This window comes from Panulirus ornatus, chromosome 66 (assembly GCF_036320965.1).
Source record: "Panulirus ornatus isolate Po-2019 chromosome 66, ASM3632096v1, whole genome shotgun sequence".
In the NCBI taxonomy this organism is placed as follows: domain Eukaryota; kingdom Metazoa; phylum Arthropoda; class Malacostraca; order Decapoda; family Palinuridae; genus Panulirus; species Panulirus ornatus.
Genome location: NC_092289.1, coordinates 9,171,838 through 9,316,016, shown reverse-complemented (window position 1 = coordinate 9,316,016; position 144,179 = coordinate 9,171,838). Strand labels below are relative to the sequence as shown.

Here is a 144,179-nt window from a genome sequence, read left to right as displayed (position 1 = left end):
GAGGTGCATCTGGAGGGATGTCTGGTCATTATCTTGTGGAGGCGGTGAAGATTTGTAGAGGTTTTCAGAAAAGAAGAGAGAATGTTGGGGTGAAGAGAGTGGTGGAAGTAAGTGAGCTTGGGAAGGAGACTTGTGTGAGGAAGTACCAGGAGAGACTGAGTACAGAGTGAAAAAAGGTGAGAACAAAGGACGTAAGGGGAGTGGGGGAGGAATGGGATGTATTTAGGGAAGCAGTGATGGCTGGCGCAAAAGATGCTTGTAGCATGAGAAGCGTGGGAGGTGGGCAGATTAGAAAGGGTAGTGAGTGGTGGGATGAAGAAGCAAGATTATTAGTGAAAGAGAAGAGAGAGGCATTTGGACGATTTTTGCAGGGAAAAAATGCAAATGAGTGGGAGATGTGTAAAAGAAAGAGGCAGGAGGTCAAGAGAAAGGTGCAAGAGGTGAAAAAGAGGGCAAATGAGAGTTGGGCTGAGAGAGTATCAGTAAATTTTAGGGAGAATAAAAAGATATTTTGGAAGGAGGTAAATAAAGTGCGTAAGACAAGGGAGCAAATGGGAACTTCAGTGAAGGGGGCTAATGGGGAGGTGATAACAAGTAGTGGTGATGTGAGAAGGAGATGGAGTATTTTGAAGGTTTGTTGAATGAGTTTGATTATAGAGTGGCAGATATATGGTGTTTTGGTCGAGGTGGTGTGCAAAGTGATAGGGTTAGGGAAAATGATCTATTAAACAGAGAAGACGTAGTAAAAGCTTTGCGGAACATGAAAGCCGGCAAGTCAGCAGGTTTGGATGGTATTGCAGTGGAATGCATTTAAAAAGGGGGTGACTGTATTGTTGACTGGTTGGTAAGGTTATTTAATGTATGTATGATTCATGGTGAGGTGCCTGAGGATTGGCGGAATGCTTGCATAGTGCAATTGTACAACGGCAAAGGGGATAAGAGTGAGTGCTCAAATTACAGAGGTATAAATTTGTTGAGTATTCCTGGTAAATTATATGGGAGGGTATTTATTGAGAGGGTGAAGGCATGTACAGAGCATCAGATTGGGGAAGAGCAATGTGGTTTCAGAAGTGGTAGAGGATGTGTGGATCAGGTGTTTGCTTTGAAGAATGTATGTGAGAAATACTTAGAAAAGCAAATGGATTTGTATGTAGCATTTATGGATCTGGAGAAGGCATATGATAGAGTTGACAGAGATGCTCTGTGGAAGGTATTAAGAATATATGGTGTGGGAGGCAAGTTGTTAGAAGCAGTGAAAAATGTTTATCGAGGATGTAAGGCATGTGTACGTGTAGGAAGAGAGGAAAGTGATTGGTTTTCAGTGAATGTAGGTATGCGGCAGGGGTGTGTGATGTCTCCCAGGTTGTTTAATTTGTTTATGGATGGGGTTGTTAGAGAGGTGAATGCAAGAGTTTTGGAAAGAGGGGCAAGTATGCAGTCTGTTGTGGATGAGAGAGCTTGGGAAGTGAGTCAGTTGTTGTTCGCCGATGATACAGCGCTGGCGATTGATTCAGGTGAGAAACTTCAGAAGCTTTTGGCATAGTTTGGTAAAGTGTGTGAAAGAAGAAAGCTGAGTTTAAATGTGAATAGGAGTAAGGTTATTAGGTACAGTAGGGTCGAGGGACAAGTCAATTGGGAGGTGAGTTTGAATGGAGGAAAACTGTGGGAAGTGAAGTGTTTTAGATATCTGGGAGTGGATTTGGCAGTAGATGGAACCATGAAAGCGGAAGTAAATCATAGGGTGGGGGAGGGGGCGAAAGTTTTGGGCAAGATGAAAGATATGTGGAAATCGAGAACGTTATCTTGGAAAGCAAAAATGGGTATGTCTGAAGGGATAGTGGTTCCAGCAATGATACATAGTTCCGATGCGTGGGCTATAGATGGAGTTGTGCGGAGGAGGGTGGATGTGCTGGAAATGGTATGTTTGAGGACAATATGTGGTGTGAGGTGGTTTGATCGAGTAAGTAATGAAAGGGTAAAATAGATGTTTGATAATAAAAAGAGTATGGTTGAGGAAGCAGAAGAGGGTGTTTTGAAATGGTTTGATCACATAGTGAGAATGAGTAAGGAAAGATTGACCAAGAGGATTATATGTGTCAGAGGTGGAGGGAACGAAAAGATGTGGGAGACCAAATTGGAGGTGGAAAGATTGACTGAAAAAGATTTTGAATGATCGGGGCCTGAACATGCAGGAGGGTGAAAGGTGTGCAAGGAATAGAGTAACACTCTTTTTATTACCACACATCTCTCTTACCCTAATATTACTTAATCGATGAAACCACCTCACACCACATATTGACCTGAAACATCTCATTTCCAGCATAGGGGAGAAAGAATACTTCTCACGTATTCCCTGCGTGTCGTAGAAGGCGACTAAAAGGGAAGGGAGCGGGGGGCTGGAAATCCTCCCCTCTCGTTTTTAATTTTTCAAAAGAAGGAACAGAGAAGGGGGCCAAGTGAGGATATTCCCTCAAAGGCTCAGTCCTCTGTTCTTTACGCTACCTCGCTAACGCGGGAAATGGTGAATAGTATGAAAAAAAAAAAAAAAAAAATATATAAAGGGGAAGAGTGGTTTGGAAATGTCTGGGGAGTGAAGTCAGGGGTTAGTGAGAGGACAAGAGCAAGGGAAGGAGTAGCAATACTCCTGAAACAGGAGTTGTGGGAGTATGTGATAGAATGTAAGAAAGTAAATTCTCGATTAATATGGGTAAAATTGAAAGTTGATGGAGAGAGGTGGGTGATTATTGGTGCATATGCACCTGGGCATGAGAAGAAAGATCATGAGAGGCAAGTGTTTTGGGAGCAGCTAAATGAGTGTGTTAGCGGTTTTGATGCACGAGACCGGGTTATAGTGATGGGTGATTTGAATGCAAAGGTGAGTAATGTGGCAGTTGAGGGAATAATTGGTATGCATGGGGTGTTCAGTGTTGTAAATGGAAATGGTGAAGAGCTTGTAGATTTATGTGCTGAAAAAGGACTGATGATTGGGAATACCTGGTTTAAAAAGCGAGATATACATAAGTATACTTATGTAAGTAGGAGAGATGGCCAGAGAGCGTTATTGGATTACGTGTTAATTGACAGGCGTGCGAAAGAGAGACTTTTGGATGTAATGTGCTGAGAGGTGCAACTGGAGGGATGTCTGATCATTATCTTGTGGAGGCTAAGGTGAAGATTAGTATGGGTTTTCAGAAAAGAAGAGTGAATGTTGGGGTGAAGAAGGTGGTGAGAGTAAGTGAGCTTGGGAAGGAGACCTGTGTGAGAAGTATCAGGAGAGACTGTGTACAGAATGGAAAAAGGTGAGAACAATGGAAGTAAGGGGAGTGGGGGAGGAATGGGATGTATTTAGGGAATCAGTGATGGATTGCGCAAAAGATGCTTGTGGCATGAGAAGAGTGGGAGGTGGGCTGTTTAGAAAGGGTAGTGAGTGGTGGGATGAAGAAGTAAGAGTATTAGTGAAAGAGAAGAGAGAGGCATTTGGACGATTTTTGCAGGGAAAAAATGCAATTGAGTGGGAGAAGTATAAAAGAAAGAGACAGGAGGTCAAGAGAAAGGTGCAAGAGGTGAAAAAAAGGGCAAATGAGAGTTGGGGTGAGAGACTATCAGTAAATTTTAGGGAGAATAAAAAGATGTTCTGGAAGGAGGTAAATAGGGTGCGTAAGACAAGGGAGCAAATGGGAACTTCAGTGAAGGGCGTAAATGGGGAGGTGATAACAAGTAGTGGTGATGTGAGAAGGAGATGGAATGAGTATTTTGAAGGTTTGTTGAATGTGTCTGATGACAGAGTGGCAGATATAGGGTGTTTGGGTCGAGGTGGTGTGCAAAGTGAGAGGGTTAGGGAAAATGATTTGGTAAACAGAGAAGAGGTAGTAAAAGCTTTGCGGAAGATGAAAGCCGGCAAGGCAGCAGGTTTGGATGGTATTGCAGTGGAATTTATTAAAAAAGGGGGTGACTGTATGGTTGACTGGTTGGTAAGGTTATTTAATGTATGTATGACTCATGGTGAGGTGCCTGAGGATTGGCGGAATGCGTGCATAGTGCCATTGTACAAAGGCAAAGGGGATAAGAGTGAGTGCTCAAATTACAGAGGTATAAGTTTGTTGAGTATTCCTGGTAAATTATATGGGAGGGTATTGATTGAGAGGGTGAAGGCATGTACAGAGCATCAGATTGGGGAAGAGCAGTGTGGTTTCAGAAGTGGTAGAGGATGTGTGGATCAGGTGTTTGCTTTGAAGAATGTATGTGAGAAACACTTAGAAAAGCAAATGGATTTGTATGTAGCATTTATGGATCTGGAGAAGGCATATGATAGAGTTGATAGAGATGCTCTGTGGAAGGTATTAAGAATATATGGTGTGGGAGGCAAGTTGTTAGAAGCAGTGAAAAGTTTTTATCGAGGATGTAAGGCATGTGTACGTGTAGGAAGAGAGGAAAGTGATTGGTTCTCAGTGAATGTAGGTTTGCGGCAGGGGTGTGTGATGTCTCCATGGTTGTTTAATTTGTTTATGGATGGGGTTGTTAGGGAGGTAAATGCAAGAGTCTTGGAAAGAGGGGCAAGTATGAAGTCTGTTGGGGATGAGAGAGCTTGGGAAGTGAGTCAGTTGTTGTTCGCTGATGATACAGCGCTGGTGGCGGATTCATGTGAGAAACTGCAGAAGCTGGTGACGGAGTTTGGTAAAGTGTGTGGAAGAAGAAAGTTAAGAGTAAATGTGAATAAGAGCAAGGTTATTAGGTACAGTAGGGTTGAGGGTCAAGTCAATTGGGAGGTGAGTTTGAATGGTGAAAAACTGGAGGAAGTGAAGTGTTTTAGATATCTGGGAGTGGATCTGTCAGCGGATGGAACCATGGAAGCGGAAGTGGATCATAGGGTGGGGGAGGGGGCGAAAATTTTGGGAGCCTTGAAAAATGTGTGGAAGTCGAGAACATTATCCCGGAAAGCAAAAATGGGTATGTTTGAGGGAATAGTGGTTCCAACAATGTTGTATGGTTGCGAGGCGTGGGCTATGGATAGAGTTGTGCGCAGGAGGATGGATGTGCTGGAAATGAGATGTTTGAGGACAATGTGTGGTGTGAGGTGGTTTGATCGAGTAAGTAACGTAAGGGTGAGAGAGATGTGTGGAAATAAAAAGAGCGTGGTTGAGAGAGCAGAAGAGGGTGTTTTGAAATGGTTTGGGCACATGGAGAGAATGAGTGATGAAAGATTGACCAAGAGGATATATGTGTCGGAGGTGGAGGGAACGAGGAGAAGAGGGAGACCAAATTGGAGGTGGAAAGATGGAGTGAAAAAGATTTTGTGTGATCGGGGCCTGAACATGCAGGAGGGTGAAAGGAGGGCAAGGAATAGAGTGAATTGGAGCGATGTGGTATACAGGGGTTGACGTGCTGTCAGTGGATTGAATCAAGGCATGTGAAGCGTCCGGGGTAAACCATGGAAAGCTGTGTAGGTATGTATATTTGTGTGTGTGGACGTGTGTATGTACATGTGTATGGGGGGGGTTGGGCCATTTCTTTCGTCTGTTTCCTTGCGCTACCTCGCAAACGCGGGAGACAGCGACAAAGTATAAAAAAAAAAAAAAAAAAAAAATATATATATATATATATATATATATATATATATATATATATATATATATATATATATATATATATATATTTTATCCCTGGAGATAGGGGATTAAGAATACTTCCCACGTATTCCCTGCGTGTCGTAGAAGGCGACTAAAAGGGGAGGGAGCGGGGGGCTGGAAATCCTCCCCTCTCTTTTTTTTTTTTTTTTTTTTTTCAAAAGAAGGAACAGAGGGAGCCAGGTGAGGATATTCCAAAAAAGGCCCAGTCCTCTGTTCTTAACGCTACCTCGCTAACGCGGGAAATGGCAAATACTTTAAAAGAAAAAGAAGATATATATATATATATATATATCTCGAAATTAAATGACAGAGGCAGTACGACACCGTAGGGTCTAAATCGCGCACTTCACTCGGGTTTCGGGCTTTAGGACAGAGGGAAGCCACTTACCTCGCTGGGATAGAGAGGGAAAAAATCGAGGCTCAGCGTGTGTCAGGGGTATTTACTGTAAAAAGAACGAGCGTCCACCCTGGTACTACAATGCTACACTTAATTGGCTATAAGCCTAAGATCCAGTTGTGATTGGAGGAGGGTGGTACTTGTGAACTGCTAGTTGGTTTGGAGGATCCTAAGTCCGTCCCACATCTTACCTAAAACTCAGCCTCCTCTTGTTATCTTGTTGACGACGGCGGCGATGATGTACGGGATGACATACCCCGTACGCTGACTGACAACTTAATCTCACGCCTCTGATAAGGGTCCGGGTGCTGATGGACTGGTCGCCATCTGGCTTCAAAACCGGATTATTAAGCCTAATGCTCGGTGGGAGGTGAGATCCGAGCCAGTCTCAGAGGAAGACCTTGATCTTCGTCCTGATAAGAAATTACAAAAACACCATACACAAAGACACACACACGTTATATACACGAACATGTGGGCACACGCACACACATGTTCGTAACACCCTTCCCCCCTCCTTAAAGGAGAAAATGCCTGGAAGAGGAATTTTCTTATCTTAAGAGCGGGATAAACAATCGGCTAACACCTTATGTTCGCCAGCAATGTGGTGAATATCTAAATTATACTCTTGAAGGAACAAGGCCCACCTAGTTGACCTTTGATTCTTATCTCGGAACTTGTTAACATATTTTAGTGGGTGGTGGTCAGTATACACCCTGATAACATGGACTGAAGGGCACAAATATACATGAAAGTGCTGCAGTGCAAGTATTAAAGACAAAAGTTCCTTCTCAATTGTGGAATAATTCCTTTGGGCTGTATTGAATTTCTTGCTAAAATAGCTTACAGGATGATCAATATTGTTTTCGTCGTCTTGCAAGAGGACAGCACCGGCTTCCACATCACTTGCATCTACTGCTAACTTGAATGGTTGGTCAAAATCAGGAGCCTGCAAGATAGGACTATTACAAAGTATGGATTTTAATTGATGAAAGGCTATCTCACACTGCTTATTCCAAACATATCTAACATCTTTCTTCAATAAATCTGTCAGAGGGGTTGCGAGTGTTGCAAAATTTACATTGAACATCCGACAGTACCCAACCACACCCACAAATCGTCTCAGTTCTCTTCGAGATCAGGGGGGCACTCATCTGGGACAAAGACTGGACCTTTGCAGTCGGTGGGGCTAGCTCACCTTGACCGATCACATAACCCAAATATTGCACCTTGGCCCCCACAAACTGGCACTTGTCCCAATTGAGAACAAGGTAAGCCTCATTCAAGGCCGTCAGAACGTTGTCAAGTCTCTGTAGATGTTCGTCCCAACTCCGACTGTGTATCACAATATCATCCAGGTAGACGACACAACCAGGGCAGGTCTCTGATAAGGATGTCCATAAGTCGTTGAAATGTGGCAGGAGCGTTCTTCATGCCAAAAGGCATCACTTTACACTCATAAGTCCGTCCTAGCACTACAAAGGTGCTGATACCTTGTGCTCTCTCCGTCAATCTAATCTGCCAGTACCCTTTTCTGAGATCTAATTTTGACAGGAAGCGAGCATTGCCGACGCGATCTATACAATCTTCCACTCACGTCAAGGGGTAACTCAGTTCTTGTCACCTCATTAACCCGGCGGTAGTCAATACAGAACCGATAGGTCCCATCAGGCCATCTCGTCATCCGTTCCAGAGTCTCTCTTGAATGGGCACGAGACAAATCATAAGCCTCACCCACTGATTCTTGTACGAACTCGAAACCAGCACAGGAGGTATCACACAGCTTCTCCTCGCTAATTTCATCCTCGGAAGGCGTCCTCAGTTCCTTCGGCTCCACGGAGTCTACACAAGGGGAGAGGGTATCGCAGAGCTTCCTCTCGCTGGTCTCACTCGGGAGGAGAGTCTTCACTTCCTGCGTTTCAACGGCTATGTCCTCAGGCACACGGCCTGCCGTGCCAGCTGTCATGGACCTGGCATCATCGTACTTGGGGACTGTCTCTGGTACCTCTTCCTCAAGCCGCGCTGCCTTCGTGGACTCCACCGGTCCCGTAGGCACTGGGTTCATCTTCCCACCCGCTAGGTCATTGCCTAATACAAAGTCCACGCCTGAGACAGGCAACTTATCTACAATCCCCACAAGAGCATGGCCCGTGAAGAGATCTGTTTCTACCCTCACATCGACTAGTGAAACTCTCTTGGGAAACGACAGCCCATCTAGCAAGACTCAGTCTCCAGACTCTCCTCGCGGCACCAAGCCATCCAACATCAGGGACTGCAGCGCACCAGACTCCCGTAATACGGTCACTTTTCGTCCTTACACCACATCTACTAACATAGCCCTCAGACAGGAACGCATTGTAGTTCCCACGGAACGGATCCTTAACTACAGATTGATCAACACTCTCGCAACCCCTCGCTTTCCTAAGAGCAGGGATAGCCTCACCTACTTTACTAAATGGCCCTAAAGTTGAGAAGAGACTCACCGGCCAACGCTTGGTAGAGTCTCTGGATTCCTTCGCCCAAGCCCAGCAATCCTTCACCTGGTGCCCAGCCTTGCCACAGTGAAAGCAAACCTTAACTCTCTTGGAGTATTTCCCCTGACTTTTATGAGTTACCGGCAAGGTAGCAGATTCAGGTGGGATTACATGACCTTTGGACCTCCCTCTGCCGTCAAAGCCCTTTGAACGTCTCTCCGCGTCAAGTTTGAGATTTAGCACGTACTCATCTGCTAGTTTCCCAGCCTCCTCAAAATTCTCAGCTGTTTTAGTTATTATGTACTGCAGTACATCACGGGGTAGACCATCCTTACATTCCTCGAGTACAAATAGTTTTAGGATCGACTCAGCATCGTAAGCTCTTTCGGAGCGTACCCACTGCACGCATAACTTGTACTTTTCACGAAAGTGGCCTAGGTAGGTTTGATCAGGACGCTTATTTTTAGCTCGAAATTCGAGTCGGTGTGCTTCCGGACTCAAATGATAAGAATTCAGCACTGCATGTGTCACGACCTCATAATCATTACACTGGTCACCGGTCAACGTGGTGTATGCGGACTCAGCCTTACCAACAAGGAGGGGACGTATTACAGTCGTCCAAGCCGACTTCGGCCAAGAGCAGTCATGGGCAGTCTGTTCAAACTTAAGGAAAAAGGTAGCCACGTCATCTTCACAGAACTTTGGTACGAGATGTAAGTTACCCAACTGAGACACTGGTCCTGATGGTGAAGCGCTCTGTCGTAATTTTTCACGTGCGAAAGCGAACCTAGCTTGTTCAGTCTGCTCCTTCTGTACCTGCACTTGTGCTTGTGCATTGATCTTAGCTATTTCTACTTGGATTCGCCAGTATTCGGGATCAACATTAAAATCATTGGGTATATGGGGAGGGATCGAGGCTTCGGCCGACGTCAATGATGGGGCGGTATCGTCGACACTAATTTCAACATCAGGCGCGGCATCTAAGATCTGCTCACTAACAAAATGATTTATTACTAAAGCCATAATTCACTTCCAACCTATCTGCAACAAGCCTCAACTCATACTTTGTTAAAGATTTAGTGTCCTTGGGAGAGGGCTTAGATCGACAGAACTGGTCAACGTCAGTGTCGCTGGTCAACGGCATGATTTACGAATCAAGGAAAGAGATTCCGTTAAAGCAAGAAATATCCTGGCAAGGTCGCCAATTTATTTATTACGAACTCTATACTTATTCTAGCAAGGTCGCCAAGTTATATATATATATATATATGTTACAAATACTACACTGATCCTTGTCTTTACAAGGACGTTAGATTAGTTATGTTGCTCAACACAGGATACCACTACTTTAAAGTCATGGGATTAAATCAAACACCAGCATTAAAACTACTTATTACGAAAGAACTGAAGTGTAAAAAATAAACACATGAAACAGACACAAATCATTTACGTTAACACTGAACATGAGTTTAACATTCCAGGTAAGATTTCAAACCAGATCTCTTTCCTTTATGACAATTTATCTTCAATAACATGATTCAAGATACACTTATTGTTAGACTCTTCTATGACAAGTTGCAATAGTCTATGACACTCGAAATTAAACGACAGAGGCAGTACGAGACCGTAGGTTCTATATCGCGCACTTCACTCGGGTTTCGGGCTTTTGGACAGAGGGAAACCACTTACCTCGCAGGGATAGAGAGGGAAAAAATCGAGACTCAGCGGGTATCAGGGGTATTTACTACAAAAAGAAAGAGCGTCCGTCCTGGTACTACAATGTTACACTTAATTGGCTATAAGCCTAAGATCCAGTTGTGATTGGAGGAGGGTGGTACTTGTGAACTGCTAATTGGTTTGGAGGATCCTAAGTCCGTCCCACATCTTGCCTAAAACTCAGCCTTCTCTTGTAATCTTGTTGACGACAGCGGCGATGATGTACGGAATGACGTACCCCGTACGCTGACTGAAAACTTAATCTTACGCCTCTGACAAGGGCCCGGGTGCTGAAGGACTGGTCGCCATCTGGCTTCAAAACCGGATTATTAAGCCTAATGCTCGGTGGGAGGTGAGATCCGAGCCAGTTTCAGAGGAAGACCTTAATACTCGTCCTGATGAGAAATTACAGCAACACCATACACAAGGACACACACGTTATATACACGAACATGTGGGCACACGCACACACATGTTCGTAACAATATACAAACGCGGGAGACAGCGACAAAGTATAATAATATAATAAAAAAAAAAAAAGATATATATATATATATATATATATATATATATATATATATATATATATATATATATATATATATATATATATTTTTTTTTTTTTTTTTGCCGCTGTCTCCCGCGTTTGCGAGGTAGCGCAAGGAAACAGACGAAAGAAATGGCCCAACCCACCCCCATACACATGTATATACATACGTCCACACACGCAAATACACATACCTACACAGCTTTCCATGGTTTACCCCAGACGCTTCACATGCCTTGATTCAATCCACTGACAGCGCGTCAACCCCGGTATACCACATCGCTCCAATTCACTCTATTCGTTGCCCTCCTTTCACCCTCCTGCATGTTCAGGCCCCGATCACTCAAAATCTTTTTCACTCCATCTTTCCACCTCCAATTTGGTCTCCCTCTTCTCCTCGTTCCCTCCACCTCCGACTCATATATTCTCTTGGTCAATCTTTCCTCACTCATTCTCTCCATGTGCCCGAACCATTTCAAAACACCCTCTTCTGCTCTCTCAACCACGCTCTTTTTATTTCCACACATCTCTCTTACCCTTACGTTACTTACTCGATCAAACCACCTCACACCACACATTGTCCTCAAACATCTCATTTCCAGCACATCTATCCTCCTGCGCACAACTCTATCCATAGCCCACGCCTCGCAACCATACAACATTGTTGGAACCACTATTCCTTCAAACATACCCATTTTTGCTTTCCGAGATAATGTTCTAGACTTCCACACATTCTTCAAGGTTCCCAGAATTTTCGCCCCCTCCCCCACCCTATGATCCACTTCCGCTTCCATGGTTCCATCCGCTGCCAGATCCACTCCCAGATATCTAAAACACTTCACTTCCTCCAGTTTTTCTCCATTCAAACTCACCTCATTGACTTGACCTCACCTACTGTACCTAATAACCTTGCTCTTATTCACATTTACTCTTAACTTTCTTCTTCCACACACTTTACCAAACTCAGTCACCAGCTTCTGCAGTTTCTCACATGAATCAGCCACCAGCGCTGTATCATCAGCGAACAACAACTGACTCACTTCCCAAGCTCTCTCATCCCCAACAGACTTCATACTTGCCCCTCTTTCCAAAACTCTTGCATTCACCTCCCTAACAACCCCATCCATAAACAAATTAAACAACCATGGAGACATCACACACCCCTGCCGCAAAGCTACATTCACTGAGAACCAATCACTTTCCTCTCTTCCTACGCGTAAACATGCCTTACATCCTCGATAAAAACTTTTCACTGCTTCTAACAACTTGCCTCCCACACCATATATTCTTAATACCTTCCACAGAGCATCTCTATCAACTCCATCGTATGCCTTTTCCAGATCCATAAATGCTACATACAAATCCATTTGCTTTTCTAAGTATTTCTCACATACATTCTTCAAAGCAAACACCTGATCCACACATCCTCTACCACTTCTGAAACCACACTGCTCTTCCCTAATCTGATGCTCTGTACATGCCTTCACCCTCTCAATCAATACCCTCCCATATAATTTACCAGGAATACTCAACAAACTTATACCTCTGTAATTTGAGCACTCACTCTTATCCCCTTTGCCTTTGTACAATGGCACTATGTATATATATATATATATATATATATATATATATATATATATATATATATATATATGGAGTGGGGGAGGAATGGGATGTATTTAGGGAATCAGTGATGGATTGCGCAAAAGATGCTTGTGGCATGAGAAGAGTGGGAGGTGGGTTGATTAGAAAGGGTAGTGAGTGGTGGGATGAAGAAGTAAGAGTATTAGTGAAAGAGAAGAGAGAGGCATTTGGACGATTTTTGCAGGGAAAAAATGCAGTTGAGTGGGAGACGTATAAAAGAAAGAGACAGGAGGTCAAGAGAAAGGTGCAAGAGGTGAAAAAAAGGGCAAATGAGAGTTGGGGTGAGAGAGTATCATTAAGTTTTAGGGAGAATAAAAAGATGTTCTGGAAGGAGGTAAATAAAGTGCGTAAGACAAGGGAGCAAATGGGAACTTCAGTGAAGGGCGCAAATGGGGAGGTGATAACAAGTAGTGGTGATGTGAGAAGGAGATGGAGTGAGTATTTTGAAGGTTTGTTGAATGTGTTTGATGATAGAGTGGCAGATATAAGGTGTGTTGGTCGAGGTGGTGTGCAAAGTGAGAGGGTTAGGGAAAATGATTTGGTAAACAGAGAAGAGGTAGTAAAAGCTTTGCGGAAGATGAAAGCCGGCAAGGCAGCAGGTTTGGATGGTATTGCAGTGGAATTTATTAAAAAAGGGGGTGACTGTATTGTTGACTGGTTGGTAAGGTTATTTAATGTATGTATGACTCACGGTATGTATGACTCACTCACGTATTCCTCGCGTGTCGTAGAAAGCGACTAGAGGGGACGGGAGCGGGGGGCCGGAAATCCTCCCCTCCTTGTATTAACTTTCTAAAATGGGAAACAGAAGAAGGAGTCACGCGGGGAGTGATCATCCTCCTCGAAGGCTCAGAGCAGAGTGGGGTGCCTAAATGTGTGTGGATGTAACCAAGATGTGAAAAAAGGAGAGATAGGTAGTATGTTTGAGGAAAGGAGCCTGGATGTTTTGGCTCTGAGTGAAACGAAGCTCAAGGGTAAAGGGGAAGAGTGGTTTGGAAATGTCTGGGGAGTGAAGTCAGGGGTTAGTGAGAGGACAAGAGCAAGGGAAGGAGTAGCAATACTCCTGAAACAGGAGTTGTGGGAGTATGTGATAGAATGTAAGAAAGTAAATTCTCGATTAATATGGGTAAAATTGAAAGTTGATGGAGAGAGGTGGGTGATTATTGGTGCATATGCACCTGGGCATGAGAAGAAAGATCATGAGAGGCAAGTGTTTTGGGAGCAGCTGAATGAGTGTGTTAGCGGTTTTGATGCACGAGACCGGGTTATAGTGATGGGTGATTTGAATGCAAAGGTGAGTAATGTGGCAGTTGAGGGAATAATTGGTATGCATGGGGTGTTCAGTGTTGTAAATGGAAATGGTGAAGAGCTTGTAGATTTATGTGCTGAAAAAGGACTGATGATTGGGAATACCTGGTTTAGAAAGCGAGATATACATAAGTATACTTATGTAAGTAGGAGAGATGGCCAGAGAGCGTTATTGGATTACGTGTTAATTGACAGGCGTGCGAAAGAGAGACTTTTGGATGTTAATGTGCTGAGAGGTGCAACTGGAGGGATGTCTGATCATTATCTTGTGGAGGCTAAGGTGAAGATTAGTATGGGTTTTCAGAAAAGAGGAGTGAATGTTGGGGTGAAGAAGGTGGTGAGAGTAAGTGAGCTTGGGAAGGAGACCTGTGTGGGGAAGTACCAGGAGAGACTGTGTACAGAATGGAAAAAGGTGAGAACAATGGAAGTAAGGGGAGTGGGGGAGGAATGGGATGTATTTAGGGAATCAGTGATGGATTGCGCAAAAGATGCTTGTGGCATGATAAGAGTGGGAGGTGGGCTGTTTAGAAAGGGTAGTGAGTGGTGGGATGAAGAAGTAAGAGTATTAGTGAAAGAGAAGAGAGAGGCATTTGGACGATTTTTGCAGGGAAAAAATACAATTGAGTGGGAGAAGTATAAAAGAAAGAGACAGGAGGTCAAGAGAAAGGTGCAAGAGGTGAAAAAAAGGGCAAATGAGAGTTGGGGTGAGAGACTATCAGTAAATTTTAGGGAGAATAAAAAGATGTTCTGGAAGGAGGTAAATAGGGTGCGTAAGACAAGGGAGCAAATGGGAACTTCAGTGAAGGGCGTAAATGGGGAGGTGATAACAAGTAGCGGTGATGTGAGAAGGAGATGGAATGAGTATTTTGAAGGTTTGTTGAATGTGTCTGATGACAGAGTGGCAGATATAGGGTGTTTTGGTCGAGGTGGTGTGCAAAGTGAGAGGGTTAGGGAAAATGATTTGGTAAACAGAGAAGAGGTAGTAAAAGCTTTGCGGAAGATGAAAGCCGGCAAGGCAGCAGGTTTGGATGGTATTGCAGTGGAATTTATTAAAAAAGGGGGTGACTGTATTGTTGACTGGTTGGTAAGGTTATTTAATGTATGTATGACTCATGGTGAGGTGCCTGAGGATTGGCGGAATGCGTGCATAGTGCCATTGTACAAAGGCAAAGGGGATAAGAGTGAGTGCTCAAATTACAGAGGTATAAGTTTGTTGAGTATTCCTGGTAAATTATATGGGAGGGTATTGATTGAGAGGGTGAAGGCATGTACAGAGCATCAGATTGGGGAAGAGCAGTGCGGTTTCAGAAGTGGTAGAGGATGTGTGGATCAGGTGTTTGCTTTGAAGAATGTATGTGAGAAATACTTAGAAAAGCAAATGGATTTGTATGTAGCATTTATGGATCTGGAGAAGGCATATGATAGAGTTGATAGAGATGCTCTGTGGAAGGTATTAAGAATATATGGTGTGGGAGGCAAGTTGTTAGAAGCAGTGAAAAGTTTTTATCGAGGATGTAAGGCATGTGTACGTGTAGGAAGAGAGGAAAGTGATTGGTTCTCAGTGAATGTAGGTTTGCGGCAGGGGTGTGTGATGTCTCCATGGTTGTTTAATTTGTTTATGGATGGGGTTGTTAGGGAGGTAAATGCAAGAGTCCTGGAAAGAGGGGCAAGTATGAAGTCTGTTAGGGATGAGAGAGCTTGGGAAGTGAGTCAGTTGTTGTTCGCTGATGATACAGCGCTGGTGGCTGATTCATGTGAGAAACTGCAGAAGCTGGTGACTGAGTTTGGTAAAGTGTGTGGAAGAAGAAAGTTAAGAGTAAATGTGAATAAGAGCAAGGTTATTAGGTACAGTAGGGGTGAGGGTCAAGTCAATTGGGATGTGAGTTTGAATGGAGAAAAACTGGAGGAAGTGAAGTGTTTTAGATATCTGGGAGTGGATCTGTCAGCGGATGGAACCATGGAAGCGGAAGTGGATCATAGGGTGGGGGAGGGGGCGAAAATTTTGGGAGCCTTGAAAAATGTGTGGAAGTCGAGAACATTATCTCGGAAAGCAAAAATGGGTATGTTTGAAGGAATAGTGGTTCCAGCAATGTTGTATGGTTGCGAGGCGTGGGCTATGGATAGAGATGTGCGCAGGAGGATGGATGTGCTGGAAATGAGATGTTTGAGGAAAATGTGTGGTGTGAGGTGGTTTGATCGAGTAAGTAACGTAAGGGTAAGAGAGATGTGTGGAAATAAAAAGAGCGTGGTTGAGAGAGCAGAAGAGGGTGTTTTGAAATGGTTTGGGCACATGGAGAGAATGAGTGAGGAAAGATTGACCAAGAGGATATATGTGTCGGAGGTGGAGGGAACGAGGAGAAGAGGGAGACCAAATTGGAGGTGGAAAGATGGAGTGAAAAAGATTTTGTGTGATCGGGGCCTGAACATGCAGGAAGGTGAAAGGAGGGCAAGGAATAGAGTGAATTGGAGCGATGTGGTATACAGGGGTTGACGTGCTGTCAGTGGATTGAATCAAGGCATGTGAAGCGTCTGGGGTAAACCATGGAAAGCTGTGTAGGTATGTATATTTGCGTGTGTGGACGTGTGTATGTACATGTGTATGGGGGGGGGGCCATTTCTTTCGTCTGTTTCCTTGCGCTACCTCGCAAACGCGGGAGACAGCGACAAAGTATAAAAAAAAAAAAAAAAAAAAAAAAATGACTCACGGTGAGGTGCCTGAGGATTGGCGGAATGCGTGCATAGTGCCATTGTACAAAGGCAAAGGGGATAAGAGTGAGTGCTCAAATTACAGAGGTATAAGTTTGTTGAGTATTCCTGGTAAATTATATGGGAGGGTATTGATTGAGAGGGTGAAGGCATGTACAGAGCATCAGATTGGGGAAGAGCAGTGTGGTTTCAGAAGTGGTAGAGGATGTGTGGATCAGGTGTTTGCTTTGAAGAATGTATGTGAGAAATACTTAGAAAAGCAAATGGATTTGTAGGTAGCTTTTATGGATCTGGAGAAGGCATATGATAGAGTTGATAGAGATGCTCTGTGGAAGGTATTAAGAATATATGGTGTGGGAGGCAAGTTGTTAGAAGCAGTGAAAAGTTTTTATCGAGGATGTAAGGCATGTGTACGTGTAGGAAGAGAGGAAAGTGATTGGTTCTCAGTGAATGTAGGTTTGCGGCAGGGGTGTGTGATGTCTCCATGGTTGTTTAATTTGTTTATGGACGGGGTTGTTAGGGAGGTGAATGCAAGAGTTTTGGAAAGAGGGGCAAGTATGAAGTCTGTTGGGGATGAGAGAGCTTGGGAAGTGAGTCAGCTGTTGTTCGCTGATGATACAGCGCTGGTGGCTGATTCATGTGAGAAACTGCAGAAGCTGGTGACTAAGTTTGGTAAAGTGTGTGATAGAAGAAAGTTAAGAGTAAATGTGAATAAGAGCAAGGTTATTAGGTACAGTAGGGTTGAGGGTCAAGTCAATTGGGAGGTGAGTTTGAATGGAGAAAAACTGGAGGAAGTGAAGTGTTTTAGATATCTGGGAGTGGATCTGACAGCGGATGGAACCATGGAAGCGGAAGTGGATCATAGGGTGGGGGAGGGGGCGAAAATTCTGGGAGCCTTGAAGAATGTGTGGAAGTCGAGAACATTATCTCGGAAAGCAAAAATGGGTATGTTTGAAGGAATAGTGTTTCCAACAATGTTGTATGGTTGCGAGGCGTGGGCTATGGATAGAGTTGTGCGCAGGAGGATTGATGTGCTGGAAATGAGATGTTTGAGGACAATGTGTGCTGTGAGGTGGTTTGATCGAGTAAGAAACGTAAGGGTAAGAGAGATGTGTGGAAATAAAAAGAGCGTGGTTGAGAGAGCAGAAGAGGGTGTTTTGAAGTGGTTTGGGCACATGGAGAGAATGAGTGAGGAAAGATTGACCAAGAGGATATATGTGTCGGAGGTGGAGGGAACGAGGAGAAGAGGGAGACCAAATTGGAGGTGGAAAGATGGAGTGAAAAAGATTTTGTGTGATCGGGGCCTGAACATGCAGGAGGGTGAAAGGAGGGCAAGGAATAGAGTGAATTGGAGCGATGTGGTATACCGGGGTTGACGTGCTGGCAGTGGATTGAATCGGGGCATGTGAAGCGTCTGGGGTAAACCATGGAAAGCTGTGTAGGTATGTATATTTGCGTGTGTGGACGTATGTATATACATGTGTATGGGGGTGGGTTGGGCCTTTTCCTTCGTCTGTTTCCTTGCGCTACCTCGCAAACGCGGGAGACAGCGACAAAGCAAAAAAAAAAAAAAAAAAATATATATATATATATATATATATATATATATATATATATATATATATATATATATATATATATATATATATATATATATATATATATATATATATACATATACATAATTCATACTGTCTGCCCTTTATGCATTCCCGTCGCCATCCCGCCACATATGAAAAGACAACCTCCCCAACGACCGTATGTACGCGAGGCAGCGCTAGGAAAAGACAACAAAGGTCACATTCTTTCACACTCAGTCTCTAGCTGTCATGTATAATGCACCGAAACCACAGCTCTCTTTCCATACCCAAGCCCCACAAAACTTTCCATGGATTACCCCAGACGCTTCACATGCCCTGCTTCAAACCATTGATAGCACGTCGACCCCGGTATACCACATCGTTCCAATTCACTCTATTCCTTGCACGCCTTCCACCCTCCTGCATGTTCAGGCCCCGATCACTCAAAATCTTCTTCACTCCATCTTTCCACCTCCAATTTGGTGTCCCACTTCTCCTCGTTCCCTCCACCTCTGACACATATATCCTCTTGGACAAACATTCCTTACTCATTCTCTCCATGTGACCAAAACATTTCAAAACATCCTCTTCTGCTCTCTCAACCACGCTCTTTTTATTACCACACATCTCTCTTACCCTTTCATTACTTACTCGATCAACCACCTCACACCACATATTGTCCTCAAACATCTCATTTCCAGCACATCCCACCTCCTTCGCACGACCTTATCTATAGCCCACGCCTCGCAACCATATAACATTGTTGGAACTACTATTCCTATAAACATACCCATTTTAGCTTTCGGAGATAATGTTCTCGCCTTCCACACATTTTACAACACTCCCAAAACTTTCGTCCCCTCTCCCTCCCTGTGAGTCAACTCCACTTCCATGGTTCCATCCGCTGCCAAATCCACTCCCATATATCTAAAACACTTCACTTCCTCCAGGTTTTCTCCATTCAAATTTTCCCTTCAGTTGACTTGTTCCTCAAACCTACTGTACCTAATAACCTTACTCTTATTCATATTCACTCTCAGCTTTCCTCTTTCACACACTTTACCAAACTCAGTCACCAGCTTCTGCAGTTTCTGACCCGAATCAGCCACCAGCGCTGTATCATCAGCGAACAACAGCTGACTCACTTCCCAAGCTCTCTCATCCACAACAGACTGCATACTTGCCCCTCTTTCCAAAACTCTTGCATTCACCTCCCTAACAACCCCATCCATAGACAAATTAAACAACCATGGAGACATCACACACACACACACACACACACACATATATATATATATATATATATATATATATATATATATATATATATATATATATATATATATATATATATATATATATATATATATATATATATATTATCCCTGGGGATAGGGGAGAAAGAATACTTCCCACGTATTCCCTGCGTGTCGTAGAAGGCGACTAAAAGGGGAGGGAGCGGGTGGCTGGAAATCCTCCCCTCTCGTTTTTTTTTTTTTAATTTTCCAAAAGAAGGAACAGAGAAGGGGGCCAGGTGAGGATATTCCCTCTAAGGCCCAGTCCTCTGTTCTTAACGCCACCTCGCTATCGTGGGAAATAGCGAATAGTATAAAAAAAAAAAAAATATATATATATATATATATATATATATATATATATATATATATATATATATATATATATATATATATATATATATATATATATATATATATATTGTTACGAACTCAGTACTTATTATCGCAAGGTCGCCAGTAACATATGTATGTTACAAATACTCTACTGGTCCTCGTCTTTGCAAGGACGGTAGATTTGTAATATAGCACAACTCAGGATAACGCTATCTTAACGTTATAGGATTAAAACAAACACCAAGGTTAGAATTACTTATAATGAAAAGAATTCAAATGTACAAGGTGAACACATAAATCAGGCACGAATCATTTACGTTAACACTGAACATGAGTTTAACATTGAACACAGGTTAACATTCCAGATAAGATTTCAAACCAGGAGATCTCTTTCCGTTGACACTTTGCTCGATAGCATTACATCTAGTTAGATTCTGACGTGACACAGTAAACATACACAGTAAACATCATTGTTATACTTAGTTAAGCTTGACTTGACACAGTAACATATCATTACACTTAGTTAAGCTTGGCGTGACACAGTAAACATCTTACAACCTAGGTAAACTTAACGGGACACAGTAACATCTTACAACCTAGGGCAGCGGTGGCTACGGGGTTCGAGACAGGGAAAGCCTACATTACCTTGTTGGGCTCTAGACTGGTGAAGGAATCAAGGTCTCAGACGATCGTCTGAGCTTTTATCTGAATGACCAGCAAGGCAGGAACAGCTGGCCACGCCTCGACCCGCCACCTAGTTCTACTATAGGTCACAATGACACAATTGCCCTTGATAGGTCAAGAGACTGGTTGTCACGCCCTCTTCTCGACGTGATTGGCTGAAGGAGGCCTAGGGTCCGGCCTACATATGTGGCGTGCATCCAAACTCCTCTGTTCCTTTGTCCACGCCGGCAGCGAGCGCACGTGACGACATACCGTAGCAGTTCCCATGGTTGGACCTGACGCCGTTGACCTGACGCCGTCGACCTGACGTTTGGGTGCTAGATGGACTGGTCAAGGTCTGGGTCAAAACATAATTACTAAGGCAATTAACACGGTCAGGGAAGTGAGATCCGAGCCGATAGCAACCACCTTCTACACCAAGGAACGCCATACACAGAGATGCACCAAGACACATATACGAACATGTGGACACACACACACGCGTGTTCGTAACACCCCCCTCCTTAAAGGAGAAAATTCCTAGAAGAGGAATTTTCTAACGTTAAGAGCGGGATAAACAATCAGCTAACATTATGTGCGCCAGCAATATGGTGAACGTCTAAACTGTACTCTTGAAAGAAACAAGACCCACCAGATTAATTTTTGACTCCGATCCCGTAACTTAACATTTTGAAAGGAGTTGGTAGTCAGTACACTCTAAACTGATTGCCTGGAGGACACAACGATATAAAGTGTTATAACACAAATAACAGACAAAGGTTCCTTCTCCATGGCGGGGCTATCTGTTTGGGCTCAACCTTCTCTCTGTCCTCATGCATGAGGACCTCACCAGCGTCAGCATCGCTGGCATTCACAGCTAATCTGGTTGGAGCCTGCAAAATATAACAGTTAAAAAAGTAGGGTTCCTAACTGATGAGAGAGATTGTCTCACACTGCTCATTCCAAACATCAATAACTCTGTCAGAGGGGATTGCGAGTGTTGCAGAATTTACAATGGCATCCTACAGTACTCAACCATGTCCAAGTAACACTTCAGTTCTCTCACGCCTCCGCCCGGGTCCCAGGTCTCCGAGGCACTCGCAGCTACGTCGTCGACTTCGTCACACACGGCTACCGCTGGACGTAAGATGATGCAGACTGGCACCGTCGGTTCCAAGGGGGGGGGGGGGGGGGGGGAGGATCACGACTGAAATATGGCTTAGGCATGTTGACGTGGTATAATCTCCGACCTCTGCGCCTATCGGGGGTAGAGACAAGGTAATTTGAGTCTCCTACACTCCAGATAATGGTGTAGGGACCCTGAAAACGGACAACCAAGGGTTGACCTGGCTGCGGTAGTAGAAGTAACACCTCGTCGCCCGCCTCAAACCTTCTCAAACGAGATCGTTTGTCAGGCCATATTGTCCTCCGTTCCTGAGACTCTCCTGAATGGGACGGAGACAAATTCTCAGTCTCACCCACCGATTCTTGTACGGACTCAGAACCAGCACAGGAGGTATCACACATCTTCTCCTCACTCATTTCATCCTCAGGGAGAATCTTCTCTCTTCAATAGGAGCGAGACAAATCCTCAGTCTCGCCCACTGAATCTCGTCTGGTCCCACTGTGGGAAGCCCACACCATCCCAGTGTTTGGGGTTGACCACTAGGAGGTCTGGGCCCAATGGGGGAAACCCCTCACCATCCCCACCCATCCCACCCCACCCCAGTGTTTTGGTGTTGACCACTAGGAGGTCTGGTCCTAATGTGGCAAGACCACACAACCCAGTGTCTGGGTATTGGTGACTAGTAGTTCTGATCCCAATGAGGGATGTCCACGCCAACCCCCTCCAGTATCTGGGTGTTGACCACTAGGAGGTCTGGTCACAGTGTAAGAAGCCCACACCATCTCCCCATATCTCTTGGCGTTCACCACTAGGAGGTCTGGTGCTACTGTGGGAAGCTCACACAACCCAGTATCTGGGTATTGACTCTTAGTAGGTCTGGTCCCACTGTGAGAAGCCCACACCATCCCCCTCAGTGCCTGGGTATTGACCACTAGGAGTTCTGGTCCCACTGTGAGAAGCCCACTCAAGCCACCCCAGTTTCTGAGTGTTGACCATCAGGAGGTCTGGTCCCACTGTGGGAAGCCAACACCATCCCAAGGTCTGGGTGTTGACCATTAAGAGGTATGGCTCCGATACTACATCATACTCTTCACAATATCCTTATCTTCACTATATGTAATGTTACCAGGCACCGACACTACACAATAATCTTCACAATATCCTTATCTTCACTACATACAGTGTTATCAAGCACCGATACTACACCATAATGTTCACAATATCCTTATCTTCACTACATATAGTGTTATCGAGCACCGACACTACACCATAATGTTCACAATATCCTTATCTTCACTACATATAATGTTACCGGGCTCCGACACTGCACCATAATGTTCACAATATCCTTATCTTCACTACATATAATGTTACCGGGCTCCGACACTGCACCATAATCCTCACAATATCCTTATCTTCACTACATATAATGTTACCAGGCACCGATATTAGCCATATATTAGCCATATATCACATGAGTATTCAAAACATATGTTAACAGCTGTGCAGGCCTTACAGTTTGATGTGGAAGGTATAAAAATGAACAAATTTCTTCACTGGAACTAAATGATTCTCTGTAATAACTTCTATATAATGTTACCGGGCTCCGACACTACACAATAATCACAATATCCTTATCTTCACTACCTATAGTGTTACCGGGCACCGACACTACACAATAATCACAATATCCTTATCTTCACTACATATAATGTTACCGGGCTCCGACACTGCACCATAATCCACACAATATCCTTATCTTCACTACATATAGTGTTACCGGGCACCGACACTACACAATAATCACAATATCCTTATCTTCACTCCATATAATGTTACCGGGCTCCGACACTGCACCATAATCATCACAATATCCTTATCTTCACTCCATATAATGTTACCGGGCTCCGACACTACCATAATGTTCACAATATCCTTATCTTCACTCCATATAATGTTACCGGGCTCCGACACCACCATAATGTTCACAATATCCTTATCTTCACTCCATATAATGTTACCGGGCTCCGACACCACCATAATCCACACAATATCCTTATCTTCACTACATATAGTGTCACCGGGCACCGACACTACACAATAATCACAATATCCTTATCTTCACTCCATATAATGTTACCGGGCTCCGACACCACCATAATCCACACAATATCCTTATCTTCACTACATATAGTGTCACCGGGCACCGACACTACACAATAATCACAATATCCTTATCTTCACTCCATATAATGTTACTGGGCTCCTACACTACCATAATGTTCACAATATCCTTATCTTCACTACATATAATGTTACCGGGCTCCGACACTGCACCATAATCATCACAATATCCTTATCTTCACTCCATATAATGTTACCGGGCTCCGACACCACCATAATGTTCACAATATCCTTATCTTCACTACGTATGATGTAACTATATTACTCTGAAGGTGCCTATATTTCTCTCTTCTGGGATATAAGGTGAGGTCAGGCCGTGATGGGCAGGTGGAGCTCACTCTTTGATAAGAATTTCAAGATGACACACGGACCAGTCTGCAGCTCTCCCATGGGAGTTCAGCCATTCTACTTCAAAACTCCCAGGTTTCCAGACACTCGATGGTCCTTCCCCACACTGATGTCATACCGTACTACTCCTGTACCACCCTTGGGCGACTATTTCTTCGACAACCTCTTCAATCATACCAACAAACGGTGTGCAGTGGTTGATATCAACTTCAAGGAAGACGCCACTTCATCAAACACACACGAGATGCGCTGCACTGAGGCTGCCATATATGACCTCAGGAAGGGCTGTGTCATCGAGGGACCCTCAGAGTTCACCGACCTCAACGAGTTCCTGAGGACGGTGAGCCAGTACGACGTTCTTTTCTTCAAGGGCGGCTACGTTGAGGTCGCATTTGCCACAGTGTTCCAATGCGGCGCAGAGTTAGTCAACCTTGAAGATTTAGGCTGCCCACAGTATGACGCACTCGTGTACAACCCAGATTTTCTGCAAGAGGTGGACCTCAATCCCGAAGATGTTGTCTGCATAAAGCACACTGGCCGCCCAAACCACTGTGCTCTGGCTGAAGTGGTTGTATTTGGCAAGTGGCTTCATCTTCCCTCCATAGAGAAAGAACGGCTTCAACTTTATCGTTCTTATTTATTCTATAACCAGACTGAGGTCCGAGAGGTTTCCTTTTTCCCATTGAAAAAATATTGAAAACCAAGAAGAAAAAAAAGTTTATTTCTCCCTTGGATCCTGCCCATCTGTCCTCATCATCCCAAGAAAAAGGAAGTAATGCTGGTGACCCCAGCAACCCCCCCGACGCTTGGTTACCTTTACGTGGTGGGGGGGATTTGGTGGACTGTGCACTGTAGACATGTTTGTCTCCATTGTGCAGTCCATCAACGAAAAACCAAGCATTTTTTTTTTAGATATAGATGACAGTTTCTCACTCACTCAGAGTTATACTGTGATATATTCATATTTGTTTATTTTGCTTTGTCGCTGTCTCCCGCGTTTGCGAGGTAGCGCAAGGAAACAGACGAAGGAAATGGCCCAACCCACCCTCATACACATGTATAACATACACGTCCACACACGCAAATATACATACCTATACATCTCAATGTACACATATATATACACACACAGACATATACATACACGTCCACACACGCAAATATACATACTTATACATCTCAATGTACACATATATACACACACAGGGACATAAACATATATACACATGCACATAATTCATATTTTCTGCCTTTATTTATTCCCATCGCCACCTCGCCACACATGGAATAACATCTCCCTCCCCCCCTCATGTGTGCGAGGTAGCGCTAGGAAAAGACAACAAAGGCCCCATTCGTTCACACTCAGTCTCTAGCTGTCATGTAACAATGCACCGAAACCACAGCTCCCTTTCCACAGCCAGACCCCACAGAACTTTCCATGGTTTACCCCAGACGCTTCACATGCCCTGATTCAATCCATTGACAGCACGTCGACCCCGGTATACCACATCCAATTCACTCTATTCCTTGCACACCTTTCACCCTCCTGCATGTTCAGGCCCCGATCACTCAAAATCTTTTTCACTCCATCTTTCCACCTCCAATTTGGTCTCCCACTTCTCCTCGTTCCCTCCACCTCCGACACAAATATCCTCTTGGTCAATCTTTCCTCACTCATTCTCTCCATGTGACCAAACCATTTCAAAACACCCTCTTCTGCTCTCTCAACCACGCTCTTTTTATTTCCACACATATCTCTTACCCTTACATTACTTACTCGATCAAACCACCTCACACCACATATTGTCCTCAAACATCTCATTTCCAGCACATCCACCCTCCTGCGCACAACTCTATCCATAGCCCACGCCTCGCAACCATACATCATTGTTGGAACCACTATTCCTTCAAACATACCCATTTTTGCTTTCCGAGATAATGTTCTCGACTTCTACACATTCTTCAAGGCTCCCAGGATTTTCGCACCCTCCCCCACCCTATGATTCACTTCCGCTTCCATGGTTCCATCCGCTGCCAGATCCACTCCCAGATATCTAAAACACTTTACTTCCTCCAGTTTTTCTCCATTAAACTTACCTCCCAATTGACTTGACCCTCAACCCTACTGTACCTAATAACCTTGCTCTTATTCACATTTACTCTTAACTTTCTTCTTATACGCACTTTACCAAACTCAGTCACAAGCTTCTGCAGTTTCTCACATGAATCAGCCTCCAGCGCTGTATCATCAGCGAACAACAACTGACTCACTTCCCAAGCTCTCTCATCCACAACAGACTGCATACTTGCCTCTCTTTCCAAAACTCTTGCATTCACCTCCCTAACAACCCCATCCATAAACAAATTAAACAACCATGGAGACATCACACACCCCTGCCGCAAACCTACATTCACTGAGAGCCAATCACTTTCCTCTCTTCCTACACGTACACATGCCTTACATCCTTATAAAAACTTTTCACTGCTTCTAACAACTTGCCTCCCACACCATATATTCTTAGTACCTTTCACAGAGCATCTCTATCAACTCTGTCATATGCCTTCTCCAGATCCATAAATGCTACATACAAATCCATTTGCTTTTCTAAGTATTTCTCACATACATTCTTCAAAGCAAACACCTGATCCACACATCCTCTACCACTTCTGAAACCACACTGCTCTTCCCCAGTCTGTTGCTCTGTACATGCCTTCACCCTCTCAATCAATACCCTCCCATCTAATTTACCAGGAATACTCAACAAACTTATACCTCTGTAATTTTATACTGTGATATAGAACAATAATAAAGACGGAGACCAAACCAAAGAGTACGGTTGCCAAGCCAAACACCTACGTACATAACGAAGTTAAATTTCTCCCAATACAATTCCACCTCGGTATGTGGGATAATCAATTATGTTGCAACACAAGACCGAAACTTCCCATCCAAACTACTACAAAATTAACCATGAAGTCTGGAGAAATACAGTTGAAAAACTCATGTAGTTATCTTTCATTAGTATAGAATTATATGTAAGTCTGGAGCAAGGTAATGAAAAGTCAAGCAATCATAATTATAGCATCGCTGATATACAAAACACCTGCTGTAAGGCTACATATTTGCTGAAATAAAATTCAACAAGGAAATTTAATGCGTAAATATGTTGACAACAAAACAAACTCTGATATGACAAGAAGCTTCAAAATATAACATTGATCACAAAAAGATGAGCTTTGAATAAAACCATCACTATTCATCAACTTACCTATATATATAAATATGCCGTCTCCAATAGTTTATTGATGAATGATATAGTCTTATGTTAGCAGTTAGCTAGGCAAATGGTATTCTTAGCAGCACACATTACTGTATGTACCAATGACTAGAATAACACAAATACTTGGCCAAATATACGTATTATGACCATGATATCCACCGTCACAAACTAAGTTCATGCAAGAAAGCATTCCTTAAAACATACCTATTTTTGCTTTCCGAGATAATGTTCTCGCCTTCCACACATTCTTCAACTCTTCCAGAACCCTCGCCCCCTCCCCCACCCTGTGACTCACTTCCGCTTCCATGGTTCCATCCGCAGCCAGATTATTTCTTAGCTCGACATGACAGAGTTGAATTATTATCATTCCAGTCAATGTTCCTTCGGGCATTGGATATATGCAGTCCGTAATTTATTGATGATGTGTTTAAGAAAATATATTCTATTGGATCCAATTTAAAGCATCCTAGATCTTTCATTGATAAATCCCTCAAGTTTGCAAGGAAATCATTTTATAGAGAGAAACCAAACATCCCCTTGATACCAAGAATCTTTTAGGTCTCCCTTTTAGCGATAATTTTGCATTACTTCCCAGGTTGCTTAAATCCTTTAATGTAAATGTAACAATAACAATAAATGTAGCAATAACAATACTATAAAGAATATCTTAATCAAAAACACACCAGAAAATTCTTCGGGATGTGTTTTGTACAAATTGTAATATGTTTAATGATGGGCAGGCTGGTATAGGATGTTTATGTTAGACATAAGCAACATAAATATAGTATCAGAACAGGACAAGAATCAAATGCTTTGTTTAATCATGTTAAAAATGATTACCAATGCATTGGGTGGAGTAATGCCAATTAATCATTAACTGTAACTCCTTTACTACTACAAATATCTCTGAATCTTCTATTACTAAAAACGCAAAGAAGTGTAAGATACCGGTGAAGGTGGACGTCAGCGATCAGGCACATCAAGGAAACTTTCCTGAAAGATGAAATGTCAGGAGTTACGTAGGGAACTTTCCATAAACGGAGGAGTCGCTCTTAGGGCGACTTTAGTCTGGTAGGCCATATGATCAGACTTCGGGAACTGGAGAGATTACATGCATCGTTACATACATAATTTCATAAATGTAACTTTTTATCAGCATTATTTGCTGTGCCGTTCAAAGCTGTCTGTGTAATTTATCTATTTAGAAAATGCAAGTGTTTTCTTGTCTCTGCCATTGAGAAGGGGGATTTTTTTAGGGTGGGCTGAAAGCTGACGACTCTTCAGCAACAGCTTATCTAATTGCCAAAAGTATATTAACAATAACATCTTTAAATGCCTTATGTATGGTGAACAGAATTTGACATGCTTGATTTTAAGGCAGTTTACCTACAGATAAGCTTGCTTCTCTGAGCGTTGTAGCCTAATATTGTGTGGCTCTCCGACACGAAGAGGTATCTAAAAACACGATAGATTTGACACCTTCCTAAGACTTTCATTTACTTAGGGTTGGTAACAACACCAGCAGGCTGTCAGTGCCGAAAACTTTATAATCACCAAATTTTGCATCAAGGAGAGAGTATTTTTGCAGCTGTCCTCATGTTTACTTTTTTTTTTTTCCTTTCCATTCACAAGTAAAGATTTTGCAAGACTCGATTTACTCACTCTTTAACTAGGCCTATACAAATGTAGATTAGCATGCTTACTCCCCTTTTGTCTCGCTACTCTGGCATTTTTCAAGTAGCGATACTTTAGATACAGCCTTGTTATGCTGTGCTGAATTACTCACAGGCAATTCTAATACAACTCTCCTGAATATGTAATTTCTTCTGCTATACATCTTTACTGACGAGATTATTCCTTCTACTATACATCTTTACTGAAGAGATAATTTCTTTTGCTATACATCTTTACTGACGAGATAATTTCTTCTACTATACGTCTTTACTAACGAGATCATTCCTTCTGCTATACATCTTTACTAACGAGATAATTTCTTTTGCTGTATACCTTTCCTGACGAGATAATTCCTTCTGCTATACATCTTTATTGACGAGATAATTCCTTCTGCTATATATTTTTACTGACGAGATAATTCCTTCTGCTCTAATCTTTACTGACGAGATAATTCCTTCTGCTATGCATCTTTACTGACGAGATAATTCCTTCTGCTATACATCTTTACTGACGAGATAATTCCTTTTGCTATGTTGACAAGACACTTCTTTCTTCTATAATAATCTATTTACACACCTTTATGGGTTGTAAATGATGCTCTTTTGTTTGCTTTAGGCAGATGGGCACGGCCACCTAGGTATTTATGGTCACGGTGAAGAAACGTCAGAGAAATTATCCGTGATCCCATCATTTTATTTTATAAGTCCAGTTTGTGTTGCCGTGTGCCCCAGTCTAGGTTGCTTCTTGAACAGTTTAGTTCCCTCGTAAGTAAATTATTCCCATTTTTTGGTTGCTTTATCCCAGTTTCGTCCTGAAAACAATGACAACTTGAGAGTAACCTTGTGCGTCGTCTGCACTCCTGGCACATCAGTGGTTTCGTGACTTTCAAGAACTTTTTCAGGTGAGATGAAAGAATATTTGTAATATATTTCTATCTTACTTGGTGAAAGACTACCGTATTACAGTTTTATTAAAAGGGCAATAAGCTGACTTTTATCCCGAACTAATTAGTTGTGAATATATATATATATATATATATATATATATATATATATATATATATATATATATATATATATATATATATATATAGTTTTTCGTGTATATTTTTCATGATTGGTTATGTGCTTGACATTGTAGAAATTCACGAAATGGTTAAAGTAAGCAGTAAGGAAATTCTCGTTTGTGTGAGGAAAGTTTTAAGGCACCATTTATATTGATGGGATTTCATGCTGAAATTTCACATAAATGTTCCAAATACTGTACCTTAACATGAATTGGGAAGGACACATAGAAGAAAGGAGTAGAGGAGTTTAATAGATTTTGTGGTAGTGAATGTCAAAATGTACCCAAAAATGGATATAAGTGAAAATTGCATGGTATTTGTTTTATAAGAACATAATATTTAAGTGGGTAAGGGTGAAAGACGAAATAGAAAATTTTGGAATAAATATATGGGAAGAGAAATCAAGATTGATGAAGAATCAGAGAATTTACTGAGAGGCTTGCAAAGAAAAGCAAGGAAAATCAAATATGATATTTTATAAGGTATTGTAAGAAAACGAGGAAGGATATATTTATACATAAGCTGAATATTTTAATTGACGACAGAAAAGTTGGGATGGTGCAAAGAAACAAGAATAGTATCAAGAAAAACAATTAAGCTAATAGGAGTCTGTTCAAAAGCATACAATCTCACATAGCTTGTGAAAGTCTTTGCTTCATTTCTGCAGATAAAACCAAGGTCTTCAGTAAAGGAACTGGTAACCGCAGGGGCAAACCATCTAAGTTGACTATTGGGGGAAACCCGAGTGACTATTTCTCTTTAAATGTTAAATATTTTGGTGTCTCAGTCCCATGTGCTGCAGTTAATGTGCATAAACTTAATCGAGAATGCACAGACACAGAGCCTTAAGAATCATATTTCGTTGTCAGAAGTCCACCAAAGTACTCAACATGCAGAAAGAACTTGGTATTCCTAGCACTGGAGACTGAATACTTGAAATCAGTCTTATGTTAGGACTGAAACTTCTGCACGGTGATCCAGATAGTGTTGTCTCTGAAGAATTGTTAAGCCATATATGCCATGGCACAAGTTAATCTAAATGGATCCAAATAACAGCCAACCACATGACAGTGTTTGGAGTACATAATTTGCATAATATAGAAAGCAGCAGCATTTCCTTCCTTCCTGGCAGACAACTCCCTTTGTTGTTACTACACCTGCTTTTCTGCCAAAGAATCTAAATGCTAATACTTTTCATCTTCAACACTTAGCCAAAATCAGTGGTTGTGAACATACATAGAAACTCCAGACTGAAAATAACATAGCCAAGTGTATCTATACTGATGGTTCTCGCAATTCTACCACTGTAAGGGGAGGCAGTGCAACCATTGTGATCCAGACCAGTGGTATTAGATGAGAAAAAATGTTAAAGTAAACAATTGGGCATATGCTCTACAAACTGAATTGTCTGCCATATTTATTGCTCTTGAGCAGGTAGAAATCACTGCCACAGTTTAATTATCTATCTCTTGATAGATAATTGCTCTTAACACCCTGAGGTCAGAATGTAACATACTGGTCTCTGAAGTGAGACAAATGTTCAGACATTATTGCTCAAAGGATTCATATCAAATTGTTATGGATTCCTTCTCGTATAGGCCTCTGTGAGCATGACAAAGCTGACGCTTTAGCCAAACTTGCATTTTGTAAAGGTGATGTTGAAAACAATATTGGGTTATCATTTAGAAGCCTCAGAACTTTAATAAGAAAGGAACTAACAGAACTCTGTGAAGCACGAAGACAAGTTCAGATAAGCACAAGTAGAAACATTTTCCATTACAATGAAATGTGTAAAGTAAATCCTACTGAATCTAATAAACTTGCTTCTATTCACATTTACTCTCAAATTTCTCCTTTCACACACTTTTTGAAACTCAGTCACCAACTTCTGCAGTTTCTTGGATCAACCACTAGAGCTGTATCATTGGCAAATAACAACTGACTCACTTCCCAGGCCTTCTCACCCCGAACAGGCTGCATACTTGCCCCTCTCTCCAAATCTCATGCATTTACTTCCCTTACCACCCCAACAATGTTATATGGTTGCAAAGCATGGGCTATAGATAGGGGTTGTACGGAGGATTGTGGATGTATTGAAAATGAAATGTTCGAGAACATGTGTGAAGTGGTTTGATCAAGTAAGCAATGAAAGGGTAAGAGAGATGTGTGGAAATAAAAAGGGTATGGTTGAGTGAGCAGAAGAGGATATTTTGAAATGGTTTGGACTTATGGAGACAATGAGTGAGGAAAGATTGAAAAAGAGTATGCATGTGTCAGAGGTGGAGGGAACAAAGAGAAGCAGGAGACCAAATTGGAGGTGGAAAGATTGAGTGAAAAAGATTTTGAGTGACCGGGGCCTGAACTTGCAGGAGAGTGAAAGGTGTGCAAGGAATAAAGTGAACTGGAACGATGTGGTATACCGGGGTCGATGTGCTGTCAGTGGATTGAACTAGGGCATGTGAAGTGTCTGGGGTAAACCATTGAAAGTTCTGTGGGGACTGGATGTGGAAAGGAAGTTGTGGTTTCGGTGCATTATTACATGACCCACCAATACCCAAGCAGGTAGTACTGGTAATATACCTCTCTGGTCAGTGGCTGTCTACCAACTACAACCAACTTAATTTTTTTGGTTAAGAGACTCAATGACTCTTCTCTTCAATACTGCTCTCTCCTTTATCTCTTCTTCCATATTACCAAACTTTTCTAAGATAGCTCCCAGAAAATTAAATTCTGCCACCTCTTCCAGCCTTTCTCCACCCATGCCTATGATACAGTTTAATACGTTTTCTGTCACTGTGCAGGGCTTTGCAAAATTCATACTTTCACTCTATTTCCTTTCAAACACCATTACTTTACTTTTTCTTGCATTTACCTTTAACATATACTTACTCATCATATAACACATTTATAAACTTCTGCAAATCCTCTTTACTATCAGTAAACATCACAGTATCATTTGCAAACAGGCTTGTCACTAGCCACCATACTTTAGCACCACAGTCCATCCTTAAACCCCTTTTCCCTTAGTTTTGCTTCCATCACACTTATCACTCCATCCATATTTAAGTTAAAAGCCACATTAACATCACACAGCCCCACTTCACATCCAAATGTACAGTATATGAAACTTTTCACTCATTTCTCCATCCACTCTTCCTTATGCTTTTGCTACTCTTTGGAAGGCTTTCACCTCATCCAGCAGATGCCTTATACCCCTCATATCCTTAAAACGTCCCATAAAGCAGTCCTCTTGATTTTGTCATATGCTTTCTTCAAACCTGTCATTCTCATTGCAGAAATCTGGTCCACATACCCCCTATCTTTCCCCCTTGCTCTTGCTGTTCACTCTGTCAGTCAACACAGTGGCGCACACTTTTCTGAGTACACGTAACAGACTTGTTCCCTTATTACTGATACATACAGCCTTGGCACCTTTTCCTTGGGATAAGTGAGTAATGATAGCATTCACCCAATCCTCTGGCACAACTTTCTGCTTCCATGCTAAATTATTTGTTATATGCATCCTCTGTATCACACTTTCTTCTCCATACTTATCATTTCAGATTTGATTCCATCCACTCTATGTGCCTTTCTTACCTTCTCTCATTATCACGTTTTTACCTCCCAATTTGCTTTAGGCCCTTGTACTTGTATCCTTTATATTCCATCCTCCATACCCATCCATGGAACAGTTGCTGCCTCACCATCACACACATTTCTCATTTCTTCAAAATTCTCTGTTCATTTTCCTTTCATTTCCTTCTTTTGATTCCACCTTTGCACTTTCTTATGCCTTGCATTAACATTTCCACTCTTACATCCACCTTTTTTCCTCTTCCCCCTCTTTCTGATACAATTTCGTATTTTCCTTAAACTTTTCTCTCAACTTTCGTCCAAAATCTTCACTGAGTCTTTCTTTGATTTTTCCTAACAGCCTCTTAACATTCCAATAATGCATCTTATATTCTTCCCTCTCTTTACTTACACATTCCCTCCTCCTTTGTTAAACTTCCAGTGGTACATTCCTTTTGAGCAGTCTACCATATGCTTTTTTCTCTTCCACAGCATTTCTGATCTCATTTATTCACCATGCACTTTCTCTTTTATTCATTTATCTCTCAACTTTGTAACTACTAATTCTACAACCTTTAAGTTTTTCAACATTTTAAACTCCTCATTCACAGATGACTGCATCTCTACATTTAATGCACTTTCATCTAAACTTTGTCACCCTTCTTTTATGTTTCTCTTTGCATTCTTTCTGATTCGTCTTCTCCTTTGTCAACACTTTTACCTCTCCTTTCTTTGCTTCTCCATACCTCCACTTCTTAATCTTTACCTTCATAAGAACTGCAAAATGATCAGAAGCTCCAAAGAATCAGTCCTCTTATAGCTCTACATTCAGCACAACCTTTCTCACACTTCTGTCTACTCCGCAATCAGTCAAACCCTTGTTTCATTCTCTTCCTTCATTTCTCCTTCATGGATATCTCTGAATCATCTTTTGTTGTGTTAAAGTGTTTGCAAGGAATAAATCCCTCTCAGCACAGGCTATCCACAATATAGCTTCCTTTCTCATTTACTCTAGGCTATCCACATTTATCAGCTGTCTCACAAATTTCGTCACATCCCCCTTCACATTCATAGCGCCCATTACATCCATCTTCCTCTCCTTGTGAAACCCATTTATACAGTCATTCATATTATTCCAGAAATAATTCATTTCAACCTTACCTCACACAGTCTTCATATTCACAGGTGCATTTATACATGCTCATGCATACTTCAATGTTCCAGTCTTTCCTTTCACCCATGCTATTCTTGATCCTTTCCTTCCGTGCACTGTAACACCTTACCATACTCTCTCAGATAGCACAATTGCCTAGCCTTCTTTTCCTCTTCCTTGTTAATTTTCATTCATTTCCATCCATACTGCTCCTCCTCCCATGCTCTCCCACAGCGTGCATATGTCATTTCCATTTTCTCGCCTTACACCCTGCCCAATGATATTGGGTTTACCCAGTCCAGCAGACACATCCAAATTATATCTTTTAAAATCCTCTGCAGGCTTCTGCCTTTTACTCTAACCTGTAATCCCATTAATATTGAGAGCCATCACCCTTAGTCACTCACCTCTTTACTCCTGGCATAAACAGTGAATTCCATTGTAGCTTCTTAGCCTTTATGCCTCACTCTTAACAGGCCATTGGTAGAGGGCAACTTAGTATAGTGTTTCAAGATGCAAATATATACTGAAGATAAAAAGTATCTTTCCCTCAGAGGCCCAGTCCTCTGTTCTTAACGCTACCTTGCTAATGCGGGAAATGGCGAATGGTTTGAAAGAAAGAAAAAGTATCATCATTTCTAAGCAACTGTAATTTTAAAGCACTAACTAAAATGGTAATGAATTGTCATATACAGTAGAACAGAGTATACAAGAACAAATTACCTGTATATAGATCAGTCTAATTACTTGTAATTCTAGTTATCAAGTATTTGTGATTAAACTTTTCTAACTTAGCTATGATTGTTAAGCTTATTCCATGAAACATGGTACCATAATTAGTAATACAGCTTAAAGGAATGAGTATAGTAAACATGTCAGTTTACATATGTGAAAATGAATATTTGGGCACCATAACATCAGAGACACACGTTTTATGTACACAAAGCAGCTGATATTGTCCTCAGTTACACTGCTATGAAAGTGAAAAGTTCAGCATGATATACAGTTTTCATAAAAACTTTTTTATGGTCACCATAATGTCTTAGAACATTTTCATTGTGTGTGGAAGCATTCAATATTACTTGGAAGTATGTGTTGCCTGGAAATCGATCAGTCATAGTATTGATCATGAAGAACAGCTAGAAAATATTGGGCTTATGAGAGCATCTGAAGAGTTAAGATATTTAGGAATGATGGTTAAGAGGGAGAGAAATTACTTTATAAGATGGAGAGAAATTGTAATGGCAAAGATGGTAGACCTAACTAATTTTGTCGTAGCCCAAAATTGTAACATAATTTTTATTAGAAAATGTATGTGGAGAGCATATCATTACCAACAGTACTCAGTGAACCACTTTTATTAAACCTAACAAAAACAGATGTAATTAAGGTCCAAAGGATAGAAGGATCCTCAGAACTTCAAAACATGCACAAGAGGCAACACCAGGAGGTGAAAATGTAGCCAAAAATATAATGGCAAGAATTGCAAGAAAAATTTTCTCTATTTCAAAAGGAGAAATGACTGTGATGAAGAGAATTACAAGAAATGAAGATAATGTGAAATAGATGGATGGATACAATTTCAGTCTACATGAAACAGACTGTGATAGTTTGGAAAGTTTAGAAATACCAAAGGAAGAAGGAAAAAGAAAAGATGGGACTGAAGGAAATAGAAGACAGGTCTTTCAGTACCAAGAACATAGAAGAATGAAATTGGAGGTTGTAGGCTGTTGACAACAGCTACCCAGGGTGGTTCTGCCATCCTGACTGAGAAGCATTAAAGTGATGTCCAGCACCATCTTACTCTCTCCTTGTCAGGATTGTTGGTCTTACTTCCTGTCTCACCAATACGGGATCACTGGGCTAATCCCTCCATCTCCGCGCAAGCATCATACACCTACTCGAACCTTGCGTAGTATTATTACTTTTTTCACATGAGTACTCTCCACTCACATTTTTAAATAACATCATAATTGAGTCCATCAAGTATATGGCCCCTAGTCCCAGGCATCATGGGTTGGTAAAAGTCTCTGGGTTTCTGCCTGACTACTGCCAATGAGAGGTAGGGCTCTGATAATAGTAGTCCCGGCCCGTCCCACAGCCTATCCCTCTCTGTTAGACCTTTCTTTTTTTCTATGCACTACATCAGCATTCGTGGTCTCGAGTAACCTCTCTTAAGTTAAACACCATCTATTTAGTGCCTCTCCTAATATCTGACTTCTCTCTGAGACACTTTTGTCAAATGATGTTCTCACTTGTCCCATTTTCATATCTAACTATAATCTCCACTCATGATTTCAGTTCAATGGTGGTGTTTGTGCCTATTCCAACATCTACGCACCTGTAGCATGCCTCAAGGACCTTGAGTTCCCAGACTTTGATGTTATGTAGCTCAAGGTCGTTTTCCAGCTTCCACAATTTTTTCTGTTTAGCCTTTTGCTTTCCTAGTTCTACAAATTTTGTATCTTTCTTCAACTTTCTAAACTCCTACCTTTAGACTGTGACATCCTCTCACCGACAAGCCAAGATCCTCTACCTCAGGGACTTCAACGTTCACTGTAGGGGAATGAAGCCTTCATGTTCTCCATTCTCAGTGAGTTAAAGCAATTCATTTCCCACCCACCTATATTTCTGAACTCTGACTTTTCTCCTAATATTCTGGGTTTGTTTTTCATCATCCTGCTATAAGTATACAATCTCGTCCATAATTTGTTCATTTGAACACACTCTCATAAATGTTTCTATTCTAGTGACACCTCCTCTAGCAGCCCCTTCAAAGTGTAAATACTGGCAACTCAACAAAGCTGGCTGGAGTAACTTGTGTAACTTCTTTTCTGACTTTCCTTGGTTAAGTTACTGTCTCTTTTGTGGTGATGTTTCTGTCTCTGTCAGATGCATAGCAGTGGTTATTCTTGTGGGAATGGAGGCATTTATCCCCTCTTCCTCCTAGACAATGACTTCATCCAATCCATGGCTCATGTTCTGAGGCCATTCAGGCAAGGGGTCAGGCATATCAGGCTTAGAAATCTCTCCTTCCTCTATAGCTCCCATTTAGCCTTTATCGCTGCCTGTAATCACTGCATGCCCATCATTGGTGAGGCAAAGCATTCATTTATTCAAAGGAAGTGCGATAATCTCTCCTTGACATCCGTTGATGGGTCTTTCTGGTCATTCTGCATCTGTAACAACTTCTCAGTCCTGGCGGTACTATTGCTGTCTCTCCCGTAGATAAAGCAATTCTTTTTGGTTCCTTTTTCTCCTCTAACTCCACCATGGATGACTCTAACATTCCTTCTTCCCCTTATGCTTGTCTTACTAATCTGGTGCCCCTCCATGTAATCTCTTTTTGGACTGTCCGAAAAGTGCTTCTTTCTCTGGACACAAGCAAGGCTTGTGGTCCTGATAGCATCCATCCCTGTGTACTGAAAGAGTGTGCCTCTGAAATTGCACCTGTGCTTACTCATCTGTTTTGTTTCTGTTTAAAAACCAAAACTCTCTTTCTCCTTGGGAGCATGCATTGATGCATCCCATCCCTAAGAGAGGTGATTGTTCTGACCCCTATAACTATCGTCCTATTTCTTTGACAGCTGCCATTTACAAAGTCCTTGAATCTCTCCTTGACTCCCATATCCTTAAATGCCTTGAGAATCAGTCCTCTCTCTGATCATCAGTATGGCTATTGTAACTTGAGATCCACTGGTGATATTCTTTCCTGTCTTATTTATGTTGGGTCATCTTCCCAGAAAGATTTTGGGGAGTCAGGTACAGTTGCCCTTGATATATCCAAAGCTTTTGACAGGGTAAGGCATTGGGTCTCATCTCAAAGCTCCTCTCTTCTGGCTTCACTCCCTCACTTTGCTCCTTCATATCAAGCTTCCCCTGTGGCTGATCTGTCTCTGTGGTTGTTGATGGATTAGCCTTCCCCTTTTCTCCATCATCAGTGGTGTCCCTCAAGGTCCTGTCCTGTCCCCTACACTTTTTTTCCTTGTTTCAATAATTTCCTCTCCTTCTCAAATAATCCAGTGCATTCATATGCTGACTACTCAACTTCGCCTTCATCCACATCCATCAATTCTGCTCCCTCTTCTCTCTGTCGATGTGCATCTCATCTTGACACAGCTTCCTCAGTAAACTCAGACTTGGACTGAATATCTCTGTGGTGTAGGCAAAATCTTGTTAAGTTTAATGCTCCAAGACTCTGTTTCTACCCATTTTTCTGTTAGAAATTCCTCATAACTCCCGTCTCTGCTTTGACAGTTCTGTAATTCCACCTCTTGATTCAGTGAACTTGCTTAGTATTTCTGTAACATTCACCCTTTCTTGGAAACCCCACATTACAGGAATAGCTAAGTCTGCCTCTAAGAAACTGGATGTCCTGTTTAGATGTAGAAACTTCATATCTTCTGAACAGTTGCCCCATTTATACAAAGGATTGATTCGTTCTTGTCTGGAGTACTTCTTACATCTGGGGTGTTTCTAGCTCTACATCCTTACTTGAGAATTGAGCCGAAAGCAGTCTGACTTGTATACTGTCCCAGGCTAACTTCCGAACTTGACCACCTTGCCCTCCACCACAGTACTGGTTCACTTTCCCTCTTCTATAGGTATTTTCTCTTGATAGCTGGCTGCTTGTGTGCCTACACCTCTGGCTAGATCGTGCAGTACCTGGAAAGCTGCTGCTTTACATGATTACTGTGTGGCAATTGGGAACTCACAGTAGGCTGTTTTGGCAACTGCTTTTTTCCCTACACTTCGAAGCTTTGGTACTCTATACCTTCTTATGTCTTTTTCAATAACTGTGACCAGGCACATTTTAAAAGGCATGTTTTTCACTTCCTCAAAATTTGTAAATACTTTCCCAAGTATTTTCGTTTTTAGTTTCATAACTCTCATTTCGATTAAGGCCCCACCTTGGTGTGGATGTTTATCTGTGACTGGAGTCTTGAACATGAAAAAGTAATATATATTACAGTAGACCATCATCTTTGGCTTTTTATGTGTACAGAATAAACACTAAATGATGAAAGCATATGCAAGGAAGATACCACTTGCAATGAAGGTGGAGCTGAATGGGAAGATCTAGAACATGATGCTCAGTATGCGAAGGTAAGGGAGGAACAGAATGTAAGTTCTGACAACCTTGCATAGAAGACAAAAGTAGTTCTTAGGGTGGATGCTGTTTACAGAAGAGTTGTTATGTAAAATTTGAAAGAGAGGATCTAGTAAGAGCAAATGAAATTTGGTAACTTCTGAGATTGACACTGACTCTAAATGCAGACGAAAACAGACTGAGGCTGAATAATGCAAACAAAAGGGAAGCACCTTGAAAAAGGCTAAACCTCATGATGAGTAACTGAACTGGTCTAAGAAGATGACACTGGTAGAAGATACACATGTATTTGTAAAACATCAGACCTTATGTATCTGGTAGCTTTTAATTTGCTTGCATTCACATTGAATGAACCCTTTGCTTTGATTTAACTCTGTATAATTCTTATATAAAGAAAAGGGTGGATTCATTTGAAACCTCAAGAAATATAACTCTTTTAATATTTTTTTTTTTTTTTTTTTAATTTTCCAAAAGGAGGGACAGAGAAGAAGGCCTGGTGAGGATATTCCCTCAAAGATCCAGTCCTCTGTTCTTAACGCAACCTTGCTAATGCGGGAGATGGCGAATAGTATGAAAGAAAAAAGAAAATAGTGAAGAGTAGCAGTTTATGATTATGTGATATTTCAGCTTCAAAGTTACATTGCTTGGCACAGGTAATCACCTTTTGCTAATTTGGGGTTACTCAGAGAGCAATACAGAGTTATTAATGGAGCTAAAAATCTGATGGTAAAAGTTTGGTTTTACTCTGCATTGTTATTAGCTTTGGGTAATAAGTGATTTGTTCCTCAAAGCTAGCATTTTGTCTAGACAATGCAATAATTAGCTGAACATGATTTGAAGCTCTATATTTTATTGAATAATATTGGATGAGGCAGCAAACAGTGGGGTTATGTATATCAGGGAAAGTGCCTCTGAAAAATCAAGAGAATCTATGAACACCTTCCCTAAACACACCCATAAGCCAAAATTTGTAGTGAAAATACACTGATTAGAATTATTCTGATGGGGATCATGTGGCCACATGGTCTGTCGTACATTTTTAATGGTTTGGCAGCACATACATAATGCTGAATTATTGGGGTTACTGGTATATTTAGTATACAGACTACTAAGGAGGTTTTTAAGAGTATGATAAATATAGATTACTAAGGAGGTTTTTATTGGTTCTGTTGATATTCTTTCTCTGTCCTAGTTACTTTTACAATATCATACATTTATTACATAACCCTCTCAATTCACCTTACTATTGTAGTGTGTCCAAAAAGTAATGAAATACTGTTGCATAAACAAATTACAGGTACTCTGCTAGAAATTTTATCAGACTCCACTGTCATTAAAGCAGTCGTACTTAGTATACTTTTACTGGTAAAATTCATTTAGCAAAGTACCATTGTTAGCTTTGGATATTGAGAGATTATGTTTTGTAATGATAGTGAAGTATTTTGATAACAGAAGAAATGAGGCAGAATGTGTTTTGTAGCATTTATATTTTATGTTGTGGAAGGTGATAGTAGTAAACATTGTCTGGGGGATGATTAATAAAAGTAGGCAAAGCACTTCCAAAAAATCAACAAAACATATGAAAACATTACCTAATCTTCCCTACCAACTGAAATTTATCTAAATTCACAATTCACTTCTTGAAATACACCAGACACACTTATGATTACCATACTGCCCTCAAATGTAAACAGATGACAGACTTTGGTGGCTAATACTGCCACTGCCCTGTCATTCCATGTAATTTTTAGGAGCAGGCCACACTAATGATGGTATATTTCTGCAATAGATTGAGCTGATTTTTCAATAAGTGTTTCACTTGTAGTTGTTTATCGGTTTATCTATGCATTGAAATTATCTTTGAATAATGTTATATTGTTTTGCAGTTGTAGAATAGAGTCCAAAGAATAAAAGTTGATAGTGGTTAGGATTTTGATGGTTACAGTTAATATGGGGTTAATTAGTATAAACAGGTGTTATTGGACTCATCTTGCTTGAGGGTACACTATGAGTGAAGAGTCACCTTTGTCAAGGCTGTAGCATTAGGAGTATAGTCTCATCTAAAAACTTCTCACTCCAAAGGATTCTACATTTCCCTGCTTGTGATAGTAGTGCAGTCTTGGGCTGCAGGAATCATTTGAAAGGTCCTGGATAACACCAGAACTCTTTCATAGAAAGTCCTTGGGTAGTTATGAATAAATAAAAAAGAAATTAGTATAAACATACCTAAGGAGAGGTGATTGTGAATGATCAACAGAACATGTGAAATCTTTTACCTAACTTTCTTAGAAACCAAAATTTATCTTGACTTTTCAATATTCTAAAGGTAGCAAGTGATTGTGCCAACACCCCACCTCCCCATGAAAAGTCATTCTGTGTAGTCTTCAGCAGCAGATCACGTTAATGTTGACATATATTTATATTTCAAATCTTGGCTACTATGGGAGTATGGTGTGCTTTTTATATGCTGTGTTGATTTTTCTTGAGTGCTTAACATACTTTTTCATTTCTCCAGTTATGCTCTAATTCACATCGTGCAACTCTTATGATGTGCTCTAAAAACTGAGCTAACAATGCCAAACAAAAGCACTCATTTTTCAAAGTTTATTTTAATATGGAGTTAAACTGTTAATTTATTGTTCCACTTTCAGTACTTTTATGTAAAACCACATGTTCCCAGATGTTAATTACCCACATCACTTACCTTATATGATACCATAGAATAAAATATAAAACTCCAAATCATGCTCTTCTACTCATGTTTCTCATCACTGTTGCCATACATGATATAGAATAAAACATAAAGCTCCAAATCTTGCCCTGTCACTCATGACTCTCTTCACTGTTGCCATATATAATATCAGAATAAGATATAAAGCTATAAATTGAGCTTTTCCACCCTGATTCTATTCTTGAAACATTTCTCATGCATAAAATAAAATCACCCATGTCCAAAAGTATCATGGCAGTGACCGTTATACGCAATTAGGCTGTAACCAGCTAGAATGATTGTAACCATGGCATACTTGCACTCATTATTTGGATATTCATGAAGGGGAATGACAGCATGATCTTTTATTATACCTGAGGATCAGACTGGAAACCTCTGTCTGGATAAAGAAATGCAGTACACTGTTGGCACTAACATTAATCATAAACTGGAGAGAGACCTGACACTAAGAGTTTAGACATGTTGATCCAATCAATAATTATCTTTGTTCCTGTTTACATTGAGAAGCACCAGTTGCATGCAGCTTTTCACTGCAACACATCTTCATGTTATATCTAATGAGAAAGCGTGGGCTTCCACTGAATTATGAATATTGCACTGAAATTTTTATTCAGTACAATAAGTTGATTTTGTACCACTGTTATATATAATGGTGGTATGCTGTATACAGTCTGAAATACCTCAGGCAGTTAAGTGCAGGTGTGCTGTATGTGGCCCCCGGTATACGACATTGTTCCAGTTCACTCTATTCCTAGCATGCCTTCCACCCTCCTGTATGTTCAGTCCCCGATTGCTCAAAATCTTTTTCACTCCATCCCTCCACCTCCAAATTGATCTCCTGCTTCTCCTTCTTCCCTCCACCTCTGACACATATATCCTCTTTGTTAATCTTTTCTCACTCATTCTCTCCATGTGTCCAAATCATTTCAACACACCCTCTTCTGCTGTCTCAACCACACTCTTTTTATTACCACACCTCTCTCTTACCCTTTCATTACTTACTCGATCAAACCACCTCACACCACATATTGTCCTTAAATATTTCATTTCCAACACATCCACCCTCCTCTGCAGAATTCTATCTATAGCCCATGCCTATCAACCATATAACATTGTTGGAACCACTATTCCTTCAAACTGTTCTTGCTTTCTACACATTGTTCAACGCTCTCGGAACCTTCGTCCCCTCCCCCACCCTGTGACTCACTTCTGTTTCCGTGGTTCCATCTGCTGCTGAGTCCACTCCCAGATATCTAAAACACTTCACTTCCTTCAATTTTTCTCCATTTAAACTTACCTCCCAATTAACTTGTCCCTCAACCCTACCGAACCTAATAACCTTGCTCTTATTCACATTTACTCTCAGCTTTCTTCTTTGACATACTTTAGTAAACTTAGTCACCAACTTCTTTAGTTTCTCACCCAAATCGGCCACCAGCGCTTTATCATCAGTGAACAACAACTGTCTCACTTTCCAGTCCCTCTCATCCACAAAAGACTGCATACTTGCCCCTCTCTCCAAAATTCTTGTGTTCACCTCCCTAACCACCCCATCCATAAACGGATTAAACAACCATGGCAACATCATGCACCCCTGCCGCAAACTGACATTTACTGAGAACCAATAATTTTCCTTGCTTCTTACTCGTATACATGCCTTACATCCTCGGTAAAAGCTTTTCATTGCTTCTAGCAACTTGCCTCCCTCACCATATATTCTTAAAACCTTCCACAAAGCATCTCTATCAACCCTCTCATATGCCTTCTCCAGATCCATAAATGCTACTTACAGATCCATCTGTTTTCTAAGTATTTCTCACATACATACTTCAAAGCAACACCTGATCCACACACCCTCTACCACTTCTGAAATCACACTGCTCTTCCCCAATCTGATGCTCTGCACATGCTTTTACCCTCTCAGTCAATACCCTACCATATGATTTCCCAGGAATACTCAACAAACTTATACCTCTGTAATTTAAGCACTCACCCTTATCCCCTTTGCCTTTGTACAGTGGCACTATGCATTCATTCTACCTACATTGAATATCCTTACCAACCAATCCACAATACAGTCACCCGCTTTTTGTTTAAATTCCACTGCAGTACCATCCAAACCCACCACCTTGTCGGCTTTCAACTTCCGAAAAGCTTTCACCACCACCTCTCTGTTCACCATATGTGATAACTGTTTATATTTGAGAAGAGCTTGTGAAAAGTCAAAACTGTATTTGCCAGAGGGCAAATGAGAGTTGGTGTGAGCAAATATCTGTAAACTATAGGGGTGATAAAAGGATATTTTGAACGAGGTAAATAATGTATGAAATATAAGAAAACAAATGGGAACATAGGTGAAAAGGACGAAAGGGGGAGTGATATTAGGTTGTGATTGAGTGAGTATGTTGAAGGATTATTAAATGTGCTTGATGACAGATTGGTGGATGTATGGGGTTTTCGTCTGGGTGGTATGTGATGTGAGAGAGTCATGGAAATTGGTTTGGTGAAAGCCTTGCATAAGATGAAATACAGCAAGGCAACAGGAGTGGATGGTATTGCTGTTGAATTATTAAGAAAGGGTTTTACTGTGTTGTTGATTGGTTGGTAAGGATGTTCATTGTATATATGGATCATGGTGATGTGCCTGAGGATTGGCAGAAAGCATGTATAGTGCCACTGTATATGGCAAGGGGGTCAAAGGTAAGTGTTGAAACTATAGAGTTGTAAGTGTGTTGAGTATTCCTGGTAAGATGTATGGGAGGGTATTGATTGAGAGGATGAAAGCATGTACAGAGCATCAGATCAAGGAGGAGCAGAGTGGTCTCAGAAGTGGTAAAGGATGTGGGGATCATGTGTTTGCTGTAAAGAATGTATGGGCGAAATATATAAAAAAACATATGGTTTTGTTTTTGGCATTTTTAGATCTGGAGAAGGCATATGAAAGCAAATAGTTCCAAGGGAAAGTTGGTCTGTGGCAGGGGTGTCTCATGTAAACATGGTTGTTTAATTTGTTTATGGATGGGATGGTTGGAGAGGGGTGCAAGTATGCAGCCTATGGGTGATAAAAGAGCTTGGGAAGTAAGTCAATTGTTGTTTGCTGATGATACAGCACTGATGGCAGATTTGAGTGAGAAACTGCAGAAGTTGGTGAGTGAGTTCAGTAGAGAGTGGTAAAGGAGAAATTTGGGAGTTAATGTGAATAAAAGCAGGGTTACTTGTTAGGTTCAACAGGGTTAAGGGGCAAGTTAGTTGGGATATGTTTAATTGGAGAAAAATAGGAGGAAGTGGAATGTTTTATATATCTGGGAGTGGACATGGCAGCAAATGGAACCATGGAAGTGAGTCATAGTGTTGGGAGGAGGCAAGGTTCTGGGAGCACTGAAGAATGTGTGGAAAGAGAGAATGTTATGTGGGATGTCAAAATATAAGTATGTTTGAAGGCATGATAGTTCCAATAACACTATATGGATGCAAGGCATAGGCTTGTGCAGAGGAGGGTGAATGTGTTAGAAATGAAATGTTTGAGGACAATAGATGGTGTGAGATGGTAATTAAGAAATGAAAGGGTATGAGAGATTTGTGGTAACAACAAGAGTGTTGTTGAGAGAGTAGAAGAGGGTGTGCTGAAATGGTTTAGACATGTGGAGAGAATAAGTGAGGAAAGGTTGACAACAAGGATATGTGTCAGAAGTGAAGGTAACAAGGAGAACGGGGAGACTAAACTGGAGATAGAAGGATGGAATGAAAAAGATTTTGAGCGATTGGGTCCTGAACATGGAGGATGAAACCCTTGAATGGAATAAAGTGAATTGGAATGATATGGTATACTGGGGTCGATGTGCTGTCAATGGACTGAACCAGGGCATGTGAAACATCTTGGGTAAACTATGGAAAGGTCTATGGGGCAGGATGTGTATGGGGAGCTGTGGTTTTGCTGCAGTAAACATGACAGCTAGATAGTAGATGTGAGCAAATGTAGTCTTTCTTCATCTTTTCCTGTTGTTGTTTAGGTAACATGGGGAACAGCAGTCAAGTATGAAAGAAAAGAGTTTTCATACTTTATGTCTGATTGCCACCACGCATCAGCGAGGTATATGCTCGCCATTTCCAGTGTGAACGAGGTAGTGTCAAGAAGAGATGACAGAGCCTTAGAGGGAAATATCCCCAGTTGGCTACTTGCTCTGTTCCTTCTTTTGTAAAGTTATACAGGAAGGGACAGTTTCCAGTCACCCACTTCCACTTCTCTTAGTCACCTTCTGGAACATGCATGGAATACGTGAGCAGTATTCTTTCTCCCCCATCCCCTTTCTTCCCTATATGCAGTGTATAAGATAACCTGGAGTAGGGCATCTTAACAGCATGTTCTGTCTCAGCTACCATAGAAGTAAACAAGAAAGAGCAAACCATTCCCATTTTGCTACCCTAGTGTGAATTTTGTTTTCACTGAAAATCTTACCATTCCATTGGATGTTCTTAAAGATTTCTCAGTTCATGAACTGGTGGCACTAAATTGCAGATATGTCTCAACTTTGGTAGTAGTTCCATGTTTATGCAAACAAACGCTATTATGCACAAATGATTGGTAAGATTAACGCTTCAATTAATTTGTTTCTTCATTTTCTCTTATCCTTATATTTCACAGAAGAGAGCCGTGATTGAGACACATTTTTCTTTGCCATGTTGATCATCATAAAAAAATAGGGTCGTGTTAGCCCATTGACGGCAGCTGCCGTTGATGTTTAGTGGACCCTCAGTGCAGCAATTTTCAGTAGGATTAGTTGTATTTTTCATATATGTTTTATCTTATTATTTGAAATTTTTTTCTGGAAAATTTGATATGCAGGTTCAGCATCCCTAATCCAAAAATCCGAAATGGTCCAGAATCTGAAAGTTTTTGAGTGGCTACATGACATTACAGGTGAAAAATTCCACACCTGACCTCACTTGCCCATGCTGGGCTCAGACGCTCTGTTGGCACCAGTTTGTTACAAACCATAGTCACTGCCAGGCTTCTGTGCATTACTCACTGTGTGTTTTTGCTTGTTTGCTGCTTTGAAGTACAAAGATATTGTTGAAAATGTCAAAAAGGCCTGCAGATACCCCTATGGGTAGCAGTGATAAGAAAATGGGGAAACATTTATATTTATCTGTTGAACAGAAAGTCAAGCTGTAGGAAAAACTGGACAGAGGTGTAAGTGTGAAATGTCTTACAAAAGATTATGGTGTTGGAATGACCACCATCTATGTATTTATTATTTTACACATGGTTGGCTGAGGTTGTGACACCTTAGGTTTCTTATGGTTCATTGTTACACAAACCTTGTTTCATGTGCAAAATTATTGAAGATATTTTTATAAATTACCTTCATCCTATGTGTATAAGGTGTATATGAAACATAATGGATTTTGTGTTTAGAGTTGAGTCCCATCCCCAAGACATCTATATGCAAGTATTCTAAATTCTGAGAAATTCAAAATCCGAAACACCTGGTCCCAGGCATTTCGAATGAGGGATACTCAACTTGTATTTACAGTAAACCCTTGATTTAACTGACTTATAGGGGGATGGGGTTCCGTTAATGCCTAAAGTCTGTTGAATTGAATGTAACCTGTGGGCCTTTTTTTGATACAATATGCAGTATACAGTAATGCAATATACAGTTCACATGCTTTCTTTTACTTCCTCTATCACATGATACCATTTTGGATTGTAAGGATTGCAAAATTATTTGATAAAGTCACAGTTCTCTGTATACAACTTGACCGCATGATAGCTTGAGGCAGACTGAGACCAAAGCAAATTGAGTATACCTTATGCTCCCAAAAACAAGTGTGATATGGAATGAGCATGATACAGCGTTTGAGATATGTGAATTTTTTTTAGTTTGATTATTATTAATTAATGTGTTATTGTTTGCATGCTCTGTTAAACCTGAAATCCATTATATCGGGTTTGCTAAATTGAGGGTTTTGTATATATATATATATTATTTGTTATACTTAATCGTTTCCCGCATCAGCGAGGTAGTGCCAGGAAACAGACGAACAAAGACCCATCCACTCATATACACACATAAATACAAACACGACCATACATACATATATTATTTATCTAATATTTTTTTTTGCTTCGTCGCTGTCTCCCGCATTAGCGAGATAGCACAAGGAGACAGACGAAAGAATGGCCCAACCCACCCACATACACATGCATATACATACACGTCCACACCCACAAATATACATACCTGTACATCTCAAATGTACACATATATATACACACACAAACATATACATATATACACATGTGCATAATTCATACTGTCTGCCTTTATTTATTCCCATCGCCACCTCGCCCCACATGGAATAACAACCCCCTTCCCCCTCGTGTGCGAGGTAGCACTAGGAAAAGACAACAAAGGCCACATTCGTTCACACTCAGTCTCTAGCTGTCATGTAATAATACACTGAAGCCACAGCTCCCTTTCCACATCCAGGCCCCACAAAACTTTCCAGACGCTTCACATACCCTGGTCCAATCCATTGACAGCACGTCAACCCCGGTATACCGGGGTTGACGTGCTGTCGTTCCAATTCACTCTATTCCTTGCACGCCTTTCACCCTCCTGCATGTTCAGGCCCCGATCACTCAAAATCTTTTTCACTCCATCTTTCCACCTCCAATTTGGTCTCCCACTTCACCTCGTTTCCTCCACCACTGACACATATATCCTCTTGGTCAATCTTTCCTGACTCATTCTCTCCATGTAACCAAACCATTTCAAAACACCCTCTTCTGCTCTCTCAACCACACTCTTTTTATTACCACACATCTCTCTTACCCTATTATTACTTACTCAATCAAACCACCTCACACCACATATTGTCCTCAAACATCTCATTTCCAGCACATCCACCCTTCTGCACACAACTCTATCCATAGCCCACACCTCACAACCATATAACATTGTTGGAACCACTATTCCTTCAGACATACCCATTTTTGCTTTCCGAGATATTGTTCTCGACTTCCACACATTCTTCAAGGCTCCCAGAATTTTCGACCCCTCCCCCACCCTATGATTTACTTCCGCTTCCATGGTTCCCTCCGCTGCCAAATCCACTCCCAGATATCTAAAACACTTTACTTCCTTCAGTTTTCCCCATTCAAACTTACCTCCCAATTGACTTGACCCTCAACCCTACTGTACCTAATAACCTTGCTCTTATTCACATTTACTCTCAACTTTCTTTTTTCACACACTTTACCAAGCTCAGTCACCAGCTTCTGCAGTTTCTCACATGAATCAGCCACCAGCGCTGTATCATCAGCGAACAACAACTGACTCACCTCCCAAGCTCTCTCATCCACAACAGACTGCATACTTGCCCCTCTTTCCAAAACTCTTGCATTCACCTCCCTAACAACCCCATCCATAAACAAATTAAACAACTATGGAGACATCATACACCCCTGCCGCAAACCTACATTCACTGAGAACCAATCACTTTCCTCTCTTCCTACACGTACACATGCCTTACATCCTCGATAAAAACTTTTCACTGCTTCTGACAACTTGCCTCCCACACCGTATATTCTTAATACCTTCCACAGAGCATCTCTGTCAACTCCATCGTATGCCTTTTCCAGATCCATAAATGCTACATACAAATCCATTTGCTTTTCTAAGTATTTCCCACATACATTCTTCAAAGCAAACACTTGATCCATACATCCTCTACCACTTCTGAAACCACACTGCTCTTCCCCAGTGTGATGATCTGTACATGCCTTCACCCTCTCAATCAATACACTCCCATATAATTTCCCAGGAATACTCAACAAACTTATACCTCTGTAATTTGAGCACTCACTCTTATCCCCTTTGCCTTTGTGCAATGGCAGTATGCAAGCATTCCACCAATCCTCAGGCACCTCACCATGAATCATACATACATTGAATAACCTTACCAACCAGTCAACAATACAGTCTCCCCCTTTTTTAATAAATTCCACTGCAGTACCATCCAAACCTACTGCCTTGCCGGCTTTCATCTTCCGCAAAGTTTTTACTACCTCTTCTCTGTTTACCAAATCATTTTCCCTAACCGTCTCACTTTGCACACCACCTCAACCAAAACACCCCATATCTGCCACTCTATCATCAAACACATTCAACAAACCTTCAAAATACTCACTCCATCTCCTTTTCACATCACCACTACTTGCTATCACCTCCCCATTAGCCCCCTTCACTGAAGTTCCCATTTGTTCCCTTGTCTTACACACTTTATTGACCTCTTTCCAAAACATCTTTTTATTCTCCCTAAAATTTAATGATACTCTCTCACCCCAACTCTCATTTGCCCTGTTTTTCACCTCTTGCACCTTTCTCTTGACCTCCTGCCTCTTTCTTTTATACATCTCCTACTCATTTGCATTATTTCCCTACAAAAATCGTCCAAATGCCTCTCTCTTCTCTTTCACTAATAATCTTACTTCTTCATCCCACCACTCACAACCCTTTCTAATCTGTCCACCTCCCACGCTTCTTATGCCACAAGCATGTTTTGCGCAAGCCATCACTGCTTCCCTAAATACATCATGTTCCTCCCCCACTCCCCTTACCTCCTATGTTCTCACCTTTTTCCTTTTTTACTCAGTCTCTCCTGGTACTTCCTCACACAAGTCTCCTTCCCAAGCTCACTTACTCACACCACCCTCTTCACCCCAACATTCTCTCTTCTTTTCTGAAAACCTCTACAAATCTTCACCTTCGCCTCCACAAGATAATGATCAGACATCTCTCCAGTTGCACCTCTCAGCACATTAACATCCAAAAGTCTCTCTTTCGCGTGTTATCAAGTGACACGTAATCCAATAACACTCTCTGGCCATCTCTCCTACTTACATACGTATAATTATGTATATCATTTTTTAAACTAGGTATTTCCAATCACCAGTCCTTTTTCAGCACATAAATCTACAAGCTCTTCACCATTTTCATTTACAACACTGAACACCCCATGTATACCAATTATTCCCTCAACTGCCACATTACTCACCTTTGCATTCAAATCACCCATCACTATAACCCGCTCTCGTGCATCAAAACTACTAACACACTCATTCAGCTGCTCCCTAAACACTTGCCTCTCATGATTTTTCGTCTCATGCCCAGGTGCATATGCACCAATAATCACCCATCTCTCTCCATCAGCTTTCAGTTTTACCCATATTAATCTAGAGTTTACTTTCTTACACTTTATCACATACTCTCACCACTCCTGTTTCAGAAGTATTGCTACTCCTTCCCTTGCTCTTGTCCTCTCACTAACTCCTGACTTTACTCGCAAGACATTCCCAAACCACTCTTCCCCTTTACCCTTGAGCTTCGTTTCACTCAGAGCCAAAACATCCAGGTTCCTTTCCTCAAACATACTACCTATCTCTCCTTTTTTCTCATCTTGGTTACATCCACACACATTTAGACACCCCAATCTGAGCCTTCGAGGAGGATGAGCACTCCCGCGTAGCTCCTTCTTCTGTTTCCTTTTTTAGAAAGTCAAAATACAATAGTGTGTGAAAGAAGAAAGTTAAAAGTAAATGTGAATAAGAGCAAGGTTATTAGGTACGGTAGGGTTGAGGGTCAAGTCAATTGGGAGGTAAGTTTGAATGGAGAAAAACTGGAGGAAGTAAAGTGTTTTAGATATCTGGGAGTGGATCTGGCAGCGGATGGAACCATGGAAGCGGAAGTGAATCATAGCGTGGGAGAGGGGGCGAAAATCCTGGGAGCCTTGAAGAATGTGTGGAAGTCGAGAACATTATCTCCGAAAGCAAAAATGGGTATGTTTGAAGGAATAGTGGTTCCAACAATGTTGTATGGTTACGAGGTGTGGGCTATGGATAGAGTTGTGCGGAGGAGGGTGGATGTGCTGGAAATGAGATGTTTGAGGACAATATGTGGTGTGAGGTGGTTTGATCGAGTAAGTAATGTAAGGATAAGAGAGATGTGTGGAAATAAAAAGAGCGTGGTTGAGAGAGCAGAAGAGGGTGTTTTGAAATGGTTTGGGCACATACGAGGTAGTGCAAGGAAACAGATGAAAGAAATGGCCCAACCCACCCCCATACACATGTATTTACTTACATGTCCACACATGCAAATATGCATACCCATATATCTCAATGTCCACATATATATACACACACAGACACATACATATATACACATGCACACAATTCACACTGTCTGCCTTTATTCATTCCCATCGCCACCTCGCCACACACGGAATAACTTCCCCCTCGTGTGCGAGGTAGCGCTAGAAAAAGACAACAAAGGCCCCATTCGTTCACACTCAGTCTCTAGCTGTCATGCAATAATGCCCAAAACCACAGCTCCCTTTCCATATCCAGGCCCCACAGAACTTTCCATGGTTTACCCCAGACACTTCACATGCCCTGATTCAATCCATTGACAGCACGTCGACCCCGGTATACCACATCGATCCAATTCACTCTATTCCTTGCCCGCCTTTTACCCTCCTGCATGTATATTTTTTTTTTTTAATTTTCCAAAAGAAGGAACAGAGAAGGGGGCCAGGTGAGGATATTCCCTCAGAGGCCCAGTCCTCTGTTCTGAACGCTACTTTGCTAATGTGGGAAATGGCGAATAGTTTGAAAGAAAGAAACTTGGGAAGTGAGTCAGTTGTTGTTCGCTGATGATACAGCGCTGGTGGCTGATTCATGTGAGAAACTGCAGAAGCTGGTGACTGAGTTTGGTAAAGTGTGTGAAAGAAGAAAGTTAAGAGTAAATGTGAATAAGAGCAAGGTTATTAGGTACAGTAGGGTTGAGGGTCAAGTCAGTTGGGAGGTAAGTTTGAATGGAGCAAAACTGGAGGAAGTAAAGTGTTTTAGATATCTGGGAGTGGATCTGGCAGCAGATGGAACCATGGTTGCGAGGCGTGGGCTATGGATAGAGTTGTGCGCAGGAGGATGGATGTGCTGGAAATGAGATGTTTGAGGACAATGTGTGGTGTGAGGTGGTTTGATCGAGTGAGTAACGTAAGGGTAAGAGAGATGTGTGGAAATAAAAAGAGCGTGGTTGAGAGAGCAGAAGAGGGTGTTTTGAAATGGTTTGGGCACATGGAGAGAATGAGTAAGGAAAGATTGACCAAGAGGATATATGTGTCGGAGGTGGAGGGAACGAGGAGAAGTGGGAGACCAAATTGGAGGTGGAAAGATGGAGTGAAAAAGATTTTGTGTGATCGGGGCCTGAACATGCAGGAGGGTGAAAGGAGGGCAAGGAATAGAGTGAATTGGAGCGATGTGGTATACCGGGGTTGACGTGCTGTCAGTGGATTGAATCATGGCATGTGAAGCGTCTGGGGTAAACCATGGAAAGCTGTGTAGGTATGTATAGTTGCGTGTGTGGATGTATGTATATACATGTGTATGGGGGTGGGTTGGGCCATTTCTTTCGTCTGTTTCCTTGCGCTACCTCGCAAACGCGGGAGACAGCGAAAAAAAAAAAATATATATATATATATATATATATATATATATATATATATATATATATATATATATATATATATATATATATTCCAAAAGAAGGAACAGAGAAGAGGGCCAGGTGAGGATATTCCCTCAAAGGCCCAGTCTTCTGTTCTTAACGCTACCTCGCTATTGCGGGAAATGGCGAATAGTATGAAAAAAAAATATATATATATATATATATATATATATATATATATATATATATATATATATATATATATATATATATATATATATATGTATATATATATGTATATATATATCCCTGGGGATAGGGGATTAAGAATACTTCCCACGTATTCCCTGCGTGTCGTAGAAGGCGACTAAAAGGGGAGGGAGCGGGGGGCTGGAAATCCTCCCCTCTCATTTTTTTTTTGATTTTCCAAAAGAAGGAACAGAGAGGGCCAGGTGAGGATATTCCAAAAAAGGCCCAGTCCTCTGTTCCTAACGCTACCTCGCTAACGCGGGAAATGGTGAATAGTTTAAAAGAAAAAAAAATATATATATATATTTTTTTTTTTTTTTTTTGCTTTGTCGCTGTCTCCTGCATTTGCGAGGTAGCTCAAGGAAACAGACGAAAGAAATGGCCCAACCCACCCCCATACACATGCCTTGATTCAATCCACTGACAGCACGTCAACCCCAGTATACCACATCGCTCCAATTCACTCTATTCTTTGCCCTCCTTTCACCCTCCTGCATGTTCAGGCCCCGATCACACAAAATCTTTTTCACTCCATCTTTCCACCTCCAATTTGGTCTCCCTCTTCTCCTCGTTCCCTCCACCTCCGACACATATATCCTCTTGGTCAATCTTTCCTCACTCATTCTCTCCATGTGACCAAACCATTTCAAAACACCCTCTTCTGCTCTCTCAACCACGCTCTTTTTATTTCCACACATCTCTCTTACCCTTACGTTACTTACTCGATCAAACCACCTCACACCACACATTGTCCTCAAACATCTCATTTCCAGCACATCCATCCTCCTGCGCACAACTCTATCCATAGTCCACGCCTCGCAACCATACAACATTGTTGGAACCACTATTCCTTCAAACATACCCATTTTTGCTTTCCGAGATAATGTTCTCGACTTCCACACATTCTTCAAGGCTCCCAGAATTTTCGCCCCCTCCCCCACCCTATGATCCACTTCCGCTTCCATGGTTCCATCCGCTGCCAGATCCACTCCCAGATATCTAAAACACTTCACTTCCTCCAGTTTTTCTCCAATCAAACTCACCTCCCAATTGACTTGACCCTCAACCCTACTGTACCTAATTACCTTGCTCTTATTCACATTTACTCTTAACTTACTTCTTTCACACACTTTACCAAACTCAGTCACCAGCTTCTGCAGTTTCTCACATGAATCAGCCACCAGCGCTGTATCATCAGCGAACAACAACTGACTCACTTCCCAATCTCTCTCATCCCCAACAGACTTCATACTTGCCCCTCTTTCCAAAACTCTTGCATTCACCTCCCTAACAACCCCATCCATAAACAAATTAAACAACCATGGAGACATCACACACCCCTGCCGCAAACCTACATTCACTGAGAACCAATCACTTTCCTCTCTTCCTACACGTACACATGCCTTACATCCTCGATAAAAACTTTTCACTGCTTCTAACAACTTGCCTCCCACACCATATATTCTTAATACCTTCCACAGAGCATCTCTATCAGCTCTATCATATGCCTTCTCTAGATCCATAAATGCTACATACAAATCCATTTGCTTTTCTAAGTATTTCTCACATACATTCTTCAAAGCAAACACCTGATCCACACATCCTCTACCAGTTCTGAAACCACACTGCTCTTCCCCAATCTGATGCTCTGTACATGCCTTCACCCTCTCAATCAATACTCTCCCATATAATTTGCCAGGAATACTCAACAAACTTATACCTCTGTAATTTGAGCACTCACTCTTATCCCCTTTGCCTTTGTACAATGGCACTATGCACGCATTCCGCCAATCCTCAGGCACCTCACCATGAGTCATACATACATTAAATAACCTTACCAGCCAGTCAACAATACAGTCACCCCCTTTTTTTTAATAAATTCCACTGCAATACCATCCAAACCTGCTGCCTTGCCGGCTTTCATCTTCCGCAAAGCTTTTACTACCTCTTCTCTGTTTACCAAATCATTTTCCCTAACCCTCGCACTTTGCACACCACCTCGACCATATATATATATATATATATATATATATATATATATATATATGTATATATTATTTTTAGTAATTTTTTATACTTAACCGGTTTCCCGTGTCAGCGAGGTAGCGCAAGGACACAGACAAAGAATGGCCCAACCACTCATATATACATACATTCCCATACACTCACATATTCATACATATACATATCAACATATACATGCATATACATACACAGACACATATATGCACATGTATATATTCATACTTGCTCCCTTCATCCATTCATGTTGGTACCATGCCACTCAGGAATTAGACCTGCTTCCCCCCTTATAGCATGGTAGTGCCAGGAAAAGACAGAAAAAAGCCACATTCTCTCACACTAAACCTCTAGCTGTCATGTGTAATGCACTGAAACCACCACTCCCTTTCCACATCCAAGCCCCACAGACCTTACCATGGTTTACCTCAGATGCTTCACATGCCCTGGTTCAGTCCATTGACAGCACGTCGACCTAGGTATACCACATTGTTCCATTTCATTCTATTCTTTGCACGCCTTTGATCCTCCTCTATGTTCAGGCCCCGATTGCTTAAAATCTTTTTCACTCCATCCTTCTACCTCCAGCTTGGTCTCCTGCTTCTCCTTCTTCCCTCCACCTCTGACACCTTGTTCAGGCCCTGATCGCTCAAAATTTTTTTCAGTCCATCCTTCTACCTCCAATTTGCCTCCTGCTTCTCCTTCTTCCCTCCACCACTGACACATATATCCTCTTTGTCAATCTTTCCACACTCATTCCCTGCATGTCTCCAAACCATTTCAATACACCCTCTTCTGCTTTCTCGGCCACACTCTTTTTATTACCATACATCTCTCTTACCCTTTCATTATTTACTTGATCAAACCACCTCACACCACATATTGTCCTCAGACATTTCCAACACATCCACCCTCCTCTAAACAACCCTTTTTATAGCCCCATGCCTCGCAACCATATAAGATTGTTGGAACCACTATTCCTTCAAATGTACCCATTTTTGCTCTCCACACATTCTTCAACGCTCCCAGAACCTTCGCCCCCTCCCCTACCCTGTGACTCACTTCCGCTTTCATGGTTCCCTCCACTGCTTAGTCCACTTCCAGATATCTAAAACACTTCACTTCCTCCAGTTTTTCTCCATTCAAATATACCTCCCAATTAATTTGTCTCTCAACCCTACTGAACCTAATAACCTTGCTCTTATTCACATTTACTCTCAACTTTCTCCTTTCACTCACTTTACCAAACTCAGTCGCCAACTTCTGCAGTTTCTCACCCGAATCAGCCACCAGTGCTGTATCAAAAGCGAACAACAACTGACTCACTTACTAAGTCCTCTCATCCACAACAGACTGCATACTTGCCCCTCTCCAAAACTCTTGCCTTCACCTCTTTAACCACCCCATCCATAAGCAAATTAAACAATCATGGAGACATCACACACCCCTGCTGCAAACTGACATTCATTGGGAACCAATGACTTTTCTCTTCCTTACTCATACACATGATAAGAGAGATGAAAGCAAAACTAGGTAAAAGGAATGCAGAGATTGAGTGTGGTGGTGAGATATTGTGACCAGTGGCAAGCTTGTTTGTGGATAATACTGTCTGTTAGTGGAGGAATTTGAAGGTAAATGCAAGTAATTGTAAATTAATGGTGCTTGGAAGGAAACAAGAGTGAAAGTATAGATTTTGGAAAATCACATAGAGTGAAAGAAGAAAGTGTACTAAATTGTGCTGTGGATATTGGGGGGAAAAGATTGGAAGAATTGAAGGAATTTAAGTATTTGGGAGTTGTCGTGTGTAAGTGTGTTGATATGGAAGGAGAGATATGGGAGAGAGCAGTACAGGGTAGAAGAGTCATTGTGTCCCTTAATAGATTAATGAAGGGAAGTGAAGAGAGGATTAAAGGACAGCATAGTCCTCCCAACCCTGACTTATGCAGCCAAAACATGGATATGGAATGAGGCACAGAGGTTAAGAATCCAGGCTTTGGAAATGAGTTATCTGAGAAGAGCATGTGGTATGACTAGATGGAATGAAGAAAGAAATGAAAGGGTTTGTGAGAAATGTGGTATGACAAGGAATTCAAAGGGAATGAATTGTGGAGTGGTAGAATGGGTAAAATGTAATAGTTTGAGGTGGTTTGGGCATGTGGAATGAATGAAAGACTGTTAGTTTACAAGGAGAGTGTATTATAGTACAATTAAAGGATTGGCATGAGTGGAAGACCACCTGTGACATGGGCAAATAGGGTGGAGGAATAGTGGAAGGAGAGAAACAGAGGAAGAATGCTTGGAATGGTGTATGCAAGGAAGGCATGTAAGGACAGGGATAAGTGGAGGCTCTTTAAGCGTGGCCACCCCTTGATGGGAGTTCCCGTGGGAACAGGCATCAGAGATATAGATAGATAGATAAGGGAGAGGTTTAAGTATGAACTGAAAAAAGTGTTAAGGGACAGCATTGTCCTCCCAGCCTTGGCCTATGCAGCTGAAACATTTATATGAATGTCATGATTCCAGGCTGTGGAAATAAGTTATTTGAAAGAAGCATGTGGTATGACTAGATGGCATAAAGAAAGAAATGAGGGGGTGTATAAGAGATGTGGATGGCAGGGAATGCAAAGAGAATGAATTGTGGAAAATTAGACTCGGTGAAGTGTAATACTTGAGGTAGTTTGGGCATGTAGAAAGAATTCAAGATGGGAAGTTTACAAGGAGAGTTTATGATAGTACAATCAAAGGGTCTGGTGTGAGGAAGACAACCTGTGACATGGAGAAATAGAGTGGTAGAGTGTGTGCAGGAGACAAATGGCGGAAGAATGCATGGAATTGTATATGCAAGAGAGGTGTATATGGATAAATAGACGATAAAGCAGTTACCTCTTTATGGAAAGCCTTATCCTTGATATTTCAGCTTTTGTATTTCAAATACCATAATGGAAATTCTTTTTGGAAAAAATTTCTTTTGTCATTTTTCTTTCGTATGAAAGGAAATAATGGATTTTTGTACAGATTTTTTGCAAAATTGTATATGTATATGTATATGTATATATCCCTGGGGATAGGGGAGAAAGAATACTTCCCACATATTCCCTGCGTGTCGTAGAAGGCGACCAAAAGGGAAGGGAGCGGGAGGCTGGAAATCCTCCCCTCTCGTTTTTTTGTTTTTTTTTAATTTTCCAAAAGAAGGAACAGAGAAGAGGGCCAGGTGAGGATATTCCCTCAAAGGCCCAGTCCTCTGTTCTTAACGCTACCTCGCTATCGCGGGAAATGGTGAATAGTATGAAAAAAAAAAAAGAATGTTGCATTTACATGTGTAAGATATTTCTTGCTTGATATTTCATCATTCTTATTAATTTCAGATGAGTATAATTAGTTTGTATTTCTTTTCAATTTTAAGTGTTTCATAAAAACAATAATTTTCTTACTTTTATGTGATTTCAAAGTGCTTTTGGTGTCATATTTGTAAACTTTAAGATAAGTTTAAGTTAGAGAAATGGAAAAGCATTCCCAAATGAGGATTTTCATTTTTCAGTGGATAATGTTTATTTTGAGGCACCCTCTCTCAGATTTAATTACACAGCCCATGGTTTATGAACTGATTTGAGGTGATGGTGGGAAAGATGCAGCAATTGGTAATGTGAAAAAAAGGATGAGTAATGAAATTAAGGAAGAGGAAAACATTACGTAGAGGTCAGAAGAGCAATATTGCTCTTAAGATCTAGGAAAAGGTAGAGCTACTGATGGGGATGTTGAGTGACATGGTTGAAAAGAAAGTGTGTGTAGAAGTATGGAAAAGCTTGAAAACTGAACAAGTAAAGTAATTCATCCATTGTTGGTAGGTAAAGGGAGTAAAAGTGATTGCAGGAATCACATTGGAATGTCTTATGGGCATATTTACCAAGGTGTGTGTTTATTTGATGTGAAAAAGATTTATGAGTGCCTATAGTTGAAGAACAAAGTAGATTTAGAAAGGGAAGAGGGGCTGTAGACAAGGAATTTTGCACTTAGGTAATTGTAAAAGTCAATAGAAGAAAAGGAAGTGTTTACAGTTTTTATGGATTTAGAAGTATATACTTAGAAAAGCAAATGGATTTGTATGTAGCATTTATGGATCTGGAGAAGGCATATGATAGAGTTGATAGAGATGCTCTGTGGAAGGTACTAAGAATATATGGTGTGGGAGGCAAGTTGTTAGAAGCAGTGAAAAGTTTTTATCGAGGATGTAAGGCATGTGTATGTGTAGGAAGAGAGGAAAGTGATTGGTTCTCAGTGAATGTAGGCTTGCGGCAGGGGTGTGTGATGTCTCCATGGTTGTTTAATTTGTTTATGGATGGGGTTGTTAGGGAGGTGAATGCAAGAGTTTTGGAAAGAGGGGCAAGTATGCAGTCTGTTGTGGATGAGAGAGCTTGGGAAGTGAGTCAGTTGTTGTTCGCTGATGATACAGCGCTGGTGGCGGATTCATGTGAGAAACTGCAGAAGCTGGTGACTGAGTTTGGTAAAGTGTGTGAAAGAAGAAAGTTAAGAGTAAATGTGAATAAGAGCAAGGTTATTAGGTACAGTAGGGTTGAGGGTCAAGTCAATTGGGAGGTAAGTGTGAATGGAGAAAAACTGGAGGAAGTAAAGTGTTTTAGATATCTGGGAGTGGATCTGGCAGCGGATGGAACCATGGAAGCAGAAGTGAATCATAGGGTGGGGGAGGGGGCGAAAATTCTGGGAGCCTTGAACATTATCTTGGAAAGCAAAAATGGGTATGTTTGAAGGAATAGTGGTTCCAACAATGTTGTATGGCTGCGAGGCGTGGGCTATGGATAGAGTTGTGCGCAGGAGGGTGGATGTGCTGGAAATGAGATGTTTGAGGACAATATGTGGTGTGAGGTGGTTTGATCGAGTAAGTAATGTAAGGGTAAGAGAGGTGTGTGGAAATAAGAAGAGTGTGGTTGAGAGAGCAGAAGAGGGTGTTTTCACTGCTTCTAACAACTTGCCTCCCACACCATATATTCTTAATACCTTCCACAGAGCATCTCTATCAACTCTATCATATGCCTTCTCCAGATCCATAAATGCTACATCCAAATCCATTTGCTTTTCTAAATATTTCTCACATACATTCTTCAAAGCAAACACCTGATCCACACATCCTCTACCACTTCTGAAACCACACTGCTCTTCCCCAATCTGATGCTCTGTACATGCCTTCACCCTCTCAATCAATACCCTCCCATATAATTTCCCAGGAATACTCAACAAACTTATACCTCTGTAATTTGAGCACTCACTTTTATCTCCTTTGCCTTTGTACAATGGCTCTATGCAAGCATTCCGCCAATCCTCAGGCACCTCACCATGAATCATACATACATTAAATAACCGTACCAACCAGTCAACAATACAGTTACCCCCTTTTTTAATTAATTCCACTGCAATACCATCCAAATCTGCTGCCTTGCTGGCTTTCATCTTCCGCAAAGCTTTTACTACCTCTTCTCTGTTCACCAAATCATTTTCCCTAACCCTCTCACTCTGCACACCACCTCGACCAAAACATCTATATCTGCCACTCTATCATCAAACATATTCAACAAACCTTCAAAATACTCACTCCATCTCCTTCTCACATCACCACTACTTGTTATCACCTCCCCATTTGCCCCCTTCACTGAAGTTCCCATTTGCTCCCTTGTCTTACGCACTTTATTTACCTCCTTCCAAAATACCTTTTTATTATCCCTAAAATTTAATGATACTCTCTCACCCCAACTCTCATTTGCCCTCTTTTTCACCTCTTGCACCCTTCTCTTGACCTCCTGCCTCTTTCTTTTATACATCTCCCACTCATTTGCATTTTTTCCCTGCAAAAATCGTCCAAATGTCTCTCTCTTCTCTTTCACTAATAATCTTACTTCTTCATCCCACCACTCACTACCCTTTCTAATCAACCCACCTCCCACGCTTCTCATGCCACAAGCATCTTTTGAGCAAGCCATCACTGCTTCCCTAAATACATCCCATTCCTCCCTCACTCCCCTTACCTCCTTTGTTCTCACCTTTTTCCATTCTGTACTTAGTCTCTCCTGGTACTTCCTCACACAAGTCTCCTTCCCAAGCTCACTTACTCTCACCACCTTCTTCACCCCAACATTCACTCTTCTTTTCTGAAAACCCATACAAATCTTCACCTTTGCCTCCACAAGATAATGATTAGACATCCCTCCAGTTGCACCTCTCACTACATTAACATCCAAAAGTCTCTCTTTTGCGTGCCTGTCAGTTAACACGTAGTGCAATAGCGCTCTCTGGCCATCTCTCCTACTTACGTATACTTATGTATATCTCACTTTTTAAACCAGGTGTTCCCATATATATATATATATATCTTTTCTTTTTCTTTCATACTATTTGCCATTTCCCGCGATAGCGAGGTAGCGTTAAGAACAGAGGACTGGGTCATTGAGGGAATATCCTCACCTGGCCCTCTTCTCTGTTCCTTCTTTTGGGGAAAAAAAAAAAAAAAAAAAAAGACGAGAGGGGAGGATTTCTAGCCTCCCGCTCCCTTCCCTTTTAGTCGCCTTCTACGACACGCAGGGAATACGTGGGAAGTATTCTTTCTCCCCTATCCCCAGGGAATATTCAATATTCATATACATATATATATATATATATATATATATATATATATATATATATATATATATATATATGGGAACTTCAGTGAAGGGCACAAATGGGGAGGTGATAACAAGTAGTGGTGATGTGAGAAGGAGATGGAGTGAGTATTTTGAAGGTTTGTTGAATGTGTTTGATGACAGAGTGGCAGATATAGGGTGTTTTGGTCGAGGTGGTGTGCAAAGTGAGAGGGTTAGGGAAAATGATTTGGTAAACAGAGAAGAGGTAGTAAAAGCTTTGCAGAAGATGAAAGCCGGCAAGGCAGTAGGTTTGGATGGTATTGCAGTGGAATTTATTAAAAAAGGGGTGACTGTATTGTTGACTGGTTGGTAAGATTATTTGGTGTATGTATGACTCATGGTGAGGTGCCTGAGGATTGGCGGAATGCGTGCATAGTGCCATTGTACAAAGGCAAAGGGGATAAGAGTGAGTGCTCAAATTACAGAGGTATAAGTTTGTTGAGTATTCCTGGTAAATTATATGGGAGGGTATTGATTGAGAGGGTGAAGGCATGTACAGAGCATCAGATTGGGGAAGAACAGTGTCGTTTCAGAAGTGGTAGAGGATGTGTGGATCAGGTGTTTGCTTTGAAGAATGTATGTGAGAAATACTTAGAAAAGCAAATGGATTTGTATGTAGCATTTATGGATCTGGAGAAGGCATATGATAGGGTTGATAGAGATGCTCTGTGGAAGGTAATAAGAATATATGGTGTGGGAGGCAAGTTGTTAGAAGCAGTGAAAAGTTTTTATCGAGGATTGGCGTACGTGTAGGAAGAGAGGAAAGTGATTGGTTCTCAGTGAATGTAGGTTTGCAGCAGGGGTGTGTGATGTCTCCATGGTTGTTTAATTTGTTTATGGATGGGGTTGTTAGGGAGGTGAATGCAAGAATTTTGGCAAGAGGGGCAAGTATGAAGTCTGTTGTGGATGAGGGAGCTTGGGAAGTGAGTCAGTTGTTGTTTGCTGATGATACAGCGCTGGTGGCTGATTCATGTGAGAAACTGCAGAAGCTGGTGACTGAGTTTGGTAAAGTGTGTGAAAGAAGAAAGTTAAGAGTAAATGTGAATAAGAGCAAGGTTATTAGGTACAGTAGGGTTGAGGGTCAAGTGAATTGGGAGGTAAGTTTGAATGGAGAAAAACTGGAGGAAGTAAAGTGTTTTAGATATCTGGGAGTGGATCTGGCAGCGGATGGAACCATGGAAGCAGAAGTGAATCATAGGGTGGGGGAGGGGGCGAAAATCTTGGGAGCCTTGAAGAATGTGTGGAAGTCGAGAACATTATCTCGGAAAGCAAAAATGGGTATGTTTGAAGGAATAGTGCTTCCAACAATGTTGTATGGTTGCGAGGCGTGGGCTATGGATAGAGTTGTGCACAGGAGGGTGGATGTGCTGGAAATGAGATGTTTTAGGACAATGTGTGGTGTGAGGTGGTTTGATCGAGTAAGTAATGTAAGGGTAAGAGAGATGTGTGGAAATAAAAAGAGCGTGGTTGAGAGAGCAGAAGAGGGTGTTTTGAAATGGTTTGGGCACATGGAGAGAATGAGTGAGGAAAGATTGACCAAGAGGATATATGTGTCGGAGGTGGAGGGAACGAGGAGAAGTGGGAGACCAAATTGGAGGTGGAAAGATGGAGTGAAAAAGATTTTGAGTGATCGGGGCCTGAACATGCAGGAGGGTGAAAGGAGGGCAAGGAATAGAGTGAATTGGATCGATGTGGTATACCGGGGTTGACGTGCTGTCAGTGGATTGTATCAGGTCATGTGAAGCGTCTGGGGTAAACCATGGAAAGCTGTGTAGGTATGTATATTTGCGTGTGTGGACGTGTGTATGTACATGTGTATGGGGGGGGGTTGGGCCATTTCTTTTGTCTGTTTCCTTGCGCTACCTCGCAAACGCGGGAGACAGCGACAAAGCAAAATAAATAAAATAAATGAATAAATGTATATGTTCGTGTAGGTGTGTGTTTATATGTGTGCGAGTGGATGTTTCTCTCCTTGTCTGTTTCTTGGTGCTACTGCACTAACACCGGAAATGCAGTCAAGCATGAAAGGGGAAGGGAAGAAAAGAGATTAATAGATTTTCAATAATCACTTGATTTTTCTCTGGCTTATGCCCTCGTTGATAAGTGCTGTAAGTTAAATTGTATTTTTTTTTCTCTGTATAGTTGAACATAAGCTTTGAGATGGCTGAAAGTGAAGTTAAGAAGAACAGTGAGATGGATGACTTAGAAGATGCCATGGGAGCCCTCATTACCTCAGAGAACTACATCATTGTTGATATTGGGGCTAATCTAACCAACAAGAAGTTCACAAGAGACCTAGACTCTGTTGTGGGAAGAGCTCGAGATGCAGGTACAAGAATCTGTCATTGTTCCCTTTTTAAGTTTTTGTATATTGTGAAAATTTCAGAGGTTGTGTTTGTATTTGGGTTTCAGGATTTGTGCACCAATACCCCTGAAGCTAGACATGAAAGTGGATTGATATTCTTTATGATTACTGTCTACAGAAAGGTATACTACTCTTCAGTAGATGTAGTACCTGCCTGCAGTCAATTTTTCTCATAAATAATAAGAAAAGGAAAATAATGGCATTTTGCCATTATTGTTGCATATTTACATAAGATCGATTTATGATGTCACTATATTATATACAGTAATGGAATATGTTTGACATGATGGTTTAACTTATCATGCTTTGTAAGAGTGAAATATATTTTCATTTAAGGTGCAAAGAAACAATTCATCTTCAGAGAAAAATCAAAGACAGAAACAGAAATATAATCAGACATGAAAAGACAAACATCATAAAGAATTTGAAAATCGAATGATGAACAAAAAAGTTTCAGGGATTGAATAGGAGACAAAATTTGTTTTTCATTGCTTGTGTCATCAAAGGCTGTCACAGCTCTCAAGCTCAATGGTGTAAGGACATATTGCTGCTGATGAATGATCACCAGAAGAAAAGTAAATTCCACAACATTCGATAGGATACTTAGTGGGACATTGAAAGAAAAATTGTGGAGACTTGTTTAAATGAAGGGCATATAAAAGTGTTGAGCATTATGGTGCTATATAAACTTGAGAAATTTGAGAGAAATGATACTATACTTTCACCCTTTTAGGTGTGATAGATCATATTGGCTTTTATTAATTAGCTTTCCAGAAGCAAGTGGATATTAGACTAGAAAAGAAAGAGGAGGTACCATTATGTAACCAGGGACATATTATTTACCTCAGAGTAGTTTAGAACTGAATCCTGTTCAATTTTGTATGGTTTTGACATTATTTTTATTTACATCTCTTAAGTATTGTAAAGGAAATTATTCTGTTTTGTTACATTATCTCAGTATGATGCAGTTAATTTCATAGCATTATTTACTTTATGGTATTACTGTAGGAGTTGATTTTGTTCATAGATAATTTTGTCTTTTATTCATTGTCTTATTTATCAACCTCCGAAAAGTGAATATGTGTGTATTAGACAAAGAATGTGAACAGAGAGAAATGAAGCATTACTACATAACCAGTTACTCAACACTGTTAACCTTGCAGTAGTTTAAAGCTGTAGCTTTTTAATTTTTTCATTGTTTTAGATGATTATTTGTATCATTATTTACCCCTTTTGAGTTGTCCACTTCGAAGTGGAGTAGGCCGTCCATCAAGGAAAGTGTAATCAGGTCCATCTATTAATGGTCCATGTGCTCCCATTGACGTCTTGAAACTTTTGGGGAAGCTTCCCAATATACTAGAAGTTGTGGAAAAGCATCTTGAATAAGCAAATTTCACAGCATTATTTACTACAACTACATTTGGAGCCCTTAACACCCTCATCTTCCGGTCTGTTATGTAGTTGGTGACCAATGAGGCTCTTAGCTATGCTAGAAAAATTCTTCTGGATATCACAGAGTGGGGTGCCTAAATGTGTGTGGATGTAACCAAGATGTGAAGACCCTTACTGGAAAAACAATCACTCTTGAAGTAGAACCTTCAGACACAATTGAAAATGTGAAGGAAAATAGTGAAATTGGAGAAAAATGTAGCTTAGACATTGAAGCTTATTGATACAGTGGTTAAATTGATGAGAACTGCTATTGACGTTTGTGTAAATAAATTATACATTTCCTTTTTTCCATAGCCAGAGGTTGAACCATTATGTGACATTCATTTTTTTTTTTTTCATTCATTTCAAGCTAGAAGTTTCAGTTTTCTAAATTGTTTCTCACATTTTCATATGTATATATATGTATGTGTGTGTGTGTGTATATGTGCGTATGTATGTGTGTGTGTGTGTGTGTGTGTGTATATGTATATATATATATATATATATTATCCCTGGGGATAGGGGTGAAAGAATACTTCCCACGTATTCCTCGCGTGTCGTAGAAAGCGACTAGAGGGGACGGGAGCGGGGGGCCAGAAATCCTCCCCTCCTTGTATTAACTTTCTAAAATGGGGAACAGAAGAAGGAGTCACGCGGGGAGTGCTCATCCTCCTCGAAGGCTCAGAGTGGGGTGCCTAGATGTGTGTGGATGTAACCAAGATGTGAAAAAAGGAGAGATAGGTAGTATGTTTGAGGAAAGGAACCTGGATGTTTTGGCTCTGAGTGAAACGAAGCTCAAGGGTAAAGGGGAAGAGTGGTTTGGGAATGTCTGGGGAGTAAAGTCAGGGGTTAGTGAGAGGACAAGAGCAAGGGAAGGAGTAGCAATACTCCTGAAACAGGAGTTGTGGGAGTATGTGATAGAGTGTAAGAAAGTAAATTCTCGATTAATATGGGTAAAACTGAAAGTTGATGGAGAGAGGTGGGTGATTATTGGTGCATATGCACCTGGGCATGAGAAGAAAGATCAAGAGAGGCAAGTGTTTTGGGAGCAGCTGAATGAGTGTGTTAGTGGTTTTGATGCACGAGACCGGGTTATAGTGATGGGTGATTTGAATGCAAAGGTGAGTAATGTGGCAGTTGAGGGAATAATTGGTATACATGGGGTGTTCAGTGTTGTAAATGGAAATGGTGAAGAGCTTGTAGATTTATGTGCTGAAAAAGGACTGATGATTGGGAATACCTGGTTTAAAAAGCGAGATATACATAAGTATACATATGTAAGTAGGAGAGATGGCCAGAGAGCGTTATTGGATTACGTGTTAATTGACAGGCGTGCGAAAGAGAGACTTTTGGATGTTAATGTGCTGAGAGGTGCAACTGGAGGGATGTCTGATCATTATCTTGTGGAGGCTAAGGTGAAGATTTGTATGGGTTTTCAGAAAAGAAGAGTGAATGTTGGGGTGAAGAGGGTGGTGAGAGTAAGTGAGCTTGAGAAGGAGACCTGTGTGAGGAAGTACCAGGAGAGACTGAGTACAGAATGGAAAAAGGTGAGAACAATGGAAGTAAGGGGAGTGGGGGAGGGATGGGATGTATTTAGGGAATCAGTGATGGATTGCGCAAAAGTTGCTTGTGGCATGAGAAGAGTGGGAGGTGGGTTGATTAGAAAGGGTAGTGAGTGGTGGGATGAAGAAGTAAGAGTATTAGTGAAAGAGAAGAGAGAGGCATTTGGACGATTTTTGCAGGGAAAAAATGCAATTGAGTGGGAGATGTATAAAAGAAAGAGACAGGAGGTCAAGAGAAAGGTGCAAGAGGTGAAAAAAGGGCAAATGAGAGTTGGGGTGAGAGAGTATCATTAAATTTTAGGGAGAATAAAAAGATGTTCTGGAAGGAGATAAATAAAGTGCGTAAGACAAGGGAGCAAATGGGAACTTCAGTGAAGGGCGCAAATGGGGAGGTGATAACAAGTAGTGGTGATGTGAGAAGGAGATGGAGTGAGTATTTTGAAGGTTTGTTGAATGTGTTTGATGATAGAGTGGCAGATATAGGGTGTTTTGGTCGAGGTGGTGTGCAAAGTGAGAGGGTTAGGGAAAATGATTTGGTAAACAGAGAAGAGGTAGTGAAAGCTTTGCGGAAGATGAAAGCCGGCAAGGCATCAGGTTTGGATGATATTGCATTGGAATTTATTAAAAAAGGGGGTGACTGTATTGTTGACTGGTTGGTAAGGTTATTTAATGTATGTATGACTCATGGTGAGGTGCCTGAGGATTGGCGGAATGCGTGCATAGTGCCATTGTACAAAGGCAAAGGGGATAAGAGTGAGTGCTCAAATTACAGAGGTATAAGTTTGTTGAGTATTCCTGGTAAATTATATGGGAGGGTATTGATTGAGAGGGGTGAAGGCATGTACAGAGCATCAGATTGGGGAAGAGCAGTGTGGTTTCAGAAGTGGTAGAGGATGTGTGGATCAGGTGTTTGCTTTGAAGAATGTATGTGAGAAATACTTAGAAAAGCAAATGGATTTGTATGTAGCATTTATGGATCTGGAGAAGGCATATGATAGAGTTGATAGAGATGCTCTGTGGAAGGTATTAAGAATATATGGTGTGGGAGGCAAGTTGTTAGAAGCAGTGAAAAGTTTTTATCGAGGATGTAAGGCATGTGTACGTGTAGGAAGAGAGGAAAGTGATTGGTTCTCAGTGAATGTAGGTTTGCGGCAGGGGTGTGTGATGTCTCCATGGTTGTTTAATTTGTTTATGGATGGGGTTGTTAGGGAGGTAAATGCAAGAGTTTTGGAAAGAGGGGCAAGTATGAAGTCTGTTGGGGATGAGAGAGCTTGGGAAGTGAATCAGTTGTTGTTCGCTGATGATACAGCGCTGGTGGCTGATTCATGTGAGAAACTGCAGAAGCTGGTGACTGAGTTTGGTAAAGTGTGTGGAAGAAGAAAGTTAAGAGTAAATGTGAATAAGAGCAAGGTTATTAGGTACAGTAGGGTTGAGGGTCAAGTCAATTGGGAGGTGAGTTTGAATGGAGAAAAACTGGAGGAAGTGAAGTGTTTTAGATATCTGGGAGTGGATTTGGCAGCGGATGGAACCATGGAAGCGAAAGTGGATCATAGGGTGGGGGAGGGGGCGAAAATTCTGGGGGCCTTGAAGAATGTGTGGAAGTCGAGAACATTATCTCGGAAAGCAAAAATGGGTATGTTTGAAGGAATAGTGGTTCCAACAATGTTGTATGGTTGCGAGGCGTGGGCTATGGATAGAGTTGTGCGCAGGAGGATGGATGTGCTGGAAATGAGATGTTTGAGGACAATGTGTGGTGTGAGGTGGTTTGATCGAGTGAGTAACGTAAGGGTAAGAGAGATGTGTGGAAATAAAAAGAGCGTGGTTGAGAGAGCAGAAGAGGGTGTTTTGAAGTGGTTTGGGCACATGGAGAGGATGAGTGAGGAAAGATTGACCAAGAGGATATATGTGTCGGAGGTGGAGGGAACAAGGAGAAGAGGGAGACCAAATTGGAGGTGGAAAGATGGAGTGAAAAAGATTTTGTGTGATCGGGGCCTGAACATGCAGGAGGGTGAAAGGAGGGCAAGGAATAGAGTGAATTGGAGCGATGTGGTATACTGGGGTTGACGTGCTGTCAGTGGATTGAATCAAGGCATGTGAAGCGTCTGGGGTAACCCATGGAAAGCTGTGTAGGTATGTATATTTGCGTGTGTGGACGTATGTATATACATGTGTATGGGGGGGTTGGGCCATTTCTTTCGTCTGTTTCCTTGCGCTACCTCGCAAACGCGGGAGACAGCGACAAAGTATAATAAATAAAATAAATATTTCAATTTCTCAGTATTATGCTGTCAATTACATGAAATTTACCCCTCAATTTAAACAGTAGGACTAAATTATGTTCATAGATTGTAATAGCTTTTATTTATCAGCTTATCGGAAGTGAATAAGTGTGTATTAAAGTGGTAGGGAGAGAAAAGAGAAAGAAGAGGAATTATTGCTAAACCAAATGCTTATCAGTATTTGCCTTGCAGTAATCTAAAACTGAAACCCCTTTAGTTTTTCATGGTCTTGATATTATTGTGTTGTTATTTACCTCCCTGAATATTATAATACAGATTCCTGAGGGGAGTAGGCGTTAAGGATATGAATAGATAGATAGATAGATAGATAGATAGATGATTCTTATTCCTTATTATGTATCTTCATTACCTCACAATATTACTATAGGATTGAATTTTGTTGATAGATTGTATTGTCTCTCATGTATCTGCCTCCCAGAAATATATTTTTGTGTATTAGACTGAGAGAGAGAGAGAGTCATTATTACACGACCAATTATGTACCATTATTTACCTCACAGTGATCTAGAATTGAAACTTTAGTTTTCATTGTTTTGATTTTCTTTCATACTTATTCAGCTCTGCATTAGTGTAGTAATGACATGAGCAGTTGAACAAATACCCTCATTCACTAAGATCTGCTCTCCAGATGTCACTTATACTGAAACTTGGGTCCATTATCCAAAAGCAGACCCTACAGACCTTTCCAGAGTTTCCCCTGATTACTTCATATGTTCTGGTTCAGCCTATTGATAGCATGATCTGCCATGTATACCACATCACTCCAGTTTGCACTATCCCCATAATGCCTCACGACCTCCATCATGTTCAGCCTCTGAACACCCAAAGCCTTTTACATATATGATAATGATGGATCCCCTGAAGGCCAATGTAAAGCTGTAACCTAAATAGAATTTGTAATAAATTTATATGGTTTACATAAATGAAGCCCATTGTAAAGCTGTAACATAAATAAAACTCCTAGTTCTAGGGATTCCCTGAAGGCCACTTTACAGTTGTAACCTAAATATTACTCCAAATCTCTTTTATTGTTTGGTAAATAGCACTAACTCGAGAAAAGAATTTACCCTGACAGTTAGGGAAATAGTAACACACAAGTTGAATTCAGGCTAATAAAAGCCCAGGTCCTGATTGTTTCGATCCACAAGTGATTGAAAACTTCAAACATGAAACTGACAAATTGTTAACTCATACTTTCAATAGATCACTCCAGGATGGAATAGTCCCATGACTGGAGACTGGCATACGTCACTCCTAGATACAATAAGAGAAGCACTAATTGCTTGGTGATTACTGTCCTATTAGCTTCACAGTAATTATATATGTAAACTTCTGGAGTCAGTTATTAGAGATATGTTTGTAGCCTATCTGGATTAGTAATACACAGCATGGTTTTAAAAGACACAGATCATGTCTTGAATTTTATCGTGAATTATTCAATACCCATGACAAGCAATAGATGTAATATTTCTGAACTTCCAGAAAGCATTTGGCAAAGTCCCCCACATTAAATTGATGCACTATTACTGGGGATTACTGGTTGTGTTGGAAATTGGATACATGATTGGAAGGAGAGTCATAAGTCATAATGAATGGGGAATCATTACTGTGGTCACCCTTAACAAGTGGAGTCCCCCACGGATACGTACTTGGGCCTATACTTTTCATTATTCATATTAACAATATTGACGTAGGGCTAAATAACCCACTGTCCAAATTAGCAGATGACACAAAGATTGGCAGTGCCATAATAACTGAAGAAGATAGGTAAGATTACAAGAGGATCTAGATAAAACTGCTGAGTGGGCTTGTGAATTGCAAATGCCACTTAACATCAATAAATGTCATCTTTTACAAGCAGGTAACCTAAAAAGGAAATTTGATTATGAACTGATGGACCAATTATGAAGGACATCCTAAGTGTGAGAGATCTAGGGGACACTGTTTCTTGTAACTTCAAATTCTCCCAGCACTACATTGAAGCTGCCAAGAAAGCAAATAGGATGTTAGAGCTTATAAACAGAAACTTTATGTACAAAAGCACAGATGTGGTATTGTCTCTGTACATAAGTCTGGCTAGACATTAGACCACACCTCGAATATGCAGTGCAGTTTTAGGCCCCCACTTAAGAATATTCTAGAATTGGAAACAGTGCTGTGAAGAGCAACTAAATTGATCCCCTCCTTGCTTAACAAACCATATGAGGAGAGACTTTAGTTAAACTTGTTTTCTCTAAGCAAGGGGTGCGTTTAGGGCAGATTGATAGGTTGCTTCAAAATACATAAGGGGTTCAACAATGCCGATGTTGAACTTTTCTTTACAGTAGCACCAGCATTACTGACGAGAGGAAATGGATTAAAACTTAGAGGTCACCAAGTTAATCTGGACTGTACAAAATATTTTTTTTAAGCTCCCAGAAAATTTTCAGAGCAGCACCCTTAACATCTTCAAATTTAGGCTTGATCATCACTTGCCACTCTCAGGCATTGAATAGTTCATTTAGTCACTCATCATGATATGCTGGCTTCTTATCCTCTGATCTCTCCCTGGCCATGCTGCGGTAATTTACTAAGATTGATTAAACCATGTCATGTGCTTTAAAAAAGTAAATAAGAAGTATTATATCATTTGAGTATTTGGAGCTGAACATGTAGGAGGGTGAAAGGCATGCTTGGAATAAAGTGAATTGGAATGCTGTGGTACACTGGGGTCAACTTGCTGTCACTGGACTCAACCAGAGCATCTGAAACATCCAGGGTAAACCATGGAAAGGTCTATGGGGCCTGGATGTGGATAGGGAGCTGTGGTTTTGGTGCATTACACATGACACCTAGAGAATGAGTATGTGCAGATGAGGCCTTTCTTCATCTATTTCCTTGCACTTTCTTGCTGATGCAGGAGTTGATGCTATTTCCTGTCTTGCTGATGCAGGAGGTGGTGATGCTATTTCCTGTGGGGCGTGGTAGTGCTGTGAAAGGATGAAGACGAGCAAAAATGAATATGTACATGTGTGTATATATGTATATGTATTGTAAAAGTCACAGTGGTGCGTGTGATCTAGTATATTCATAAAATCACAAGGAAAATGAAATGCGATAGGTTCCTAAGTGCACTTTTGTGTAACGATCACATTGTCAGGGGAAATACAGTAACGATATTGAAGATGTAGAATAGTCAGTTGATATACAAGAAAGAGACATAGATAAGACACTATTAATAAAAAGCATTACCAGATGGTGGTTTTCGGGTTGGTGTTGTTCGGGTCTGGCATCATGCCTGTCATAGAAAATTTTTTTATGCGGACAAGAAAGGGAACTGCTTATAAATTTTGCCAACTATGAAGCTATCCAGTTTGTGTAGACCTTCAGTGGTATTAATGTTACAATACTTTGTGTATCTAATGATAATAGATAACTGAATTGGTGTTACTCCACTCAGTACAGTGGTCATAATTTTTAAGATTATTAAAAAAGCATTTGATTGCTGTCCTGTTCTTATACTGTATTTATGTTGCTTAAGTCTAGAATGAAAATCCTTACCAGTCTGCCCAACATAAACCATATTACAATTTTTACAAGGTATTGTGTAAACAGAGCCCACAGAATTTTCTGGTGAGTTTCTGTTTAAGATATTCTTTATAGTATTGTTAATGCTGAAAGCTTCATTTGCATTAAAGAATGTAAGCAACCTAGTAAAATGTAAAATTATCACTAAAAGGGAGAACTAAAAGTTTCTTGCTTTTAAGGGGAGGCTTGGGTTGAACCATATAGAGTAATTTCTTTGCCAGCTTAAGGGATTTATCAATGTAAGACTTAGGATACTTTAACCTGGACCCAAAAGAATACATCTTCTCAAACTCACCATCAATAAATTCTAGACTGCATATACGTAATACCCTAAGGAACATTGACTAGAATCATAATGAATTAACTGTCAAGTTGATGAGCTGAGTAATAATGAATATATGAACAAACACTTGTGGGTTTTCTGTATATGCTAAACTTAAACATGTTTCTATCTCTTTGAATTATGCAATCTAAAATTGATAACATGCAGCTTTTTTCTGCTTTAACAGTGAAGTTGTTAGAAGGTACTAAATTGTTAAGTAAACTTTTGTTTGTTGATCAAGCACAAAGAATGTCTACATACCTAAACCAAAGTGCCTTAGAGAGTATGATGTCCCTTAGTAATTTTGTTTCAAAGAATTCCGTGTAAAGATTACTTAACACTGGTGAAAGAGGATTAACCATTGCCATACCAAATTTCTGAGCATGATATTCTTCATTAGATTGATATACACAGTCTTTTATACACAATTCTATCAATTCAATAAACACAGGATCTCACCAGAAAGTTCTGCAGGATGCATCTATAGAAATTGTGATAAGTTTTATGTTGGGCAGACTTGTAAGGATCTCTCCGTTAGATTTAAGCAACATAAATACAGTATAAGAAGAGGACAAGAATCAAATGCCTTGCTTAATCATGTTAGAAATTAAGATCATTATATTGACTGGAGGAATGCCATCTCAGTTATTAACTCCTGTACCATGAGAAATATCATTGAACCTTCTATTATTGAATAAACAAAATAGTGACATTTATGTTGGTGAAGGACCTACAAACTGCATAGCTTTATTGTTGATAAAATTTGTAAACATTTCCCCTTCTTGTCCACATGATAAGTTTATGATATGCTTGTTGCCAGACTCGAATGCGCCCGTCCTACATTCAGGTAGCCACTTGTTTGCCAAATGGCATCCTAGCTATTTCTCTTCATTGTATATCAACTGACAGTTATATTTCTTTCTTGCATCTCCCTTGATGATGTGATTGTTACACAAAAATGCACTTGGGAACTTATCATGCTTCATTTCCCTGTGGACTCATAGGAATAAAGATGTTTGCTTTAAAGAATGTATATGGGAAATACTTAGAAAAACAGATGGATTTGTTTGTAGCATTCATGGATCTGGAGAAGACATATGATAGGGTTGATAGAGATGCTTTATGGAAGGTTTTAAGAGTATATGGTGTGGGAGGTAAGTTGGTAGAAGTGGTGAAAAGTTTTTACCAAGGTTGTAAGGCATGCGTATAAGTAGGAAGAGAGGAGAGTGATTGGTTCCCAGTGAATGTTGGTCTGTGGCAGGGTTGTGTGATGTCCCATGGTTGTTTAATTTGTTTATGGATGGGGTGGTTAGGGAGGCAAATGCAAGAGTTTTGGAGAAAGGGGTGAGTATGCAGTCGGTTGAGAGGGCCTCGGAAATGAGTCAGTTGTTGTTCTCTGATGATACAGCTCTGGGGGCTGATTCAGGTGAGAAACTGGAGAGGTTGGTGACTGAGTTTTGGAAAAGTGTGTGAAAGGAGAAAGTTGAGAGTAAATGTGAATAAGAGCAAGGTTATTAGATTCAGTAGGGTTGAGGGACAAGTTAATTGGGATGTAAGTTTGAATGGAGAAAAATTGGAGGAAGTGAAGTGTTTTAGATATCTGGGAGTGGACTTAGCAGCGAATGGAACCATGGAAGTGGAAGTGAGGCACAGGGTGGGGGAGGGGGCGAAGGTTCTGGGAGCGATGAAGATTATGTGGAAGGAGAGAATGTTATCTCGGAAAGCAAAAATGGGTATGTTTGAAGGATTAGTAGTTCCAACAATGTTATATGGTTGTGAGGCATGGGCTTTAGATAGTGTTGTATGAAGGAGGGTGGATGTGTTGGAAATGAAATGTTTGAGGACAATATGTGGTGTGAGGTGGTTTGATCGAATAAGTTATGAAAGGGTGAGAGAGATGTGTGGTGATGAAAAGAGTGTGATTGAGAGAGCAGAAGAGGTTGTGTTGAAATGGTTTGGACATATGGAGAGAATGAGAGAGGAAACATATACAAAGAGAATATATGTGTCAGTGGTGGAGGGAACAAGGAGAAGCAGGTGACCAAACGAGGTGGAAGGATGGAGTGAAAAAGATCATGAGTGATAAGGGCCTGAACATACTGGGGGGTGAAAGGTGTACAAGCAATAGAGTGAAATGGAACGATGTGGTATGCCGAGGTCGATATGCTGTCAGTTGACTGAACCAGACATGTGGAGCATCTGGGGTAAATCATGGGAAGGTCTGTGGGGCTTGGATGTGTATGGGAGCTGTGGTTTTGATGGATTACATATGACAGCTAGAGACTGAGTGTAAATGAATTTTATCTTTTTTTTTTTTTTTTTTGTCTTTTCCTGGTGCTACCTCACTGAAGGGGGGAGGGGATGCTATTTCCTGTGTGGCAAGGCAGCGACAGGAATGGATGAAGGCAGGCAAGTATGAATATATGCATATGTCTTTTTTACTTTAGGAAGAATGAAAAGATGCTTTTGAAGAAGGTAAATAATGTGTGTAAGACAAGCTGTAAGCAAGATGAGAAGAAAGAAGAGATAAGTAGTATGTTTGAGGAAAGAAACCTGGGTGTTCTGGCTCTGAGTTAATCAAAGCTCAAGGGTAAAGGGGAAGAGTAGTTTAGGAAAGTCTTAAGAGTTAAATCAGGCATTGGTGAGAGGACAAGAGCTAAGGAAGGAGTAGCACTACTCCTGTCTTGTTCACATTTGCTCTCAACTTTCTCCTTTCACACACTTTTCCATACTCAGTTACCAACCTCTCCAGTGTCTCACACGAATCAGCCATTAGAGCTGTATCATCAGAGAACAACTGACTCACTTCCCAGGCCCTCTCATCAACAGACTGCATACTCACCCCTTGCTCCAAGACTCTTGCATTTACTTCCCTGACCACCACATCCATAAACAAATTAAACAACCTTGGGGACATCACACACCCCTGCCGCTGACCAACATTCACTGGGAACCAGTCGCTCTCCTCTCTTCATACTCTTACACATGCCTTACATCCTTGGTAAAAGCTTTTTCACTGCTTCCAGCAACTTACCTCCCACACCTTATGCTGTTGAAACCTTCCATAAAGCATCTCTATCAACTCTGTCATATTCCTTCTCCAGATCCATAAATGCTATATTAAAATCCGTGGAAGGTATTAAGAATGGTGTGGGAGGCAAGTTGTTAGAAGCAGTGAAAAGTTTTTATCAAGGATGTAAGGCATGTGTACGTGTAGAAAGAGAGGAAAGTGATTGGTTCTCAGTGAATGTAGGTTTGCGGCAGGGGTGTGTGATGTCTCCATGGTTGTTTAATTTGTTTATGGATGGGGTTGTTAGGGAGGTGAATGCAAGAGTTTGGGAAAGAGGGGCAAATATGAAGTCTGTTGTGGATGAGAGAGCTTGGGAAGTGAGTCAATTGTTGTTCGCTGATGATACAGCGCTGGTGGCTGATTCATGTGAGAAACTGCAGAAGCTGGTGACTGAGTTTGGTAAAGTGTGTGAAAGAAGAAAGTTAAGAGTAAATGTGAATAAGAGCAAGGTTATTAGGTACAGTAGGGTTGAGGGTCAAGTGAATTGGGAGGTAAGTTTGAATGGAGAAAAACTGGAGGAAGTAAAGTGTTTTAGATATGTGGGAGTGGATCTGGCAGCGGATGGAACCATGGAAGCGAAAGTGAATCATAGGGTGGGAGAGGGGCGAAAATCATGGGAGCCTTGAAGAATGTGTGGAAGTTGAGAACATTATCTCGGAAAGCAAAAATGGGTATGTTTGAAGGAATAGTGGTTCCAACAATGTTGTATGGTTACGAGGCATGGGCTATGGATAGAGTTGTGCGCAGGAGGGTGGATGTGCTGGAAATGAGATGTTTGAGGACAATGTTTGGTGTGAGGTGGTTTGATCGAGTAAGTAACGTAAGGGTAAGAGTGTGGAAATAAAAAGAGCGTGGTTGAGAGAGCAGAAGAGGGTGTTTTGAAATGGTTTGGGCTCATGGAGAGAATGAGGGAGGAAAGATTGACCAAGAGGATATATGTGTTGGAGGTGGAGGGAACAAGGAGAAGTGGGAGACCAAATCGGAGGTGGAAAGATGGAGTGAAAAAGATTTTGAGTGATCGGGGCCTGAACATGCAGGAGGGTGAAAGGCAGGCAAGGAATAGAGTGAATTGGATCGATGTGGTATACCGGGGTTGACATGCTGTCAGTGGATTGAATCAGGGCATGTGAAGCGTCTGGGGTAAACCATGGAAAGTTGTGTGGGGCCTGGATGTGGAAAGGGAGCTGTGGTTTCGGGCATTATTGCGTGACAGCTGGAGACTGAGTGTGAACGAATGGGGCCTTTGTTGTCTTTTCCTAGTGCTACCTGACACACATGAGGGGGGAGGGGGATGGTATTCCATGTGTGGCGAGGTGGCGATGGGAATGAATAGGGGCAGGCAGTGTGAATTGTGTGCATGGGTACATACGTATGTGTCTGTGTGTGTATATATATATATATATATATATGTACATTGAGATGTATAGGTATGTATATTTGCGTGTGTGGGCGTGTGTGTGTCTACATTGTGTATGGGGGTGGGTTGTGCCATTTGTTTCGTCTGTTTCCTTGCGCTACCTCGCAAACGCGGGAGACAGCGACAAAGCAAAATAAGTAAAAAAAAATAAAAATCCGTCTGTTTTTTAAGTATTTCTCACATTCTTCAAAGCAGACACCTGTCCACACATCCTCTACCGCTTATAAAACCACACTGCTCTTCCCCAGTCTGATGCTCTATACATGCCTTCACCCTCTCATTCAGTACCCTCCCATATAATTTCCCAGGAGTACTGAACAAACTTATACTTCTGTAGTTTGAACACCCACCTTTATTCCCTTTGCCTTTGTACAGTGGCACTATGCATGCATTCTGCTAATACTCAGGCACTTCACCATGTTCCATACATACAATGAATATCCTTACCAACCAACAGCAGAGTCACCCACCTTTTTTAATAAATTCCACTGCATTACCATCCAAACCCGCTGCCTTGCTGGCTTTCATCTTCTGCAAAGCTTTTGCTACCTCTTCTTTCTTCACCAAATTATTCTCCCTGGCCCTCTCACTTCATACACCACCCTGACCAAAACACCCTATATCTGCCACACTAATCATCAAACACATTCAACAGACCTTCAAAATACTCACTTCATCACTCTGTTATCACTTCCAAACTTGCTCCCTTCACCAATGTTCTCATTTGTTCCCTTGTCTGAAGCTTGTTATCTCCTTCCAAGACATCTTTTTATTTTTTTTTATTTTTTTTTTTTTTTTTTTTTTTTTTTTTTTTATACTTTGTCGCTGTCTCCCGCGTTTGCGAGGTAGCGCAAGGAAACAGACGAAAGAAATGGCCCAACCCCCCCATACACATGTACATACACACGTCCACACACGCAAATATACATACCCACACAGCTTTCCATGGTTTACCCCGGACGCTTCACATGCCTTGATTCAATCCACTGACAGCACGTCAACCCCTGTATACCACATCGCTCCAATTCACTCTATTCCTTGCCCTCCTTTCACCCTCCTGCATGTTCAGGCCCCGATCACACAAAATCCTTTTCACTCCATCTTTCCACCTCCAATTTGGTCTCCCTCTTCTCCTCGTTCCCTCCACCTCCGACACATATATCCTCTTGGTCAATCTTTCCTCACTCATTCTCTCCATGTGCCCAAACCATTTCAAAACACCCTCTTCTGCTCTCTCAACCACGCTCTTTTTATTTCCACACATCTCTCTTACCCTTACGTTACTTACTCGATCAAACCACCTCACACCACACATTGTCCTCAAACATCTCATTTCCAGCACATCCATCCTCCTGCGCACAACTCTATCCATAGCCCACGCCTCGCAACCATACAACATTGTTGGAACTACTATTCCTTCAAACATACCCATTTTTGCTTTCCGGGATAATGTTCTCGACTTCCACACATTTTTCAAGGCTCCCAAAATTTTCGCCCCCTCCCCCACCCTATGATCCACTTCCGCTTCCATGGTTCCATCCGCTGACAGATCCACTCCCAGATATCTAAAACACTTCACTTCCTCCAGTTTTTCTCCATTCAAACTCACCTCCCAATTGACTTGACCCTCAACCCTACTGTACCTAATAACCTTGCTCTTATTCACATTCACTCTTAACTTTCTTCTTCCACACACTTTACCAAACTCCGTCACCAGCTTCTGCAGTTTCTCACATGAATCCGCCACCAGCGCTGTATCATCAGCGAACAACAACTGACTCACTTCCCAAGCTCTCTCATCCCCAACAGACTTCATACTTGCCCCTCTTTCCAAAACTCTTGCATTTACCTCCCTAACAACCCCATCCATAAACAAATTAAACAACCATGGAGACATCACACACCCCTGCCGCAAACCTACATTCACTGAGAACCAATCACTTTCCTCTCTTCCTACACGTACACATGCCTTACATCCTCGATAAAAACTTTTCACTGCTTCTAACAACTTGCCTCCCACACCATATATTCTTAATACCTTCCACAGAGCATCTCTATCAACTCTATCATATGCCTTCTCCAGATCCATAAATGCTACATACAAATCCATTTGCTTTTCTAAGTATTTCTCACATACATTCTTCAAAGCAAACACCTGATCCACACATCCTCTACCACTTCTGAAACCACACTGCTCTTCCCCAATCTGATGCTCTGTACATGCCTTCACCCTCTCAATCAATACCCTCCCATATAATTTACCAGGAATACTCAACAAACTTATACCTCTGTAATTTGAGCACTCACTCTTATCCCCTTTGCCTTTGTACAATGGCACTATGCACGCATTCCGCCAATCCTCAGGCACCTCACCATGAGTCATACATACATTAAATAACCTCACCAACCAGTCAACAATACAGTCACCCCCTTTTTTAATAAATTCCACTGCAATACCATCCAAACCTGCCGCCTTGCCGGCTTTCATCTTCCGCAAAGCTTTCACTACCTCTTCTCTGTTTACCAAATCATTTTCCCTAACCCTCTCACTTTGCACACCACCTCGACCCAAACACCCTATATCTGCCACTCTGTCATCAGACACATTCAACAAACCTTCAAAATACTCATTCCATCTCCTTCTCACATCACCACTACTTGTTATCACCTCCCCATTTACGCCCTTCACTGAAGTTCCCATTTGCTCCCTTGTCTTACGCACCCTATTTACCTCCTTCCAGAACATCTTTTTATTCTCCCTAAAATTTACTGATAGTCTCTCACCCCAACTCTCATTTGCCCTTTTTTTCACCTCTTGCACCTTTCTCTTGACCTCCTGTCTCTTTCTTTTATACTTCTCCCACTCAATTGCATTTTTTCCCTGCAAAAATCGTCCAAATGCCTCTCTCTTCTCTTTCACTAATACTCTTACTTCTTCATCCCACCACTCACTACCCTTTCTAAACAGCCCACCTCCCACTCTTCTCATGCCACAAGCATCTTTTGCGCAATCCATCACTGATTCCCTAAATACATCCCATTCCTCCCCCACTCCCCTTACTTCCATTGTTCTCACCTTTTTCCATTCTGTACACAGTCTCTCCTGATACTTCTTCACACAGGTCTCCTTCCCAAGCTCACTTACTCTCACCACCTTCTTCACCCCAACATTCACTCCTCTTTTCTGAAAACCCATACTAATCTTCACCTTAGCCTCCACAAGATAATGATCAGACATCCCTCCAGTTGCACCTCTCAGCACATTGACATCCAAAAGTCTCTCTTTCGCACGCCTGTCCATTAACACGTAATCCAATAACGCTCTCTGGCCATCTCTCCTACTTACATAAGTGTACTTATGTATATCTCGCTTTTTAAACCAGGTATTCCCAATCATCAGTCCTTTTTCAGCACATAAATCTACAAGCTCTTCACCATTTCCATTTACAACACTGAACACCTCATGGATACCAATTATTATTATTATTATTTTGTTTTGTCGCTGTCTCCTGCGCTAGCAAGGTAGTGCAAGGAAATAGATGAAAGAATGGCCCAACCCACCCACATACACATGTATATACATACACGTCCTCACACGCAAATATACATACCTATAAATCTCATTGTACACATATATATACACACACAGACATATACATATATACACATGTGCATAATTCATACTGTGCCTTTATTTGTTCCCATCGCCACCCCGCCACACATGGAATAACAACCCCCTCCCCCTCATGTGTGCGAGGTAGTGCTAGGAAAAGACAACAAAGGCCCCATTGGTTCACACTCAGTCTCTAGTTGTCATGTAATAATGCACCGAAACCACAGCTCCCATTCCACATCCAGGCCCCACACAGCTTTCCATGGTTTACCCCAGACGCTTTACATGCCCTGGTTCAATCCATTGACAGCACGTCGACCCTGGTATACCACATCGTTCTATTTCACTCTATTCCTTGCACGCCTTTCACCCTCCTGCATGTTCAGGCCCCGATCACTCAAAATCTTTTTCACTCCATCTTTCCACCTCCGATTTGGTCTCCCACTTCTCCTCGTTCCCTCCACCTCTGACACATATATCCTCTTGGTCAATCTTTCCTCACTCATTCTCTCCATTTGACCAAACCATTTGAAAACACCCTCTTCTGTTCTCTCAACCACACTCTTTTTATTTCCACACATCTCTCTTACCCTTACATTACTTACTCGATCAAACCACCTCACACCACATATTGTCCTCAAACATCTCATTTCCAGCACATCCACCCTCCTGCGCACAACTCTATCTTTTTATTTATTTTTTTATTTTTTATTTTTTTTTTTTTTTTTTGCTTTGTCGCTGTCTCCTGCGTTTGCCAGGTAGCGCAAGGAAACAGACGAAAGAAATGGCCCAACCCACCCCCATACACATGTATATACATACGTCCACACACGCAAATATACATACCTACACAGCTTTCCATGGTTTACCCCAGACGCTTCACATGCCTTGATTCAATCCACTGACAGCACGTCAACCCCGGTATACCACATCGCTCCAATTCACTCTATTCCTTGCCCTCCTTTCACCCTCCTGCATGTTCAGGCCCCAATCACACAAAATCTTTTTCACTCCATCTTTCCACCTCCAATTTGGACTCCCTCTTCTCCTCGTTCCCTCCACCTCCGACACGTATATCCTCTTGGTCAATCTTTCCTCACTCATTCTCTCCGTGTGACCAAACCATTTCAAAACACCCTCTTCTGCTCTCTCAACCATGCTCTTTTTATTTCCACACATCTCTCTTACCCTTACGTTACTCACTCGATCAAACCACCTCACACCACACATTGTCCTCAGACATCTCATTTCCAGCACATCCATCCTCCTGCGCACAACTCTATCCATAGTCCACGCCTCGCAACCATACAACATTGTTGGAACCACTATTCCTTCAAACATACCCATTTTTGCTTTCCGAGATAATGTTCTCGACTTCCACACATTCTTCAAGGCTCCCAGAATTTTCGCCCCCTCCCCCACCCTATGATCCACTTCCGCTTCCATGGTTCCATCCGCTGCCAGATCCACTCCCAGATATCTAAAACACTTCACTTCCTCCAGTTTTTCTCCATTCAAACTCACCTCCCAATTGACTTGACCCTCAATCCTACTGTACCTAATAACCTTGCTCTTATTCACATTTACTCTTAACTTTCTTCTTTCACACACTTTACCAAACTCAGTCACCAGCTTCTGCAGTTTCTCACATGAATCAGCCACCAGCGCTGTATCATCAGCGAACAACAACTGACTCACTTCCCAAGCTCTCTCATCCCCAACAGACTTCATACTTGCCCCTCTTTCCAAAACTCTTGCATTCACCTCCCTAACAACCCCATCCATAAACAAATTAAACAACCATGGAGACATCACACACCCCTGCCGCAAACCTACATTCACTGAGAACCAATCACTTTCCTCTCTTCCTACACGTACACATGCCTTACATCCTCGATAAAAACTTTTCACTGCTTCTAACAACTTGCCTCCCACACCATATATTCTTAATACCTTCCAGAGAGCATCTCTATCAACTCTATCATATGCCTTCTCCAGATCCATAAATGCTACATACAAATCCATTTGCTTTTCTAAGTATTTCTCACATACATTCTTCAAAGCAAACACCTGATCCACACATCCTCTACCACTTCTGAAACCACACTGCTCTTCCCCAATCTGATGCTCTGTACATGCCTTCACCCTCTCAATCAATACCCTCCCATATAATTTGCCAGGAATACTCAACAAACTTATACCTCCGTAATTTGAGCACTCACTCTTATCCCCTTTGCCTTTGTACAATGGCACTATGCACGCATTCCGCCAATCCTCAGGCACCTCACCATGACTCATACATACATTAAATAACCTTACCAACCAGTCAACAATACAGTCACCCCCTTTTTTAATAAATTCCACTGCAATACCATCCAAACCTGCTGCCTTGCCGGCTTTCATCTTCCGCAAAGCTTTTACTACCTCTTCTCTGTTTACCAAATCATTTTCCCTAACCCTCGCACTTTGCACACCACCTCGTGCGTTAGTGAGGTAGCACAAGGAAACACACAAAAGGATGGCCCAACCCACCTATATACACATATATATATACATACTCGTCCACACACACACATATACATACCTATACATTTCAACGTATATGTATATATACATACACAGACATATACATACTTGCTGCCTTTATTCATTCCTGTTGCCACCCCACCACACAGGAAAAGACAACAAAGGCCACATTCATTCACACTAAGTCTTTAGCTGTCATGTATGATGCACCAAAACCACAGGCCCCATAGACCTTTCCATGGTTTACCCCAGATGCTTCACATGCCCTGGTCCAATCCATTGAAAGCACGTCGACCCTGGTATACCACATTGTTCCAATTCACTATTCCTTGCATGCCTTTCCACCTTCAATTTGGTCTCCCACTTCTCGTTCCCTCCACCTCTGACATATATATCCCCTTTGTCAATCTTTCCTCACTCATTCTCTCCATGTGACCAAACCATTTCAAAACACCCTCTCCTGCTCTCTCACCCACTTTCTTTTTATTAACACACATCTCTCTTACCCTTTCATTACTTACTTGATTAAACCACCTCACACCACATATTGTCCTCAAACATCTCATTTCCAACACATCCACCCTCCTCCGCATAACTCTATCTATAGCCCACGCCTCGCAACTATATAACACTGTTGGAACCACTATTCCTTCAAACATACCCATTTTTGCTTGTCAATATAATGTTCTCGCCTTCCACACATTTCTCAATGCTCCCAGAACTTTCGCCCCCTCCCCCACCTTGTGACTCATTTCCACTTCCATGGTTCCATCCACTGCCAAATCCGTTCCCAAATATCTAAAACACTTCATTTCCTCCAGTTTTTCTCCATTCAAACTTACCTCCCAGTTGACTTGTCCCTCAACCCTGCTGTACCTAATATCCTTGCTCTTATTCATATTTACTCTCAGCTTTCTTCTTTCACACACTTTACCAAACTCAGTCACCAGCTTCTGCAGTTTCTCACCCGAATCAACCACTAGCACTGTGTCATCAGCAAACAACAACTGACTCCTTTCCCAAGCTCTCTCATCCACAATAGACTGCATACTTGCCCCTCTCTCCAAACATCTTGCATTCACCTCCCTAACAACCCCATCCGTAAACAAATTAAACAACCATGGAGACATCACACACCCCTGCCACAAACCTACATTCACTGAGAACCAATCACTTTCCTCTCTTCCTACCCGTACACATGCATTACATCCTCGATAAAAACTTTTCACTGCTTCTTTTCACTGTATTCTTAATATTTTCCACAGAGCATCTCTATCAACTCTATCCTATGCCTTCTCCAGATCAATAAATGCTACATACAAATTCATTTGCTTTTCTAAGTATTTCTCAAATATATTCTTCAGAGCAAACACCTGATCCACATATCCTCTACCACTTCTGAACCACACTTCTCTTCCCCAGTCTGATGCTCTGTACATGCCTTCACCTTCTCAATGAATACCCTCCCATATAATTTACCAGGAATACTCAACAAACTTATGCCTCTGTAATTTAAGCACTCATCTTTATCCCCTTTGCCTTTGTATTGTGGCACTGTGCATGCATTCTGCCAATCCTCAGACACTTCACCATTGAGTCATACATACTATATATATCCTTACCAACCAGTTAACAACACAGTCAACAATACATTCACCCCCTTTTTTAATAAATTCCACTGCAATACCATCCATACCCAATGCTTTGCCAGCTTTCATCTTCCACAAAGCTTTTACTACCTCTTCTCTATTTACCAAATCATTCTCCCTAACCCTCTCACTTCGCACACTGCCTCGACCAAAACACTCTATATCTGCCACTCTTGTTATCAAATACATTCAGCAAACCTTCAAAATACTCACTCCATCTCCTTCTCTCATCACCACTACTTGTTATCACCTCCTCATTAACCCCCTTCACCGATGTTCCCATTTGTTCTTTTGTCTTAAGCACTTTATTTACCTCCTTCCAAAACATCTTTTTATTCTCCCTAAAATTTAATGATACTCTCTCACCCCAACTCTCATTTGCCCTCTTTTTCACCTCTTGCACCTTTCTCTTGACCTCCTACATCTTTCTTTTATACATCGCCTAGTCATTTGCACTATTTCCCTGAAAAACCTGTCCAAATGCCTCTCTCTTCTTTTTCACTAATAATCTTACTTCTTCATCCCACCACTCACTACCCTTTTTAATCTGTCCATCCCCCACGCTTCTCATGCCACAAGCATCTTTTGCGAAAGACATCATTCCTCCCCCACTCTCCTTACATCCTTTGCTCTCACCTTTTTCCATTCTGCACTTAGTCTCTCCTGGTACTTCCTCACACAAGTCTCCTTCCCAAGCTCACTTACTCTCACCACTCTCTTCATCCCAACATTCTCTCTTCTTTTCTGAAAACCTCGACAAATCTTCACCTTTGCCTCCACAAGATAATGATCTGACATCCCTCCAGTTGCACCTTTTAGCACATTAACATCCAAAAGTCTCTTTCACGCGCCCATCAATTAACATGTAATCCAATAACGCTCTCTGGCCATCTCTCCTACTTACATACATATACTTATGTATATCTCTCTTTTTAAACCAGGTACTCCCAATCTCCAGTCCTTTTTCAGCACACAAATCTACAAGCTCTTCACCATTTCCATTTACATCACTGAACACCCCATGTACACCAATTATTCCCTCAACTGCTACATTACTGACCTATGTATTCAAATCACCCATCACTATAACCTGGTCTCGTGCATCAAAACTACTAGCACACTCACTCAGCTGTTCCCAAAACACTTGCCTCTCATGATCTTTCTGGTCATGCCCAGGTGCATATGCACCAATAAGTACCTAACTCTCTCCATCCACTTTCAGTTTTACCCATATCAATCTAGAGTTTACTTTCTAACACTCTATCACATACTCCCACCACTCCTGTTTCAGTAGTAGTGCTACTCCTTCTCTTGCTCTTGTCCTCTCACCAACCCCTATCCCCAGGGATAGGGGAGAAAGAATACTTCTCACGCATTCCTCAAGTGTCGTAGAAGGTGACTAAAGGGGACGGGAGCGGGGGGGCTAGAAACCCTCCCATCCTTGTATTTTAACATTTTAAAAGGGGAAAGAGAAGAACGAATCATGCGGGGAGTGTTCATCCTCCTCGAAGGCTCAGATTGGGATATCTAAATATGTGTCGATGTAACCAAGATGAGAAAAAAGGAGAGATAGGTAGAATGTTTGAGGAAAGGAACCTGGATGTTATGGCTCTGAGTGAAACGAAGCTCAAGGGTAAAGGGGAAGAGTGGTTTGGGAATGTCTTGTGAGTAAAGTCAGGGGTTGGTGAGAGGACAAGAGCAAGAGAAGGATCTTTTTATTCTCCTTAGAATTTAATGATACTCTCTCACCCCAACTCTCATTTGCCCTCTTTTTCAATTCTTGCACCTTTCTCTTGACCTCTTGCCACTTTCTTTTATACATCTCCCAGTTATTTGCACTATTTCCCACCAAATATCACCCAAATGCCTGTCTTTTCTCTTTCACTAACAATCTTATTTCTTCATTCCACCTCTCACTACCCTTTCTAATATGCCTACCTCCCACCTTTCTCATACCACATGCATCTTTTGCTTAAGCCATCACTGCTTCCCTAGATACTTCCCATTCCAACTCCCCTCACGTCATTTGCTCTCACCTTTTGCCATTCTACACTCAATCTATCCTGATACTTCCTCACACAAATCTCCTTTGCAAGCTCACTTACTCTCACCACTTTCTTCTCCCCAACATTCTCTCTTTTCTGAAAGCCTCTACAAATCTTCACCTTTGCCTCCACAAGATATTGATAAGACATCTGTCCAACTTCCCCTCTCAGCACATTAACATATAAAATTCTCTTTTACATGCCTGTCAATTTACACGTAGTCCATTAATGCCCTTTGACCATCTTTCTTACTCACATATGTATACTTCCATATATCTGTCTTTTTAAACCAGGTGTACCCAGTCACCAGTCTTTTTTTCAGCACACAAATCTACAAGCTCTTCACTATTTCCATTTAAAACACTGAACATCTCATGTACACCAATTATACCCTCAACTGCCACATTACTCACCGCATTTAAATCACCCATCACTATAACCCAGTCTTGTGCATCAAAGCTGCTAATACTCTCACTCTGCTTTCAAAACACTTGCCTCTCATGGTCTTTCTTCTCATGACCAGATGCCTAGGCTCCAATAATCACCCATCTCTCTCCATCCACTTTCAGTTTTGCCAACATCAATCTAGAATTTACTTTCTTATATTCTATCACATACTCCCACAACTCCTGCTTCAGGAGTTCTTTCCTTGGCTTTTGTCCTCTCCCCAACCCATGACTTTACTCCCAAGACTTTCCCAAACCTCTCTTCCCCTTTACCCTTGAGCTTCATTTCTCTCAGAGCCAAAACATCCAGGTGTCCTTCTTGAAACATACTACTTATCTCTCCTTTCTTCTCATTGTGGTTACATCCACACACATTCAGACACCCCAATCTGAGCCTTCGAAGAGGATGAGCTCTCCCTGCTTGACTCCTTCTTTTGTTTCCCTTTTTAGAAATTTGAATGCAAGGAGGGGGCGTTTCCAGTCCCCTGCTCCCGTCCCCTTTAGTCACCTTTTACAATATGTGGGGAATACGTGGGAAGTATTTTTTCTCCTCAGGATGAGTGTTCAAACTACAGAAGCATAAGTTTGTTGAGTATTCATGGGGAAATTGTATGGGAGGGTATTGATTGAGAGGACGAAGGCATGTATGGAGCATTAGATTGTGGAGGAGCAGTGTGGTTTCAGAAGTGGTAGAGAATGTGTTTATCAGGTGTTTGCTTTGAAGAATGTGTGTAGAAATACTTAGAAAAACAGATGGATTTGTATGTAGCATTTATGGATCTGGAGAAGTCGTATGATGGAGTTGATAGAGATTCTTTGTGTCAGGTCTTAGAGTATATTGTGTGGGAGGTAAGCTGTTAGAAGCAGTGAAAAGTTTTTTTTATCAGGGATGTAAGGCATGAGTACGAGTAGGAAGAGAGGAGAATGTTTGGGTCCCAGGGAAAGTCATTCTGCAGCATTAGTATGTGATGTCTCCATGTTTGTTTAATTTGTTTATGAATGGGTTTGTTAGGGAGGTAAATGCAAGAGTTTTGGAGTGAGGGGTGAGTATTCAGTCTGTTGTGGATGAGAGGACTTGGGAACCAAGCCACTTGTGTTCACTGATGATATATCTCTGGTGGCTGATTCGTGTGCAGAAGTTGGTGACTGAGCTTGGAAAAGTGTGTGAAAGAAGAAAGTTTTGAGTAATTGTGAATAAGAGCAAGGTTATTAGGTTCAGTAGGGTTGAGGGACTTGTAAATTAGGATGTAAGTTTGAATGGAGAAAAATTGGATGAACTGAAGTGTTTTAGATATCTGGGAGTGGACTTAGCAGTGAATGGAGCCATGGAAGCGGAAGTGAGTAACGGTGGGGGAGGGGGTGAAGGCTCTGGGAGTGATGAAGAATGTGTGGAAGGAGAGGACGTTATCTCGGAGAGCAAAAATGTTTGAAGGAATAGTAGTTCCATTGATATTATATGGTTGTGAGGCATGGGCTATAGATAGGGTTATAAGGAGGAGGGTGGATGTGCTGGAAATGAAATACTTGAGGACAGTATGTTGTATGAGGTGGTTTGATTGAGTAAGTAATGAAAGGATAAGAGAGATGTGTGAAAATGAAAAGGGTGTTGTTGAGAGAGCAGAAGAGGGTGTGTTGAAATGGTTTGGACATATGGAGAGAATGAGTGAGGAAAGATTGACAAAGAGGATACATGGATCAGAGGTGGAGGGAGCAAGGAGAAATGGGAGACCAAATTATTTGTGGAATGATGGAGTGAAAATGATATTGTGCAATTATGGCCTGAACATACAGGAGGGTGAGAGGCATGGAAGGAATAAAGTGAATTGGAACACTGTGGTATACTGGGGTTGACGTATTTTCTGTGGATTGAACCAGGGCATGTGAAATGTCTGGGTTTGTCCATGGAAGGTCTGTAGGGCCTGGATGTGGATAGGGAGCTGTGGGTTGTTTGCGTTGCCCATGATAGCTAGAGACAGTGTAAGTGAATGTGGCCTTTTATTTGTCTGTTTTTCTGGTGGTGCCTCGCAGAAGCAGGGGTTAGTGATGCTGTTTCTTGGATGAATGCAAGCAATTATGAATATGTCTATGTGTATAGAAGATGTCTGTGTATGTATATATATGTATATATGTATATGTTGATATATGTATATGTATGCATATGTGCATGTACTGACATTTATGTATATATATCAGTACATGAGTGGATGGGCCATTTTGCATCTGTTTCTTGGCACTACTTCACTGAAGCTGGAAACGGCAATTAAGTATGATAATAATAACAATAAAATATATACTTACAAATACCTTAACCTGAACCATATACACATTTTATTGAACCACCCTTAAGGGTAGATGAACAACTGGTTTGACTGAGGACCAATTGCTGCAAACAGGATTTGAATGTATGTGCTCAACCCTGGGTAGTCCTTGAATGTTTCATGGTCAGGATTGAAAACTGCTCCCATACAATGGTGTAGCATCTGTAATGCATTGAAAACATAGGTGAAAATATTTTTATGTTGAAGGTCCGGGCCTTAATTGAAATATAGAGAGAATTATGGAAGGGAACAAGAAAAGACAAGTTAAAGTATTTATGAATTTTGGTGGAAGTGAAAACCTGTCTTAGAATGTGCCAGGTCAAAGTTATTGAGAATGACATGAGAAGGTAGAGAGTGATAAGCTTCAATGTGTAGGGAAAGAAGCAATTATCAAAAAGGTCCAACCTTGAGTTGCCTATGGCCACACAATAATCATGTGATGCATCAGCTTGCCAAGTATTGCAAAAACCACATTAATACTTACAGAAGAGGGATATGAAAACCTTTCCCTCATCATGAAAATGTTTCTTTCCTTAAATGACATTTTTGATGTATGATTGATTAAGTAAACATGAGCAAACAAGTAACTTCAATCTGGCAGATGTTGATATGCTGTGTATGGTAATAGTCATGTTCTCTTCACAGGAGTTCACAAGATCATGGTGACGGGCATCACAGTACAAAGCAGCAAAGAAGCACTTCGCCTAACACGCCTCTTCCCTGGGACTCTCTACTCAACAGCAGGTGAGAGGATAAGTGATACTTGATGTTCTTTAACAAACTTTATGAGTTTTTTCTTTCTTTTTCTTTCAAACTATTCGCCATTTCCCGCGTTGGCAAGGTAGCGTCAAGAACAGAGGACTGGGCCTCTGAGGGAATATCCTCACCTGGCCCCCTTCTCTGTTCCTTCTTTTGGAAAATTAAAAAAAAAAACAAGAGGGGAGGATTTCCAGCCCCCTGCTTCCTCCCCTTTTAGTCGCCTTCTACGACACGCAGGGAATACATGGGAAGTATTCTTTCTCCCCTATCCCCAGGGATATTTTATGAGTTATCAAAGTAAATTTTTTTATTGAGAGAGAGAGAGAGAGAGAGAGAGAGAGAGAGAGAGAGAGAGAGAGAGAGAGAGAGAGAGAGAGAGAAGAATAGATTTTGCATGGGGAGGGCTAGCAGGTAGCAGTCACAACATATCATGCTTGATTCCCAATAACGATGTTAACTGCTGCCACACACTCTGTACTTATCTCTTTTAGGTTGATTTAGGAACCCCTACTTATCTCATTTGGGTTGATCTAGGAACCCCCACTTATCTTTTGTGTTGATATAGGAACCCCTACTTATCTCTTTTGAGTTGATCTAGGAACCCCTTCTTTAGTGAGGGCAGGAACACTGTCTTAGTAATCATTTATTCAAACTTTATTTTGAAGAGGGTGTAAGTTCAAAAATATATGGCAGCATTTTTACATTTTTTTTTTTTTTTTTGCTGTCTCCCGCGTTTGCGAGGTAGCTCAAGGAAACAGACGAAAGAAATGGCCCAACCCACCGCCATACACATGTATATACATACACGTCCACACACGCAAATATACATACCTACACAGCTTTCCATGGTTTACCCCAGACGCTTCACATGTCCTGATTCAATCCACTGACAGCACGACAACTCCGGTATACCACATCGATCCAATTCACTCTACTCCTTGCCCTCCTTTCACCCTCCTGCATGTTCAGGCCCCGATCACACAAAATCTTTTTCACTCCATCTTTCCACCTCCAATTTGGTCTCCCACTTCTCCTCGTTCCCTCCACCTCTGACACATATATCCTCTTGGTCAATCTTTCCTCACTCATTCTCTCCATGTGCCCAAACCATTTCAAAACACCCTCTTCTGCTCTCTCAACCACGCTCTTTTTATTTCCACACATCTCTCTTACCCTTAGTTTATCTCTCTTACCCTTACGTTACTTACTCGATCAAACCACCTCACACCACACATTGTCCTCAAACATCTCATTTCCAGCACATCCACCCTCCTGCGCACAACTCTATCCATAGCCCACGCCTCGCAACCATACAACATTGTTGGAACCACTATTCCTTCAAACATACCCATTTTTGCTTTCCGAGATAATGTTCTCGACTTCCACACATTTTTCAAGGCTCCCAGGATTTTCGCCCCCTCCCCCACCCTATGATCCACTTCCGCTTCCATGGTTCCATCCGCTGCCAGATCCACTCCCAGATATCTAAAACACTTTACTTCCTCCAGTTTTTCTCCAAACTTACATTTGGCTTTATAAAATGTTATTGAAGGATGGGTTACACTGATTGATTTAGTTCCTACCTGTTTTTGACAGATTTTTTTGTGGATCTACTCTTGTCTTTTGGTAAAAAAATGCAACCTATATGGGGCATGCCTGTTCCCCTTCTTAAGTACTTCTTTTGACAATTGTCAGTGAATGAAAAAAGTATATTTTGTAAATGTCAGCAGTATACAAAACATTTTCAGTTTTAAGACATTTGCATGAGGAGAAAGTTATGATATAATTCCTATCACTGAAGATTATCAGTATCATTGAAACTTGAGATGTTTTAAACAAATCTTGCTGAATGTGCATTTCCAGGTACACCCATTTAACACAACCAAATCTTATTATCGCTTGACGATCCCTAAACGACTGCTTCTATCTTCAAGTGACAATTTGACTTTTTCTGTCTTCAGGTTGAATATGCAGCTGACTTGTTGCACTGTTAGTAGCTATATAGAGAGGTCTCCAGCATTGCCAGAAAAGCATAGGCAAAAGTTCTGGTTTCATCAAGTACCCTTAAAACCACCATTGTAAGTGCTTGGTAGTGATCTGCTGCTTATGAGTAGCTTATTAGTACCTGATGACCCCCTTGGAAAATATGTGAATTGTTGGATAACTCATGATATTCCGAGGAACATCCATGATTTTTTTGAGGAACATGGTGATATCAATCAATATATGAGGATAAGAACGTTAGCAATGCAAGAAATGTGAAGAAATAGTGACCTCGTGATTTTAAATGGGTTTTATAAGGAGGGAGGCCTGCACAGGAGGCATTCTTACTGACTGTGAGCTTGTGGAAGAAATTACATTTCTAAACGGCTGTGCCTAATTTTCTCTTAATGTAATATATTACAATAGAGGACTCTGGAAACAGATGATAGATAAAGAGTTAGAATATTTACAGTGAAAGAACACCTTTAATATATTCTCTTCACATGCCAGACACTTAATGTCCTCACACCTATTTATGTTGTGAAAGGTGTAATATATCTAAATGTAATCATACTATTCACTACTGGTGCTGTACTTATGTAGTAAATATGAGTATGTATGAAATAAGTATGTGTATGAGATAAGATTAGTTTTCAGTATAAAGAAAGAATTGAGCCCTTCAGTATTCTCCCTACTCTTGCCAGCCACTCTCTCCTTTCTAAGTATATTCATATTATTTACCTCTGATGCTCTGCTGGAACCACTCACCCTTCTTCCCTCCTACTTGTGCACATACCATATTCCAGTTCTAGCTGCAAGTAAGGATCTAATTGGAAATGCTGAAGTTGGAGAAAAGTTTAGTATGAGTGATCTCTGACAAATTACCTATTGAGTTATTTTTAAACATTGCCTTTAATGCTGGTTAACATGAGAGTCACAAAAAATGCTAGATTTTAGACATGTACATTTTAAAGATCTTTGCATTCCTCATTACAGGGAAACTTGATGTGATATGGACATACCTTAGAATAGCTATGGTAAAACATTCAAAGCAGTAGATGGAAGGTATGTGCCAGTGTGTAGTAGATGATTTTTTTTCATAGTGAAGCAAAAATGGTGAAACAGTGATATAGGAAAGTGTCTGTCATCAAAGAAAGCAGCACATTAAAGAATTCAAAGAGACAAGTCACCAATATAATAGAGCAAATTTTGTACATCTGCAAAGAGAAACTAAGGGACTTGTACATCATAGTAAGTTTCAATATGAAGCAGGTATGTATTACTGAAAATAGTAAAAGAAACCTTAGAGAGTTTTATGGATATGTTGAAGCAAGAGACTTGTTACCTGGTGAATTAGTCTGGCAATAACTGAAAATGGTGTTTTGGTTCAAGACAACAAGGACCTAGCAAAGATCTTGAACAGTTTTTATGCATATGTTTTTACTGATGAAAACACAATTATTGTCCTAAATCCAGTTCATTGCTAAGAGAGGAAAACGTTTTAAGACATAATTCCATGAAAATTGAAGATATATTATCAGCACTAAATAGATTGAAAGTTAATCAAATGGATGTCCTGGATAAGTTTTATCAGAGAACAATGAAAGAGGTGAAAAATGAGATAGTTAAACCCTTGACTGCTCTCTACATAGCACTTGCTGTGGTGGAAGTTCCAGAGGAACAAATGTTTGCTAATGAATTATCCATTTTCAAGAAAGGTAATAGATCACGGCCTGGAAATTATTATCCAGTTAAGCTTGTTGCATGTATTTGATAAATGTATGGAAACTGTTATTCGAGGTGGGAATGACCACCATTTGATAAAAGATTCTCAGCATGATTTTTGATGAAAGTGTTCATGTCTAATGATTCTGCTTGATTTCCATAATGATTATAGCAACTTGTATTATGAAAGTAAAGCAGTTTATATCGAGTTAGATTTTCAAAAAACATTTGATAAAGGTCTACATCAGATGTTACTACCGATAGTTAAGTCACATGGAATAGATAAGATTGTACTTTGGTGATTAGGAAATAGGTTGACTAGCTACAAAGAATAGTGATTGGTGGTCAAGCCTCAGAATGTTTAGATGTAACAAGTGGTGCACAACAAGAATCACTCTTAGGACTTCTATACAGCCTCATTGTAAGATATTGAAATTTGCAGATGACACAAAACTGGGAAATAGATATGCAACAGAGAATGAAATGTACTCAACTTCAAACGGACATAAACAAACTGATAGACTTGGCCGACTGGTGGCAAATGAATCTTGATATTGATAATTACAAAATTTTATGTATCAGTAGTAAAAATCTAAAGGCAAGCTACAGTATGAATTCTCTTTAGTTACAAAAGTTAAATGAGGAAAATGACAAGGATGTAGTAATCTCTAGAGACTTAGGCTAGAACCAAGTAAGCAGTGCACAAAAGCAGTTAAAAGGGCAAAGAAAATTCTTGGCCTTATAGTTATGGCTAACAAATTTAAGTCCAAGGAAATTATCCTCACTTTTTACAGATCAATGGTTCCATCCCCAGCTTGAATATTATGCTAAGTTTTGTTCACCCTATCTTAGAAAAGACATAGAATGGAAAGATTACAGAGACTAGATTACAGAGATTACAGAGCTACCAAGATGATTCCCAGATTCCCAGACTGAGAAGCAAATCCTGTAAGACCCATCTAATTACTTAGCTTTGTTTAGTTTAGAAAAGAGAAGCTTGAAATGTGGTTTAATACAGGTGTTCTGAATTACTGAAGTTCAGTGATCTTGATTTAACAAGCTGCTTAAGGATTGATTCTTCTGATCTCATGTAGTAATGTTTATAAACTCATGGGCAAACATTTTACCCCAAATGAGGTAAAGTACATTTTTTTTGACAGGATTGTTGATAAATGGAATGATATAACAGTCATTGTAGTAAAAACCAGAACAGTAGACATGTTTAAAAAATGATTAACTTGATAAATATTTCACTTTAGATTCACAATTGACATTATTTGTGTCTCCTTAGGTACTTTAAAAGTTTAGAATGATTTTCTCTGATCTGTGAGTTTCAGCTCTTTTCTTTTATCACATACAACTTAGAAAGGACTCAGTGGTCTGATGCTGTTTGAATTTTTTTTTTTATTCCTTTGTAATCTTTAAAGGCACATTTGAATTTCCTTGTATTCTTCTGTAATCCCTAAAGGCACACTGCCTCTACCCAGTCTGATGCTTTCTATGCATACTACCACTGTTTTGGGAGAGGGTAAGTAACGTGCTTAAGATAAGAGAACAAATGGGAACATCGGTGAAGGGAGCAAGTGGGGAGGTAATAACAGGTAGTGATGAAGAAGGAGATGGAGTGAGTATTTTGAAAGTTTTTTAAATGTGTTTGATGATTGAGTGGCAGATATAGGGTGTTTTGGTCAAGGTTGTGTGCAAAGTGAGAGGGTCAGGGAGAATAATTTTGGTAAGCTGAGAAGAGGGAGTGAAAGCTTTGTGGAAGATGAAATTCGGCAAGGCGGCAGCTTTGGATGGTATTCTAGTTGAATATATTAAAAAGGGGGTGGCTGTGTTGTTGACTAGTTGGTAAGGATATTTGCTGTATGTATGGATCATGGTGAAGTGCCTGAGGATTGGTGGAATACATGCATAGTGCCATTGTACAAAGGAAAAGGATAAAAGTGAGTGGTCAAATTACAGAGGCATAAGTTTGTGGATTTTTCCTGGGAAGTTATATGGGAGGGTATTGACTGAGAGGGTGAAGGCATGTACAGAGCATCAGATTGGGGAAGAGCAGTGTGGTTTCAGAAGTGGTAGGGGATGTGTGGATCAGGTGTTTGCTTTGAAAAATGTATATGAGAAATACTTAGAAAAACAGATGGATTTGTATGTAGCATTTATGGATCTGGAAAGTCATATGATAGGGTTGATAGAGATGCTTTATGGAAGATTTTAATAGTATATGGTGTGGGAGTTTAGTTGTTAGAAGCAGTGAAAAGTTTTTACTAAGGATGTAAGGCATGTGTACGAGTAGGAAGAGAGGAGAGTGAGTGGTTCCCTGTGAATGTTTGTGGCAGGGGTGTGTGATGTCCCCATCGTTGATTAGTTTGTTTATGGATGGGATGGTTAGGGAGGTAAATGCAAGAGTTTTGGAGAGAAGGGCTAGTATGCAGTCTGTTGTGGATTAGAGGGACTGGGAAGTGAGTCAGTTGTTATTTGCCGATGACACAGCTCTAGTGGCTGATTCGAGTGAGAAACTGCAGAGGTTGGTGACTGAGTTTGCTAAAGTGTGTGAAAGAAGAAAGTTGAGAGTAAATGTGAATAAGAGCAAGGTTATTATGTTAGTTGAGAGTAAATGTGAATAAGAGCAAGGTTATTATGTTCAGTAGGGTTGAGGGACAAGTTAATTGGAATGTAGGTTTGAATGGAGAAAAACTGGAGGAAGTGAAGTGTTTTAGATATCTGGGAGTGGACTAGGCAGCAGATGGAACCATGGAAGTGGATGTTAGTCACAGGATGGGGGAGGAGGTGACAGTTCTGGGAGCAATGAAAAATGTGTGGAAGGAGAGAATGTTATCTCCGAGAGCAAAAATGGGTATGTTTGAAGGGATAGTATGTTATATGGTTGTGAGGCATGGGCTATAGATAGGGTTGTGAGGAGGAGGGTGGATGTGTTGGAAGTGAAATGTTTGAGGACAATATGTGGTGTTAGGTGGTTTGATCGAGTAAGTAATGAAAGGATGAGAGAGGTGTGTGGAAATAAAAAGATTGTGGTTGAGAGAGCAGAAGAGGGTGTGTTGAAATGGTTTGGACATATGGAGAGAATGAGTGAGTAAAGATTGAATAAGAGGGTATATTTTTCAGAGATGAAGGGAACAAGGAGAAGCAGGAAACCAAATTGGAGATGGAAGGATGGAGTGATCAAAATTTCGAGCGATCAGGATGAGAAGCATGCAAGGAATAGAGTGAATTGGAACAATGTGGTATTCCGGGGACGATGTGCTGTCAGTGGACTGAACCAGGGCTTGTGAAGCATCTGGGGTAAAGGTAAACCAAGGAAAGGTCTGTGGGGCCTGGATGTGGATAGGGAACTGTGGTTTTGGTGCATTACACATGACAGCTAGAGACTGAGTGTGAACGAATGTGGCCTTTTTTTAATATATTTTCATGGCACTACCTTACTGAAGCTGGGGGTAGTGACACTGTTTCCTGTGGGGTGGGGTAGTGACAGGATGGATGAAGGCAAGCAAGTATGAATATGTACATGTGTATATATTTATATGTCTGTGTATGTGTGTATATGTTGATATGTATATTTATGTATTTGTGTGTATGTGGGCATTCATGTATATATATGTGCATATGAGTGGATGGGCCATTCTCTGTCTGTTTTCTGGCACTACCTTGCTGATGCGGGAAACAGTGATTAAGTATGATAAATAAAATAAACCATTGTCTCAGCTGCCATTCTGTGAGCATTGACTTTTTTTCTCTACTGCCTTTATATATTAGCCGTAGATATGCATTCCAACAGTCCTCTGACATCGCACTTTGAGCCATGAATATGTTAAAATCCTTGACCAATCAATCCAAAATGCTGTCACCCCTTTTTTCAAGAAATTGAAATATACTCCTATCCACTTTATCTGCTTTACTGTACTTCATTTTACACAAGGCATTCACCACCTCTGTTTGTTTCACCATACCATTTGCCCTGACTGCCATGCTCTGTGTACTGTACTTCCATGTCCTAGTCACCCCACATTTGCCACCTTATCATCAAACATATTGAACAGTCCTTCAAAGTGCTCCTTCCATCTTTATACCTCTTTCTTGCCTGTTACGACTTATCTATATATTTCCCTTCACTATTGTCCCCATTTGTTCTCTTGTTCTCACACTATTCACCTCTTTCCAAAACATTTTTTTGTTCCCCTTAAAGAGTGCTAATACTCTCTTGTACTTGAGGATTTCGTCTTATTAGTTGATGTATTTTCTGGCACTATTGATCATCTCTGCATGTGAGTCATTCTGAAAGACTTAACTATGTACAGATACTTTATGGTTAAATACCAGGATGTATAAGAGAATAGATGTGTTCTTAGTAGAAAAACAATTCATTGTAGGTGTACATCCTCATGAAGCCAAGTCATGGGATGAAGAAACTGAAGAGGCACTAAGAGAACTAGCAGCCAATCATGAAGTAGTGGCCATTGGGGAGTGTGGACTGGACTTCAACCGAAACTTTTCTCCTCAGGATGTTCAGCTTGAGGTCTTTGAAAAGCAGGTCAGTTCCAAATCACTTGTATGCTTGCTGGTTTTTGCTCGTTCAGTTTTGAATGTCAGCTTGTCATTTCTATTTAGCCTTTGGCTATACAGGAGACCTTAGATAGGCCCTGGGTAATGCCAGCGACTCTTTCATAGAAATTGGTCCTATGGTAATTATGAATAAAGATAGATAAGCAAACCCCAGTGTGCTTTAAAGTTTTAGCATTTCCTTCTTTGAAAAAATATACACATTGACACAGCTCTTGTAATCCTTATCATCCCATAGGTAAGTTGTTTGATACCATCTACCTGTTTCTTTGCATCCACCACAATAGAAGTGATTGTGAGACATTTTGTAATTGCCCCGGCATCTGTTTATATGTATGATTATGATGATAATAGTGAATGGTTTATTGAATTTAGGGTGTTTTGGCAGCCATATAGATGAAAATACACAGTTGAGATATCACATATTACAGAACAGGGAGGTCATCACAGTAACTAGTTAACTAATCATGCTTGTGAAGATCATGGTAGGGTTGGATATATCCATCAGGCTTTGGACAAACATGTGAGTGAGGTACATCTTCTTAGTCAGAATGGCAAGTAAATTGGAAGTTTTATGGAGTAGATACTATAGTTTATATTTTATGTGCATAGTGATGCTTATTTGAACATTAAATGATGAATAGTTGCAGTTATTTGATAGTTGACATACCACATAGCCTAACTAAAAGAATAGTTAGCTGTTTACTTGCTAGTGTGTGTGTGTGTGTGTGTGTGTAATTACCTATTTGTGTGATATAGGAAGAGAGTTTACACTTGCAGCTCCCTCTTCTTGAACTTTTTGAAAATTTTTTGTAGACCGCCAGCATTCACAATCATGTTGTTTAGTCTGTTACTGTTCAAGTCATCCACCATCCTTACTCTAAAGGTCTTTTCTAACATACATCTTGTTATAGTCTCTGGTTACCCTGGCATTGCATTTCTTAAAGAACTGTTCAGTGCTGATGATATTCATCTGATTTAGAATCATGAAGGTCTCTTTCTTCCTCCATGGTAGACAGAGTTGTAGCCCTACAGCCTTTCATTGAAGCTTGTCTCTTAATTCAGGTACCTTCTTAGCTGCCCTTCTCTGGGTCCTTTCAAATAGATCATTGTGTTTCTTTAGGTGTGGTGACCAATTATGAGAGACATAACCCAGTTTTGGTTATGATATTCAGTATTGTGCATTGTTTACCAAAGATTTACTGATTCATTTACTTAAATGGGGGTTAACCTTTAAGCAACAGATGACATCATTTGTTGTTTTCTTAGGAAACAACAGCTAACATGAATTAATGTGCTCATTTCTTGCCTTCATTTAGGTATCCAGCTGACTTATTACACTGTTATTAGCCTATTGAGGTCTCTTCTTAATAGGTCTCTTCTTTTGAATGGCAGTTCACCTGAAGCTCATGCATTCATGATGATCCTAAGGAAAATTCATAGATTATTGGATTATTATTAGGAGGAATGCTTATGATATGAATCATTTGTAAAGGAAAATGAAGAAGAATGAAATGAGAAATATGGAGAAATAAGTGACTTACAAGGTGTTTGTACCAAGATTACTTAATGAGGAAGGAGGCATTCCCTCTGTAATTATGCTTGTAGATGAAATTTTATAACAGCTGTGCCTAATTTTCTCTCTATGTAATCATGGGGAAACGGAGGACTCTGGTGACAGTTGATAGGTAAATAGCTGGAATATTTCCAAAGAAATGTATCTCCAGTATCATCTCTATTTGGTAGCCAATTATTGTAATCACTCATATATAGAGTGTGTTATGATGAGAAAGAATTCTACCTCTGGTTTCCCTGCGTGTTGTAGAAGCTGACTAAAAGGGGAGGGAGCGGGGGGGCTGAAAATCCTCACCTTCAGTGTGTACTTTTCCAAAAGAAGGTGAGGATTTTCCCTCAAATGCTGAGTCCTCTGTTCTTAATGCTAACTCGCTAATGCAGGAAATGGTGAATGTTTATGAAAAAAATTTCATATCAAGTATTCACCAAGAATGTGCTTGTGTTATGATAGAAGAGAGAGTGTGAAGTAGGGGAAGGTGCAATATTTTTTCTGTATCCATGTTTATGAAATTGAGAAGTGTTGTCATTATAAAGAAAGCAGCAAATCTTTCCATATTCTCCCTATACTTGCCAACCAATCTCCCTACCTTTTATGTTTATATGGAAGGTGTGATATTTCTTGATATATTTATATTATTTGCCATTAATGCTGAGTAATTGTTTGAAATTACAGTATAGCTGGAAAACAAACTTAATAGAAAAAAAGAAATGTTATCTCAATCTTTTCCTGGCATATCAGGAGCTGTTAGCACATCATTCATATCTCTTCCTGGTGCTCACTTATCACATATTTTCTGTTGATTTTGAATGCTGATCTATCATTTTGTAGCAAAACAATAATATTCAATTCATTTATCTATATGGGAGGGTATTGATTGAGAAGGTGAAGGCATGTATAGAGCATCAGATTGGGGAAGAGCGGTGTGGTTTCATAAGTGGTTCAGGATGTGTGAATCACATGTTTGCTTTGAAGAATGTGTGTGAGAAATATTTAGGAAAACAGATGGATTTGTACTTGTCATTTATGGATCTGGAGAAAGCATATGATAAGGATGCTTTGTGGAAGGTCTTAAGAGTATATGGTATGGGAGGTAGGGTGCTAGAAGCAGTGAAAAGTTTTTACCAAGGATGTAAGGCATGTGTACAAGTAGGAAGAGAGGAGAGTGATTGGTTCACAGTGAATGTTGGTCTGTGGCAAGGGTGCATTATGACCCCTTGATTGTTTAATTTTTTCATGGATGGGGTGGTAAGGGAGATAAATGAAAGAGGTTTGGAGAGAGGGGTGAGTATGCAGTCCATTGGGGATGATAGTTTCTGGGAAGTGAGTCAGTTGTTGTTTGCCAGTGATACTACTCTATTGGATGATTTGAATGAGAAACTGCAGAAGTTGGAAACTGAGTTTGGGAAAGTGTGTGAAAGGAGAAAGTTGAGAGTAGATGTGAATAAGAGCAAGGTTGTTAGGTTTAGTAGGGTTGAGGGACAAGTTAATTGGGATGTAAGTTTCAATGGAGAAAAATTGGAGAAAGGGAAGTGTTTTAAATATCTGGAAGTGGACTTAGCTGCGAATGGAACCATGGAAGCGGAAGTGAGTCACAGGGTGGGGGAGGGGTGAAGGTTGTGGGAGCGATGAAGAATGTGTGGAAGGAGAGAACATAATCTTGGAGAGCAAAAATGGGTATTTTTGAAGGAATAGTAGTTCTAACAATGCTTTGTAGTTTCTAGGCATGGGCTATAGATGGGGTTGTACGGAGGAGGGTGGATGTGTTGGAAATGAAATGTTTAAGGACAGTATGTGGTATGAGGTGGTTTGATCGAGTAAGTAATGAAAGGGTAAGAAAGATGTTTGGAAATAAAAAGATTGTGGTTGAGAGAGCAGAAGAGGGGGTGTTGAAATGGTTTGGACATGTGGAGAGAATGAGTGAGGAAAGTTTGATAAAGAGGATATATGTCAGAGGTGGAGGGAACAAGATTTTGAGTGATTTGGGCCTGAATATTCAGGAGGGTGAGAGGCGTGCAAGGAATAGAGTAAATTGGAACGGTGTGGTATACTGGGTCGACATGCTGTCACTGGACTGAACCAGGGCATGTGAAACGTCTGACAGCTAGAGACTGGGTGTAAATGGATATGGCCTTTTTTTTCTTGTTTTCTTGGCGCTGCCTTGCTGAAGCAGGGGGTAGTGATAATGTTTTGTGTGGGATGGGGTAGCGCTGGGAATGGATGAAGGCAAGCAAGTATGCATATGTACATGTGTACATGTGTATATATATGTCTGTGTATGTGTATGTATATGTGCATGGATAGGCATTTATGTATATGTATGTTTTATAAGAGTGAATGGGCTATTTTTGTGCTTCCTGGCGCTACCTCGCTGATGTGGGAAATGGCGGTCAGGTATAATGAATGAATATAAATATTCTTTTTTTTTTTTTTTTTTGCTGTCTCCCGCGTTTGCGAGGTAGCGCAAGGAAACAGACGAAAGAAATGGCCCAACCCACCCCCATACACATGTATATACATACGTCCACACACACAAATATACATACCTACACAGCTTTCCATGGTTTACCCCAGACGCTTCACATGCCCTGATTCAATCCACTGACAGCACGTCAACCCCGGTATACCACATCGATCCAATTCACTCTATTCCTTGCCCTCCTTTCACCCACCTGCATGTTCAGGACCCGATCACACAAAATCTTTTTCACTCCATCTTTCCACCTCCAATTTGGTCTCCCACTTCTCCTCGTTCCCTCCACCTCCGACACATATATCCTCTTGGTCAATCTTTCCTCACTCATTCTCTCCATGTGCCCAAACCATTTCAGAACACCCTCTTCTGCTCTCTCAACTACGCTCTTTTTATTTCCACACATCTCTCTTACCCTTACGTTACTTACTCGATCAAACCACCTCACACCACACATTGTCCTCAAACATCTCATTTCCAGCACATTCATTTTTATGTTCATATATTTAATTTTTATCTCTGCTCGATGGAAATTTTGGACTATGGGTGGTGTTTAAGGGTTAATGGATTTAGGTTATACCATGAATAAGAAGTCACCGTTGATGAGGCTTTATGTTGTCAGTGGAAGGATAGAAGCATAGTCTCATCAAGGACCTTCTTACTCAAAAGGAGTCTGTCATTTCCATTCTGCTTCATGGATTGCAGCCTCAAAGTTGCAGGAACACTGTAAATGGGGTCTGTGGGTTATATGATACCTTTACCTTCCAGCATCAGGATACACCCCTGTGGGGCTCCTGCGATGAAGTGTTTTAATGTGTATGTGTTTTTGTATGGTGGTTATAGGCCATATGAGGAGTAAGTGCTCAGTGTCATCAGCTTGGAATTTACATCTTGGGAATTAGGAGTCTTGTTATGTGTATCAGTGGTGTTTATAGTGCTGAAAAGCTGGTTGGTGTCCAGAGTGCACCGTAGATAGGAAAACATGTATACTCCTGGAGAGTGTACTGTCATATTTGAAAAGTATTTTTTTTTCAGAGTTGTTTAATTTAGTGCCTGTCAGGCTGTTTCACTCTGTCTATGTTTTATCGTTGTCATGTTTGTATGGTAGGGGGGCAATGTAAGTATATGATGTTGAAACCTTAAGTAGGAGTAAGCTTTTAATTCATACTTAGTGGTTGTTGATTGGATAATGAGTGGGTTGGGTGGAAGGGTCTTGAGTTGTTACAAAGAACTAAATGCTGAGCTCATTAGGGTGGAATTTTGTTGAACTTACTTTTGTTTTTTTGTACAGATGTTGATTGTTTGTGGTAGCTAGGATGCCAGTGATTGTTCTGAGTGCTCTGTTTTGTCTGGTTTGTAGCTTTATTATATTTGCTTTGACAAGATTGATGACCAGCAGGTGGTGCATAGTTTAGGGTGGAGCAGATAAATTGTTTATAGAGGGTACTAAGGGATTCTTTTTCTTGGCCACGTTTAGTACTGTACTGGTAAGTGTTCTGAAGTTGCTTAATTTGTTTATGGCCTTTGTGTTGATGTTTGTGGTGTAGCCAGTCAATGTCGTGTGTTATATGTGATACCTAGTGTGGTTAGGGTTTTGTTGAGTGGGAATGGTTGACCATTGAGGATGAGGGTAAGGTCAGAGTTGGATGTATGACTATCAGGAATTATGAGGGTGAAGTAAATTTCTATGGTGATGCAGAATTCCGTTTTGGGTGATCCAGTATTATAACAATGTGATGTAGTGTTGATGATTTTTGTTGTGTGAATTTATTCATGATGCTGTGATGTGATTCTGAGTTCATCTGCATTAGACAGGAAGAAGATAGGAGAGTTGCTCCTTGGGCAACTCTGTTGTAAACCTTGAGGAATTTGGTTATGAAGTCTCTATGTGACTTGGCAGCCAGCCATTGGCCAACCATTTTTTGTTACTATTGTGGAGGATGTTGTCAAATATATGTCCTGAAATGAAATGATTTTGTTATATCTTTTGCTACTTGTATTGTGTGGGAGGGGGTTCATGGTTGGTTGAAGACATCCAGGATGTGTTGTGTGAGGTGTATATGCAGTTTGGTGGGGTGGTGTGTTTCAAATCCATACTGTATGGATGTAAATGGGATGTTAATCTGTTGTAGGTTAGTTTTTCCAGGAGTGTGGTTACTAAAGACAGTGGTGATACAGGGTGGTAGGAGGAGGGAGAGTTAAGTGGTTTGGAGGATTTTAGGATGCCCATCTATCTATATCTCTGATGTCCATTCCCTCCAGGAATTCCCTCAAAGGAATGGCCATGGCAAAAAGAGTCTCCATAACTGGTGAAAGTCAAGTGCCACTTCTTAGCCTTTAGTGCCTCACCCTTAACAGGCCACTGGCAGAGAGCAACTCTAGCACAGTGTTTTTAGAGGCTCCTACTGAATATTCCTAGCACTTACTACATAATTTGTCGTATCACATGTTCCTGCCTAATGCTCCTTCCCATCTTCTTGATACTCCTGTCTAATATTTGTACCTACTACTTCTGTTGCACCTACCATTTTGCGAAAAGGCAGGGCTAGTACATAATGCTCACCACAGAAATATCTAGAGTTACTAAAGATGAGTTCTGTGAGTTAAGTATTATGTCTGACAAGGAGAACTTATATGTTTGTGGACAGAATGCCAGCAGTCCACGTTTGAGTGAGGCAGAAAGAAAAAACAGCTACTTGGGTCAGAGGATTTAGGGATGGGACTATACAGATGGTAACCATTGACCTAAGACTGTTACACCATGATTGGTTTAAAGGTTGATCATCTCAGACTATGTTTTCTTTAATCAACATTGTGATGTCATAAGTCCTGACTATTGATCTATGAGTAAGGAGTAACCAACACACAGGGAAGGTTTCACTCGAAATCAACGCAAGGCACCCAAGGTTTGAACCCAGGCATACAACAGTGGAAAGATTTATTGTGCAGCCTTGGCCTGCGGGAGCTTTTATAAAGGATCCTTTCTTAGAAATTATTCCTGGGGTAATTATCATTTTAGTGAGGTAGCGCCACATTCACCCACATCCATTCTTTAGCAGTCATGTTCAGTACACTGAAACCACAACCCCTGATCCACAACCAGGCCTCACAGACCTTTCCATGGTTTATCCCAACCCCTTCACATACCCTGCATTATACATGACAGCTAGAGACTGAGTGTGAACGAATGTGGCCTTTGTTTGTGAGTGAGCTTGGAAAGGAGACTTGTGTGATGAAGTACTAGGAGAGATTGAGCACAGAATGGAAAAAGGTGAGAGCAAATGGCATAAGGGGAGTGGGGTAGGAATGGGATGTATTTGGGAAAGTAGTGATGGCTTGCGCAAAAGATGCTTGTGGCATGGGAAGATTAGAAAGGGTTGTGAGTGGTGGGATGAAGAAGTAAGATTGTTAGTGAAAGAGAAGAGAGAGGCATTTGGATGATTTTTGTAGGGAAATAATGCAAATGACTGGGAGATATATAAAAGAAAGAGGCAAGAAGTCAAGGGAAAGGTGCAAGAGGTGGAAAAGAGGGCAAATGAGAGTTGGGGTGAGAGAGTATCATTAGATTTTAGGGAGAATGTAAAGATTTAGGGATGTGAATGAAAGAGTTTTGGAAAGAGGGGCAATTATGCAGTCTGTTGTGGATGAGAGAGATTGTGAAGTGAGTCAGTTGTTGTTCGCTGATGATACAGTGCTGGTGGCTGATTCATGTGAGAAACTGCAGAAGCTGGTGACTGTGTTTGGTAAAGTGTGTGAAAAAAGAAAGTTGAGAGTAAATGTGAATAAGAGCAAGGTACAGTAGGGTTGAGGGTCAAGTCAATTGGGAGGTAAGTTTGAATGGAGAAAAACTGAAGGAAGTGAAGTGTTTTAGATGTCTGGGAGTGGATTTGGCAGCGGATGGAACCATGGAAGCGGAAGTGAATCATAGGGGGCGAAAATTCTGGGAGTGTTGAAGAATGTGTGGAAGTCAAGAACATTATCTCGAAAAGCAAAAATGGGTATGTCTGAAGGAATAGTGGTTCCAACAATGTTGTATGGTTGCGAGGCATGGGCTATGGATAGAGTTGTGTGGAGGAGGGTGGATGTGCTGGAAATGAGATGTTTGAGGACAATATGTGATGTGAGGTAGTTTGATCGAGTAAGTAATAATAGGGTAAGAGAGATGTGTGGTAATAAAAAGAGTGTGGTTGAGAGAGCAGAACTGAACGAATGTGGCCTTTGTTGTCTTTTCCAAGCTCTGCTTTGCATGCATGCGGGGAAGGGGGCTGTCATTTCATGTGTGGTGGGGTGGCGACGGGAATGAATAAAGGCAGCAAGTATAAATTATGTACATGTGTATATTTGTATATGTCAGTATGTATATATATGTATACATTGAAATGTGTAGGTATGTATATGTGCATTGTGGACATGTATGTATATACATGTTTATGTGGGTAGGTTGGGCCATTCTTTCGTCTGTTTCCTTGCGCTACCTCGCTATCACAGGGGACAGCGACAAAATATAATACATAGATATGAGATATACACATATATATATTTTTTTTGTTTTTCTATCTTGTGGAGGTGAAGGTGAAGATATGTAGAGGTTTTCAGAAGAGAAGAGAGAATGTTGGGGTGAAGAGAGTGGTGAGAGTGAGTGAGCTTGGAAAGGAGACTTGTGTGATGAAGTACTAGGAGAGATTGAGCACAGAATGGAAAAAGGTGAGAGCAAATGGCATAAGGGGAGTGGGGTAGGAATGGGATGTATTTGGGAAAGTAGTGATGGCTTGCGCAAAAGATGCTTGTGGCATGGGAAGATTAGAAAGGGTTGTGAGTGGTGGGATGAAGAAGTAAGATTGTTAGTGAAAGAGAAGAGAGAGGCATTTGGATGATTTTTGTAGGGAAATAATGCAAATGACTGGGAGATATATAAAAGAAAGAGGCAAGAAGTCAAGGGAAAGGTGCAAGAGGTGGAAAAGAGGGCAAATGAGAGTTGGGGTGAGAGAGTATCATTAGATTTTAGGGAGAATGTAAAGATTTAGGGATGTGAATGAAAGAGTTTTGGAAAGAGGGGCAATTATGCAGTCTGTTGTGGATGAGAGAGATTGTGAAGTGAGTCAGTTGTTGTTCGCTGATGATACAGTGCTGGTGGCTGATTCATGTGAGAAACTGCAGAAGCTGGTGACTGTGTTTGGTAAAGTGTGTGAAAAAAGAAAGTTGAGAGTAAATGTGAATAAGAGCAAGGTACAGTAGGGTTGAGGGTCATCAATTGGGAGGTAAGTTTGAATGGAGAAAAACTGGAGGAAGTGAAGTGCTTTAGATGTCTGGGAGTGGATTTGGCAGCGGATGGAACCATGGAAGCGGAAGTGAATCATAGGGGGCGAAAATTCTGGGAGTGTTGAAGAATGTGTGGAAGTCAAGAACATTATCTCGAAAAGCAAAAATGGGTATGTCTGAAGGAATAGTGGTTCCAACAATGTTGTATGGTTGCGAGGCATGGGCTATGGATAGAGTTGTGTGGAGGAGGGTGGATGTGCTGGAAATGAGATGTTTGAGGACAATATGTGATGTGAGGTAGTTTGATCGAGTAAGTAATAATAGGGTAAGAGAGATGTGTGGTAATAAAAAGAGTGTGGTTGAGAGAGCAGAAGAGGGTGTTTTGAAATGGTTTGGTCACATGGAGAGAATGAGTGAGGAAAGATTGACCAAGAGGATATGTGTGTCTGAGGTGGAGGGAACGAGGAGAAGTGGGAGACTTAATTGGAGGTGGAAAGATGGAGTGAAAAAGAGTGTGATTGATCGGGGCCTTAACATGCAGGAGGGTGAAAGGCGTGCAAGAAATAGAGTGATATGGAACGATGTGGTATACCGGGGTCGACGTGCTGTCAATGGATTGAACCAGGGCATGTGAAGCATCTGGGGTAAACCATGGAAAGTTCTGTGGGGCCTGGATGTGGAAAGGGAGCTGTGGTTTTGGTGCATTATTACATGACAGCTAGAGACTGAGTGTGAATGAATGGTGCCTTTGTTGTCTTCCTAGTGCTACCTCACGCACATAAGGGGGGAGGGGGTTGTTATTTCATGTATGGCAGGGTGGGGATGGAAATGAATAAAGGCAGACAGTATGAATTATGTACATGTGTATATGTCTCTGTGTGTATATATATGTATGCGTTGAGATGTATAGGTATGTATATTTGCGTATATGGACGTGTATGTGAGTGGGTTGGGCCATTCTTTCGTCTGTTTCCTTGCGCTACCTCGCTAACACGGGAGACAACGACAAAGCAAAATAAATAATATATAATAAAGATTTTTGGAAGAATGTAAATAAAGTGTGTTAAACAAGAGAAGAAATGGGAACACCGGTGAATGGGGCTAATGGGGGGGGGGTAATAACAAGTTGTGGTGAAGTGAGAGGGAGTTGGAGTGAATATTTTGAAAGTTTGTTAAATGTGCTTGATGATAAAGTGGCAGATATAGGGTGTTTTGGTTGAGGTGATGTACGAAGTGAGAGAGTCAGGGAGAATGATTTGGTAAACAGAGAAGAGGTAGTGAAAGGTTTGCGGAAGATGAAAGCCGGCAAGGCGGCGGGTTAGGATGGTATTGCTGTGGAATTTATTAAAAAAAATGGGATGACTGTGTTGTTGACTGGTTGGTGAGGATATTCAGTGTATGTATGGTTCATGGTGAAGTGCCAGAGGGTTGGTGGAATGCACGCATAGTGCCATTGTATGAATATCAAAGGGGATAAAGGTGAGTGGTCAAATTACAGAGGTGTAAGTTTGTTGAGTATTCCTGGGAAATTATATGGGAGTGTATTGATTGAGAGGGTGAAGGCATGTACAGAGCATCAGATTGGCGAAGAGCAGTGTGGTTTCAGCAGTGGTAGAGGATGTGTGGATCAGGTGTTTGCTTTGAAAAATGTATGTGAAAAGTGCTTAGAAACACACATGGATTTGTATGTAGCATTTATGGATCTGGAGAAGGCATATGATAAGAGTTGATAGAGATGCTCTCTGGAAGGTATTAAGAGTATATGGTGTAGGAGTTAAGTTGCTAGTAGTAATTATAAGTTTTTTATCGAGGATATAAGGCATGTGTATGAGTAAGAAGAGAGGAAAGTGATTGCAGCAAGGATGCATGATGTCTTCATTGTTATTTGATTTGTTTATGGATGGGGTAGTTAGGGAGGTGAATGCAAGTTTTAGAGAGAGGGGCAAGTATGCTGTCTATTGTAGATGAGAGGGCATGGGAAGGGAGTCAGTTGTTGTTCGCTGATGACACAGTGCTGATGGCTGATTCAGGTGAGAAACTGCTTAAGCTGGTGACTGAGTTTGGTAAAGTGTGTGAAAGAAGAAAGTTGAGAGTAAATGTGAATAAGAGCAAGGTTAGTAGGTACAGTAGGGTTGAGGGACAAGTCAATTGGGAGGTAAGTTTGAATGGAGAAAAACTGGAGGAAGTGAAGTGTTTTAGATATCTGGGAGTGGATTTAGCAGCAGATGGAACCATGGAAGCGGAAGTGAGTCACAGGGTGGGGGAGGGGGCGAAAGTTCTGCGAGCGTTGAAAAATGTGTGGAAGGCTAGAATGTTATCTCTGAAAGCAAAAATGGGTATGTTTGAAGGAATAGTGGTTCCAACAATGTTATATGGTTGTGAGGCATGGGCTCTAGATAGGGTTGTGTGGAGGAGGGTGGATGTGTTGGAAATGAGATGTTTGAGGACAATATGTGGTGTGAGGTAGTTTGATCGAGTAAGTAATGAAAGGGTAAGAGAGATGTATGGTAATAAAACGAGTGTGGTTGAGAAAGCAGAAGAGGGTGTTTTGAAATGGTTTGGCCACATTGAGAGAATGAGTGAGGGAAGATTGACCAAGAGGATATATGTGTCAGAGCTGGAGGGAACAAGGAGAATTGGGAGGCCAAATTGGAGGTGAAAGGATGGAGTGAAAAAGAACTTGAGATCGGGGCCTGAACATACAGGAGGGTGAAAGGCATGCAAGGAATAGAGTGAATTGGAACAATGTGGTATGCCAGGGTTGACGTGCTGTCAATGGATTGAACCAGGGCATGTGAAACGCCTGGGGCAAACCATGGAAAGTTTTGTGGGGCCTGGATGTGGAAAGGGAGCTGTGGTTTCAGTGCATTATACATAACAGCTAGAGACTGAATGTGAACGAATGTGGCCTTTGTTGTCTTTTCCTAGTGGTACCTCGTGCACGTTTGGGGGGAGGGGGTTGTCATTTCATGTGTGGTGGGGTGGTGAGGGGAATGAATAAAGGGAGCAAGTATGAATTATGTACATGTGTATATATGGATGTGTCTGTGTATGTTTATATATGTATACGTTGAAATGTATAGGTATGTATATGTGCATGTGTGGACGTGTATGTGTATGCATGTTTATGTGGGTGGGTTGGGCCATTCTTTTGTCTGTTTCCTTGCGCTACCTTGCTAATGTGGGAGACTGCGACAAAGTATAATAAAATGATAAATATATCTGTGCATGCATATGTACGTGTGTGCTGCCTAGCTAATGTGGGGAATGATGATCAAGCATAATGAATAGATGTATATTTAGTTATATAGGTGAATATAGATATTTGTAAAAATATGAATGTTTGTGATATATTATGAATTTATTTTAATCAGAGTAAAGCATATTTTAGAAAATGATAAACATATGAGAATTTCTGGTATGCACTTTGGTTCTCATACGCTTGTCGTCAACTTAACAGTGTGTATGTTTAGATAGATTTTTCTCTACACTCAAATTCTTTTTGTCTTTTAGGTCTCTTTAGCATGTGAACTGAGGAAGCCTCTCTTTGTACATGAACGAGATGCACACAAGGAGTTATTAGAGGTATTGGGAAAGCACAAGGGTCGTCTGCCTCCAGTTGTTATCCACTGTTTCACTGGAGATGCTACCCAGGCTGCTGCTTATCTTGAAGAAGGTTGCTACATTGGATTGACAGGTATTTTGAATATGGTTTTACATGAAGAATCACTCTTACCGGATTCTGTTAGAAATTATGATAATATGTAGAAGGACTCATATTTAACTGAAAATTTCTGACCATCATTTGTATATCATTAAGTGAGGAAGGAAAAGCATGAATAGCTATCAATCTGAGTATAGTACTATAGGTAGTAGGCTGTTGACAGCAGTTGCTGAGAGGGGTACTACCTTCTTAACTGCGGAGCAGTAAAGTGGTGCCCAGAACCATCTAACAATCTCCATGTTAAGAATGCTGGTTTCACTTACTGTCTCATTAGAACAGGACTACCAGGCTAGTCCTGCCATTTTTTCTTTACAAGCACCGTGTACCTGCTCAAACCTTGCTTAATTTTATTCACATAAGTGCTCTTGCCAACTCCTATCCACTCAAACATTTTTAAGTGTTACCATGACAGAGTCGGAGTCCAACAGATCTATTTCCTGTAGTCCCCAATATCATGGGGTGTTAAGAATCCCTAGGTTTCTGCCTGACTGTACTGCCAATAAGAGGGAGGGCTCTAGCAATATTAGAACTGGCCCCTTCCATTACCTTACCCTCTCTGTTAGACCTTCCTCTTTTTCTGTTCACTATACCAGCATTCATGGTGTCTCTAGTAACTTATCCTCTGTTAAACATCATCTGTTTAGTACCTCTCCTAACATCTTACTTCTCTCTTAGAAACAGTTGTCTAATGATGTTGTCGCTAGTCCCTTTTCCATATCCTACTATAATCTCCATTTGTGATTCTGGTTCACAGGTGGTGAAAAGACAACAAAGGCCACATTCGTTCACACTCAGTCTCCAGCTGTCATGTATAACGCACGGAAACCACAGCTCCCTTTCCACATCCAGGCCCGACAAAACTTTCCATGGTTTACCCCAGATGCTTCACATACCATGGTTCAATCCATTGACAGCACATCGATCCCGGTATACCACATCATTCCAATTCACTCTATTCCTTGCACGCCTTTCACCTTCCTGCATGTTTAGGCCCCAATCTCTCAAAATCATTTTCACTTCATCCTTCCACCTCCAATTTGGTCTCCCACTTCTCATCCCCTCCACCTCTGACACATATATCCTCTTTGTAAATCTTTCCTCACTCATTCTCTCCATGTGACCAAACCATTTCAAAACACCCTCTTCTGCTCTCTCAACCACACTCTTTTTATTACCACACATCTTTCTTACCCTTTCATTACTTACTCGATCAAACCACCTCACACCACATACTGTCCTCAAACATCTCATTTCCAACACATCCACCCTCTTCCTCACTACTCTATCTATAGCCCATGCCTCACAACCATATAAAGTTGTTGGAACCGCTATGCCTTCAAACATACCCGTTTTTGCTTTCCAAGACAATGATCTTGCCTTCCACACATTTTTCAACACTCCCAGAACTTTTGCCCCCTTCCCCACCCTGTGACTCACTTCCGCTTCCATGGTTCCATCCGCTGCCAAATCCACTCCCAGATATCTAAAACACTTCACTTCCTCCAGTTTTTCTCCATTCAAACTTACCATCCAATTGACTTGTCCCTTAGCCCTACTGTACCTAATAACCTTCCTCTTATTCACATATACTCTTGGCTTTCTTCTTTCACACACTTTACCAAACTCAGTCACCAGCATCTGCAGTTTCTCATTGAATCAGCCTCTAGCGCTGTATCATCAGCGAACAACAACTGACTCACTCCCCAAGCTCTCTCATCAACAACAGACTGCATACTTGCCCCTCTTTCCAAAACTCTTGCATTCACCTCCCTAACAACCCCATCCATAAACAAATTAAACAACCATGGAGACATCACACACCCCTGCTGCAAACTGACATTCAGTGAGAACCAATCACTTTTCTCTCTTCCTACACGTACACATGCCTTACATCCTCGATAAAAGCTTTTCACTGCTTCAAGCAACTAACCTATCACACCATATACTCTTAAATCCTTCCACAAAGCATCTCTTCCACCCTATTATATACCTTCTTCAGATCCATAGATGCTATATACAAATCCATTTGTTTTTCTAAGTATTTCTCACAAACATTCTTCAAAGCAAACACCTGATCCACACATCCTGTACCACTTTCATCCTTCATATCTAGCTTTATTCCCACCATACTATCTCTGTGGTTGTTGAGGGATCAGCCTCCTCCTTTTTCTCCCTCAACAGTAGTGACCCACAAAGCTGTGTCCTGTTCCCTACACTTTTTCTCCTTTTTTCTATGATTTCCTATCCTCCACAAATAATCAAATGCACATCCTTATTCTTCAATTCTGCTCCCTCTTCTCTCCTTCAATCTGCATCTCATCTTGACACAGCTTCTTCAGTAAACTTGGATTTAGACAGGATATCTCAGTGGGGTAGATGAAATCTAGTGAGGTTTAATGCCTCCAAGACCCAATTTCTACCCATCTCTCTCCCAAAAATTCCTGACAACTCTCGTCTCCTTTCATGATTTTATACTATCACTTCTTGACTCACTGGTCATACTTGGTATTATTGTAACAACCACTTTTGGAAACCCCACATTACAGGAATAGCTAAGTCTGACTCTAAGAAATTGGGTGTCCTTTTTAGATGTCAGAATATATTTCCATCCGAAAAGTTGCTCTGTTTATACAAAGGATTTTATGGAGTTGTGGGAGTATGTGACAGTGTGTAAGAAAGTAAACTCTAGATTGTTATAGGTGAAACTGAAAGTAGATAGAAAGAGCTGTTGCCTAAGCACCTGGTCATGAGAAGAAAGATCATGAGAGGCAAGTGTTTTGGGAGCAGATGAGTGAGTGTGTTAGCAGTTTTGATGCACGAGACCTGGTTATAGTGATGGGTGATTTGACTGCAAAGGTGAGTAATGTGGCAGTTAAGGGAATAATTGGTGTACATGGGGTATTCAGTGTTGTAAATGGAAATGAAGAGCTTGTAGCTTTGTGTGCTGAAAAAGGATTGTTGATTGGGAATACCTGGTTTAAAGAGAGAGATATACATAAGTATACATATGTAAGTAGTAGAGATAGCCAGACAGCGTTATTGGATGACGTGTTAATTGATATACGCCAGACTTTTGGATGTTAATGTGCTGAGGTGCAACTGGAGGGACATCTGATCATTATCGTGTGGAGGGAAAGGTGAAGATTTGTAGAGGTTTTCAGAAAAGAAGGGAGAATGTTGGGGTGAAGAGAGTGGTGAGAGTAAGTGAGCTTGGGAAGGAGACTTGTGTAAGGAAGTACCAGGAGAGACTGAGTGCAGAATGGAAAAAGGTGAGAACAAAGGACGTAAGGGGAGTGGGGAAGGAATGGGATGTATTTAGGAAAGCAGTGATGGCTTGCACAAAAGATGTTTGTGGCATGAGAAGCGTGGGAGGTAGGCAGATTAGAAAGGGTAGGGAGTAGTGGGATGAGGAAGTAAGATTATTAGTGAAAGAGAAGAGAGAGGCATTTGGATGAGTTTTGCAGGGAAATAGTGCAAATGACTGGGAGATATATAAAAGAAAGAGGCAGGATGTCAAGAGAAAGGTGCAAGAGGTGAAAAAGAGGGCAAATGAGAGTTGGGGTGAGAGAGTATCATTAAATTTTAGGGAGAATAAAAAGATGTTTTGTAAGGAGGTAAATAAAGTGCATAAGACAAGAGAACAAATGGGAACATCGGTGAAGGGGACTAATGGGGAGGTGATAAAAAGTAGTGGTGATGTTAGAAGGAGATGGAGTGAGTATTTTGAAGGTTATTTGAATATGTTAGATAATAGAGTGGCAGATGTAGGGTGTTTTGGTCGAGGTGGTGTGTGAAGTGAGAGGGTTAGGGAGAATGATGTAGTAAACAGAGAAGAGGTAGTAAAAGCTTTGCGGAAGATGAAAGCCGGCAAGGTGGAGGGTTTGGATGATATTGCAGTGGAATTCATTATAAAAGGGGGTGACTGTGTAGTTAACTGGTTGATAGGGATATTTAATGTATGTATGACTCATGGTGAGATGCCTGAGGATTGGCAGAATGCATGCATAATGCCATTGTACAAAGGCAAAGGGAATAAAGGTGAGTGCTCAAATTACAGAGGTATAAGTTTGTTGAGTATTCCTGGGAAATTATATAGGAGGGTATTGATTGAGAGGGTGAAAGCATTTACAGAGCATCAGACTGGGGAAGGGCAGTGTGGTTTCAGAAGTTGTAGAGGATGTGTGGATCAGGTGTTTGCTTTGAAGAATGTATGTGAGAAATACTTAGAAAAGTAAATGGATTTGTATGTAGCATTTATGGATCTGGAGAAGGAATATGATAGAGTTGATAGAGATGCTCTGTGGAAGGTATTAAGAATACATGGTGTGGGAGGCACGTTGCCAGAAGCAGTGAAAAGTTTTTATCGAGGATGTAAGGCATGTGTATGAGTTGGAAGAGAGGAAAGTGATTGGTTCTCAGTGATTGTAGGTTTGTGGCAGGGGTGTGTGATATCTCCATGGTTGTTTAATTTGTTTATGGATGGGGTTGTTAGGGAGGTGAATGCAAGAGATTTGGAGAGAGGTGCAAGTATGCAGCCTGTTGTGGATGAGAGGGCTTGGGAAGTGAGTCAGTTGTTGTTCACTGATGATACAGTGGTGGTGGCTGATTTGGGTGAGAAACTGCGGAAGCTGGTGGCTGAGTTTGGTAAAGTGTATGAAAGAAGAAAGCTGAGAGTGAATGTGAATAAGAGCAAGGCTGTTAGGTACAGTAGGGTTGAGGGTCAAGTCAATTGGGAGGTAAATTGGATTGGAGAAACATTGGAGGAAGTAAAGTGTTTTAGATATCTGGGAGTGCATTTGGCAGCGGATGGAACCATGGAAGCAGAAGTGAGTCACAGGGTGGAGGAGGGGCCGAAAGTTCTGGGAGCATTGAAAAATGTTTGGAAAGCGAGAACATTATCTCTGAAAGCAAAAATGGGTATGTTTGAAGGAATAGTGGTTCCAACAATGTTATATGATTTCGAGGCGTGGGCTATAGATAGAGTTGTGTGGAAGAGGGTGGATGTGTTGGAAATTAGATCGAGTAAGTAATGAAAGGGTAAGAGAGATGTGTGGTAATAAAAAGAGTGTTGGTGAGAGAGCAGAAGAGGGTGTGTTGAAATGGTTTGGTCACATGTAGAGAATGAGTGAGGAAAGATTGACAAAGAGGATATATGTGTCAGAGATGGAGGAAACAAGGAAAAGTGGGAGACCAAATTGGAAGTGGAAGGACGGAGTGAAAAAGATTTTGAGTAATTGGAGCCTGAACATGCAGGAGGGTGAAAGGCGTGCAAGGAATAGAGTGAATTGGAACGATGTGGTATACTGGGGTCGACGTGCTGGCAATGGATTGAACCAAGGCATGTGAAGCATCTGGGGTAAGCCATGGAAAGTTTTGTGGGGCCTGGATGTGGAAAGGGAGTGGTGGTTTTGGTTTGTTATGCGTGACAGCTAGAGACTGGGTGTGAACAAATGTGGCCTTTGTTGTCTTTTCCTAGTGCTACCTTGCGTGCATGTGGGGGTAGGTTGTTGTCATTTCATGTGTGGCAGGGTGGTGATGGGAATGAATAAAGGCAGCAAGTATGAATTATGTACATGTGTGTATATGTATATGTCTGTGTATGTATATATATGTATATGTTGAAATGTATAGTTATGTATATGTGCGTGTTTGGACGTGTACGTATATGCATGTGTATGTGGGTGGGTTGGGCCATTCTTTCGTCTGTTTCCTTGTGCTACCTTGCTAACACAGGAGATAGCGACAAAGTATGATAAAATATAAAAATATAGATAAGTAGATAAATAAAAAGATGTTTTGGGAGGAGGTAAATAGAGTGCATAAAACAAGAAAACAAATGGGAACATTGGTGAAGGGGGTTAATGGGGAGGTAGTAAGAAGTAGTGGTGATGTGAGAAGGAGATGAGTGAGTATTTTGAAGGTTTGTTGAATGTGTTCGATAATAGAGTGACAGATATAGGGTGTTTTGGTCGAGGTGGTGTGCGAAGTGAGAGGGTCAGGGAGAATGATTTGGTTAACAGAGAGGATGTTGTGAAAGCTTTGTTGGAAGATGAAAGCTGGCAAGGTGGCGGGTTTGGATGGTATTGCAGTGGAATTTATTGAATAAGGGGATGACTGTGTTGTTGACTGGTTGGTGAGAATATTCACTGTATGTATGGTTCATGGTGAAGTGCCTGAGGATTGGAGGAATGCGTACATAGTGCCATTGTACAGAGGCAAAGAGGATAAAGGTGAGTGTTCCACTTACAGAGATATAAGTTTGAAAATATATGGGAGGGTATTGATTGAGAGGGTGAAGGCATGTACAGAGCATCAGATTGGGGAAGAGCAGTGTGGTTTCAGAAGTGGTAGAGGATGTGTGGATCAGCTGTTTGCTTTGAAGAATGTATGTGAGAAATACTTAGAAAAGCAAATGGATTTGTATGTAGCATTTATGGATCTGGAGAAGGCATATGATAGAGTTGATAGAGATGCTCTATGGTCTATGGAAGGTATTAAGAGTATATGGTGTGGGAGGCAAGTTGCTAGAAGCAGTGAAAAGTTTTTATCGCGGATGTAAGGCATGTGTACAAGTAGGAAGAGAGGAGAGTGATTGGATTTCAGTGAAATTTGGTTTGCGGCAGGGATGTGTGATGTCTTCATGGTTGTTTAGTTCGTTTATGAATGGGGTTGTTAGGGAGGTAAATGCAAGAGTTTTGGAGAGAGGGGCAAGTATGCAGTCTGTTGTGGATGGGAGGGCTTGGGAAGTGAGTCAGTTGTTGTTCGCTGGTGATACGGCACTGATGGCTCACTCAGGTGAGAAACTGCAGAAGCTGGTGACTGATTTTTGTAAAGTGTGTGAAAGAAGAAAGCTGAGAGTAAATGTGAATAAGGGCAAGGTTATCAGGTACAGTAGGGTTGAGGGACAAGTCAATTGGAAGGCAAGTTTGAATGGAGAAAAACTGGAGGAAGTGAAGTGTTTTAGGTATCTGGGAGTAGATTTGGCAGTGAATGGAACCATGGAAGAGGAAAGTGAGTCACAGGATGGGGGAGGGGGCGAAAGTTCTAGGGGTGTTGAAAAATGTGTGGAAGGCGAGAACATTATCTCGGAAAGCAAAAATGGTGATGTTTGAAGGAATAGTGGTTCCAACAGTGTTATATAGTTGCAAGGCATGGGCTATCGATAGGGTTGTGCGGAGGAAGGTGGATTTGTTGGAAATGAGATGTTTGAGGACAATATGTGGTGTGAGATGGTTTGATTGAGCAAGTAATGAAAGGGTAAGAGAGATGTGTGGTAATAAAAAGAGTGTGGTTGAGAGAGCAGAAGAGGGTGTTTTGAAAAGGTTTGGTCACATGGAAAGAATGAGTGAGGAAATATTGACAAAGAGGATATATGTGTCAGAGGTGGAGGGAACAAGGAGAAAAGGGAAACCAAATTGGAGGTGGAAGGATGGAGCGAAAAAGCTTTTGAGTGATTGGGGCCTGAGCATGCAGGGGGTGAAAGGAGTGCAAGAAATAGAGTGAATTGGAACGATGTGGTATACTGGGGTCGACGTGCTGTCAGTGGATTGAACCGGGGCATGTGAAGCATCTGGGGTAAACCATGGAAAGTTTTGTGGGGCCTGGATGTGGAAAAGGAACTGTGGTTTTGGTGTGTTGTAGATGACATTTAGAGACCGAGTGTGGTTTTTGTTGTCTTTTCCAAGCGCTACCTTGTGCGCATGTGGGGGGAGGGGGTTGTCATTTCATGTGTGGCAGGGTGGTGACGGGAATGAATAAAGGCAGCAAGTATGAATTATGTACATGTGTATATATTCCTATGAGTCCACGGGGAAAGTGAAACACGATAAGGTCCCAAGTGCACTTTTGTGTAATAATCACATCATCAGGGGAGACATAAGAGAGAAATATAAGTCTGTTGATATACATCGAAGAGACGAAGCTAAGACACCATTTGGTAAACATGTCTCCCCTGATGATGTGATTATTACACGAAAGTGCACTTGGGAACTTATCGTGTTTCATTTTCCCTGTGGACTCATAGGAATATCTTGATCACGTGCAAAATTGTGATCCTTTCCAAAGTGTATATATGTATATGTCTGTGTATGTATATATATGTATACGTTGAAATTTATAGGTATGTACATGTGCGTGTTTGGACGTGTATGTACATGCATGTGTATGTGGGTGGCTTGGGCCATTCTTTCGTCTGTTTCTTTGTGCCACCTCGCTACTGCGGGAGACAGTGACAAAGTATAATAAGATCTGAATAAATAGATAGATAAAAAGATGTTTTGGAAGAAGGTAAATAGAGTGTGTAAAACAGGAGAGCAAATGGGAACATTAGTGATGGGGGCTAATGGGGGAAAATAAGTAGTGGTGATGTGAGAAGGAGATGAACAAGTATTTTGAAGGTTTGTTGAATGTGCTAGATGGTAGAGTGACAGATATAGGGTGTTTCGGTCGAGGTGAGAGGGTCAGAGAGTATGATTTGGTAAACAGAGAAGTAGTGAAAGCTTTGCGGAAGATGAAGGCCATCAAGGTGGCAGGTTTGGATGGTATTGCAGTGGAATTTATTAAAAAAGGTGTTACTGTTGTTAACTGGTTGGTGAGGATATTCAGTGTATGTATGGCTCATGGTGAAGTGCCTTAGGATTGGCAGAATGCATGCATTGTGCCCTTGTACAAAGGCAAAGGGGATAAATGTGAGTGTTCCAATTACAGAGGTATGAGTTCGTTGAGTATTTCTGGGAAATTATATGGGAGGGTATTGATTGAGAGGGTGAAGGCATGTACAGAGCACCAGATTGGGGAAGAGCAGTATGCTTTCAGAAGTGGTAGAGGATGTGCGGATCAGGTGTTTGCTTTGAAGAATGTATGTGAGAAATACTTAGAAAAACAAATGGATTGGTATATAGCATTTATGGATTTGGAGAAGGCATATGATAGAGTTGATAGAGATGCTCTGTGGAAGGTATTAAGAGTATATGGTGTGGGAGGCAAGTTGCTAGAAGCATTGAGAAGTTTTTGTAGAGGATGTAAGGTATGTGTATGAATAGGAAGAGAGGAGAGTGATTGGATTTCAATGAATGTCAGTGTGCGGCAGGGGTGTGTGATGTCTCCATGGTTGTTTAACTTGTTTATAGATGGGGTTGTTAGGGAGGTGAATGCAAGAGTTTTGGAGAGAGGGGTGAGTCAGTTGTTATTCGCTGGTTATAAGGCATTGGTGGCTGATTCGGGTGAGAAACTGCTGAAGTTGGTGACTGATTTTTGTAAAGTGTGTGAAAGAAGAAAGCTGAGAGTTTTGGAAGGAGGTAAATAAAGTGCGTAAGACAAGGGAACAAATGGGAACTTCAGTGAAGGGGGCAAATGGGGAAGTGATAACAAGTAGTGGTGATGTGAGAAGATGAAGTGAGTATTTTAAAGGTTTGTTGAATGTGTTTGATGATAGAGTGGCATATATAGGGTGTTTTGGTCGAGGTGGTGTGCAGAGTGAGAGGGTTAGGGAAAATGATTTGGTAAACAGAGAAGAGGTAGTAAAAGCTTTGCGTAAGATGAAAGTCAGCAAGGCAGCAGGTTTGGATGGTATTGCAGTGGACTTTATTAAAAAAGGGGTGACTGTATGGTTGACTGGTTGGTAAGGTTATTTAATGTATGTATGATTCATGGTGAGGTGCCTGAGGATTGGCGGAATGCTTGCATAGTGCCATTGTACAGAGGCAAAGGGGATAAGAGTGAGTGCTCAAATTACAGAGGTATAAGTTTGTTGAGTATTCCTGGTAAATTATATGGGAGGGTATTGATTGAGAGGGTGAAGGCATGTACAGAGCATCAGATTGGGGAAGAGCAGTGTGGTTTCAGAAGTGGTAGAGGATGTGTGGATCAAGTGTTTGCTTTGAAGAATGTATGTGAGAAAGCAAATGGATTTGTATGTAGCATTTATGGATCTGGAGAAGGCATATGATAGAGTTGATAGAGATGCTCTGTGGAAGGTATTAAGAATATATGGTGTATGAGGGAAGTTGTTAGAAGCAGTGAAAAGTTTTTATCGAGGATGTAAGGCATGTGTACGTATAGCAAGAGAGGAAAGTGATTGGTTCTCAGTGAATGTAGGTTTGCGGCAGGGATGTGTGATGTCTCCATGGTTGTTTAATTTGTTTGTGGATGGGGTTGTTAGGGAGGTGAATGCAAGAGTTTTGGAAAGAGGGGCAAGTATGCAGTCTGTTGTGGATGAGAGAGCTTGGGAAGTGAGTCAGTTGTTGTTCGCTGATGATACAGTGCTGGTGGCTGATTCATGTGAGAAACTGCAGAAGCTGGTGACTGAGTTTGGTAAAGTGTGTGAAAGAAGAAAGTTGAGAGTAAATGTGAATAAGAGCAAGGTTATTAGGTACAGTAGGGTTGAGGGTCAAGTCAATTGGGAGGTAAGTTTGAATGGAGAGAAACTGGAGGAAGTAAAGTGTTTTAGATATCTGGGAGTGGATCTGGCAGCGGATGGAACCATGGAAGCGGAAGTGAATCATAGGGTGGGGGAGGGGGCGAAAATTCTGGGAGCCTTGAAGAATGTTTGGAAGTCGAGAACATTATCTCGGAAAGCAAAAATGGGTATGTTTGAAGGAATAGTGGTTCCAACAATGTTGTATGGTTGCGAGGCGTGGGCTATGGATAGAGTTGTGCGCAGGAGGGTGGATGTGCTGGAAATGAGAAGTTTGAGGACAATATATGGTGTGAGGTGGTTTGATCGAGTAAGTAATGTAAGGGTAAGAGAGATGTATGGAAATAAAAAGAGTGTGGTTAAGAGAGCAGAAGAGGGTGTTTTGAAATGGTTTGGTCACGTGGAGAGAATGAGTGAGGAAAGGTTGACCAAGAGGATATATGTGTCAGAGGTGGAGGGAACGAGAAGTGGGAGACCAAATTTTAGGTGGAAAGATGGAGTGAAAAAGATTTTGAGTGATCAGGGCCTGAACATGCAGGAGGGTGTAAGGCGTGCAAGGAATAGAATGAATTGGAACGATGTGGTATACCGGGGTCGATGTGCTGTCAGTGGATTGAACCAGGGCATGTGAAGCGTCTGGGGTACACCATGGAAAGTTCTGTGGGGCCTGGATGTGGAAAGGGAGCTGTGGTTTCTGTGTATTATTACATGACAGCTAGAGACTGAGTGTGAACGAATGGGGCCTTTGTTGTCTTTTCCTAGCGCTACCTCGCACACATGAGGGGGGAGGGGGTTGTTATTCCATGTGTGGCGAGGTGGCGATGGGAATAAATAAAAGGCAGACAGTATGAATTATGTACATGTGTATATATGTATATGTCTGTGTGTGTATATATATGTGTACATTGAGATGTATACGTATGTATATTTGCGTGTGTGGACGTGTATGTATATACATATGTATGTGGTTGGGTTGGGCCATTCTTTCGTCTGTTTCCTTGTGCTACCTCGCTAATGCCGGAGACAGCAACAAAGGAAAATATGATAGAAATATTTCAATTAAGGCCCAGTCTTTTGTTGGTGTCAGAAAAAGAAATATTTCAATTAAGGCCCAGTCTTTTGTTGGTGTCATTTATATAGTGTTTTTATAACAGTAAAGCTTTAAAAGTCTAAAATTACCAGTTGCACCACTCAAACTTAGTGTTGTAAGATTGGGAGGGTGCTGGCAACACTTCCTCCACTTTTATTAGGAATCCTTTTCCTGACTCATGTTTGTCAAATTTTCAATTGAGTTAATATGCATAAAGTCATTCTCTACTCGATCTGAAGACAGATTATCATCATCATTAGATAATTCAGGATCATCTTGTTCCACTAAGGTAGCTAAAAGCTGCTTAAATACCTTCCTAGAAAACTCATGTAAAGATAATTCAGGATCATCTTGTTCCTCCAAAGGTCACTAAAAGCTGCTTAAATTCCTTCCTAGAAAACTCATGTAAATTTGCTAACATTGTTATGTTTGCAGGATGATAGACTTTAGGAGGAAATTATCATGAACTGCTATCTCAGCCACCACCCAATCCTTGAAATTTAGGCATGAAACTCTTTGCAATGATATCAATCTGGAGGTGTTGCTCAGCCTGTGTAAATATCCATCTTGAGGTGTTAAGGATTAAAAGGTAGAAAAAGATTATGTTGTAAAAGAAAAAGATTGTGCAGTAGAAAAGGAGAGGTTGAGAGATTAGGGCCCATGAGTTTAAAAGTCTCTTTGCTCAAAATGATTGTCCAGTAGGTACTCACACTCAGATGTCCAACCTCCTGTATTTGCCATCTAATTCTCCCTCACTCTCCCTGAGGTCACACTGCTGTACATGGCAAAACTGTTTCCATAGTTATGGAGGTGAGTTAAATATTGCCTTTGAGGACATCTAAAATGTTCACTACAGCTTTCCCCCATATGATTGTGAGAAGTGTAGTGAAATCTGTTTTGGAGAGGTACGTATTATGGTATTAAGTATGCATCAGCCTTTTCCCTTGCATTATCTGGCCTTACTATTTGGTCTTTAGGTCAACAGGCTCCCCTTCCCTCATGTCGCACCAGTATAGTAACAGATATTTAAAGCAATGGTCAACAACTCTGCTTCCAAAAGATGGTGTCGGTATAAGGTTTGCTGTTTGATTTATTTGATATTGTAGAGCAATCTGTAACAAAAAGATGTGTGTAGAAAAAGTGTGATACAAAGTCATAAGTGTTGGAAAGCCTGTTCAAACAGACTTCATTGCATCAAACACCAGTGAACCTTCTTGACCTCATCATACTATGTTTGGGATCCTCTGGAAAGTCATGAGGAAGTTCAGTACATGACAAGTTTAGTCCTGTAAAGTAAGGACCCACTGGACTGAGTTTGGGATGTAACTAAAGAGTCCATTGGTTTCCAACCTTGGTCTTGGACACCGGCACCAGGAAAATATAGGCAGCCTCTTGTGCATCACCTAAAGCACTTTGTTTTACTGCTGTAACCTACAATATGATTTGCACATGCACTTGTAGTTGTACATTGGTTTGATGGTACAATATTTATTTTTGTGCCTTTACACCTACAAAGATAATTTGAATAAGAATTTCAAGACAGGTTTAATGGTACAGTATTTATTTTTTGTGCATTTATGCCTACAATGATAATTTAGATAGAAATTTCAGGACAAAACAAAACTTAGCCACTGCCTGCCAGTCCGAGATAAGTGCACTTTTGATCAACATTCACTCAGACTAATGTAACTGCAGTATTTTATATATTACAAAGGGCTGTCTTTTTGTATAATATAGTAATTCGAAAATAAGAATGTAAGTTGTATTGTTTGTGCTAAGAAGTTCTGGATATACCTCAGCTTTGATGAAAAGCTGAAAACAGTTGAGCATCATGGTTGTGGGAAGAGTTGCTTGTTCGTCATGCATGCCCCATTTCTGGCCAGGTGATTTGTGTGACTCCAGGTGATCTTGGAGCTAATTTCCTTTATTCAGAGTAATCTTTGCTACTCGATTAACAGCTTATCCTGGGGGAAGGGACCTCTTGACCACAATATTATTGTTGGGCCAATGTAAATTTAGTGTACATATTAATATTTGAATTCCTTGTGTCCATTAGAAAAAATGTGGGTTGTAACAGAATTTGTCTTATATCAGAATGCCTCCTCCACCATTTAGAATGTTAGAACAGGGTTTTACTGTATTGTGAATATTTAGATGCAAGCTTTCGTATATACCTCAACAAACATGCTTCATAATGGAAATGATGGTATAAGATTTGGTGTGTATGATATTATAAGCAGTCATTTACAAATGAATGCATGTAAAATACATTAACGAACCAGAAAAATCATCACAAATTTAGAAGCATCATAAACCTTTTTTGCACTTATGATTATAAACATCTCAGCAAACTCTTTGTAATGATGATAGTGTGATATTAACTATGTGGCATTAGAGCAGTCATCTGTGGATAAAAGCATGTGATATTTTTTTTCAAACATTTAAGTGAAGCTGAAGGATGTCTCTTCCATACCTGAGGGGTACCAGGAGGGTTCAGTTCTTTGAGCATAAAGGTATTAAGATGTTCATGGGACTGTGTCTTCAGTTGTTGAATAGTTTTCTACTCTCAACTCCTGCATTTCTCTCTGTATCAGGTGCTACATTTTTATTCTCAGAGCTGGATGGTTCATGGGAATCTTAGAGCATATATTTCGGGCTACATATTAAGAGATGAAGAGCCATGAGTAACATCAGAAATTTGGCGAAGACTCCAGCCAATCAGCCAATTAGCCTATCAGTTGAGAATAACTCTTTTACAAAGAAATTACATAGTTTGAAAAGAGTCTGGGATTCATTTGGAGATAAATGCAAGAATGGAAGTAGAAGCAAGAGAACAGGAGTGTCAAGTGACAGCTGTTGGGTAAACTAAATGATTGAAACAAGGAAATGGTAACCTTGAATAGATTCTGAAGAGTTTAAGAATGTGAGACATATTACCAAAGTGGTTCGCGGTGTTTCCTAAAATGCATCAGTGGGAGACTGAACAATCACCCACCTCACTTTACCTTTTCTCCTGCTTAAAGACAATGGGAAGTTGAGGTCAGCAAAACACTATCTTCCGATAGAAATGGTAGAATATATGAACTGCCACCAGTACCTTTTCATTGTTATGTTTCCTAATTTTCATTTTGTCATTTTCAAGCAACTTAGTGTTCATTTGTAACTAATGTTATTCTCTTTCTTAAACTTTGAACTCTGAAATCACTGTTTACAGCTCTTCAGATGATTGCTACATTAGAATTGTATAATTGGTCTACAACAGCTGGCTGCCTTTACCCTTTGTAACCATTTACATATGTAAGATTTTCAAGTGCACTCACATGTTATCTATGCGATCCTTCAGGGTATGTTTGGAAAGATAAGTCTGAGGATGGCGTACGGCGAATCTTGGAAGATGGAGTGGTTCCCCTTGACCGCCTTTTGGTGGAGACAGATTCTCCATTCATGTATCCCAACACCCGAGCCTCCAAACTACCCCCATACATTAAAGAGGCCCTCACGGAAAGGTAAAGTATAGTTTTTGAGAGTTGAAGAATGTATGAATTTGAATTAATAAGACATGCCTCTGTCATGTATATATTTCTATGTAGGTATATGCTAGCACTGTGATATACATCCAAAATTAATTGAATACCCATGAATGCATTTAGGACACGTCTCTTTATATCCATTGCAAGAGTATTTGGAGATTTCTAGACTTTCCATTTTCGTGATGTCCATTTTTTGCCTCCAAGTCGTAGCACCATCAGCCACCCATTGAATATACTCATGTTACTTACCGGTTTCTTTTGTTGGTTTTCTGCACTTAATCATGAAATCAAAACACCAGCTTATTAACCACTCTCTCTTTACCATTGGACACAGTGTAATTGAATGGCTGTTAAGATCCCATAAGATTGAGTAATCCCCACATTTACCCTCTGTCCATCGAGCATAAGCAGAATTTAACGTGAATCTAATGGTACTGCTACACACTGACTTAGCTAACTATAAAACTTATCCCTCAGCTAACTATAAAACTTATTCCTCAACTAGCTATAAAACTTATCCCTCCAAGCCAACATGTCCCTCAGTATATACAACATAAACAGGCTGTTTAATTGCACAAATTCATTCAACGTAATAACATTTTTACATGGAAAAGGTTGATATTACATGTTTTTCTTATTACAAAGAAGCTGTTCCTGATTCATCATTTCTCTTGCATACTAGATCTTTTACAGGAGATTGAGATCACTCAAAAAAAAGCCTTGAGATTCAGGGGCTGTCAAGCATCACAAGCATCTTAAGTGTTGCAGACATAATGAGGTCAACCACTTTTTATGTACTGTTGTCCCTTGTGTATATCAGATTTACAAAAACTGAATTTACACTTATACAATTTACCTTTTGATTCCCAAAATTAATTTTTATTGAGCTAGGATTTGCCCTTATGTGGTTGTGATCACTTAACATACATTTGAAGTAATAACCATTAGTTTTAAGCTTGTGCAAGCATATCTGTCTGTCTGTATATCTATCATCATCATTCCCAGCTCATTTAGTGGGACCAGATACACATAGCTTGTCATGTTACTAATGATGATGGAATAATGTATAAAATAGGTAGGTTAGAAAGACCTGTACCTTTTGCTATTGTTGTTAAACTTCAACCCTTACCTCTTTACTTTGTAAAAGATTGGAATTTAAGGATCGTATAAGGGAAAACAGACATATATTATTGGAGTTGTGAAAACTAAGCTTATGAAACAGATAGGTCTCACCGTTTCTGTCCAGGAGGGTACATGATAGTAGGGAGAGAAAGAGAAGACAAAGGAAGAGGTGTAGGTCACTTAGGAAGAGATAATCTTAAGTTTTAGTAAGCAGTAGAAGATGGCCCATTCACACAATACATAATGGGAAGGATAACTGTAGGAAGGAAGTGCATGGTTGTGTTGATGATATATAATTCTCCAAAGAATTTTTATGATACAAAACTAATATACAAAGAAACAATGAAGAAACAATTAGGATCGTGCATGAAGCAATAAATCATGCACTTCTCAGAAAAATGAAAGAATTGATAATGTAAGATTCAAGTTATAAGGAGATAGACTGATGGGATTTGGATTTTTATGGTGACAGAGAATCATGGAGACACTTCATAGAATGCGTACAGGAAAGTTTCCTATACCCATGTCATTGAGTATACTAGGATGAGAGGGACTGATTCACCCTCATTACTAGATTTTATCTTCGCACAGACTAATATTGGTACTAAAAATATCATATATGATATCCCACTTGGAAAATGCAATCATGTAATGTTTAAGTGGTAAACAAGTAAGTTAACAGAGCCAAGATTAGACAGGACTTGCGGAAGAGATAAATTGGGAAAACTACACAAAACTTAAGTTTATGTGGTAACATAGATTTGGTATTGTAGTGAGAAGTTCTGTGAAATTTACAGTGGAGCAAGAACATGTGTATCTATATCCTGTGACATGGGGAAATAAAGTGGAAGAGTACTGGAAGGAGAGAAATGGAGGAAGAATGCATGGGATGGTATATGCAAGGGAGGCATTAAGGACGGGTAAGTGGAGACTTTTCCAATGGCCACCGCTCAGATGGGAATTACATGGGGTTATGAACAGTATTATATAGCCAGTGTTGCTTTATTGTGAATGACCCAAATCGGAGTTCCTTGTGTCACACTCACTTGAATTTGTCATTTTTAGGGATAAGGGAGAAAGAATACTACCCTCACATCTACATGTCACAGAACATGACTGTTAGGGGCAGGGGGATGGAATTCCTCTACCCCTTTGTTAACTTTCTAATAGCTGGAACAAAAGAACAAAAGAAGGAAAAAAGCAAGTTTTTTTTGTGAAGTCTCACCTCTTCAAAATATCTTCATAGGCAGGAAAGGCAAGCATGTATAGTTGTATATTTCCTCTTAAAAGAAAATAGTAACTTCAGTGCATGTAATATTTGAGGAACATACTTATGAAAATTGGTTTTCATTTTTTCACAAGATTGTTCCTCACTATTTTGAAATAAACTCAGAAGAATTTTGTGGTTTGAATTAGAAATAGGAATAGATAAGAGGCATTTGGACAATTTTTGCAGGGAAAAAATGCAAATGAGTGGGATGTGTATAAAAGAAAGAGGCAGGAGGTCAAGAGAAAGGTGCAAGAGGTGAAAAAGAGGGCAAATGAGAGTTGGGATGAGAGAGTATCATTAAATTATAGGGAGAATAAAAAGATGTTTTGGAAGGAGGTAAATAAAGTGCGTAAGACAAGGGAGCAAATGGGAACTTCAGTGAAGCGGGCTAATGGGGAGGTGATAACAAGTAGTGGTGATGTGAGAAGGAGATGGAGTGAGTATTTTGAAGGTTTGTTGAATGTGTTTGAGGATAGAGTGGCAGGTATAGGGTGTTTTGGTCGAGGTGGTGTGCAAAGTGAGAGGGTTAGGAAAAATGATTTGGTAAACGGAGAAGAGGTAGTAAAAGCTTTGCGTAAGATGAAAGCCAGCAAGGCAGCATGTTTGCATGGTATTGCAGTGGAATTTATTAAAAAAAGAGAGTGACTGTATTGTTGACTGGTTGGTAAGGGTATTTAATGTATGTATGATTCATGGTGAGGTGCCTGATGATTGGCAGAAGCTTGCATAGTGCCATTGTACAAAGGCAAAGGGGATAAGAGTGACTGCTCAAATTACAGAGGTATAAGTTTGTTGAGTATTCCTGGTAAATTATATGGGAGGGTATTGATTGAGAGGGTGAAGGCATGTACAGAGCATCAGAATGGGGAAGAGCAGTGTGGTTTCAGAAGTGGTAGAGGATGTGTGGATCAGGTGTTTGCTTTGAAGAATGTATGTGAGAAATACTTAGAAAAGCAAATGGATTTGTATGTAGCATTTATGGATCTGGAGAAGACATATGACAGAGTTGATAGAGATGCTCTGTGGAAGGTATTAAGAATATATGGTGTGGGAGGCAAGTTGTTAGAAGCAGTGAAAAGTTTTTATCGAGGATGTAAGGCATGTGTACGTGTAGGAAGAGAAGAAAGTGATTGGTTCTCAGTGAATGTAGGTTTGCGGCAGGGGTGTGTGATGTCTCCATGGTTGTCTAGTTTGTTTATGGATGGGGTTGTTAGGGAGGTGAATACAAGACTTTTGGAAAGAGGGGCAAGTATGCAGTCTGTTGTGGATGAGAGACCTTGGGAAGTGAGTCAGATGTTGTTCGCTGATGATACTGTGCTGGTGGCTGATTCATGTGAGAAACTGCAGAAGCTGGTGACTGAGTTTGGTAAAGTGTGTGAAAGAAGAAAGTTAAAAGTAAATGTGAATAAGAGCAAGGTTATTAGGTACAGTAGGGTTGAGGTTCAAGTCAATTGGGAAGTAAGTTTGAATGGAGAAAAACTGGAGGAAGTAAAGTGTTTTAGATATCTGGGAGTGGATCTGGCAGCAGATGGAACCATGGAAGCGGAAGTGAATCATAGGGTGGGGGAGGGGGCAAAAATTCTGGGAGCCTTGAAGAATGTTTGGAAGTCGAGAACATTATCTCGGAAAGCAAAAATGGGTATGTTTGAAGGAATAGTGGTTCCAACAATGTTGTATGGTTGCGAGGCATGGGCTATGGATAGAGTTGTGCGCAGGAGGGTGGATGTGCTGGAAATGAGATGTTTGAGGACAATATGTGGGTGAGGTGGTTTGATCGAGTAAGTAAGTAATAATAGGGTAAGAGAGATATGTGGTAATAAAAAGAGTGTGGTTGAGAGAGCAGAAGAGGGTGTTTTGAAATGGTTTCGTCACATAGAGAGAATGAGTGAGGATATATGTGTCAGAGGTGGAGGGAACAAGGAGAAGTGGGGGGCCAAATTGGAGCTGGAAAGATGGATTGTAAAAGATTTTGAGTGATTGGGGCCTGAATGTGCAGGAGGATGAAAGGCGTGCAAGGAATAGAGTGAATTGGAATGATGTGGTATACCGGGGTTGACGTGCTGTCAATGGATTGAACCAGGGCATGTGAAGTGTCTGGGGTAAACCATAGAAAGTTCTGTGGGGCCTGGATTTCGAAAGGGAGCTGTGGTTTCTGTGCATTATTACATGACAGCTGGAGACTGAGTGTGAATGATGGGACCTTTGTTGTCTTTTCCTAGCGCTACCCCACACACATGAGCGGGGAGGGGGATGGTATTCCAAGTGTGGCGAGGTGGCGATGGGAATGAATAAAGGCAGACAGTGTGAATTGTGTGCATGGGTATATATGTATTTGTCTGTGTGTGCATATATATGTGTACATTGAGATGTATAGGTATGTATATTTGCGTGTGTGGACGTGTGTGTATATACATGTGTATGGGGGTGGGTTGGGCCATTTCTTTCGTCTGTTTCCTTGCGCTACCTCGCAAATGCGGGAGACAGCGACAAAGCAAAATAGATAGATGAATAAATATATATATATATATTATTATATTATTATTATTATACTTTGTCGCTGTCTCCCGCGTTTGCGAGGTAGCGCAAGGAAACAGACGAAAGAAATGGCCCAACCCCCCCCATACACATGTATATACATACGTCCACACACGCAAATATACACACCTACACAGCTTTCCATGGTTTACCCCAGACGCTTCACATGCCTTGATTCAATGCACTGACAGCACGTCAACCACGGTATACCACATCGCTCCAATTTACTCTATTCCTTGCCCTCCTTTCACCCTCCTGCATGTTCAGGCCCCGATCACACAAAATCTTTTTCACTCCATCTTTCCACCTCCAATTTGGTCTCCCTCTTCTCCTCGTTCCCTCCACCTCCGACACATATATCCTCTTGGTCAATCTTTCCTCACTCATTCTCTCCATGTGCCCAAACCACTTCAAAACACCCTCTTCTGCTCTCTCAACCACGCTCCTTTTATTTCCACACATCTCTCTCACCCTTACGTTACTCACTCGATCAAACCACCTCACACCACACATTGTCCTCAAACATCTCATTTCCAGCACATCCATCCTCCTGCGCACAACTCTATCCATAGCCCACGCCTCGCAACCATACAACATTGTTGGAACCACTATTCCTTCAAACATACCCATTTTTGCTTTCCGAGATAATGTTCTCGACTTCCACACATTCTTCAAGGCCCCCAGAATTCTCGCCCCCCTCCCCCACCCTATGATCCACTTCCGCTTCCATGGTTCCATCCGCTGCCAGATCCACTCCCAGATATCTAAAACACTTCACTTCCTCCAGTTTTTCTCCATTCAAACTCACCTCCCAATTGACTTGACCCTCAACCTTACAATACCTAATAACCTTGCTCTTTTTCACATTTACTCTTAACTTTCTTCTTCCACACACTTTACCAAACTCAGTCACCAGCTTCTGCAGTTTCTCACATGAATCAGCCACCAGCGCTGTATCATCAGCGAACAACAACTGACTCACTTCCCAAGCTCTCTCATCCCCAACAGACTTCATACTTGCCCCTCTTTCCAAAACTCTTGCATTTACCTCCCTAACAACCCCATCCATAAACAAATTAAACAACCATGGAGACATCACACACCCCTGCCGCAAACCTACATTCACTGAGAACCAATCACTTTCCTCTCTTCCTACACGTACACATGCCTTACATCCTCGATAAAAACTTTTCACTGCTTCTAACAACTTTCCTCCCACACCATATATTCTTAATACCTTCCACAGAGCATCTCTATCAACTCTATCATATGCCTTCTCCAGATCCATAAATGCCACATACAAATCCATTTGCTTTTGTAAGTATTTCTCACATACATTCTTCAAAGCAAACACCTGATCCACACATCCTCTACCACTTCTGAAACCACACTGCTCTTCCCCAATCTGATGCTCTGTACATGCCTTCACCCTCTCAATCAATACCCTCCCATATAATTTACCAGGAATACTCAACAAACTTATACCTCTGTGATTTGAGCACTCACTCTTATCCCCTTTGCCTTTGTACAATGGCACTATGCACGCATTCCGCCAATCCTCAGGCACCTCATCATGAGTCATACATACATTGAATAACCTTACCAACCAGTCAGCAATACAGTCACCCCCTTTTTTAATAGATTCCACTGCAATACCATCCAAACCTGCTGCCTTGCTGGCTTTCATCTTCTGCAAAGCTTTTACTACCTCTTCTCTGTTTACCAAATCATTTTCCCTAACCCTCTCACTTTGCACACCACCTCGACCAAAACACCCTATATCTGCCACTCTATCATCAAAGACATTCAGCAAACCTTCAAAATACTCACTCCATCTCCTTCTCACATCACCACTACTTGTTATCACCTCCCCATTAGCGCCCTTCACTGAAGTTCCCATTTGCTCCCTTGTCTTACGCACTTTATTTACCTCCTTCCAGAACATCTTTTTAATCTCCTTAAAATTTAATGATACTCTCTCACCCCAACTCTCATTTGCCCTCTTTTTCACCTCTTGCACCTTTCTCTTGACCTCCTGTCTCTTTCTTTTATACATCTCCCACTCAATTGCATCTTTTCCCTGCAAAAATCGTCCAAATGCCTCTCTCTTCTCTTTCACTAATAATCTTACTACTTCATCCCACCACTCACTACACTTTCTAATCAACCCACCTCCCACGCTTCTCATGCCACAAGCATCTTTTGCGCAATCCATCACTGATTCCTTAAATACATCCATTCCTCCCCCACTCCCCTTACTTCCATTGTTCTCACCTTTCTCCATTCTGTACTCAGTCTCTCCTGGTACTTCCTCACACAAGTCTCCTTCCCAAGCTCACTTACTCTCACCACCCTCTTCACCCCAACATTCACTCTTCTTTTCTGAAAACCCATACAAATCTTCACCTTAGCCTCCACAAGATAATGATCAGACATCCCTCCAGTTGCACCTCTCAGCACATTAACATCCAAAAGTCTTTCTTTCGCGCGCCTGTCAATTAACGCGTAATCCAATAACGCTCTCTGGCCATCTTTCCTACTTACATACGTATACTTATTTATATCTCGCTTTTTAAACCAGGTATTCCCAATCACCAGTCCTTTTTCAGCACATAAATCTACAAGCTCTTCACCATTTCCATTTACAACACTGAACACCCCATGTATACCAATTATTCCCTCAACTGCCACATTACTCACCTTTGCCTTTAATGTTTTATGTTAAAGATTAATATGTTGTCATTTCTTGAAGCAGGAGGGTACTTTAAAGTTTTAGTTGCAGTTTTGTATTAAAGGGAATGAAAGATGTGTTGGCATTTGTTTCTAGATGGATTTTGTTTAGGTTTTTCATAACTTTCCTGTTTATGGGTAAGGTTGAATTGTTGCTGGTTTTTGAGTTTTGTCTCATGAGTATGTTTGTGTGCTTTGTGGAAGAAAGGATTTCATCGAAATGGGTAAGGAGTGCTTCATGAGAGAGACTGGATTGGTGCATTGAGTGGATTTTCTTTAATGCATTCAAGACTTGATTGCTGTGGGTCTTATGATTCACTATGTTGAGGAGTAAGGGCCAGTTTTCATTTTGTCAGTGATTAGGTTATTGATGGTGTTATTTAGAGTTTGGATTTTTCTGGTTTATTCTCTGATTTTTATTGATGGTCTGGGGTTGTTTCTGAGCTGGTTTCTTTGCTTTAGTAGGTGTGTAACTTGTGCAGAAAAATTTGCCTTTATTTTTCTTTCTGTGCCCTTGTGGTATGTGCTTTTTCATGGCTTGGTGGAAGATGTTGATAAAGTGTGTGATCTAGGGATGAGAAATCATCTGTACTGAAGTTTTGGAGCTTTTTGTGAAGGCTGGTCTGTTTACTTTTTTTAACTTGTTTGAAATGTATTTGATAATTGTGTTGATTGAATGCACTAGATGGATTGTCATCAGGATGCGCAATTAGTTATGACATAGTTCGTGTAGTGTGTTCCAGTTGGTCCTCGTGTGTAGTGCTGATAAGCAGAATGTGACATCTAGCGAGTTCAGGTGCTGGAGCCTGTGGTTTGGGGGTCCGGTTGGCTGGTTGCGTAGGTTGAGGATATTGAGATGTTGCAATAGGTTTAGTAGTAGTCTGCCTTGGGGGATCATTGATGTGAGTGTTGATCCAAGTGGAATGGTAGGTACTGAAATCTCCAGAGATAGATGTTGTACATGCAGATGAAAGTCTGCACTTGGGAAGTGTACTGGGTGAGGGGGCATGTGGAGAGGAGATTTGTGTAGGTATTGATAATGTTGTGCTTGGTACTGTAAAGGTTTGTTTTTGTGGATTGTATTTTTAGGGTATTGCCATTGTTTGTGTGGTTGTTGTAGTGTCATTAGTGTTGAAAGGTATGATTTGGTAGACAAGTGTCTTTGTCCTTGCTTTGTGTCATTTTTTTACAACTGCGTAGTTGTAGAAAGGTGGCTCCTCTGAGTTGGTTTAGTATTTTATTGTTTTTTCTTATGCCATTGACAAGTTTCAATATTTTCACTCTGTCACTAAGGTTCTCATGTAGAATGTTATGATTGTGAAGAGTTAGAGAGTGCATTCTATGATGTTTTTTTGAGTGTTTTTGCTGGAGTTGAGAGGTTTTTGGAGTTGCTATCTGAGTGGTTGCTGAATTTTCGGTGTTCCTAGTGGTCTTTAGGTCTCTAATGGATGAGAGTAATGTGCATTTGAGGTGATACAATTGAGTGCAGTTTGAGCATCTGACGAAGTAATGCTTTTTGGTGATAAGTATTTCGCACTACAGGCAGAGATATACTGGTGGTCAAGGGTTAGTGTTAATGTCACTGTCTTGCAGTATCTGTTTAAGAAACATTTTCCTTACCCAGGGGAATGTTTCCACAAGATCTTGGTGGCTTTTGCAGCCCTGTAATCAACTAAACTAAGTAAAACACTTTTGTGATATTTGAGCCTAACCGACCTGACCCAACCTGACCTGACCCGACCCGACCCAACCCAACCCAACCCGACCCATCCCGACCTAACCCGACCTGACTCGACCTAACCTGACCCAACCCAACCCAACCCAACCTAACCCATCCCATCCCCATCTAAGTTGTTACAATTTATCCCACTTATTGCCTGATCCTCAAAGCCCTCCCCATTATGTGGGATATATTTTGTTGGGCTATGGGTTGGGAAGGAGTAATTCACATACTTGATGTTGAAGGTAGTCTCCCTTCAACAATTTTTCCTTTTTAGCATGAGATCAGTTGCTCTGTGGAGTTTATATAAAAAACTCCAGAAGCAAGCTGTTACAGGGAAAGTGCATTAATACCAGTTTTTATATCTGAGGTAATGGAAATGTTCTTAAAAATTTTGATGGGTTTTATTTTTGAAAGAAAGCATGTCAGCTTATTAGATTTAGATTCAACATATTCTAAACTGTGTTATGAAAGAAAAAACAATATTCCACCCTAGACTTTTAAACTGAAGGTACATGTTTTTGACAGATCTTTGACGTTTCTTCACCGATATTGCACCTTTCAACGTAACGAACCTTGTTCCCTCCCAGTAACTATTGAGATGATTGCAGCTTATATGAAGAAGAAGTCGGAACAGGTAGCTCTTCAAACAACTTTTAATGCTTTAAAAGTATTTGGTTTAAGCACATGAAAGAAAAAGTTGTAGCAAGTTTATACAAGTAATTTGTGCGACATGTAATGCAGAAATTGTAGACACATTCTGTACTTTAAAGTAGGCATGTTGTCTTTGAGTGTTTTACTTGTTGCGTAAAAAGTTGGATTATTTTTGTTTCCTGTATACGTTTAAATTTTATGAAAATTTTACACTATTTGTTACTCTCCACTATGTATGTTATTTAGAAAGAAAAACCATTCAGGTAAAGAAGAGATCACCATTTTTTTTTAATGAAATATTTTGTAGTACACCTGTAAACAGTTTCATGTGAGACTCCACTGTGTTTGGCAGCAAGAAATGCAAAGCCATTGCAGGTAGTTGCCAGCCAAGATAAATTTCCTTTGTCAAGCAACTCTCTCACAACAGCTGTTTGGTTCATTTGTTAAGATTATAACTTATGATCCGACCCTTGTGTCTGGGAAATTACTTCAGAATGCAAAGGACTTTCGGGTTGGTAGTTCATCCATCAGTGTCAAATATCAAACATGAAGTTACTGAAATGCTGTGCCATCTAATAATGATGATTAAGTTTAAGCGCTTTCACTGACACTGGTCAGGCACTCATGGTGAAAAACAGGATCAGTGGGTTATGTTTGTGCTTCTCTAGTGTCACACTAAGGGCTTAATAGATCTAGATTCTCATTGAATGCTGTTTGAATATCAATTTCTCTCAATCTCTAGACTGAACTTGCTTTGATAAAGTAATTCTTAATTTTATGAAATTTTTATTCCTTATTTAGTTTATGGGTTAGCTCAATATGAATTTATTCATAAATTTTCAAGGTATAATGTGTATGTCAACATTTTAAATGGAACGTATGAAGGCATAATTTTTTGTTTTCTTATTAAATGATAATTGTGATAATTAATGGTGCTCTTGTGTGGTGTAGTTATGATGCTGATAATGAAAGTGCCTCAGCCAAAATAATGGTTACAGTATTACTGAATTTTCATATATGATCAGTACTTGTAAATATGTCAGGAATTCTCAGTCAGCAACAGAACCATTAGCTTCAAACTGAAATGAGAAACTTGTTTCCTTTAAATTGCTTTGATTCTAGTGTGACAGCTGTGTTGATCTGTTTTCTCATTGTATTCTTTGTTATGAAAATCAATATCTAGTCCTTTTTATCCTAACTATTTTCAATCAATTATAGATTATCAGTTTCTTGGCATCATTACCCATACTCATTTTGTTGTCCTTATTCCACTGTTTTTCTTCACACAAGTCCTAAATATGAATCCGTATGGTGTGCAGTACAGATGTATTTAGATATTCCAAAGTGACAAAATTTATATCTCTGTGATTTAAGAGTGCTCAGATCATAAAAGCATAACCATGATATAATGATGGAAAGTTTTTTGTGCTGAGGTCTTGCTATATTATGAATATTTTTCCTGTTCATACTAGTGATATTGACAAAAATGCCTTCAGACATTGATGACAATATTAATCATGTATGCTGTACTACTAAGAGGAATGATGCAGTCTCGTAAAGGTTACAGTCACCAGTTGATTGATGCAGAATCGGTGTTGGAGGTGTGTTGTTTTGGAAAGAATTAGATAACATTTCTCCACTGTCCACTCACAAATGTACACATTGATATCGCAAAGCTTTATATAGGTCACAGACCTTTGTAATCAGAGTTTTATTATAAATTTTTCCTTTTCATATTTTGTTTCAAATGGTGGATTTCTAGATTCTTATCTAGATTCTTATACCTGATGTTATTATGTGGATGCCACTGTCTGACATCAAGTTTTACCGGCTGGTTTCTTAAAGTTGTGTGAATTTTGATATATGAGAAAGCATCTGTAGGTTTCTTGATATGCCTGTACATGTAAGCACTGTAAGTTTTGTATTGATTAGCTTGCTGACAAAGCTGAAAATGTTATAAACAGTTTAGGAAATTGACACTGTAAGTGAAGAGCAACTAATGTAACTCAAACCATCTGGTGTACAAATGCAGACTGATGCGAGTGGAAGTAGAAAATCTGCATACGAAGGCCCACTTTTTTATTCTTTTAAATCTTTTACCCAAATTTTTTTCACATCTTTATTTCAAGAAAATATCCTCCTCAACTGCAGCATATTTTATATGGACAAGGATTAAAATTTTCAATAAATACTGCAATCTGATGTTGAGTACTTGAACCTTTGTCTAATAGACATTAAGAAAATAGGATTAAAAGAATAGGATTTATTTTGCCTTTTTTCTATAAGATGTGTCATATTATGTATCAAGAATCAGACACCTGTTGGAGACTATTTCTCAACATCAAGCTATTGGTAGCTTAATTAGAAGTTAAGTACTTTTTGATGCTTTGAAATCTGACAAGATACTATTGAGGTGTAATTAGAATCATAAATCTGACAAGAGAACAAATGGGAACATCAGTGAAGGGGGCTAATGGGGAGGTAATAACAAGTAGTGGTGATGTGAGAAGGAGATGGAGTGAGTATTTTGAAGGTTTGTTGAATGTGTTTGAGTGGCAGATATAGGGTGTTTTGGTCGAGGTGGTGTGCGAAGTGAGAGGGTTAGGGAGAATGATTTGGTAAACAGAAAAGAGGTAGTGAAAGCTTTGCGAAAGATGAAAGCCAGCAAGGTGGCTGGTTTGGATAGTACTGCGGTGGAATTTATTAAAAAAGGGGGGCTGTGTTATTGACTGGTTGGTGAGGATATTCAATGTATGTATGGCTTATGGTGAAGTGCCTGAGGATTGGCAGAATGCATGCACAGTGCCATTGTACAAAGGCAAAGTGGATAAAGGTCAGTGTTCAAATTACAGAGGTATAAGTTTGTTGAGTATTCCTGGTGACTGAGTTTGGTAAAGTGTGTGAAAGAAGGAAGCTGAGAGTAAATGTGAATAAGAGCAAGGTTATTAGGTACAGTAGGGTTGAGGAACAAGTCAACTGGTAGGTAAGTTTGAATGGAGAAAAACTGGAGGAAGTGAAGTGTTTTAGATGTCTGGGAGTGGATTTGGCAGCGGATGGAACCATGGAAGCAGAAGTGAATCATAGGGTGGGGGAGGGGGCCAAAGTTCTGGGAGTGTTGAAGAATGTGTGGAAGTTGAGAACATTATCTCGGAAAGCAAAAATGGGTATGTTTGAAGGAATGGTGGTTCCAACAATATTATATGGTTGCGAGGCATGGGCTATAGATAGAGTTGTGTGGAGGAGGGTGGATGTGCTGGTAATGAGATGTTTGAGGACAATATGTGGTGTGAGGTGGTTTGATTGAGTAAGTAATAATAGGGTAAGAGAGATTTGTGGAAATAAAGAGAGCGTGGTTGAGAGAGCAGAAGAGGGTGATTTAAAGTGGTTTGGTCACATGGAGAGAATGAGTGAAGAAAGATTGACCAAGAGGATATATGTGTCAGAAGTGGATGGAACGAGAAGTGGGAGACTAAATTGGAGGTGGAAAGATGGATTGAAAAAGATTTTGAGTGATCGGGGCCTGAACATGCAGGAGGGTGAAAGGTGTGCAAGGAATTGAGTGAATTGGAACGATGTGGTATGCTGGGGTCGACGTGCTGTCAATTGATTGAACCAGGGCATATGAAGCATCTGGGGTAAACCATGGAAAGTTTTGTGGGGCCTGGATGTGGAAAGGGAGCTGTGGTTTCAGTGCATTATTACATGACAGCTAGAGACTGAGTGTGAATGAATATGGCCTTTGTTGTCTTTTGCTAGCACTACCTCGCACACATGTGGGGGGAGGGGGTTGTTATTTCATGTGTGGCGGGGTTGCGATGGGAATGAATAAAGGCAGACAGAATGAATTATGAACATGTGTATATATGTGTATATGTCTGTGTATATATATGTATATGTAGAGATGTATAGGTATGTATATTTGCGTGTATGGACGTGTATGTATATACATGTGTATGTGGGTGGGTTGGGCCATTCTTTCGTCTGTTTCCTTGTGCTACCTCGCTAACGCGGTAGACAGCGACAAAGTGGAATATAAATATATGAATATATATTGATTGAGAGGGTGAAGACTTGTATAGAGCATCAGATTGGGGATGAGCAGTGTGGTTTCAGAAGTGCTAGAGGATATTTGGATCAGGTGTTTGCTTTGAAGAATGTATGTGAGAAATACTTAAAAAAAAACCCAATGGATTTGTATGTATCAATTATGGATCTGGAGAAGGCATATGATAAGAGTTGATATAGATACCCTGTGGAAAGTATTAAGAGTATATGGTATGGGAGGCAAGTTGCTAGAAGCAGTGAAAATTTTTTATCGAGGATGTAAGGCATGTGTATGAGTGAGTAGGAAGAGAGGAAATTGATTGGTTCCCAGTGAATGTCACTTTGCGGCAGGGGTGCTTGATGTCTCTATGGTTATTTAATTTGTTTATGGATGGGGTTGTTACGGAGGTGAATGCAAGAGTTTTGGAGAGAGGGGCAAGTATGCAATCTGTTGTGGATGAGAGGGCTTGGGAAGTGAGTCAGTTGATGTTCTCTGATGATACAGTGTTGGTGGCTGATTCATGTGAGAAACTGCAAAAGCTGGTGACTGAGTTTGGTAAAGTGTGTGAAAGAAGATAGCTGAGAGTAATAAGAATAAGAGCAAGGTTATTAGGTACAATAGGGTTGAGGGACAAGTCAGTTGGGAGGTAAGTTTGAATGGAGAAAAACTCGAGGAAGTGAAGTGTTTTAGATATCTGGGAGTGGATTTGGCAGCGGATGGAACCATAGAAGCGGAAGTGAGTCACAGGGTGGGGGAGGGGGTGAAAGTTCTGGGAGTGTTGAAGAATGTGTGGAAGGTGAGAGCATTATCTTGGAAAGCAAAAAAGGTATGTTTGAAGTAATAGTGGTTTCAACAATGTTATATGGATGCGAGGCGTGGGCTATAGATAGAGTTGTTCGTAAGAGAGTGGATGTGTTGGAAATGAGATGTTTGAGGACAATATGTGGTGTGAGGTGGTTTGATTGAGTAAGTAATGAAAGAGTGAGAGAGATGTGTGGTAATAAAAAGAATGCGGTTGAGAGAGCAGAAGAGAGTGTATTGAAATGGTTTGGTCACATGGAGAGATTGAGTGAGGGAAGATTGACAGAGAGGATATATGCATCAGAGTTGGAGGGAATGAGAAGTGGGAAACCAAATTGGAGGTGGAAGGATGGAGTGAAAAAGATTTTGAGCAATCGGGGCCTGAACATGTAGGAGGGTGAAAGGCGTGCAAGGAATAGAGTGAATTGGAACGAAGTGGTATTCTGGGGTCGATGTGCTGTCAATGGATTGAACCAGGGCATGTGAAGCGTCTGATGTAAACCATGGAAAGTTTTGTGGGGCCTGGATGTGGAAAGGGAGCTATGTTTTCAGTA

At 40.9% G+C, this 144,179-nt stretch overlaps 1 protein-coding gene across 5 annotated transcripts; it reads left to right on the top strand.

Moving 5' to 3' along the window:
• The first annotated feature begins 29,514 nt into the window (after positions 1-29,514).
• LOC139746735 (3'-5' ssDNA/RNA exonuclease TatD) lies at positions 29,515-140,981 on the top strand. Of its 5 annotated transcripts, none has more exons than XM_071658220.1 (7): positions 29,515-29,807; positions 65,149-65,335; positions 92,283-92,381; positions 100,496-100,656; positions 113,504-113,687; positions 128,562-128,724; positions 138,654-140,981. In XM_071658220.1, the coding sequence occupies exons 2-7, from the start codon at positions 65,167-65,169 to the stop codon at positions 138,814-138,816; spliced, it is 939 nt and encodes a 312-aa protein (XP_071514321.1). In that variant the 5' UTR covers positions 29,515-29,807; positions 65,149-65,166; the 3' UTR covers positions 138,817-140,981. The 5 variants fall into 5 exon arrangements, with proteins under 5 accessions (XP_071514321.1, XP_071514322.1, XP_071514325.1 ...); XM_071658221.1 differs by having other exon boundaries at positions 29,533-29,670; XM_071658222.1 differs by lacking the exon at positions 138,654-140,981 and adding an exon at positions 130,936-131,071 and having other exon boundaries at positions 29,556-29,807.
• The last annotated feature ends 3,198 nt before the right edge of the window (positions 140,982-144,179 follow it).

What these genes read in the sequence shown, in the direction of transcription:
- LOC139746735 (XM_071658220.1), top strand. Translation starts at nt 65,167, where the DNA reads ATGGCTGAAAGTGAAGTTAAGAAGAACAGTGAGATGGATGACTTAGAA. An exon ending in GACTCTCTACTCAACAGCAG is followed by an intron (nt 92,382 to 100,495) that starts GTGAGAGGATAA and finishes AATTCATTGTAG; the next exon opens with GTGTACATCCTCATGAAGCC. An exon ending in TTGAGGTCTTTGAAAAGCAG is followed by an intron (nt 100,657 to 113,503) that starts GTCAGTTCCAAA and finishes TTTGTCTTTTAG; the next exon opens with GTCTCTTTAGCATGTGAACT.